The following is a 138,913-nucleotide window of genomic DNA, read 5'->3' on the forward strand; positions in this document are numbered from 1 at the left end:
CAGCTTGTCCATCTTTGTATTGATTTATTGGAGTCTTATGGAACTATATGGAACTCACTTTGGATTTAGATTTAAAAAATATTGGAAATCTGCTCATGTACACACCAAGGTAGCCCTGGTCACAAACTCTTCCCAAGATTCACTATTTATTCATTTAGCAAATGTTTTTTTCTCAAGTGAATTTAGGCAAGGCAAGGCAAGGCAATTTTAATTATATAGCACTTTTCATACACGAGGCAGAGTCAAAGTGCTTCACATAGAAACATAATCATACAATAAAATGAAATAAAATAAAATAGATAAGCAATAGAAAACAAAAGCAAAGTAAAAAGAAATTCGTTGTAGAATGTCCAATGTATTTAAGATTTAACAGAAAGCTTAAGCGAACATAAAAGTTTTCATTTAGATACATGTCATTGAGAAGCAGGTGTCACAGATTGTACAGGGAAGTGAACCCAAGTGCAGCGATCAGACTGGGGGTAGGTGCAGAAGGAACCTTTACTTTGTCAAAACACGCAGACAAAAACAAATCTGGAACCAAGAAAATGAGCAGAACCTAGGTTACTAATACATGGAACACAGGTGAACATAATTGCTAATTAACACAGGGGGCCAACATTAGACTTACAACACTAAGGAGCCGTCCGTTGATTGGTCCACAGAATCGTCACTTCCGTGGGACAGAAGAAGAAAAAAAAAAAAAAACAGCTCCCGCAAGGTATTTCTGCAAAGGCAAAAGCTTTGTTTATTGAAGAAAATGACCCCGGAAAAAAAAGGGTTTGCCGTCCTTTTTGGACGTTACCCATCGTTGCTCTTTGTTTAATGTGTTGCTCTCTTCTTTTTGATTGATTTTAGCAGGCTTCACTGTCACGCTGCTATGATGCCGCGATGGTAGCTACCGCGGCTATCGCCATCTGGCTTAAACCCCGCCCTACCATAAGTGTACTGTCAGCAGTTAAAACGCGAGGCAGATTTAGCATATCTGCTAAATCTGTGAACTATCTAGTGAACATGCACATTTGCATGTTCACTCAAAGGGGTAAGGTGTCCCAATTCTTGTTTGGATAGAGGGGTAGGACCAAGTGGTAGGCCTCAATGCCCCTCAAAAATTGGCCCACATTTGCCATCTCTACCTACTGTGACACTTATATTCAGCCTTTTCCACTGACTGAAAATGTAGGCAGGTAACTTCACACATTTGTAGCTTTGAAATCTGAGAAAACGGCGACTTCCCTTCGAATGGGCCTGCTCGTGACGGTACTCGCCCTGCTGTAGTTAAAGTCACATTTACACACCCTGCGGAAAGCGTTGCGGTAGCTGTTGTTCATCCACCCGTACAGGATCGGGTTGACACAGGTGGAGCACATGGCCACGATATGAAACACAGTGAAAAGCAGTTTGAAGTCTTTCAGATCCAGAACACTGCTGTCGATGTCAATGGCCAACTGGACTGCGTGGAATGGCAACCAAGTCACGGCGAATACCACCACCACGGTCACCAGCATCTTCGTCGTCTTCCTCCGCCGTCTGTGGCGGTCGTTGCGACCTCCTGGGCTGTTGCTGTGCTTCTTCAACATGCTCCAGATGCGCAGGTAGGCGAAGGAGTTGACCGCCAGGGGGAGCCCGTACTGAACCAGCAGCATGCAGATGCTGTACATCGTTCCGTCCATGCTGCTCCCGGGCCACTGCTCGGCGCACACCTCGATGCTCGCGCCGGGCGAGAGGTCCAGCGTGCCGTACTCCCGGAAGATGGCGAGCGGGCTGGCGAGCAGGGCACTAACGGCCCACGTGGCGACGATAACCAGGGCGCACATGTCCTTGGACATCTTGGTCTCCAGGTGGCACACGATGCTCCTGTGGCGGTCGAGGGCGATGATGTTGAAGGTGATGGTGGACACGTGCACGGCCATGCCCTGCGCGCACGGCAGCACGAAGCACAACACGCGGCCGAACTTCCACTCGCCGTAGAGGGTGTGAACGAGCGTGAATGGGAGGCACAGCGTGTTCATGAACAAGTCGGACACGGCCAGGTTGACGATGAAGAAGTTGGTGACGGTCCGTAACGTTTTGAACTTGTAGACCACGTATATCACCAGCGCGTTGCCCACCACTCCGAACAATATGATGGTGCTGTAGGCGAGGATGAGGACCACCTGCACCCCGACCAGCTGGGTGCTGTCCCCCACTCCCGCCAGGTGGCGGTCGTCCAGGGCAAGCGGAGTTCTTGCCGAAGAACATTGGTCGCAGGACTCTACGGCGTATTCAGGAGCTTCGATGTGTGTCACATTGTGTGGAGCGACAGATTCCATCGCCATCTGTAGACGTCCCGAGTCATTCATTATTAGGAAGGCGGGCCAGTTGGATGATTATAGAAGTAGGACATCGCTGGGGAAACATATGGAAATGAATATGATGTCAATCATTTCCTCTGGAAAAGCATAAGAAGACATCAATAAACCACGTAATGGACTGTAACAATAATAATAATAAACGTTAATAAACCACATGCAACTCTGGAAGTTAGCTAGGGAGAAGACGATTATGGGGATGAAAGCCACAAGGCCCTCGTGATTATGGACGATAGTGATGAGGTTAGAGCGGCAACAATTAGGCCTACATCACAATTTATGACACTGGGATAAATAAGTGGATAAAAGGTTCATGCAAAAGCCAATAGACCTAGATAGTCCTTAATTTTAGTCTTTTAAATAGTATTTTACTTTTGTTCATAGCTCAATCAAGAGAATAACGTTATTAATCATGGGTCTGATTGTTCAAAAAGGTTTTGTGGCGGTAGCGTAGCCTACTGGTTCTGGCAAAAGGATATTCTATCTATAGTAATATAGTATAATAATGGGCCAAACTGCAACTACCTGATTTACTTTAAAAAGGCACCGAATAAAGTGCCTGATACGGCTGAGAAACACAATTTGATCAAATCGAAGTAGGTCACATCAATGATGTGTAAATTAGTTAAATAGCGAGAACTCACCTTGATATGTCAAAGAAAAAAACGAAAAAAACGGAAAAGAATCACGGCTAATTATCCCCTTTTTAAAATGTTCCTTCCACTTGCATCTTCTCGCATCCGCGATTTCAAATGACGTTAACAATGAAAAGTAGATCAAGACTCGCAAAGGAAAGATAAACGAGTGGGAAAAACGCACCTCGGTGAAAGACTCCAATCAACGAGTCGGGAAATTCGGAGGGTCTGAGGCGCTCTGACTGATGGAGACGAGCGGGTGCGTCTGTGCCTGCGAGTGTAAGTGCGTGCGACCTGTCCTGTGAGTGGTGTGTGTGTGTGTGTGTGTGTGTGTGTGCACCCTTCTGTGAGTGGTAGTATGCGTGTGTGCATGTGCGTGTAAATGTCGTAGCACTTTTGTTGAGGTTATTGTTCAAATTAATTAACAAAGATTGTAGGCTACTTTAATTTACTCTGCTTGTTGTGGTAGCTTTGCTATGGGGCAAATCCGTATTCCCTGAGAGAGTAAAGTAATTACAGTCACAACGAGAGTCTATCGAACAATATAGAAGCATATCGTTGATCCATATCCAATTGTTTATCCTACTATGCCACTAATTGGTCTCATAATTAGATTGCCACCAAGGCATCACGTGTGTCTTTGGTAATCGAGTTACCCAGTCCACTGGCCTCTCTCACTCTCTCTTTTTTGTTTGTTATCTGAAGGCCCACTTTTCTTTGATGAAAGCGGGCAGATGGTAAAACAACAACCAGGGGCCCCCTGAATGAATCAACAAGATCAAATTCCCGGGTATGTTCCCCAGAGGTAATGCACTGAACAAGCGGTGGCTGCTGACCTTGAGCGGATGTTAAAGTAAATTGTGTAGTGAGAAGCTTCTTGTCACTCTAAATCTGTTCCCACCAGCACACCAGCACACTAAAGCCAAATATAGTCTGAAGAGTGGGATGTGAATATCCCCTTGCTGCTGGTGGTGGAGGGACAGCCAGTATGGCCTGTACAGCAGATGCTGGTCGCATCCCATAATAACAAACTCCTCCTCTAGCCATATGAACATTCTTTAAATTGTCCTTATAGAGTCTTTGGAAGGATGGATTTCTAGCCATACCTGTTGTTCAATACATGTGTTGTGTTGTATACATTGTGCAAACAGGATGCCCATGCATATTGGACTGATGATAGATATGGTGGTTTGGTGTGGAATTTATATTGTATGTATGATATCCTAAAATTTTTAACAGGTTTGCCATATTAAGATCAATCGGCAACACACAAATTTGAGACAATTTGATTATATTGGTTTTGTTTGGTTTTCACTCTTTGCTCTTTTCTTTGTCATCATTTTGTTGTATTGCTGTTTTCTACTGTGTCATTTACCAGTATTTCTCTGCTATTGTGTTAAAATAACTAAAAAGCATCCTGGAACCGGGCCTGAGCATCCCAATCACAATCTGAAACTCTGAAAAAACTTAGTTGACGAAACTGGATTGTGACTCCATTTTGCAACCGAATATTGGGAAAAATATTTTTTTAGCCCAGAGAATTAACAGGGTGTCATTAATTAGCCTAGTAACTAGACCACGCCCCTTTTCTAATAGCCACACCCTCATGTACTCAGGAATGAGGAAATAAAAGGGGGATCATTGGATTGATGTTGGTTTGGTAGGAAAAATCATGGTAATGATATAGAGCATGATTTTGAAGTGAATTCAGTGGAACACAAGGCAAAAGTTTCCCTCAGGTTAGTAGTGTTGCTGTTATGTTCTGCAAACCTCTATGATTGACTCATTGAATCTCTGGATAGCTGAAGGCAAAATGTATTCAGTCTTCAAGTGGATTTCAGGTATTTAGTTGTTTGGATTGCTGCTTTATGAATGTCACACTGCAGATCCGTCAACCATATTGGATATGCTCAGTTTTCTCTCTTCCTTTTTCATCCTTTTTCTGTGCTGCTATTTTCTACTGAATCATTAACCTGTATATCTCTACTATAGTGTTGCATTTATTCAATACTATTATTTTGAGCATACTATGTGATCATAATATCCTAAGCGGCTTCATCTGTACAAACCAACCGTTATAGGTTTGAAGGCACTCTCAATGTACAGCCCTAAAAAAAAAAAATACGACGATAAGAGAAATATGTGTGATAAGTTGAAAGATTAAGATACTATTAAGCGTTTTATAGCTTATCCCCAGAGTAAACACGAAACTTGGGAAAGCAGGATTTAGTTACTATGCAACAAATAGCTGGAATAAACTCTCTGAGGATTTAAGACTCGCCCCAACTCTGACCACTTTTAAACAAGACTGAAGACTTTTATGTTTGCTTTAGCTTTCTGCTAAATCTTAAATACATTGCACAAAAATAAGTCATTTTTAACTTTTATTTTCTATTTTTACCAGAGAGATACATGATCTGAGAAAGGATAAGGGTTTGAGACCCAAGTTCTGTCTGGGTTAGAGTCCTAGAATCCTGGTTGGAGTCCCAGAATCTGGGTGGGAGTCACAGAGAAAGGCCCAGAGAAAGAACCAAGTTCCTTTAGGTCGGGTTGGAAAGAATGTTGATCTGATCTTAAGCACATTGCACTTTCTAAAATACTTTTTAACTATACTATTTTTTAACTTATCTATTTTACAATTAGATAAGTTAATTGTAAAATAGATAAGATCACTCTTAGATCATGATCACTCTTAGCCAATAGGATTGGCTGAGTGATCATCTTAACAGATCATAGACCCCCGCAACAAGCCCTCCTACACAGACCCTCGCAACGTATTGAGATTTTGCTCTGCACTCAGTATTCAGAATTATCCCACAACCTAAAACGTAGGCACTGTCTTCCCTCAGAACTCTGTCTGCGTGTCTCAGTTCACAGATCGGAAGAGATGGCTCATTTTCATCACTTCGCTCACGTCAAATTCTCAAGACATTTTGTGTTGTGTCTCTGGAAAGAAAACACACACATACACACACAAAAAAACTAACAGTATGTGCATTAAAATAATGATGAAGCACTTTCCATTGTTTAATGCCTGCACTGGCTTTTCAGTAGAGGCTTGTAATCCGTTTAACTTTGTATTTCCACACACACACACACATACTTTCCCTGAGCCACTGCTAATGGCCTGGGGCGGTCTGCTACCTCCACGCCTCTACATACATCTTAATTACACCCCATGGATGCCCTGCCCTGCTCACCACCTGGCGTTGAGAAGATCTGCCAGACAGCAGCTGTCCTGTTTATTATTCTAAACTCCTCGCAGTCCAGTAGGGACATCAGCACATTGGTTGGTGATTTGGCTGTTCACTTTCTGTTCAATGGAAATATAATTGTGTGTGTGTGTGTGTGGGGGGGGGGGGGGGGGGGGGGGGGGGCTACTGTTGATGATGTTGCAACATGAAGCAGATTTGACTTGGAGGGAATATGGAGATAATCTTCCCGTCAGTCGGTTCTTGGAAGTTGGAATGTCAGAAAGTTGGAACAGCTCACGATTTCATTGTCGTTCACACAGGGATAAACAGAAGGCTAGCATGAACACAGGGAAGCCAGTCTGTGAGCCAATACACAACAGTAATACAAATGTACTTATTTCTAGAAGTATGTTGTGTTATTTCTTTCATACACCATACCTGTGTTTCTAGGTAAAATCATCAACACACATTTCCATTGGTATATCAGTAAGGGTCAGCAATGCATGGTCTTAATTTTAATCAGCCTAATGCATCAATACACTGTGTCCATCTTATAATTTGAATGTGAAGGGAAGATCAGTATCAACTCAGATTGTATTTGACACGTGCCAGTATGTATGTATGTGTGTACCACATGTGGAGATGTGTTATTGGCAATGTAATCAAGTCCCCTAAATTTAGACAACATTCAATTATTTCCTGCATCCTCACTTATCCAATAATCAGGTTTTTTAAATCCCTTGGCACTATCTCTATATCTTTATCAGAGCGAAATGTCCTCTCAGTCACAGACAGGCACCAAAATGTACTTAGAATTAGTACATTTTAGTTGAGTTACTATTTAATCAAACTCAAGAGTAAACAAAACCTGGAACAGTTTGCTTGTTTGGTCTGAATCAGCTGGGGGCGGGGGGGCGGTCATGTAATGGTGTAATGTTCCCGGTCATCTAGTGCCAAACAGTGGTTGACAACAAGCTCATAGCTACATCTGCATTGTTGAATGCTTTTCTAATTATGGTTCTGAATGGCTTCTTCCCCTAGAAAACATTTGTTAAGAGCTGTGAACACTGCTGATTTAATCATATACCCATGGTATTCAAGTGGAGACTCACAAAAATATGATAAGGTGCCCTTTGGACTTAAAGTTTTACTTAGAGGGAAGAACACCACATAATTTAGTGAGATTGTGTTTGGCTTTGTTTTGTAACAGGAAAAAGTAGCGACACAGGTAGAAAAAAAATATTTTTAATGATTAGCAATCAATATTGGTCGCTAACATCACAAACAATGGGACATATCAAAAGTCTAAGGTCAGTGCACTTTGTTCTAGACAACTTCAAAAAAATTGAATTTGTTTGAAATCTAACTAATGTGTTATCAACTGTGATTCAATGCTGAATTAACATATGAATATTGTTTTTGCATACACCATTACAATGTATGGCCCTACTTCTGTACGGAATATTTGTTTCTACAGCTCTATTGAATCATTTACTTTTAAAGTCGTAGAGTTGAATTGAGCTATTCATTTCTACACTTTTGTTTCAGCACTCAGTTTGTGATCATGTAACAGTGGGGATGAGTGGCATGTGAACATTACCATCACCAAACCAAACAGCTCCAGTCATTTGAGTTTGTGGTTAGAGCGTTCCTCTTCCAATGGTATTACCAGCTCAAACCAATGCATGTGTTTCACTAGAGCCATGACTCGGAGTTGGACAACGGTTTAGTGAAGTGAGTTTAAAGAGACCTGTGACCTCACTATCTCATTCCCGGTGCCGTTGTTGAGACTGAGATTCATGTTCATTCCCTGCAGTGGCCACTAGGAGGTCATCCAGAGGATGAAGGAAACGAGCAGGAAGGTGACGCTGGTTAGCGACGTAGCGGAGCCCAGATACAGCATGGCCCCTACACCAAAGAGAGCCGTGAGGTAGGCACTGGTCCTGCTACACACCGTCTTCCTGACCGCTGTGCAAAACTACGGGAAAGTTTCAAGGAGTTGGAGTTAGTCAAGGAAAATCGCATTGCAAAAATATGTTGGATTTAATTGCAGCTATGATATCCCCATAGTTTTGGAATAAAAATGGTGGGCCTTTATCATCCATATTTTAGGCAAACGACACTAGATGGGGCTGTTTGCCTTCATGACATTTGGCCCTTTGCCTTTACCAAAATCTTGAATATCAGAAGCTTGTTGCGGTGGATGCCTGGACTCTCCTTATGGTTAACCGACCAGCACCCAATCATCTATTTAATATGTTTTGCCTGTATGTATTTATGTATGTCAATTATGGCACCCACTGCCTTCATGACCATCCCTGGAAGGAGGGATCCCCAACTCTGTGTTCCTCCTCAAGATGTATTCCTTGCCAATGAAGGGAGTTTTTTCTTGCCCTTTTGGGAGCTTGGGTCAGGGGGGTGTCATACATATTTGGCCTGTTATGCCCTTTGAGTCTGTAATTGTTATTAAGGGCTATACAAATAAAATTGAATTGAAGCTTTATATAATATACTAGTATCATTGTTTGGGTTGATTATCAAGTAAAATGATAGTATATACATGTTTTACACAATTTTCATAGAGCAACAAAACTTTCACAAAAAGCAGAGTAAATCAGCTGTGCACTTGTGCACGTTGTTCCAGACCTTATTGGTCAACGCTAATCCTTGGAAATAGCTGAGAGCATTAGTACCACACAATGAGTTCCTGTGTGGCTGGAAGTCTTTAACCCTGACCCTACCATCCGCATTCGGACCTCCTCCAGGTCAAAGATCAGCACATACATTCAATACAAGGTTTACGAGTTTACGGGTCCAGAAGAAGCAGTTCTCTCGCCGCCAACACTCACTCTGCTAAAGGCATATAAAAGCAGTTGTTCACTGGTACCTGGTAGGTCTGGTAGCTGATAACCAGGCCGTACCGGCAGTACATGACGTAGTGCTCACAGTTGTACCACAGCAGGCTGTAGCTGATGGAGCCCAGGAGCATCTCCGCCCTGCGGGCCACCACCTCTGCCTCCAGTGCCGGATGGTTACACACGGTGTCCATGTGGTTGACCAGGACCTCTGAGCCGTAGGCGAAGTCCGCCACAGAGTCCACCCTGACGCTGGCCACCTTGGCCACGACCCCCAGGATCAGCCGTAGGTTGGTCACCATCTCGGCGATGGCCGCTTTGTTCTGGGAAAACACGGGGAGGATGTCCGGGATGAGGTGGGCAACCCGGTTGTCACCCAAGTAAATCCCAAAGTGGGTGAATAGCGTCCTGGGGACCTCCAACAGGTCCCCCCGCGTGTACAGGGACAGGTCGTCCTTGGAGACACGTTCCTGGACTGTAGAAGCGGTGAAAAAGAGGTTGAATAGCTGCAAGGGGAACATGGTGGTGCTCGTGGTGGTTCTGCTGCTGTTTGGTGACCACACCTGGACAATATATTGATGGGGTGATTGGGAGGAGCTAGTGTGATTCCAAGGATTAGATATTGGTCAACCTTTTCAGTGTGATTTTCTTTTTACAGAAATAAAGGAGCTTTCTCCAATCCTGAGGGTGTTTGTTCGATGTCAAAACTCTGAGCCCTGTGTTGCCAGTGTATTAGGGTCGCTGCATGGTTCCAGTTTAGCATTTGCAATTTCATCATATAAATCCCTTGCAAAAAGGTAATGTGGTTTTATGTAGCCTAATTGAAAAACAATAGGCGAAAAGTACAACTCAACTACTTTAATATGTTTACTTTTTTCCTTAAACATTTGTTCAAGGAGCATAGTCTAACAAATTTAAAAAGACCTACCGGATGGGCGGATTTTGACTGGCCACATATAATATAATATAAACATATCAGTATTTGATATTTATTGTATTGTTTTTTTTATGGGTAGCCTATGGAAAGAAACCTGTGGTTGAAGCGGTGTTTGACACAAAGCACACAAATAAAAATATGTGATTTATTATTAACAACTGTACAACATTGGCTTGTAGGCAAACAATGATCATTTTCTAATACCCAACAGTATGTGTTTACTATACAATCATTCATCAAGGTCCAATTTTCCCAGACTGCATCAGATAATGGTAGGCCAATATAATAACTTCAAGCATCTTAGAAAAATGGAAAAAAATTGTATGTAAAACATCCTTCAATTAAGAGTAGAATGAATTCACATTCAATGATAGTCAACTTTAATCATTAGGTGAATTTTAGCTATTTTCTAAAATGGCTGAAGGACAAGGAAATGTTATTGGACAATCAGAAAACGATACATTTCACAAGGCGTCAGGAGATGAATAGCAATTACAATTTTGTACTTTTCAATTGAATTTTCTTTGCATAATGTTCACTCTTATTATTAACTAGGATTATTTAGCTAGCCATCCATAGAGTAAAGGGGATTATAACGGTTGGTAATGTAGTTGAAGGTAACAAGCCGTAGCAGACAATGGAGGTTATTCCAATAAGAATTGCGGCGATGATGCTCCTCTGGTCTCTGATGACAGATTTTAACCACTCGCAGAACTGCAAAAAAAGAAAGGAAAAGTTTATTTATGCATCGTTACGCAGTCAAAGAACCAACAACTCATTCACAATCCCGACTCGCACTTTCCCTTGAGCGCGCGCGCACACAGACACACACGCGCGCGCACACACACAAACACACACATAAATGTTCCAATGACCCATCTAATGAGATTCACGAATATTCCACCCACGGGCAACAACAGCTTAAAGTTTAATAATAACCAATAACCATCTATATTAAATCTCAACCATGAAACTTGTGCAACACGATAATGCAAATGTTTGCAATAACCTCGTACGTCTGCACCGCTGGCATTTACAGCGATCCAGATCAGATCGACATCTTTGATTATGCGCTGAATAATTCGAATGAAAAAAGTAGCCTGCCTATTTAAAAGTCAGAAAGAATGCTAATCATTGCTATACCTTGTCTGTCTGTAGGCTTACTGCAGATCCATATCTGCAGTATGTTGCAACGTGTTCACAGTTATTCCACAGCAAACTGTATGGGATGGCACCGATGAGTTGCTCAGCCCTCTTGGCCACTTCTTCATTGAGAAGTGCTCGGGCGCTCATCCTTGAATCCATTAGGTTAACCAATATCTCAGAGCCATATGCAAAGTCCTGTAACGAGTCCACGCGTACCGTTGCGCATCTAAACATGCAACCCATAATAAGCCTCTGGTTTGTTATGACGGTGTCGATCAGCCTTGCGTCATCTGTCAGGGCGGGGAGGATGTCAGGGATGAGATGGGCGACCCTGTCGTCGCCTAAATAGATTCCAAAGTGCGTAAACAAAGTTCTGGGAACCTCGAGAAGGTCTCCTCGGTTAAAGCGCTGCGAGTGGCTTGGTTTTACGCGCCCTCGTTGCTCGATATCCGACCATTTGGATTCGAAAAAGTTCAGATTGGACAGAATGGTTAGCTTCACCACCAGAAATGTGAATAAATTAAGCATGGTGAAGGATTTGCGGAGTCGTATTCTAAATGATCTGGTTGCTAGTGTTTTTTTATCCTGCAGCAGGGCGAGGGGGAGACGTGAACATGAAGGAAACCCTAAACCACTGATAGGCCATTCCCCAAGCCGCTCCTGGGCCTTCCCTACACGTGCGCTTTTTTTTCTTCTGCACCAGGAACGTTTTCTTTCTTTAAGCTTAGCACGGAATTTTGGTATTCTAAAATGCCAATTAATCAGATTAAAACAAACAGCCGTGCAATTTGACCCACATTGAATACACGTGCCAGATAAACATCAAGTGGGATGATTTACCCATGGCAACATGAAGTTATTTTATGGTTCTGGTTGAACATTGGGGACATATAGTCTACTTTTGCTACAGGGTGCATTGAAGTGAATTTGAAGGGAAACTATTGATCCGTTTGTTCTTCTACTCATGACCATTATTCGCCACAAGGAATATGAATGAAAAAAAGGAAAAATAGCCATTGAAGGTTATGTTTTATTCATTTCAGCCCAAACCCGATGGATATGATGAAGAAGGCTGCTCTTTCAGTTTTCTTTTAAGAACAATTCATCCATTAATTAGTGATTAAATTGTGATAATTATTATATTATTATTATTGTTACAATTTATTATATCACAATAACTGGCAACGTTTAGATTAAATATCCTTGCTTATGACATTCTAGTTTAAGGCCAGATGTATTGGATAGCTTGAATATCAATAGTGGAACATGCTCTTATAAACCTTTCAATGGCCTATATCAATGTGTTTAAAGTTAAGAATCCATGTAACCACAGAGCAAAAAACCTAAATTCTAATCACTTACTGTAAATACCCATTACCTATTCAGAAATTGGTGTATTGAAAAATCAAGAAAGTTTCAGCAAAATATTTTAGATTTTTGCACGTTAGCATACAGTTTAAAGAGAAAATATGAAATAGAAAACAACACAACCAGCAGAGACCGTACACAAAAGCAGTTTGTCAAAACACACATTCGGGCCCACGCATGCAAACAGCCTTCATGTGGGTCTCATGTGTTTATGTTAGACATCAGAGTGTAGTCTGCAGAGTGAGATATGGTTCGGCAAATATTTAGGTCAGGAAAGCTAGTCATGACAGATCGGTAAGTATCCAAAGCCACATAATTCAATCCAGATATTTTATTGAACAGAATATTCATGAGGGAATTCAACCCGGTTATCCAGCACAGTTTCTAAAGCAACTTTTTCTTTCTTACTCACAAACAGTGAGTTGCTATAACAAATGCTTAAAGGACAGTATAGCTTTAATATCAACATTTTAAAAACAGGTCACTTAAAACCATTGTTCGTTAATGTTGTTGGGAAAGGGGGCGAACAATCCGCCCGTGTTCAGATGAGGAGACTTATTGCCCTGACCAAAGTTGACCAAAAACTGAACAGAAACTTTTCATGATTTGGAAAGATAAATTGTCCACCTTTATGTTCATCAATGTATTTGTAGATTTTGTTTTTTTTAAGTGGTCCTTAAAAGCCTTTAGTGAAATATTTACTTCTTGCTTGGATACAGGGAAGGTTGAGAGTTCAGGGAGGGATTTCTGGCAAGATTCCAACGTTCCTGAACCAACTCCTAACCAGATTGGTGTGTGTGTGTGTGTGTGTGCGTGTGTTTAAAGCTATTAGTGTGAATGATCATCATTGTTTCAGTGCTTGTTTTGATTATAGATGTAAGGCTCATTCCAGACAACAAAAAAGTACATACAGTACATTGAGATGAAACTACAATACTACAAGGACATGAAAAAAACGATTTTGAATGTATCTGTTAACCCGTCTGAAGTTGAGTACTTTGAAAACAATACAAGGTTTCTGTTGAAAAACACCTTTCTCCGTATAACACTCCCTATTTGTAACTGCCAAGACCTAGTCTAGGGGAGGAGTGGCTCCCTCTCTGCCTCCCTTTGGAAGAGAGAAACGGACACTTTCCATCTGGTGCTCATTCATAGAGACGTTGGTTCAAACAAAGTTCAAACCTTTTTAGGTTCAGGGGCCGACCAGTCCCTTCCTGGGTTAGCAAGAACTTTGGTCTTGTGGCTGTATCCCCTCTTTAAACTGTGTAGGCCCACAGTAGTCAATGTTAGATTTATGGTTCAATGTCGGCAGCCCAGGGGTTCAGTATTCCATCTCGTGTTTCTTCACTGTTTCATTTACATGAGTAGAACCTGTAGAACAGCATACATTCACTCACACCATATCGATTGGAGTGTCAATCCAGTGATACATTTATGTTCAATAACTGTAGGTTGGGACACAATACTGCAATTAAATTCAAATTACATTTGAATTAAAATGCTGGACTGTGATAGCCTGACATTGAGCCATAATTGCAAGATGCTTCTGAACGCAATAAGATGGACCTACAACCAATCAGATCAAAGAAAAGTGTGACACATCAGCAGCAGCAATCTCGGTTGGTTATGACAATTCTTCAACGGAACTCCCATAGGGCTTTCCTCTGTAAAGTCATCGTGTTAACCCGCCCTATATAGATAAACAGTTGTGATTGGTCCGACCAGGGCCAGGTCTTCTAGAAATCTGTCTGAACGGGAGGAGGACCAGATGCATATGCCAGAACAAATAAAACATGAGCTTGCAGATTTGTCTGGCTCCCCAGCTAGCATTGTTGGATATGAAGTTGATTACAAGTAAAAAGTAATCATCTAATTTCAAACTATTTTTAACATGTTTTATCACACACACTATTGTACCCTTCCCTCAGTTGCCAATGATATATCTGGCGAAAGATTGCATGGTACAGAATGATACATAGAAATAGTACAAATTAGTCACCTCAGTCACATTTACACAATTCACAACAACATTTGGCCTATTTTCAACACTGGATTATGGTCCTAATTAGGAAATCTGACAACAGACAGCAAGGTGAATCATCAGCATGCCAGGAAATCTGAGTCAGGTCATGTGTGGGATGTTTACCTATGAAGACCTTAGCACCCTGAGTCCCTTTCCAGATCAATATATAGCAGCAGAGTCTGTTCTGCGCTTCATTCCCCGAAAAAGGACAAGGAGACGAGGGACAAAGCAAAATGAATTTGCTAATATTCGGAGCACTGACTGTGTTTCTCCCCATCGCATCAGCAGTAAGTTTCTAAGCTTGACCAGAATTATTTTCTTTTTTTATGTCAAATACCAACATAGAGAAATTTCAACCTTATACAATGTATTCACTTTTATCTTTTGTAGCAGAGAGGGGACAGCTCCACATATCTACAATGTCAACCAGATGTAGAGTTTGTAAGTATCCTGCTGGAATTAAATCACTGAAAACATTCACCAACTCACTGCTTTAAAATTTAAAATGTTCTGTTTTTAGGGAAAGTACTGCCCGACTACCTGTGGAGTGGCGGACTACCTGTTTAGTTACACCCCTAATATATATGACAGTTTAGATGATATGCTGGCTAAACTGGAAAGCATAGGTAATCTGACACGGGGAGCCGAGGAGAAAGTTGTCATCATTAGAGGCTCTGCAACGTTGGGGCATAAGTCCTCAGAACCAGGTAAAAATGAGATGAGGTCAAAGGCCTGGTTATATCTAGGGAATGGATTCTAAAGATATTGAGACATTGGTTTTTATAAGCTTGAAATGCACATTTGTGAGAACATCCAGATTCTTCTACTGAAGGACGTTGTTCGTTTTTGTTTTATCCACAGATCTGAACTACAAAAAATCCTCCAGCATGATGGACGACATCATTCGTTTTGAGAAGACCATCATCACTCAGGAGCAGCAGATATTGTGAGCTGACAAATCAAGCTAATGAATATCCATTCAGGTCAAAAAAATCAACTATTGAAATGAAATCACAAACTATCCCATCGCTGACCTCTACTCTTTTTTCCCGTTTTGGCAGTGAACTCCAGAATTCTATTTTAGCAAATGACCGGCAAATGCAAGAACTCAAGCAGCTCACCCGTCGGCTGGAGGCCACATGCAGTGTGCCATGCAAGGACACGGTGGAGATCCAGCCAATCACTGGAACAGGTGACATAACCCGGGGCCCCCAGGTCCTTCCCACCACATCTGAAGCTGTGTCACAATCATGCTCATGTCCTCGTTGCGTTGTTTAGCTAGCACCTCATCAATATTTGGCCTCAAATACGATGAGTAAACAGTGAGATGCATTCCACTCGCCCACTACAAAACCTTGTACTTTGTTTCCATGAAATCCTGTGTATCTAAGTAACATGGCCAGCGGTTTACTCAGGGTTAAATGTCTATACTAGGAATCCCACTTAAAATTGCCTGATTGTAAGATGTTCTTGTTCAGTTGGCCTTGCAACATATATTAAGACATCAAGGAGACTCGTAGCGACGTGACTGCATGGTATGAACTCCGTTCTTTTTTATACCCCCCTGCCCTCGTTGCCTAGGTTACATGTATACAGAACGTTCCGACGTATTACCGTATTACCTCTAATACTACAGTTCTGTCGTTTAACGGATGATAATAATCAAACATGAATTTATTAACATAACAGTCATTATGGATTTGTCGTCACTCAGACTGCCAGGATGTTGCCAACAATGGAGCCAGCGTCAGTGGTCTGTACTATGTGAAGCCGGTGAAGGCCACAGATCAGTTCCTGGTCTACTGTGAGATCGACACCTTTGGTCGGGGCTTCACTGTGATTCAGAGGGTGGGTTTCATCTCCCTCTTTATTGGACAGTACCAATTGTGCATATCAAACCATGATGCGAGAGTAATGTTGATGGAACATTTGATGGAACAGAAGAGCCAACATGTTTACCTTTATGCAAGTTATTGTCAACTGCTTGAGTGTCCTGCTTAACTCTTCAGGCCATTGAAACTGGAGCACAAAGAAACCTTCATCAGCACATCAATTTTTCTTTACTCCACAAAGGAAATACTGAGCATTTTACTGAAATGATGAATAAAATGACATAGTGGATTATAATAAAGTGATGAGTAGATTACAGAAAATGTCCAACTAACACTATGCTCTAATGTTCTCAGAGAAAGAATGGACTGGTGGACTTCAACCGAAACTGGATCCCGTACAAGGAGGGCTTTGGATACTTTTCCCCAGACGACAGCACAGAGTTCTGGCTTGGCTTGGAGAAGATGCACCTTTTGACCACCAGTGTTACCATCCCATATGTCTTGAGAATAGAGATGGTTGACTGGCTGGGCAACAAAAAGTATGTCATAGTCAAAGTTACCTAAAAATCCTTCAAAGTCCATCCATGGTTATCATGGTAGCATGGCGCAGGGACTAAACTACCAGCAGCTCAACTTGAATCTTTCTCGCCAGGCATGCCGACTACGCCATGTTCCGAGTTGGTACAGAGCAGGATAAGTACCGTCTGACCTACGGCTACTACCTAGGCGGCGAGGCAGGAGACGCCTTCGATGGCTTTGACTTCGGGGATGACGCGAGTGACAAGGCCTACACCATTCACAACGGCATGCAGTTCAGCACCCCCGACAACGACAACGACAAGTACGACGGCAACTGTGCCCTCCAGGATGCTTCCGGATGGTGGATGAACAGATGCCACGCCGGCCACCTCAACGGCAAATACTATCAGGGTAAGGACATGGGAGCTACCCCTACCCTCAGCCGATTGTGAGGAACCATGACAGTTTTCCCTCCCTTCCACATGTCAATGAATCACTGTATTGGGCATTTAAGAATGAATTAATATGACGTTAGAATTCGCCACCTCATCAATTACATCAATTGCCCCCTCCCCCCCAGCTTTCAAAATGCAAACAATTGCTAATACTTCACATATTATAAGCATGCGTGTGTGTGTGTGTGTGTGTGTGTGTGTGTGTGTGTGTGTGATCGTGTGTTTCCTGTTTTTTTTTAACCCTGTTGTGTTCCTCCCCTTGATTTAGGCGGAAGGTACTCGGAGAAGGATGCCGGTGCCTTCGACAACGGCATCATCTGGGTGACGTGGCACGACCGCTGGTACTCAATGAAGGAGACAACCATGAAGATCATCCCCATCAGCAGGCTTAGTACAGACGGACAACATGGGAATGGGGTCAAGCAGTTTGGAGGGCTCTAGGATCCCCTCGTCCCCACTTTGAAAAAACGCTAATCTGGGAGGTACAATAAATGCATTCCATCTTTGGAGTTTTTCACCAGCACCTGAAAGTGAAAATTACATAATTATTGAAAAAACTGCATACTCACCACCATACCTAAACACAAATCAACACAACACAGTCTCTCAGTCCCGCCCCGTTGTTCTGTTTATTGTCATTAAACACACAAAAAAATATATAAAATGTGTTATGTCTTGTGTGCTTTACTGGGTGCCTGAAGGATGCGTTGGTGATGATAACTTTAGGCCACCAAGGGTTTCATTATGTAAATGCTTATTGGCACTTGATTATATAAATATCTTTATTGTATCGACAGCGATATATTGTTGTTTCTCTTACCTCTGACAAATTTACTCATTGTAAGTCGCTTTGAATAAAGGCGTCTGCTAAATGCCCTGAATCTAAATGTAGATATGTCTTTATTGAAAGCATTTACAATTAGTCAAAAGTGGAATCTTTAGTCCAAACTGACTTACAAGCAAGGCTGAACAAAAAAGCATTCAACTCAACATCTGGCTCAACATCGTCGGATAACAGCAGTCTGGGGTAAAGCAGTTTGGAGGGCTCTAGGATCCTCCCTACTTTGAACAACACGCCAATATGGGCACTACAATAAATGGGTTACATGTTTGGAGTTTTTCAAGTAGCCGAAAGGGAAAATGACATAATGGTTGAAAAAACTCTTCAAACTCACAACCCAATGTATTCACAAGTCACAACACCCTACCTAAACACAAATCACCACAACACAGTCTCTCTCAGTCCCGCCCCCTTGTTCTTTGTTATTTGTCATTAAACACAAAAAAATATATAATGTGTAATGTCTTGTGTGCTTGAGGATGTTTTGGTGATGATGTCTTTAGACCACCAAGGGCTTCATTATGTAGATGCTTATTGGCACTTGATTATATAAATATCTTTATTGTATCGAAAGCGATATATTGTTGTTTCTCTAACCTCTGACAAATGTACTTATTGTAAGTCGCCTTGGATAAAAGTGTCTGCTAAATGCCCTGAATCTAAATGTATCCAAAGCATTTAGTCAAAAGTGGACGCGTTTGTCCAAACTGACTTACAAGCAAGGCTGAGCAACAAAGCATACAAATTTACAGCCAATCCATTTGTATCAAAACAACCAGCTTGCAGAAGAAACGGTCAACAGACGCCGTATGTCAACATAGAAACAAATAGTGCACAGCACAATCTGATTCTGTGTGGATCATTTACACAGTATCAGCCATGCGGGGGTCCATGGGGTCTGCATTGTAGCTGCCATGCTCCAAGCGGACTGCATGAAGAAGAGATAGGGAGGTAGAGGGGAGTATCAGGGGACGTATGTTTGCTGCCTGTAGAAGGGTTGATTGGGGGCACATGAAATAATAAGTGAGCTTATTATTATAATGAGTGAGCTATTGGGCGTGGGTGGAGGGGGATCCATTGAAAGCAAGGAGAAGAACTCATGCACACTGCTACTGAGTGAGCGGAACACAATAAAAGCAGAGGTGTAACACTTGGATAGTCAAAATCCAAAGGCTTTTTTTGTGTTTATCTAAGAACAACGCACAAACACAAAGTGCACCTCAGTTGGATGAATTCTTCAAAAGTTATTTGATGAAATCTCTCTGTTAAACAAACATTGTCTTGATTTGCCTAACTCCACGTTAACAGGAACAGTCAATGTTATCCAAACATATTATTTGTTCTCTTAAGATATTTCAGACTATCGCCTTGAAAAAGGAAAATAAAGCTATTGAACTATAATGACATTGCATTACCATGCAGTCTTTCCCTCCTTAAGGGGGCGTATGTTTTCAAAGACGCTGGTGTGATCCTCATTTGACTCGGAAGCGTACCAGACACTTCATACATTGTTTACTTCCGGGACGTTTGGTGATCGTTTTTGCGCCGCCTGTGAATGAGGTTCTCTGTGGAATATTAACACTACAAAGGACTGAGATTATTCGTTAAAAAAAAAAATCCTGCCTCGTTTTAAGTGCTTATTGTACGTTTAGTGAACGCCGAAATGACCGAGGTAACACATCAGCCAACTTCTCATGACTTTTAATTTGTTCTCTTGTTGAAGCGACCGTTCCATAGCATGCTTTTTCCGAAGCAACAGTACCACCGAAGTGTTCTTCTGTGTGCTATGTTTAAGATATGTGGTAGTAAATGATGCCAACACCGTCGTCTGTGTATCTATAGGGGAATATTATTTTCTTAACGAGGTGTTTCTTTCAGGATGTGCAAAAGCACTCGGTCCACACGCTGGTCTTCAGATCCCTCAAAAGGACTCATGATATGTTTGTGTCGGATCATGCGAAACCAATCGCACTGGACGATCACAGGTAAGCCCCGCTGTTTGTAACTTACATGAGTCTAAGGATTTATCCCAGACTTTTTATTAATTTAACATAATATTGATTTCATTACATTTTGTGAATAACTTATTCGTAATGCCTGCTGCTAACATCCGTTTCTTGTTATCGCAGTCACAAGGTGAAGATGTCTTCGAAGTTAAAAGCGGATTATGGCGCAGTGTTGCACATGCCCGTACTCAAGGAAGGGAAGGACAGACCGATACACGGCGGCCTTCATGGACACCAGACAAGCACAGAGTCAGGTGTGTTGACAGGATAAATAAATCCTCTATTTCCTTCTTCAAAACCCCGTTGGATCACTCGCAATGTTATCCCTTACACTAGTGATTTGGGTTTAATTAAGTTTGTACTTTAGGAGACGACCCAGAATACCTTGTGACCGGGACACACGCCTACCCATTAGGACCTGGTAAATATTGTACACGTGCAATATTATATTTCATAGATCACATTGTTGTTTGCTTACTGTGTTTCATTGATGCGAATGGTTGTTAATAGGAGTAGCACTGACTGCTGAAACAAAGATACACAGGATGCCGAGTGAAGCAGGAGTCCATTCAATGGCCTTGACCCTGCCTCCCTCCCAGGCCAGGTACACTTTAAGGCTAGCTTACTGTTTTGAATAGTAAAACATTAAGCTATTATTTCCTCAAAATGTACCAATTTTTTTGACTGATTTATATTATTTTCCTTTAACATCTTGAGTGTGTGTGTGTGCCTTCAGACTAGATGCCGGCCGCACGGCTGCTAGTGTCGGGGACATTCACAGACATGCAGGAATAGCAGAAAGGTCCCAGCCCCCAATGTCCTCTTTGGTAATTTTCCTCAACACACCACATCACATTCATCATGACCCTCAACACCATTATGGCGAGCTAGGTGTATGGTGAAAGTGTATTGTCATATTATTGGATGTAGGTGCACATGGAAGGAGGCGGCACCAAGACCTCTGCTCTTGTAAGGAAAGCACCGACCATGCCCAAACCTGCGTGGCATCCCCCATGGAAGCTGTTCAGGGTAACGTGTTTATTTTGTACTTTGCACTTTGACACTTTTCGTTAAGTTCTTGTCACAGGCTCGTATTAAATGCCACTTGTTGGTCCTTTTTTATTTAAACTACTCTCACGAATCTCAGGTCATCAGTGGTCATCTGGGCTGGGTGAGGTCAATAGCAGTGGAACCGGGCAACCAGTGGTTTGTCACAGGCTCTGCTGACAGAACCATCAAGGTACGTAGAGACTCTCAGCACAAGGGTAAATCACACATGTTGTTTGTACTGTAGTGAAATGGAGACCTGAATTGAGAGCATTGCTAATGGTTAGATTTTCGCCTATTGCAGCAAGCACCTCTCAGTCAACAAGTTTTTAATCTCAAGAGGTCTTGAGATTATGTTTGTATTTATTAACCATTATTTAGCCTGGTTAGTCTCACTGAGATTAGCCACGTCTTTTACAAGCCAGCCTGACAATAAAACATACTCCATAAATAAATGATATATCAATAATGCTTTTTATACTACGTCTGATTTGACGTGGGAATGGACTTGATGTGTGTGTTATGGTCGGTGGCTCTTCCCAGATCTGGGACCTGGCCAGTGGGAAGCTGAAGCTGTCTCTGACGGGCCACATCAGCACGGTGCGCGGGGTGGCGGTTAGCTCCCGTAGCCCCTACCTGTTCTCCTGCGGCGAGGACAAGCAGGTCAAGTGCTGGGACCTGGAGTACAACAAGGTACAATGTCTGGCACAACCCCCTGTACTGTCGTCCAATACTACCCTCAACTACGTTGTGGACCTTTCTATTGTATTTATTTTCACTATTTGGCCAGTGGTATTTATTAAACTAAATAAAAAGGTAAACAAATCAATGATGGAAAAATAGGCCTAGTTATAAGACAAACTAACGCATGCTGTTATATTGCCCCGGTGCTTTTCCTTAACACTGTATGTAGGGCTGCTCGATTAGGGAAAAAAATCAGAATCACGATAACTTTGGTCAATATTGAAATCACAATTATTCAAATGATTTTTTTTTTGCTTGAAAACATGATTCATTTATTCAGCATTTCTCTCCAAACAGACCCTTTGTAACTGGGAACATTGAAAATTTCCCTTAAAACGTACACAAAATGTTCAAATAGAAAATCATGTACCAGTATGTATCCAGCTGTTTCAAAATAAAACTAAAATAAAATATTTTTTAACTTGATTTATATTAGTTTTGAGATCGTTTGACCCAAAAATCGAAATCACAATGAAAATTTGATTAATTGCACAGCCCTAACTGTATGTATCTGTGTGTGCATTAGGTCATCCGGCATTACCACGGACATCTGAGTGCCGTGTACGGCCTGGACCTCCACCCCACCATTGACGTGCTGGTCACGTGCAGTCGAGATGCCACAGCCAGGGTAAGCATGTGCACCTCGATCAGTCAGCCTCGACTATATGAATGTAGATGATGGGGCAGAGTCACCGTCGACCACATTAACGCTTTCAAGGTTGCCTTGTATTTTGTTTATATTTATTATGAACTCCCTGTATTATAACTTGATTTGCATACAATTTGGCATTGTGAGAAATGTGCTGGGCCTTTACATATACATTAAAGGGGACATATTATACCGCCAGGTGTGAGTGTGATTAGCCCTTACAAGCCATTTCGAAAATCCGCCTCTTCTGACATCACAAGTGGGCATGTCCACCTGGATGTGTGCTGATCACACTCACACCAGGTGGTATAATATGTGCCCTTTAATATAAACAATTTGTTTAGAAGTTGTAATTGGCAACTTTTACAACTGTATATGGGTCCCATGCTTGCAGGGGATGGATGTTTATTTTTTGATGTGTTCTGAAGATGTAGCAATGATTCCATTTCAACACATTCATGTAACTTGACATATAGCTACGCAGTTGCAGCCAATGGGTCTTAATCCATCTCTGTGCATTGGTGGTCTTCAGGTGATCAGATGTAAAATCAAATGGTTTATTTGTCTTGTGGTCCCTCCTCTGCACATGTCCTCAAGGTGTGGGACATCAGAACGAAGGCCAACGTGCACACGCTCTCCGGCCACACCAACACCGTGGCAACGGTCAAATGCCAGGCAGCCGAGCCCCAAATCATCACAGGTAGAGACCCAACGCCTCTGGGCTGTGCCTGGCTATGATTGGATTCCTAGGCCATCTGATGCAGACAAATGTTTACTCCATTTTCCCAGGGAGCCACGATTCCACCATCAGGCTGTGGGACCTGGTGGCCGGGAAGACAAGAGCCACGCTGACCAACCACAAGAAGTCTGTCAGGGCAGTGGTGCTGCATCCTCGACAGTAAGAGCACAGAGTTAGATATTTCTTTGTTGGGATTAGCTCTTGACAGAACACTCTCACTACGTACGTTTCATCTGGCGTGGTGTAAACCGAAGTAAACCCTTGTCCTAATGAAAGTAAATGGTGGTTGAAATAGATAACATGATTTCCCATTTAACTTAAGATGGGTCACAAAAATGTAGTGTGATTTTTAACTCTGATGTAAAGACATTGGTCATTTTGATAGTTTTCCTTTTTATGTTTATTTTTTAAGATAGAAGTCTGTCTTTGTCCCCGTTCCCTATAGATACACCTTTGCTTCTGGCTCTGCCGATAACATCAAACAATGGACGTTTCCGGACGGCAACTTCATCCAGAACCTGTCTGGCCATAACGCCATCATCAACACTCTGGCGGTCAACTCTGACGGTGTCCTGGTGTCTGGAGGTACAATGGTCCACCGTCTTCAATGTTTGTACTTTGGTGTGACTCCTGTTATTAATGTTGTAGAAGACAACTTGCATTTCGCAAAAAGGATCGCATTTCGACAGCCAAAGTTAGCCAACGTTCGGGCTGCACGATATAGGCGCAATATGATATCTCGATATTTTTTGGATGAATGGCGATATACGATATATATCTCGATATTTTCTATTGAGTGAGTTAGATGTTTTTTTTGTAAGTCAAAAGCCACATGTGAGATGATGCAAGCACTTTTATTAAAACACAGTTCAGTATGACTGCAACATATATCTATATCTATATCTATATCTATACCTTGGGTCCATTTTTGAAGCAACTTTTTGAATCCATCCTGGGCCACCATTGCGACCAGGACCATGTCTTTTGCGATGCGGTAAGGGCACCGCTTTAGTATATCATGCCACTTTGTGGTTTTCCTGTTATATGGCTCACCACGAGTGAAGGAGGCTTGCAAAAGACATTGTTTCGGGGCAGAAGAAGCTTTCGCGGCCAGTGATGCAGCAGCACAGCCACGGAGTTACGCATTCCTCATGCTGCATTTTGTGCCGCTGCTGTAAATGGTGGAACAGATTTGTCGTTCTTCCACTTTTATCCGCAACGGTTTTTGCTACACTCTCTACAGATGACCTGCAGCTGCTGCTCATCTGTTTTTTTTTAAACCCGAACCATTTCCATAGTATGGAGCCGTTGTTTCTCCTCTTTGAAACAATTTTGTCTCCCGCCGCCGTCTCGTTTTCTCTACCGGTATCCTCCATGCTTGTTGTGTTGTGAGGGGGCGGGAATGAGGCGTCTTTGCACAGGGCACGTTCGGAAGGACAGAGTGGGAGGGGGAGGAGTCACGGTCACAGTCTCCAAGGCAAACACAGACGCTTGAGGCGGAAACTGACCATTTTAACGCATATATCTAGATTAACGATATTGTCAAATCGTGTATGCCCTTGGAAATTATATCGATATATCTTACATAGCCGATACATCCTGTAGCCCTAGCCAACGTGGTGATGACGGTTGGTTTGGGGCCATTGCGTACAAATGGTGACCATAAAACTAAACTTTCTGTTTCAATTCCTAACCCAAACTCTTTTTTTTTTTTTCTCCTGGGCCGCAGCGGACAACGGGACCATCCACATGTGGGACTGGAGGACGGGCTACAACTTCCAGCGTATCCACGCGGCCGTGCAGCCGGGCTCTCTGGACAGCGAGTCCGGGATCTTCGCCTGCATGTTCGACCACTCGGAGAGCCGGCTCATCACCGCCGAGGCCGACAAGACCATCAAGGTGTACCGGGAGGACGACACAGCGGTAAGCTGGCCGTTCGCAGTGTTACTCGCCCTGCTTTAGCTTTTGCCTTCGATTGTACTTTTTATTATTATGTTTTTTTTTCAAATCGATTTTCTGAAATTGTTATTCATATACATATATATTTAGTCTTCATTATAATATATTTTACTGTTTTGATGCCGTACAAAATATATACATTTAAGGGTTCAGGGATACTCACTGTTATTGACACAGAATATTACCACATTTTATTTGTTTTTTTTTCACAATTTGTGTCTTTTTATTTCAACATTGCATTAATTCTGTTTTCATCATTTTCTTTCTTTCAGACGGAAGAAAGCCACCCGGTCAACTGGAAACCAGAGATCCTCAAGCGGAAAAGATTTTAATATTTGTGATCATTATTTGTTTTTTTACATCGTCGTAGAATGGTTCTGACAAAATCAGTGTCCTAGTCTGGGCTGTACAAATGCCAACAGTAAATTGATTGTGCCTAATGAGAAACTTCCCAAAAGTAAAGCTACCATGAAAAAAACATAATCCCCTCATGTTTCTCTTCATTCAAGAAACCATTTGCAGTCTTCAGTGTACGAAGTTAGTCCAACAAAGCGACCACCTTGGACCGCCAGGAATCTCCCGGTGTGTTTGTTCTTGATGATGATGGCCCTTTTGCAGCTTTGATCCATCTGGTCTGCCAGCAGAAGCCACCTCTCAGTCTCTACAGGACTGTCTGTAGTATACACCAGGTCTCCATTCTCCTCAAGGTGGGCTGTAGTGTACTCATGGTCCTCACTTTGGTGAGAACCGGTTTTAGTAAACACACATTCCTCACTCTTGGGAGAACCGGTTGTATTCAAACAGTCCTCACTAGGTTGAGAACTGGCATCGTCCTCACCATGGTGATATCCTGCAAAAGGAAACATCACCCAAATTCAATTGACGCTGCATGTATCCGTTTTTTCTTTTTTTTTCTATTATCCAAACAAATTGCCAGTTGTACATAGAGGAAACTTAATCTTCCCCTCTTCCTGGCTTGCAATCTGATGGTTTATATTGGTTCATTCATAATAAACAATGAAGTTTGGACTATGTTTCATTGTTTGGATTTGTTCATGTTGAAGAGCCACGCCTACCAAGGTATCCGCAGGTGGCGACGTTCCGGAAGTATTTACAGCCGATCCCCTTCTGCTCTTCCCAGGAGCCACGCTCTCCTGGCTCCTCATGGAGCTCCACTTTGCTCCTGAGGTCACTGTCCGGGTCCATGGTCTCCTCCCCTGTCAACGTAAACCAATCCTCATCTAACACACAATATTGGAGAATATAGCTTTTCTACCATGGGTGTGGTTTCAGTGTGAGTCGGTCAATTGATAGGAATTTGTACCAATTCCTAATGTTGATTGGATCACTGAATTGTCCTTAGCCGTCAATTCGATAATACCACTGCACAACCCTACTCTGGCGACTCACCCTCTGTCCCTCGCTATGGAAAAAATACAAAATGTCATGTAACATTCATGTTGACCTAATGAAATGGTCGAAAAAATGCAGTTCCATGATCATTTATGTGTCCTTAATCGGTTGGAACACCTTCATCCAAACAGGATTCTTCGCCGTGTTCCCACAAACTAACACACACTCAGACACACCTGACTCCCGGATGTAGAGCATAGACTGAGCGTGGAGGAAGCGCCGTCCCGGCTTCCTCTTCGGAGGATGCCTCTCTCTGGGCTCTGGTTCGTCAGTCACATCCTCAGGAACCTCAGGCACGACCAGGAGGTGGCCGGCGTTGTACATGATCTCCGCTTCCAGGGACTGCACACAGCTCTCAAAATGCTCGTCATCCGTTTCGGCATTTCTGTTGGACCGTAATGTATGAGGGGAAAATTGTGGTAGTCGCAGTTCGACCTATCGAATCTTGAACCCAGTCTCCGTAGTCTTGCCTATGGCCATCCGAGATGATTTAGGTGCTACCCGCTTATTAATTACATTTATCCGGAGTTACTAACTTTATCTATCGTCATTGCTGCCGCCAGTGAAGAAAAACAGCAAACAAATGAATAATTCTAAATATAATATTTTGGGTTGAAGCTGAATTATTATAGATTATGATCAATTCATTATAGAAGCACATTTTCTTTAATTCTGTTCTCTATACAGCTTATTGTTTCCTTATGGTGCTCTGTGATGTGTCTCTTTTCTACTATATAAATCCCTATATGCCTTTGTCTTCCATAGAATCCCGCTCCAGGATCCCTCTAGAACCCTCTCTGTTCTCCCCCAGGCCTTCCTCACCTGAAGTCCACCCAGAGCAGCCCAGCGGTGACCAGGCCCAGCCACTCGCTGGCCTCCCAGTCGTGGGCCAGCATGACGGGCACGGTGAGCACCTCCCTGGAGTCGGCGTAGCTCAGCTCCCGCTTGCAGTTGCGGGATGCCTGGTAAGCCGGGGTCATGATGGGACAGATGACCGCCGCCTCCTCCACGCCCGCAGCCATCCTGGTGGACACACACACACACACACACACACACACACACACACACATACACACACACACACACACACACACACACACACACACACACACACACACACACACAAACAAACACATAAAAAAACACAAAAACATACACACACACATATACACACACTCACACAAATACTCATAAACACACACACACAAACACACACACACATACATATATACACACACACATAAACACACAAACAAACACACATACATAGACACACACACACACACTACTGTCAATTTTAAATGCATGTAATTAAAGAGCCGGTAGGAGCCTGTAGTAAGTCTGCAGACTCACTCACTTACTCATGCACACCAACTCTCACCTTCTCTTGAGGGTATCCAGTTGCATGTTGTCTTGACAAGTAAATAAGTGGTTAGGAACCGGATAGTGTGTAGAGGGACAGTTAAGACTCGCCCTTATGTCTCCAGCATACCACCACCTCCATTGGTCTTTATTCAGTATAAGTTGCTTTGGATTGTGTGTCTCATAATTTTATATAGTGATACTTTGATAGTTACTTTTCTATCTGACACTACTATTGCACTTAGAAATATTTTGATGAAGAAAATTGCAAAAAGCTAGCATTCTGAACTTTGAACAATCAGAGAAAGGAGCAGAGGGTGCCTTTAGGCTTTTTTTTCCTTCCCATCCACTCAATGTACTGTTATGCTCACGCATCGTTGATGTTCCCGGTCACTCCTCCCTCGATGTCCATCCACACGGGCAGTCCGTGCTCTGTCAGCCGGTCGTGTATCCTCTTCACCAGCGGCTGGTCGTCCCACTGGTAGGATAGCATGATGTGAGCCGGCATCTTCTCCGTAGGATCAAGTGGTCCCCAGACGTCTCGGTCTGGGTATTTCAGATGAAGGAAGGGTTGCGTGAGATGCGTTGTTTACTCAAGTTCTTCTGTTGCAGCCGTTGCCTGGTGACGATAATGGCACCAATGGGACACACCTGCAGTCGCTGAACGAGGGAATTCAAATATGCCTTTCCCTGGATTATAGTTTGTACCCTGCATTTACAAATGAAAACCACCTTTTAAACCTTGTTTTACTGCTATGTTTCTGTGTGGAGGTGAAGTGAAATATAGCCCATTATGCATTATATGTAGTCTAATACAAATAATGTATATTGCTAGGACTTGGTTGGGGGCCCTTTTGCCTTAATGCAGCGTGGTACGGATTCGATCAGCCTGTGGCCCTACTAAGGTGTTATGGAAGACTAGGTTGATTCGATAGAGGCCTTCATCTCGACTGCATTGGTGGGTCTCATGTCTCTCATCTTCCTCTTGACATTCCCCCATCAACTTTCTAAGAGGTTCAGGTCAAGTGAGTATGTTGGCCAATCAAGCACAGTAATCCAATGGTAATCAAACCAGGTATTGGTACTTTTGGCACTGTGGACATGTGCCAAGCATCTCCATAGATCAAGCATGAAGGGCTCTAAAATGTCCTGGTAGAAGGCTGAGTTGACTTTGGACTTGATAAGCACAGTGGACCAACATCAGAAGATGACATGGCTCCCCAAATCATCACTGACTGTGGTAGCTTCACACTGGACTTCAAGAAACTTGGACTCTGTGCCTCTCCATTCATCCTCAAGACTCTAGGACCTTGAATTCCAAATGAAATGCAAAGTTAACTTTCATAGAGGACTTTGGACCACTGAGTGACGGATAGACCAGTTATTATTAACACGCTTCTAATGTTGTCTCTGACAACGTTAGAAGTGAGTGGCTTGACACGAGGACTGCAACAGTTGTAGCCCATTTCCTGGATATGTCTGTGCATGGTGACTCTTAATGCACTGACTCCTGCCTCAGTCCACTGCTTGTGAAGCTCCCACACATTTTTGAATGGCCTTTGCTTGACAATCCTCCCAATGCTGCGGTTAACCCTGTTGCTTGAGCACCTTTTCCTCCCACTTTTTTGTTCCATTCAACCTTCTATGAATATGCTTGTATAAAGCACTCTGAAGAACCAGATTCACTAGTGATGACGTTTTGAGACTTACCCTCGAAGCAGTTTGAGTCTTCCTCATGATTGTGAAGCCTACCGAGCCAGACTGAGAGACCTTTTAAAGGTTAAGGAAACTTTTTCAGGTGTTTTGAGGTAATTCGGTGATTACAGTGTGACACTTTGAGGCTACAACATTTAACTTTTTCACAATATTCAAATTTTCCGAAATACTGAATTTTAGGCCTAGGGCTTCATTAGCCGGAAGTCATAGGACTAATAATCAAAATTAAATTAAAAAAAAGGCTTGAAATATTTATAATATACGAGTTTCGCTTTTTAAATGTAATTATTGAAATTAAATAACTTTTCCACAATATTCAAATGTATTGAGATGCACCTGTATTACAACCTGACTCTCGCAAGATGAATTGCGTTCCACCTAGCTCCACTCATCCGAAATTCATCTGGCGAGAGTCAGGTTACCTGTATTATGGAAAGCTCATGTGTAATCTCTATCCAAGTCAGGAGAGGGCGTCCTCGTAACAGCAAACGAGGAGTCGACTGACTTGAACTATTTAAATTTGCACTTAAACTTGTGTAATAAAGGCATTCTGGGTCCTTCTCAGATGTATTCAAAATAATTTGTAAAAAAAAAAAAAAAAAATACAGTGATTTAACACTAATTGATTCTTGATTTGACTTCGAGCAAACATACATGAAGTTTCGAAGACATGAGAACTGGTTGATTCGGCTAATCTGATTAAGAACCTAAACCCTGTTGTCTGTCCCGGCCACAGATGGAACGCGGCTCAGCTAGCCCTGGACCATGTTGACATGAGGCGGACACGCTCGGCGGCGATCGACCAGACGAGCAGCGGATTCCCGAATAACGATTTAATTTTACCTCAATTATTATAGGGTTTCGAATACAAAGTTGCGTTGGTGATTTTATTTTTCTATGGAATCAAGTCTCCGGGTTCGAGTCCATGCAACAGTTTGTGGAAATGCTGTTTCAGTCACGGGATGATCTTTGAGCGACACAATGGACGGTGCGCTCGCGAGCTGTCGAGTTGAGCGCGGGTCCGAGACGTGAGACATCTCTGGATTAGAAGTCAGTCAGAAGAAAAATATGTAGTTTCCCTTGTCTTTGATGCCAGATTTGGCTATTTTTAAAGGAGGAATGGATCACAAAAATGCAAGTAAAGCACTCCATCTGCTGCTTGTTATGTCGCTGTTTGGTACCCGGTCACTCGCACAGGTGTCCAACCTCACGCTGTCCATTCAGGAGGGTCTGCCGGCAAGAACCATAGTTGGGGATATCTCTGCGGCGTTGAGTGCGCCAAGTTCCTCCGGATTCTTCATCTCGGAAAGTAGAGATTCCTATGTTTTGAAAGACTTGGAAATAAATGCAGACACCGGGATCATCTCTACGGCCATCGTCCTGGACCGGGAGATTCGAGATAAGTATGAATTCGTGGCCGCCACCCTAACCGGGGAGGTGATTAAGGTGAAAATCAAGGTCAATGATGTAAACGACCATTCCCCTGTTTTTCCATCGGATACGATCGATTTAGAAATATCAGAGTTAAGCCCCCCTGGATCTCGCTTTGAACTCGAAGGCGCTGAGGACCAGGATGAGGGGGAGTTTGGTACCCAGGGTTATAGGATCTCAGAAGCGGACATGCGAGGGTTGTTTCAATTGGAATATCGCAATGGCTCAGAGAACCCCTTCCACCTTGACCTCCTGCTCACCAGCAGACTGGACCGCGAAGCTTTGGACTTCTATTCCCTGACCATCGAGGCGTTCGATGGGGGCATCCCTGCCAGGACGGGGACCCTACACGTTAACATCCACGTGCTGGACGAGAACGACCACCCGCCCGTGTTCAACCAGACCGAATACCACGCCTCGGTGTCCGAGGACGCCCCGGTGAACTCCACCGTGTGCCGGGTGCACGCGACAGACCGGGACTTCGGAAACAACGGCCTTATCACCTACGAGATAAACCGGCGCCAAAGTGACTCTGGCGAGATGTTCTCCATCGATGAAAGAACGGGGGTGATCTACATCAATAAACCGCTCGATTTCGAGACGCAGTCTTTTCATGAATTAATCATTAGCGCGCGGGACCACGGCGCCCAGTCCGAGTTCAGCAGCACCTTCGTCGGGGTGAAGGTGCTGAACATCAACGACAACACGCCCACCGTCAACATCCTGTTCCTCAGCGAGTCGGGGGAGGCCGCGGTGTCTGAAGGGGCCGGCCTCGGGGAGTACGTCGCCCGGATCCTCGTGTCCGACGGTGACGCTGACCTCGGGGACAGCCAGAAGGTCAGCGTCACCCTGCAGGGCGGTGAGGGGAGGTTTACCCTGAAGCAGACGGACCACTTCCTGTTCGCCCTGTGCGTCGACGGCCCACTGGACCGGGAGGAACGAGAGCGCTTTGAGTTGACGCTGCGGGCGACAGACCGGGCTGGCCCGTCGCTGAGCACCGAGGTGACCTTTGACCTCATGGTCACCGACGTCAACGACTGCCCCCCGCTCTTCGAGAGGGACGCCTACGCGGTCCGCCTGGCGGAGGACGTCCCCCCGGGGACCTCCGTGGTGCAGGTGAAGGCCCGGGACGGGGACGAGGGCCCCAATGCCTCGGTCCGCTACTCCTTCCTGGGTCCGGGGGGGTCCGGCCCCCTGGGGGACCCCCTGCCATTCACCATCGACCCCTCCTCGGGCCTGATCGTCACGCTGCGCCGGCTGGACAGAGAGAGGGAGGCGGCGGTCCGCCTGCTGGTGGAGGCGGGGGATGGGGGCGAGCCGGCCCTGTCGTCCACGGCAACGGTCACCGTGGTGATCGAGGACGTCAACGACAACGAGCCGGTGTTCCAGCAGCAGCTGTACAACGTGTCGGTCCCGGAGCACAGCCAGCTAGGGAGCTGCTTCCTACAAGTAGGATGGGCTTTATGGTTGTGCTTCCTAGTCAATGTTTGGACATCCGTTGAGGATGGGTTATATCAGTGCATTACCACAGCAGGGGAGAAGACAACAGGGTTTTGCCAAATATATCGACCCCTACTTTGTGTCTGTGAGGCATAGTGGCTACTTGGCATCAGGCACAGATCAGTTTGCCAAAACCACCACATTGACACTTTCCCTCCGTCTCCCTCCCTCCATCGTTCACCCATGCCCCTTTCTTTTCTCCCATTCCCCATCACTCTTTCAATCTATCGCTCTCCATGTGTCTACTATCAGTCCGCCCTTCTCTCTCTTCTCCTACTCTCCCCTCTCCTGACTCACTGCCTCTCTCTGCCTCTCTCTGTCTCTGTCTGTTTGTCTCTTTCAGGCATCTCACAGTGGACAAATGTGTCCTTCATTCTCCACACAGACCACGTCATTGTTGTTGTCCTAGATGCCCTCAGCACGCTGGCTGCTTGATAGGACAGGTCTTATGGCTGGGCTACCACCTCATGGTACCAGCCTCCTTGCGAGGGACAAAAGAAGCCTTAGTCAAGCCTCACTCACTCTCTAAACACGAGCTGACATGAACTCACGGTTGTCGAGGCAGAACCTCTACAGATCAAGCTGGGGCGATCCGGGTTAGATGACGGATAGATGAGCAACGTTTGCTACAGTCCACTGGGTAGGCCGGTAGACTGATTTATCCAGCACACATCTAGGTGGACACGCCCACTTGTGATGTCAGAAGGGGCAGATTTTCAAAACGGCTTGTAACGGCTAATCACACTCACACCTGGTGGCATAATATTTCAACTTTAAGTGGTCCATTTGATGTGAACTGAATCCACAGTGGGGAAAACTAAAAACAAATATGTGCATTAGATTAGCAATACGATCTTGCCTACTGTGGATCCATTCTATCTGTTTTCTTATTAAAGAGTAATTAGGTTTAGCTTTGCTGTGATTTCAAACCAGCTATGTATTCGTTTTACACATGAACACGGCCAACTCTCATGGATGAATATATCCGTTGTGCTAAACAGATAGCACAATAGGCCTATACATAACATATGTTAGGTGAGTAACTGATGCTAGGGGTTTCCAACACACATACAGTGGATTGAATGGCACTTCGCTTACCCACCCTATGTTCCCTAGCTAACCCCTTCACTCTAGAAAACACATTGCTCATAATTCATAAAGTCCAAGAAAGCACTTTTATGACCCATCTTATCAGGATCGGTAAAAAATAATTGGTCGTAATCTAAAACTTTGTAAAGATGAAAGGCTGCGGTCCTGGATACAAGGCACACTTCGTGCTTCTATTGTGACATACACTGTCTCAGTGCTTCTATTGTGTTCATTGCCTCCTTCTGCCTTTATTATTATCATCTATTATTTCCTGAGAGTCAAAATCTCCCCCTACGATAAACTACCATTGATTTGTCAAAATTGTATAATCTGCACCAGGACTGTATATGAGTAATTTCAACGTCACTGTTAAACACAAGTATTCAACAGTTATGATTGGGCAATAACAGTCTTGCAGTCAGTATGGTTCCTCAATCAAAGTATTTGTGAATGAGTATACCTCTGAAACCTTTCGTCCGTTTCCTGTGTATCTCAGGTTGTTGCCACGGACGCGGATGGCCCTGACTTTGCCTCGCTGCAGTACTCGCTGTCGGACGGCTTTGACCGGAAGGACCTGCACCCTCTGTTCCACATTAACGCAGACACGGGGGAAGTGTGTGTGTCCCAAGATATCGACCGCGACACTGGACAGACCTCTCATGATATTCTAGTGAAGGCCGTGGATCGAGTGAGTGTGTTTTCTAGTCATTTATCCACGGCGCTTTTATCTAAAGGGATTTTCCTACAATTCAGTGACATGTCATTAAGGAGCAGGTAGGGGTGGGGCAACTTGCTCAAGGATGGTTATAATTAAGGTTGTTGATATTGGGGATCAAACCCGGTGCCTTGTGATGGTGAGTGGAACCCTTGCCCAAACACGATCCTTCCCTGATCCCTATCCACATCTACCAGTCCCATCAATGTCCCAGGGAACTCATGTTGGCTAGAAATCCTAGCAGTGTGTTTGTATATAGACGGTCTTGAGAGGAACTATCAAACCTTTCAAATATATATTTTTAGGAATAAATTGAACATAAAATCTTCATAGGTTATAACTCAGCAATCAGACCCCGTATGACCCCATGAGCGGCCCCCGGCCCGGAGATTGGGAGACACACTAACAGTCGAGGCGTTGACAGCTACTCATCGCCCTCTGCCCTGTCCCCGCCTCCGTCTCCCCAGGGAGGGCTGAGCGCTCAGACCTACGTGCACATCGAGGTGGAGGACCTGAATGACAACGCTCCGGTGTTCAACCCTGAGCAGTACGCCACCAGCATCAGCAGCCACTCCCCGCCGGACACGGAGATCCTCACCGCCATCGCCACCGACCCGGACTCCGGGAGCTACGGCCGAGTCACCTACGAGCTGCTGCCCAGCGACCTGTCCGGGCTGTTCACCCTGGATGGGGACACAGGTAGGGGGAGGCCACCAGGAGAGGATCAAAGCTAGGGTGGGGGAGGAGAGGTCATGGTAAACGCTGAATTGTGTCAAGAAGCATTCTTTATTTTTCTTTATTTTGCAGTAGTAAAACATCTGGGGGTCGGAGCAGAATCTAGAGTTGTTGAGTTTGTTGGATGGAATAGCATGAAACCAACTGATCTTAGGGTACAAATTAATTCAGCAGTACAATGTTTCTCAATGTGGCAAAAGTAGGTTTTCATACTTTATTACATTCAAAACATGTAATAAAGGACAAGTGTGCAATCTTTATTAATTAGTTATTTGCATAACATTATTCTATATATTGTAGTAATAGTAATTGGGATAACCGTATCACAATGTGAGCCGTATTAATGGTTTAATTGCTCACACAACATTGCCTGAAACAACTGTGTACATTGCTCCACTGTCTTATCTAACGTGGACGTGCTGAGCTGGGCCCTCCTGCTGGGGTAAACCACCACTTACTGACTGCTTAATCCCTCCTGGCCAGACAGGTTCCACTGCCACCACACAGCAGGGGTTGGGCAGTCAACCTGCTTAGTGTCACCACTGAAACACACATTAAACACACACACTTTGCAGCACCCACAATGTGTTCAATCCTAATTATCGAGTTAACCATACACATTGTCCCGTGGCACACAAAATACTTTTTGTTTTTTCCAATATTTGAAGAGTGAATTAGCTTGAGCACGTTGTGTTAATAGTGATTCACTTTGAAATGGATGGGCCCACTACCTCAAAGCAAGAGACCCCCTTTCCAGTGGAAGGGCCCTAACACCTCCTGGGTTGTCAAGTAAATTTAGGGTGACAGGGTTTATGGCTAGCCCATCTGTCGCTGACATATGGGGGTGAAGGCTTTATCAGAGGAAAGTATAGGAACCATAGTATAACGTAGCATATGATTTAGCATATAATGTAGCATATACAGGCAATACTTAAAACCTCAACTCTCGTATCCATTGCTTTATGTGTACTGTTTTTATTCGTATTGTCTTATGGACTGTCCTATATCTCTTATCTAATCTTCATTCCAGGCCCTGTATGTGTTTTATGTGTTGGGTCTTGCTCATACGGTGTGTGTGTTTGACCAGGGACTCTGTACCTGCGCTCCACCGTGGCCCACCTGGGCACGGCCAGCATGACGCTCTCCCTGAGCGCCCGTGACGGCGGGGGGCGGACCTCGGCCACGCCCGCCAGGCTGACCGTCGACGTGGTGGGCAGCGCCCAGGCGCCCGCCGTCTTCCACCGGTCCCGCTACTCCTTCAGCGTGGCCGAGGACGCGCCCCCGGGGACGTCCGTCGGCACGGTGACCGCTGTCTGTCCAGGAAGTGAGTATGACCGTATATGGAGACCGATGTGGCTGGGCTGCCCTTTGTGGATGTCAAGGGAGTATCCGCAAGAAACCTGCCGGTGCGAAATCTCTTTTTCGTGTGTCAAAATGCTTTGTGTCCAAAACACTGTCCATCAATACTCATACATTCAGTTCCTTCATGCCACTTTAGCAACTGTCTGCAGTTAGTACTTTAAAAACACTCTATTTTGAAGTGGTTCCCCTAAGCACTAAACAACAATATCATCACCTTTTTATAAATTCGTCCTCTTGGAAGATCTTCTTAGAAAATATCTGTTTTTGTTGAAAGGGAACTCCATTATAGAGTCTATGGGTCTATGGGTCGAGACATGGGTTCAGACTGGTTGTTAGTAGATGCGTATGAAGGAAAGAGAAGTCGCCTGATGAATATCCTAAGAAGTAGCTTTTTAAGAGTAAAGTCTCTAGTTTAATCTACCCTCCCTGGCTCAACCGATTACAGGCCAAACAACAGATTAATAATACATTTCCCATTCCGTGAACAGTACCGCTAAGTGAAGTAACCACACAAGCCAGCTGTGTGCATGTATATGTGACATTCACATTTACACATTCAAATTAGTGCATGTAGCAGATGCTTTTATCCGAAGCTCCCTAAAATACAATACGAAACAACAAAATATCGCTGTCGGTACAGTAAAGATGTTCATTGTAACAGTTGCCAAGCACTTACAATTGCTGGGCTTTTTTGTATACGACTTTCCCTGTATACAACAAAGAAAAAACCTTTCAAAATGCGTACAGTGGTATGTTTACTCTACTGTAAGTATTTTGTACTGCAGAGATTATGGCTTCTTGAAGAGTTGTCACATATGCCACGAATCTGTTCTCAATAGCAGAAAGATAGCCTAGAAGTAGTTCAAGGTTCTCTAATCAATTACCAGATTAGCTCTTCAACTTAAACATCAACACTGTGTTTACAGAAGAGGACAAGGAGGCGGGGTAGGGAACGTTTGAATCCACTACAGCTTAACTCCTTCCTATCTTTACTTAGTAGTTACAACAAAGGGATTTGGACCGGTAATTACTTATAGTGCCGACTGAATGTGTTTGTGTGTGTGTTAGTGTTTTCACAAGCATCACGTTATTATCAAAATCAAATACCCTAATAATCATTCCTATTAACATCTCCATATTGTATGTATACGCATGGGAATGAATATTTACTATTTAGTAAATGCTTTTATCCAAAGCGATTTTCGGAGATAGCATGTAATTATTGATGATCCTACTCTGCCTACCTGGGGATAGTAAGGCAAAGTTTCAAACCCAGAGCCTTTGTTGGTTGGGAGTCCAGTGCCTTAACCACGAGACCTTCCTACCCCCATGGCTTGAGGCGCAATGTTGGTGTCTGTGATATGAACCCTGTACCACCCTGGGTCCTCTGTGTCTCCCCAGGTTCCCCCGAGCCTGTCACCTACCGCATCTCCTCTGGAGACCCCCAGGGCTGGTTCTCGGTGCACCTGGAGACGGGCCTCATCAGCACCCGCCGGGCCCTGGACCACGAGGCCCAGCGCTACGCCCTGCTGGTGCTGCAGTCCTCCAGCGGCCTCCTCTTCAGCAGCACCCAGGTCAACGTCAGCGTTGCCGACGTCAACGACCACGCCCCCGCCTTCCCCGCCGCGCGGGAAGCGCTCACCCTGTCCCGCAACACGCCCCCGGGGGCCGTGCTCTTCATCGCCCACGCGCGCGACGCCGACAGCGGCGCCAACGGACGCGTGAGCTACCACCTCACCGACCCCGGGAACGACGCCGGCGAGAAGACGCCCTTCGCCGTGGACCCGGTCCTGGGAACGCTGACGTTGGCCGGGAGTTTGCGGGCGAGCGCCCGGCGGACGTACGCTCTGGAGGTCATGGCGAGGGACCAGGGCCGGCCGCCGCTCACCGCCCGGCTGACCCTGGAGGTCACCGTGGACCCGGCGGGCCCGGAGGACCACGCCCTGGCCTTCGAGTCGCTGGTGTACCAGGTGGAGATCGGCGAGGGCTACCGCAAGGACGCCCGGGTCATCCAGGTGAAGGCGCACCCGGGGGGGCCCCAGGGGGCCCACGCGTCCGGCAGCCCCGGGACCACCGGGATCACGTACTCCCTGGAGCCGGAGCCGGGGTTCCCCGCTCCCCCGTTCCGCGTCCACGCCCGGAGCGGCTGGCTGTACCTCTACCAGAGCCTGGACTACGAGACGGAGCCCGGGTACGGGTTCAGGGTGGTGGCCGCCGCCGGAGAGAACGCCGCCAGGAGCAGCGCCACGGCCAGCGTGAGGGTCCAGGTCCTCGACGCCAACGATAACGCGCCGCTTTTTGGGAGGGAGGTGTACTACTTCACGGCGTCGGAGGGCAGCGCGCCGCAGGGCCTGGTGGGGACCGTCCAGGCCACCGACCGGGACGCCCAGAAGAACGCCGAGCTGTCCTACATGCTGCTCTCGGATGGGAAGTACTTCCGTATTAACACCAAAACAGGTAAGGAAATGTTAAATATAGTGAAAATATAGCGGTTGATGTTAGTGAGGTGTGCAGGTTCAGGTAAGATGCTGAATTGGTGGGTAATGTGTGAAAAAGTCATATGCAGCGTAATAACACAGAGACAAAAGAAAGGGGGATGTGTTGGCCACAAGAGGGCGCTAGAGAACCGCAGTACATGTTGATTAGCGATTCGTCTCGGATCCAGCAGTCCTGCTCTGTTAAAGCGGAACTTCTGAGGGGAGACAGCATAGAGCCTGGGCTGAAAGCCGGATATTATGGATCCATAGGACATTTCTATTGTTTTTCTCAACAATGTCTCAAAACCTCAAAATACAAAAAACAAAATTATAATGGTTAACTAAAAAGGCCAAACACACAAACTCCTCGAGAAACCCCCTGAATATCCTAACAATCAATCATCATGTTTGCCACTGACTAAGTCCCAGCCGATGATAGCAAATAGATAGAGCTTGGCCTCTTGACCGTAAACCACAACCTGATCCCTGCAGGGGAGATCATGAACTGGGTCGCGCTGGACCGGGAGCAGCACAGCCAGCACAGCCTGAAGGTGATGGTGAGCGACCACGGCCGGCCCCGGCTCAACGCCACCGCCACCGTACACGTCTCCGTCACCGACGTCAACGACAACCCGCCGCGCTTCACCCACCTGCCCTCCACCAACGAGCTCAACGTTCAGGTAGGCCATGCCCACGCCTGATTGGCTGCTCAACAGGCAAACCCTGAGGTACTTTCAGGAGGTCAAAGTGTAATCGTGAATGCCAAATGAATACGTAGCTCTGTAAGGTTGGATTGAAGATAGAGGCTGTTTAGTTTTAATCTGACTCAACTGTTTAATCTGACTCAAAATGATTTGTTAATCACCCTGGGGTCCCTGGCTTTATCTGAAGGATGTACAATTAGATTAGTTGAATCTAATCTAATCTAATCTGAAGGATGTATAACCAAGGAAATTATTATTTTTATTATTATTTATTAAATTATTATTTTTTTATTATATGCTTGAATATTTTAGTATTATTATCATATATTTTATGTACTGTATTTGTTTTCCAGTATGCACATGTTAAATAATACAATAGCTACATAGCCACTCCTACCAGTACATAGGCTTTAACTGGTGATGTCGTTTTGACACCTGCAGATGTGGGCGGGCCTTCCCCCGGGGTCTCTGGTGACCACCATGTTCGCCAAAGACCCCGATGCCGGAGAGAACGGCACGGTTACCTTCTCTTTAAGGACAGGTGAGAGGATCGCCCAGGATCAATTATTCAATGATATATCGATTTATTTTCCAATACATTGCCTTGCATATTGTTTGCCACTGCCTACTGAATTGTGTGTGTGTGTGTGTGTGTGTGTGTGTGTGTGTGTGTGTGTGTGTGTATGTGTGTGTGTGGGGGGGGGGGTTGATCTAGAAGCAGATGGGCTGGGAGTGTTTGAGATTAACCCTCAGAGTGGTGACATCACACTGAAGGCGGCATCTCTCCAGCCAATCGTGACGCACTATACCCTGGAGGTCATCGCTAAAGATGGAGGACTCAACTCTCTGGAGGAAGTCGCCATCGTTCATGTGCAGGTACTGGTCACTTGCATGTGTGTGAGTGTTTGTGTGTGTTTGTGTGGATGTGTGGATGTTTGGGTGCGTGTGTAGGTATGTGTGTGTTTTTCTCTGGGTGTATGTGTGTGTGTGCGTATGTGTGTAGGAGTGTGTGTAGTCTACTGGGATACCTTGTAAGAAGTGAATGAAGAAGATATTTTTTTGCCTAATATTAAAGATTAATTTTCAGATACAGTCTCAATTTATTATACTATTATTTTTAAGTAATTCAATTTATTAAACATATTTTAATCATTTTATTTAATTGTATTATTTATTTGTATTCAATCATTAATTGATGTATATTAATGAATAGATTTTTGCTAATTTGTATCTACTTTTATATAAATTACTTCAATTAAATGTTATATACATTTCTATGTATTTGTGTTTAATTATTATTTTGTATTTAGTAGAAAAATGGTTTTGTACTGTATTTATATCATTTATTTTCTGTAGGTAATGGTATTTATTCATTTGCATTAATTTCCTGTCCAGGTCCACGATGGAGCGTCTGTGTTCGACGGCTCCCAGCACCAGATCGCCCGCCGCCTCAGCGTGCGTGAGGACGCCAAGCCCGCCGCCGCTGTCGGCTCGGCCGCCATCATCGCGGACGGCGCCAGGTTCCGATACTCCATCGCCGAGGGCGACGGCAGCATCCACTTCGGCGTGGACCCCTCCTCCGGCGACATCTACGTCAACCAACCGCTGGACTACGAGTCCGCCGCGCAGTACTTCCTGGTGGTGCTCGCCCTAGAGGCGGACCCCCGCCAGCCCCCCGGCCTCAACGTGTCCGTGTTGGTCAGTGTTTCCCTGGAGGACGTCAACGACCACACGCCCTGGTTCCCCGACGACCTGGTCACACTCGGCCTGAGGGAGGACGTCGCCGTGGGGACATTGGTGTTTGCGTTCCACGCTAAGGACGCAGACGGTAGCCTGGGCAACAGCGACCTGCGCTACTCCCTGAGCCACGACCGGGGCTCCCACTCTGATTCGCCCGGCGGGCCGCCGCCGCCCTTTCCCTTCGCCGTCGACCCCCGCACGGGGAGGCTGACTGTGGTGGCGCCCTTGGATCGCGAGACCACACCCAGCCTGGCCTTCACCGTCACCGCCTTCGACCGGGAGGAGGAGGGGGAGGGGGCGGGGCCGGGGGGAGTGCGGAGGCAGGCGTCTGTCGCGGCGCAGGTCTCCCTGCTGGACGTCAACGACAACCGGCCGGTGCTGGTGTCTGCGGACGCCGTGCTGGTGGCGGAGGACGCGGAGGTGGGCGGCCTGCTCCATCATGTGGTGGCGCTGGACAGAGACCTGGGGGAGAACGGACGCGTCTCCTACAGCATCGTGGACGGGGACAGCCAGGGGGTCTTCAGGCTGGAGGAGAACACCGGTATGAAATATTGTTGTGCTATATGCGTTCATGCATCCACCCATGGTGATGCAGTTGGAGGACCCTTGTCTGAGATAAAACCTTGGATCTAGAGCACGGCACTATTTTAGACGGAACAGGCTGTTCACGGGCACTGTGTGGCCCAGAGGGAAGCAGGTCCTCAGACTCGGGTGATGTTGAAGTTACTTGAAGAAGAAAAGAAAAGAGATGGAAAACTGTATTTACTATCGCTTACCATCTTTTCTTTGCAGTTATAGCAGTTTACCGAAAATTCAAATAACTTTTCTGGAAAGTTACTCAAACTTTGATGATATGTTGTGAATTCTCCTCAGACTCAACTTGTAAGTCTGACAAATGACTTCATGTTAATCAGCAGGAATGGACTCCCTTCCGACGGTTATTAATGCATTGACGTCCTCCCAGGGTTCCTGTATCTGTCCTCTCCCCTGGACCACGAGGTCAGCGCCTCCCACCGGCTCATCGTCTGGGCGGGGGATGGGGGCATGCCCCGCCTCTCCTGCACCCAGACGCTCACGGTGCTGGTGGAGGACGTCAACGACCTGCCGCCCGTGTTCCAGCGGGAGGTGTACGCGGCCAGCGTGGCCGAGAACAGAAACCCCGGGGAGCCGGTGGTCAGGCTGACAGCCACCGACGGAGACTCAGGTAGGAGCAAGAGGAGGAGGAGGAGGAGGAGGAGAGGAGAGGGGATGATGTTGATGATGCTGATGATTATGATTGAGGAGATGAGAGGAGAAGAGGAGGAGAGTTGGTGGAGGAGGAGGAGAGGAGAGGGCAGGGGATGATGATGATGATGATGATGAGTCAGGGGATGAGAGGAGTAGGTGGAGTTGCTTTTGTGTTGCTTTTTTTATGAGAAAGATGGGGAGGAGAGAAGTTGCGTGTTGAGAGAGAGCAAGAGAGGGAGAGAGAGAGGGAGAGAGACAGGGAGAAAGAGAGACAGAGAGAGGGAGAGAGACAGGGAGAAAGAGAGACAGAGAGAGAGAGAGAGAGAAGAGAGAGCAAGAGGGGAAAGTTTGGAAGTGCATGGGACCATAACATTTTCTATTCTACAATGTAGTGATATGGCTTAATATAATAATTATAAATTACATATTCTGTCAATAATGATGCAGTATGATACATTACTATGTTTTGAGAGCATATATTGAAGGGAAAGTGGGAATTGGATAAACTCGAGTCCTCCAGAAACCCCTAGATGGCAGCACCTAAATATTGTATTTAACGATTGCTCTTGGCAATTGGCTATTCTTATTTTCATCCCAATGCCAAGGTAATTAGAAACAGGCCATCATCTATTGGGTTACAGTTCTGTTCCCCCTACCATGGATGGTAGGATATGATTGTTTGAAAGTAAGAAAAAAATAGATGCTATAAACTGCATCGTTGAACAAATCATAATGGATTATAGAACCTATAAAGCGAGGCATGTATAGCGGTGAGGCAAAAAATTCACGACATGGATAACATGGCGACTATACTGTCACCGACAAGAGCAACAGTGCATCACAATGGGAATTCATCCTATATTTCTAGAGGCTTGCTGCACCTTCATAACCAGGAAACCCAAAACGCAGATTTCCCCTCTCCTAAATCGTTATGTCCGTGTGCTGGCGGAGCTGTACATCACACCTCCAAAGCCTGATCCTATTGGCTAAGACACCTGCTGCTCTTGTTTATTTTAACACATCGTCCACCTCCTCCAAATCCCAAATCCCATGTCCTCTCCACCCGTTGACAGTCTGAGTCCTGTCGGCACCTGGGGGTGTCGGTGTTGATGGTGTTGTTGGTGCCGGGGGTGTAAGGTAAAGGGGCTCCTGATGTCCGTACATCAGGAGTTTATTCTTGGGAGTTAGAATTGTCCAAAAACAGCAAAGTACACCACTCTGGTGGGAGATTTGAAAGGACCTTTTTCGTGTGTGTGTGTGTGTGTGTGTGTGTGTGTGTGTGTGTGTGTGTGTGTGTCTGTGTGTGTGAGATGATTTCCATAATACAAACCATCTGTGGTAATAGGCCTGTGTTTTCATCTGTCCATTCAAATCGCCCTGTCTGGAACGTGTGGCAGCACCCCACCCCCTCCTCCGTCCTACTCCATTATCATCCCTGTTTATTAGTTTTTGTTTTATTGACCGGAGACCTCAGAAGACGTTGAGGTTCTGGCCTTGGTCTATTCAGAGCAGTCTGGGTCAATCTGAGGTAGTCAGCCTTGATGTGTGACTCCAGTGTCTCTGACAGCCTGGACCGTGTTGCTCACATCCAACAGTGGTAAGCAGTTGTTAATACATCTAAATTTTCCGTCACTGATCACCTTCGGTTTATTTGCGATAAGACAATAAGAAAGAAAGGTTGTCAAAACATTTGTGTTCTGTAGAATATTAAATGACTTTGATGTAAATCCACATGATGTGTATATAGTGGTATACTTACACATGTACGTTTGATGGGCTTTTGTGCCTTTCTTTTTGTCAAGTCGACCGATGGTTGTGTTTATCCGACGTGATTGTATGTTGTAGGTTCAAATGAAGTCATTGCAGAAGAAAAGAAAAGTGGTGAATGTTTTCTGTGATGAAACCATGTTTCCTGCTAGCTTTGCATGTCAAGCTAACTGTAACCAAAACATGCCGATTTTTGGATTCATGTTCCTTGTTTTTTTCCCACAAAATTACCTACATCAAATTCCTAAAATGTACCCTTCACACCGTTATATCTCCTCTTCCGAACGTTTTTTTAACACTAAAATGCATTTCACACCATTGTTCCAGAGAACAGCGGAGACCTGTTCAGTGTCTACAGTAGTAGACCACCTCTCCTAGCTACTATACCCGCCCCAGAAGGACAGACGGGGGTGTAGCAGCTACGCTATAGCTACTACACCCCCAGGGATCGGGTTGGTTGGGGGTTGGATATTTTACCAAACATTTGTGTGGAGGTCCTGTGAAAGTGGGCTGATCTAAACCACATGTATGGTTCACTGACAGCTGCTGGTTAATGGTTCACCTCACCGCCGTAGCGCCGCAACGTGCGCTGCCCCTGTGCCTGTTCGTCTGAGTGTGCGTGTGCATCTGAGCGTGTGCGTGCGTGCGTGTGTGTGTGTGTGTGTGCGCGCGCGTGTGTGTGTGTGCGTGCTCACGTAAACTTGCTCTACCTACCTCCCATGGGTAAATATACACACATTTCAAGACGCAAGGTTGGCTTGTTTTGAACCCCGACCACTGGATGGGTGGGTGGGTGGGTCGGCTGGGGCCAGGGCCGGGGGCCGGGGGGATCATATGGAAGCTCGGAGTCCTACGGTCACAGAAAAGGAGCAGTGCGTTTTCTGAGTGAGGTGCATACAAAGTGGGGGTCAACCCGGGGGTAATGCTGTGAAAACAGGGACCAGATTGAGCTACAGGAGGGCTTATAAACTGGCCTTCAGCCCTACAGCACAGGCCTCGGATAAATTACAGCCTTTTCTTTCACCCTGACACGAGGTGAGAGATTATATCTGGATGATTTATTCTCCCGGTTCTGGTTTTAATCGGGCAATCAGATAAGGACTTTGTAAGATTGACGAGGCCGTCAACATTGACTGACCTAATGAGGTGCAAAATGGCGACCCCGGAGTTTGGGTTTTTATTAATGCATGTTAAAGCTAACATTAAACGCAGTAAACGTCAGGGGAATTTAGCGTCGCTGACAGGATTGAGAAGGCCCGGAGTGGGCGTCATGGAAACGCCTTGCCTTACTGTTGTAGAACGGGTGTAGACGTGACTGCTGCTAATCGCTTGGCCATTTGGTGGGGGACACTTTGAACCAAAGCGTCTTAGACTACCACCAAGTGCATTCTTTCAGGGCCCGGTCTGCCCCCAGTGGGAATGGAACCCCCAACCCCTGGAAGGGTTGATGTTATGCTCGATCAAACGTACAACTTAATAGTTTGTTTTACACACTCGCTGAGGAGAAACAAATACACAAATATCGAATTATGGGATAAAGTTGAATTGTTTGTATGTTTGTCTTTGTGTTGCATTGTGCTTTTTTAAATGTGTATCTGTGTTTGACCCCATTTGACAGCAAGGTCTCAACAGGTCACTCCTTCAGCAAGTGTCAGTTTATTGATCAGCTCTGTACAAACCACCCTCCTGCAGGAAAGAACGCAGAGGTGCAGTACAGTCTCCTCCCCGGTCCCGGCTACGACCTCTTCAGCATCCACCCCCAGACGGGTCAGGTGACCACCACCACCCAGCTCGACAGAGAGCAGCAACGGACGTTCACCCTCAGAGGTAACCGCCACCTTCTGACTCCTCCCCCTGTCTCCCATGCTTCATGAGCCAGAGTTAGCAGTAACACGCTACTTAAATAATGTAGCCTAACTTTTTGCTTTTTTTCTGTGTAACAGCACTACTTTCTAAATGAATGAACAATATCGTGGCTATTTATGTAAGATATAGCTGTTACTAGTGTTACAAAAGAAACATCCGAGTGACGTACAGTGAAGTGTAATGCATGCAATAACGGCGCAGGCTTTGGATCTCGCTGAAGGATGCAAACACGTACGTCAGGCTGTGGACATGGTGCTGATTAAACCCAGTGCAATTTTAGCTCTCTAGCCACTAGAATATCTTACCGCTTACACCGTACAAACATTGTTGGACAAACTCAAAGACCGTAGCCGAATGTTAAATACGGTCCACCGCATCTTTCGACCGTTTCTGTCTTTCATTACATATTTCCATGTCGGAATGTTCTACAAAAGACCCAAAAGGGGGGAAAGAAAGTGATCCTGCTTCTTCTGTCCTTGGTTTTCCCCCCCCCCCCCCCCCCACCCCCACCAATCCCGCCCCTAGTCTCCCTCCCTCTCGCTTACTCCTTCCGCAAGTTTTTCCTCTCGTGAACATCAGTGAAATGTGTTCCTAAAAAGTTAGTTCCCCCCTCTTGCTCTCCCTTTCTCCCAGCTGGAGTCATAAAGTATTCAGGGCCCAACCTCTGTGCAAATGTAACACTGTTGACCAGATTGATTTATGTGGAGGAAACGCTACAGACGTTTTTAGGGGGAGGGCATAGCTATACGTCTAAACCTTCTGCAGTTCACCGGGCTATCTGCCCCCCCCTTTGCTTTTTCCACAGTTTGTTTTCCCTCTCTGGGGCACGCCATTACAGTGAGAGTGTCTAGCAATATATTTCTAGAGATGAATTATTCTCAGATGTTTTGTCTAATGATGCTTACGGAGGTCGGTGTTGCGCAATGATCAGCAGTAATTTGTACGCATGAATGTTTATAGGGGGCACATCAGCCGAGAGAGAGAGAGAGAGAGAGAGAGAGAGAGAGAGAGAGAGAGAGAGAGAGAGAGAGAGAGAGAGAGAGAGAGAGAGAGAGAGAGAGAGAGAGAGAGAGAGAGAGACAGAGAGAGAGAGAGAGAGAGAGAGAGAGAGAGAGAGAGAGTATCAAAGTAACTGCTCTTAAGTCCACTGTGTTGATTTCCATTTGGTTGAGCATCAAATTTATCGCTGTTGCTTTTACTTTATTATTATTACATGCTTAACGTGTATGTGTTTCACGGAATAGTTGCTGAGCGCATAAAACATCACTTCACCTTGAGCCTTGAGTTCTGCTTTCCATGAGCCTATAAAATGGAGCACTTTGCCTGCTGTTGTTAATGCAGCATTTATTAGTCTTCCAAACACGGCACGACACACTTAGTTTTTCTTCCAAATAAAAACCTCCTCACTGAAATTCTAATTCAGAATGTAAATCATCTTGTAATGTGGTGGCGTGCTGCTTCATGTTTAATTCTTGTGTGTCTTAGCCTCTGCTGTTGTACTGTCTAATAATATTGTTCTCATATCTACAACCCCCACAACTTCTACACCTGGGACTCATGTATCAACTTGTTCCAATCAGTGGCTCTACTCACAAATCTTTAAATCATTTGTTATCATTAATGTTAGGTATCACAATGTATTATCATACAACGAATTGGAAGACCTTGCAAAATACAACTAGTTGGAAATGCAGATGAAGTGTTTTTTTATGACTCTCTCACAACCTTCATCTCATTCGCTGTGCTTCCTTCTCCTCTTCTCTCCTCTCTCCTCCTCCTACTCCTCCTCCTCCTTCATCTATCTCCTCCTCCTCCTTCATCTATCTCCTCATCATCTCCTCTTCTCCTCCTCCTCCTCTCTTCTCCTCCTCCTTCTTCTCCTCTCTCCTCCTCCTCATCCTCCTCCTACTCCTCTCTTCTCCACCTCATCCTTCTCCTCTCTCCTCATTACCCTCTCTCCTCATCATCATCTTTCTTCCTCCTCTCTCCTCCTTCCCCTTCTCTCTCCTCTCTCGTCATTATCCTCTCTCCCCCTTCCCCTCCTCCTCCTCCTCCTCTCTCCTCCTTCCCCTCCTCTCTCCTCCTCCTCTCTCCTCTCTCGTCATTATCCTCTCTCCTCCTCCTTCTCTCTCCTCTCTCCCCCTTCCCCTCCTCTCTCCTCCTTCCCCTCCTCTCTCCTCTCCTCCAACTCTCTCCTCCTCCACCTCCTCCTCCTCTCTCCTCCTCCTCTCTCCTCCTCCTCCTCCTTCTCTCTCCTCCTCCTCCTCCTCCCCTCTCCTCTCTCCTCCTCCTCCTCCTCTCTCCTCTCTCCTCCTCCTCCTCCTTCTCTCTCCTCCTCCTCCCCACTCCTCTCTCCTCCTCCTCTCTCTTCCTCCTCCTCTCTGCTCTCTCCTCCTCCTCCTCTCTCCTCCTCCTCTCTCCTCCTCCTCCTCCTCTCTCCTCTCCTCCCTCCATAGTCCTGGCCCGTGACGGTGGCTCTCCGGGCCTCTCCGGCACCACCACGGTGGAGTGCTCAGTGCTGGACGAGAACGACAACCCTCCCCGCTTCGTGCAGTCCTCCTTCCAAGTCAGCCTGCCCGAGAACCAGCCCCCTGGGGTGATGCACATCGGCCAGGCCTCGGACCCCGACCTGGGGGAGAACAGCACCATCCACTACTCCATAGACGGTAAGCAACCCCCTCCCCAACCTTCACAGACCGACATACCTACCGGTGGGGTCGGTGGGGAGGATTCCACTCCCTTCACAGATCCCTGGCAAGCGTCATCGTCGATCGCATATTTATATATGTTTAAACCTTTTTTTAAATATATTTTCATGCCAATCTGAAAATGCTTTAGTGTTTAATAAGGGGAACACAACATGTCATGAACAAGAAATACAATTCATTTGAAATAATAATGAGTCTCAATGAAAATTAACGGATTCTTACAAAAATCAATAACACATTTAATACGTAAAAATGGAACCATTCCATTTTTAAAACGAGTGCCAGATAGTGCCATCAGTGTCCACATCTCCTGTGTCCTCATCTCCTGTGTCCTCATGTCCTGTGTCCTCAGGTCCTGTGTCCTCATCTCCTGTGTCCTCAGGTCCTGTGTCCTCATCTCCTGTGTCCTCATGTCCTGTGTCCTCATCTCCTGTGTCCTCATGTCCTGTGTCCTCCGGTTTTGTGTCCTCATGTCCTGTGTCCTCATGTCCTGTGTCCTCAGCAGGTGAAGGGTCCCGCGGCGGCCGCTTCACCGTGGACGCCCTCACCGGCGCGGTGAGCTCCACGGAGGTCCTGGACCGCGAGGAGCAGGGCTCCTACACCCTGACCCTCCGGGCCACCGACGGCGGGCCGCAGCCCCTCAGCTCCACCGCCCAGCTCCACCTGCGCCTGCTGGACCAGAACGACAACGGCCCCTCCTTCTCCAGGGACCACTACCACGCGGCCGTGGCCGAGGGTCTCCCCATCGGCACGGCCGTCCTGGAGCTCAGGGCCACGGACCCGGACCAGGGCCCCAACGGGGAGGTGAGCTACAGCCTGGAGGAGGACGGCGGCAGCCAGGGGGCCTTCGCCGTGGACGGGGCCACGGGGCTGATCCGCACCACCCGGCCCCTGGACCGCGAGAGCCGGGCCCAGTACACCCTCCGGGCCCTGGCCACCGACGGGTGCGCGGTGGGGCCCCAGAGCGCGGAGGTGACGGTGACCGTGGAGGTGGAGGACGTCAACGACAACGCGCCGGCGTGCCCCCGGGACCCCGTCAGCGCCTGGGTCGCCGCCACCAGGACCTGGCGCCCCGACCAGGTCCTGGCCACGGTGAGGGCCACGGATCTGGACCAGGGGGAGAACGGGACGGTGCGGTACGCCTGGTCGGAGGGGGACGGGCTGTTCGCGCTGAACGAGGCGACGGGGGAGATCCGGCTGAGGCGGCCCCTGAGGGCCGGGTTCCCCGGGAGGAGGATGCACGTGCTGGCGGCGGACCGGGGAGAGCCGGAGCTCACCTCCACCTGCCTGGTGTTCGTCCATCTGAAGGGGGGCCTGGATGGACCGCTGTTTACCAAGAAGGTCTACAACGCCACCGTCATCGAGAACAGCAGAGCTGGTAGGATTGTTTATTTCTCGCATGTTTTAGTCACCTTCAGTGATTGTTCTTTGGGGGTTGATTGATCGGATGTTTCAATGAATGTTTCCCTCTCTTTAAAGGAACTTTTGTTGCTAAAATCGAGGCTGTTGACCAGGCGAACAGTGGGCTCAGGATTGGATACAGCATTTTCAGTGGCAATGAGCGTGAAGTCTTCGCCATAAATGGAAACACAGGTAACATATTTTAATCCCTACATTGTTATGCTCTCTTAACAAGTTAAAATGAGTGTGCTAAAATAACACTTAAATGATTCCAAGGTTAGTGCTAGCTAGGCAGTGTTAGCATGTCAGATGAACTAGTAGAAAGTCAAGGCTTTGTTGTGTTTACTTTCTTGTTTGAATTGGTTGGAGTACTGAACATGCCTCTTTTACTTTCCTCTTTTACTTTCTTTATATCCAGCTAGAAAAACACAGGCATCCATGCAATCTCTTTTGAACTTTTGCATCTCTTTGTTTATCAAACAATTGAGCTCTATAAATCTACATCTCTGTTGTTTCTCCGTTGTCTGTATTTTGACTGGAATTGGATCAAAACAGTTGATTCTCGCCCGCCCAGATTGTCAAAGCCTGGTTTTGTTTGTTCTTCAGTTCTCCGTTTTGTTTTTGCTACATTTTATCTGTAGCATAACCCCCCAAATCTCCCATAGATCAAGCACACACTGCGACGATGGATTGTTAAGGGTATCGCTAAATAGTTGTGGTCGTGAAAATGTGGTTGACAGCCAGTCTTGGAACCTTTTTCCTCCACCAGGTGAGATCACAGTGAAGAAGCCCCAAGGTCTGGACTTCGAGGAGGGCCGCCTAACCCAGCTTGTGGTGCTGGCGGACAGCGGGATGGAGACGGCCCACAGCCGGGTGGCCATCACCCTCAAGGACGTCAACGACAACGCCCCGTTGTTTGACTACGCCTACTACCGGACCGCCGTGTGGGAGGGGCAGGTGCACAACACTTACATCATGCAGGTACTAGCATCAAGAGGCAAAGGTGTTGGTCGGCTTAGCTCAGGAGCGGGCTGAATTGTAACCGGAAGGTTGCCAGTTCGATCCCCTGTTTGTCTAGGTGTCCCTGAGCGAGACACCTAACCCTCACTGCTCCTGATGAGCTGGCTGTCGCCTTGCATTGTTGGCTCCGCCGTCGGTGTGTGAATTTATGTATGAACTGTTGTAATGCGCTTTGGATAAAATTGTTTGCTAAATGCCCTAAAACGTAAATACGTAAGATACCGCAGGGAATGCTCTGTTTACCCTCATAACTCAAGTGCCTCCCAGGCCCATAATCTTGAGTTATAGCCAAATGGAATGGCAGTTTATTGTTAGTTCAAGGCCATGGGCTACATTGGCTAAATGCTTTTTAACCAATTTGGCCATGCGTCCACACTAACCAAGATTTTTCCAACAACATAGACGAATCTGAAAATGCGTTGTGATGTGATCCAGACGCTGGTAACCGGCCAGAGACGTCTGGGCATGCACATGAGAGAAGGCAGAAATGCTGGTTTAGTGGATAAAGAGTGATGACAGTGGAAACTGCTATTAAGCGGTCGTAGTGTGAACACGTCCTGAAACGATCTCTCTTGGTTTGCTCCTTTGTTCTCCCGCAGGTGTTTGCGTCGGATGCTGACAGCGGTATGAACGGTCTGATCGAGTACTCAATCGTGTCTGGGAACCAGAACAATGCGTTCGTATTGGACCCTGCGCGTGGCATTCTGGCTACGAACGTCTTACTGGACCGGGAGATAACACCTTTGTACAGGTAAGGTTCAATCCGTATCTAATGCAAGCAGGGGCAGGATAGCGTAGTGGCTAGGGTGATGACTCCCAGACGAAAAGTCCTGGGTTCAATTCCCCATGGTCCGCAGCCTAACCGAGCCTGTCCCTGCTCCATATGAACTTGTATCTGAATTCACTGTAGCTTCACCTTTGGATTAAACTACCCTGAATTAAAAAAATAGCCAAAACATTTGAATACACTATTCGTATTTTGCCACATCTTGAGTCATGATGATCTTTGTGTCTCCTGGCCTTATGAATGAACTCAACAAACTTCTCCCTGCTGCAGGCTGGTGGTTCAGGCAACAGACAGGGGGAGCCCTGCCCTCAGTGGCACCACCATCATCAGGGTCCAGGTGGTGGATGTCAACGACAACAGCCCCGCCATCCCGCCCATGACGCCGGTCGTTGTTGCCGAGAGTAAGACCATAAGTCATAATTCATATCACTACCGCCATGAAGTAAACAATCAGACAAGGAGGAAACCCTACTGGCCTTGTGTTTTGATTAGTTTAGCTGCTTCACTCTGTGTTATTTATAGATACTTTTTTTTGTTGTTTTCTTTCATGTGTCTTTTTTGTGGTTGCTTGTGGTTGCTGTAAGTCGCTTTGGACAAAAGCACCTGCTTAATCACTAACCCAAAATGTGTCCAGTTTGCTCATTGCCCATAAAACACATTTCTCATATTCAAACGGACATTCTCAATTATTATCGAACACCAATCCAACTCACGTGTCACGATCTCATAGCGAATGATATCCAACACGGATCTAAACCACATCGTGACCCTATGGTGTCTGCTCCAGATCTGCCCGTGGGCTACGTGGTTACCCAGGTGACGGCCAACGACGTGGACCTGGGCTCCACCATCAGCTACAGCTTCCTGGACCCCGGCGCCTCCGACTCCGCCTCCGGCTGCTTCGCCATCGACCGCTACAGCGGCGTGATCACGCTTGCCCGGGCCCTGGACTACGAGGAGCGCACGGAGCACGTCCTGGGGGTCCAGGCCTCAGACACCGTGCACCAGACCACGGGGGAGGTGGTGGTCACGGTGCTGGACGCCAACGACAACGCTCCCGTCTTCCAGCGGGCGTCCTATCAGGTAGGGTTGCGGTCGGACGACACTGAACCCCCCCCGCGTGAGTTGTGTGAGTGTTACATGATCAAATACAAAACATTGCGTTAACATGTTGGCTCCGATATGTTTATGGGTCGCTCAGTGCCTTGGTATGAGCACTTTGGTCTCGCCGTCCGAAGGTTGTGGGTTTGAGTCCAGTTTTGGGTTGGCTTTCCACCATGTGATCGCCATGGTGGGCTGCTGAAACAGTTGATCATGAAATGCTACGAGATGCTTGATGTTTGATATCTCAACCAGGTGGAGGCGTCGGAAGAAGCGCCGGCCAACTCCCTCATCGCAACACTTTTAGCCATCGACTTGGACTCAGGGGCCAACGGGAAGGTCTCCTACAGGTTGCTGAACTCACCTCCACTGAGTTTCAACATCCATCCAGACAACGGTAAGATCACTGCACTCCCAGTCCAGCCGGTTCCCCCAGCAGTCTGACGGACTCCTAAGTGCTCCATTCTTCCTGGTATCCGTCACGCAGGGCCTGAAGAGAGTTTGTGGCCTCTCTCGCGCTTTCAACAAATGCGCTGACAGCCCCCAATGTGTTTGTTTTAAAAAACAGCCAAAAGAAACACAATGGTACATTTACATAAAACAAAGCACGCTTCATTGGTCTGCATCGTCCTGGTGCACGTTACAAAATGTCTCATAACTGGATTACTTTAGCCTGGTATTGAGTGCCTGTCTGGTAGGTTTCTTCTTATATTCCTCTTATATGCTCCTCCAATTAAATCCATTTCCTTGGCACAGCTGACACCGGCTTGTGCCACGGAAAGGGTGCTTGCCAGTAGAGAGGTTTCTTTCTTGTTTGAGAGGCTCTGCACACAATTTGTATGGACAAGCAGGGTGTAATTTTGCCAATTGCACAATTTCTACATTGTTCGTATCTTAACAGACCCAGGGAGCGGAATAATGCTATAATTAGAGAGGTATGAAGATCTTTATTGAAGCAAACAAACAAAAACACAACAATGTCTGTCCCCAGTTATAGGAATTTCTCTCGCTTGAACCCTTTGAAAAAATAGGCAACAATATAGGGTTAGTAATATATTTTATAACTACGGGAAAATGTGTACTCTTATGAGATGTTTTACAAAATGTTTTTTTTAATTACCATCTGCTTTCAACTTTGTTCAAGCATATTTTGCATCAGGCAATTATTTTCAGAATGAATGCATTTAAATATCTGTGTGATAAAAATGAACCGTCTTTTCCAGGCTCTGTGTTCACCACCCAAAGCCTGAGGGACATCCCCCACAGCATCCCGATCCAGCTCCTGGTGGAGGCACGTGACGGAGGCGACCCTGCACGCTCCACCATCACGGCTGTAGACGTGGTGGTGCTGGATGCCAACGACCACGCACCGGCCTTCCATCAGGACACCTACACCGTCAGCGTACCCGAGGACACCGCTCCGGGCACCACCCTACTCACCCTGTCCGCAGAGGACGCAGACTGGGCGCCGGACAACACCCGCTTGGATTTTGCCATCGTCAAGGGCAACGAGGAGAGGAGGTTCTTCCTGGAGGTCAAGGCGCTTCTGTCGGGGGTCCGGCCAGGTGCCGTCGGGAGACTCGTTTTGTGCGGCCCTTTGGATCGCGAGACCCAGGGGAGCTACACACTGACGATCAGGGCTACCGACCGCGGCGCGCCGCCGCTCCACGGCTCCACCGTCGTCATGGTAACGGTGACGGATGTCAACGACAACGCCCCCATGTTCGTGAACACCGAGTACCATTCCCAAGTCAGTGAGGACAGCTTGGCAGGTACCAGTCTGGTACAGATCAGCGCCCACGACCCTGACATGGGCGTCAATGGACTGGTGCACTATGAGATCATCGCAGGGAACGGCAAGGGTCACCTCGGGCTGGATCCTAACTCTGGCGTGATATCGGTCAACGGCTCCCTCGATTACGAGGAAGAGAGTAAATATACACTGACTGTCCGGGCGTCCGATGGGGGCATATCTGAAGACCGCAAAGTGGCGTTTGCGGTGGTTTTGGTCACCGTGTTGGACGAGAACGACAACACCCCCTACTTCATGTTCCCCACGGTTAACTGCTCCGTGTCTGAGAACCTTCCGGCCTTCAGCCCCGTCTGCTCCGTACTCGCCATCGACCACGACTCGGGAGCCTATGGCCGGCTCACCTACTCCGTCCTGTCCGCCTGCTTCACCGACTACGGCAGCGGCAGCCCCGAGAGGAAGGAGGCCTTCGCTGTCGACTCGCTCACGGGGGACATCAGCACCCGCCAGACGTTTGACTACGAGCTGGAGAGGGAGTTCTGCCTGGTGGTGGAGGCCAGGGACAAAGGGGGTAAGGCGGCCACGCTCAGGGTCGTGGTGGCCGTCCAGGGGGTGGACGAGTTCAGCCCCGTCTTCACCCAGCGCCAGTACAACTTCCGGCTCCCGGAGGACGCCAAGCCCGGGCAGACGGTGGGCCAGGTGAGGGCCATGGACAGCGACGGCGGGGTGGACGGCACGGTAGAGTACTCCTTCGCTGACCCGTTGGCGTTCTTCTCCGTCGACAGAACGCTCGGTAGCGTCTTTGTATCGGGCCCCGTCTATCGCCAGAGGGCCGGTCTGTCCGTTGAAGACACGGTGCAGGTGATCGTCACGGCAAGGAGCCCCAGGCAGGACTCCAGGAGCGCCACGTGTCTGGTGTCCATCAACATCTCCAACTCGGCCGTGGCTCTGGTCGGCGTGCCTTTCGACGTCCGCACGGCCGGCCTGACCGTCTCGCTCCTCGCCCTCCTGCTGTTTCTCTTCATTGTCGTGGGCTTGTTGCTTAGGTACAAGATGCGACAAGCCGTGGTGAAAAAGGCTGCTGCCGTCGCGGCCGACCTCCACAACGACACCGATTCATTCGATCAACCGAGTGATAGTCCACAGAACGCTGTTAGTTTGCAGGAGTTATTAAGGGCCGACTGCGCATCGCGGGAAATCGATATTTCCAACCCGTGCAGACATTCAGACTCCAGCGGCCGCGGTTCAGCCGAAGGAGAGACGGCAGAAGACCAGGAGATTCAGTGGATCAACACGTTCTATTGTCGCAAAAGTCCCTTATCCCTACACAGCAAAGGGGATTTGCACAACCCTGATGATGATACCATCGAGGATTGCATCTCCTGCTATTCGATTGAGGCAGGTCCGGAGCATTTAGCCTGCGCTAGCGCGGGTCCGTCTATGGCGCTGGCCAGCGCAGAGAGCCTCCACCACTTTAAGGAGGAGGGAGGGGGCGAGGGGCTGCTCCGGACTGCTAGCAGGGTCAGGGATCTGGACCAAAGCATGAGGGTCAGAGGTCACATTGCTCTGCCCGAGCCCCGCGCTCCCCCCGGCTCACTGTCGTCTCTAGTGTGTCCAGAGGACCAGCAGCACAGCAGCTACGACTGGGACTACCTCATCGACTGGGAGCCCCGCTTCCAGACCCTGGCCTCCGTCTTCACCGATATCGCCCTGCTGCGTGACGAGGACCTCCAGGGCGGCGTGGAGGGCACGGCGGTGACGGACGTGGGCTGCCTCATGTACCCGCCACCGCTGATCACAGGCGTGGCTCAGCCCGGGATCAGGAACGTACCCCCGCGGATGCCAGGGCGCGTCCCGTCCCTGAACCGGAGGCCCTCCTGCCCTAAGTACGCGTACGCGCCCCTGGCGAGGAACACGGGACTCACGCCATGCGCCATGATCCCCAGCTTCTCTCCGTCGCTGTCCCTGCTCATGGTGAGGACTCCCAACGCTTCCCCGGTGGTCTCGGAGACCATGGTGGGGGGCATCAGGGTGCACTCTGGGCCCCACACCGCCAGCCTACTGGAGTCAGAAATACAGGTGTGATGAACTGGTGTATGTTGCTGAACTGATTTTCTATTTTCAACGTTTTTAGATAATTAGCCTGGGAGTCGTTAATTATTTAACATTTTTATTACAGTCCTAACGTTTGATCCCTGTGATCACCTCAGTGCTTTATCGTGTTAAACAGCCAGACCTGTTGTTTTGCTTTTGTTTATAGCCCCATACCATAGCCACTCGAGTTCACCTCCAGAGTGTCAAAGATTCAAAGTGGTTACTGTTCCGGTTGTTGGGACAAATATGAGTTGTTTGATCACTTAAATAGAGGCGATTTACCGCAAACACAACTTGCTTTGATAATAAAACTAATTTGGGGGAAAAACCTGCATGCTATCATGTATTAGTATCCTATTATGTAAAAGCCCTAACCAGGAACAGATGTTTGAATACGCAATTAAATATGAACGTTATGTTGTAAACATGCTGGTATCTGCAGAAAATGAAACACTTCTTTATGCTTTTCAAAAGGAGAAATGTTCCCGAGTCGGTTTGAGTCTTAATAGGGACAGAAAAGCAGTTTGAGTGAGTGGCAAATCCTGCTTTAGAAAACTGCCTGCAGTATGGATTAAGACCTTATTACCTTCGGCTCCCTCCCATAGTTTGTTACGAGTTACTATCACAAGCACGGTGCATCAGACAACTACTTCATCACTCACTTTCAACACATATGTTTAGGTTGCAATGTTGTGAGGACGAGCATCCAGCCTGCAGCTAGACAGGCGAGTCATTATGTCCTTGACCCCGTTCTATCAAGACCGATTAGTGAAATCAGTGACAATTTCCAGGGACATTTAAAGGGAGACGGCCATGTTTTTTGGTTTATACATAAGTGCCACAATTTCCGTTTGCAGAGAGTCTGGGTTTTGTACCCTAACAAAGTTTCTGATGAGCGTTGTGATTTTCTGGTGTGGGGATTTTGGAACAGTTCCTTCTAATGAAAACAGACTGATCTTGACCATTGGGACTTTTAAAAAAGGTTATCTTGTTATATAATGCATATGCACTGATTGATCTGGTCTGAAAGAAAGGTTTTCTAGGGAATTGTAAATCTCAGGTTCGGTATTAAAATGTGTTCATAAATTAGTTCAACATGTATTGTAGATGTGTGAGTATTTGTGAAATACATTTTTTCACAGATTAAATTTTTGTTGTAAACTAAAATGTAAATCTTGGAATAAAGGATCTTGGCTTTTAGTATTTTTGGTAGTGGCTCAAACATCCAAAATTGGATATGGGGAAAAGGGGCCAGGCGTTCTTAATTCAATTGATTTCCACTTGATAGATGCTTTATTAGGACATTACCAATGTGCTTCCAATTGAATTCCACGGTTGTTAAGAAACTAAAAGTTCCACCCTTTAACAATCTTGATAAGAGGGATTCTTTGTTCCATCGTGCATTCTTTCCCAAACCCATAATCCCACATGCCCACACTGTTTCCTAAAACACAGAGTTCAAGCCTGCGCTCACCCAACGGTTTGAATCGATGTATAATACGTTCCATATAAAGATCGCTGTAATCTTCATCAGCCCAATAGCACTCAATAAAATGGAAAACTAAAAAAGCTTTAACTAACTGGACGCCTTTTAAATGGATCTTAAAACCATTTTCTTTAAATCTAGATTAAAGGTACATTCAACTCAATCACACTCAATAACCGTTTTTTTCTCGTTTTTCTTTAACGGGGGTCTTTCTTAAAGTTTTATTAGTGGGTTGCTCGGGGTGGTGTGGACGAAGGCATGGCGTAGGCCTTCTATTGAAGTTGAATGTTAACTGCCTGCTCTGAAGCAAGAGGCGTTCTGGTTGGGTAATGGCTGGGCTCTGTCTGACATCGGAGCGTACGGGCAGTGATTGATGGGCCATTTGAACTGAGAGCAACAGCTTCTCATCTGAAGACCCTACTTCATCTATCACACAGCACACGGCTGTCTTTGGCCGGCCAGTAGTAGGCCCCCGTATGCTCATGTTACTCCATATTCAAATGGTTACATGAGTCAAACCAGATTTGAGATCACAGGCAGTACCGTGAGGGCTGTTTTTTTAATAATCCAAACCCAAGCCTGTAAACGAAGTTAGTCGGTCAGTTGGTCATTCAGTCAGATAGACGGTTAGCTCATCTGTTGGATGGATGGTTGAGTAGTTTTGTAGAGCAACCGACTCCTCAGTCCATCTGTCTTGGTAAGTGAGTTAATTAGTAATGGTGATTCGTCATGGCAACCACCTGGACGCGTGCTTGTTCAGAGAGTGATGTCTCCTGGGAGCCCACTGCTATTAAGAGTCATAGGGCCGTCGTACAGCTGAGTCTCTTAACAGATGTACGAGAGATGATCGACAGCCTCAGCTCAGAGCTGCAGCCCACGGCCTGCACATGAACCGCACGCTGTCACACGGAGATGCATTTATGTATTGACCAGGTCCCCGAGATCTAACGGAGCTGCATCCATCTGGTGAACTGCAAAGCCACGGTGACAGGGCGGACATCTTGCTAACAGCGGCGAGTGATGATGCGGTGGAACCCGTGTCTTAAAACGTATAGCTCCCGACTTCACAGTGGGTAGAACTGTGGCTGGGTACGAACAGCAAATAACCAATTGATTTATTTTCTCAGGTTCAATTCTATGGAATTGTAAAAAAAAAAAAAAAAGTTTTCACTATTTATATGACTGTTGACAGAACTTCATATAAAAACGTCCCTGCTGCAGATGCAAGTTTAGATAAGGAATGCTATTGGAATGAGAGGGGAAATCATGGGCACGGCCAAAGCAAAGCAATGAAACACTGATTAACATGCGTGCTGCCGTCTCTTACTGGAATCATGAATACTAATCTTTCTGAGACCGCAACCTGTCAGTGTTACTCAAGGATGAGATAAAAATAAACAATGTCTTCCAAATGTATGGTTGCTTGGAAGCTCAGAGAAGCCCTGGTCCCTGACTGTGCACCAGGGCTTGTGTAGTTCTCCTCATAGTTATTTCGACAGGACGGCCTGAAAACTCTAAATTCAACCCAGATGCACTATCATCTTGGCCCCCATTTCATACCCATCTTTTGGGGGGCTTTTCTTGGCCCCAGAAGGAGTTCTTCATTGTGGTTAAAGGGCCCGTGGTTGTGAAGGCCTAGGGAGAGGAGACCTGCATGTGAGTTGGGATTTGTCTGGGAGCGGAGAGCTACGGTCTTTAAAAACGACCTTGTTGGTATCCAAGTATCATTCTTTACCTAAATATAATGTTTTACAAGTGGATTCTATACGTATACCCAACAATTATATATTTAAGTTGATATATTTAATTTAGCAATCTAGTCATGTGAGATACATTAGGAAATGCTTAACCAAAAACTTTAAAAGCAAGCAGATGGCTTTCAAGAGTTTTCTATGCATTTTCCAGTTGGACCAAATCCAAGTGGCAAATGTTTTTTTAAAAAAAGGAAGTATTAAGACGACATCCAGATATTTTTGAATGTTCTCATGGTTTTCTGTTAGTTACATAACATTGTCCCTTAAATGCACATTTTATTTTCAGTATATAGATGTCACTTTAAGCATTGTGGAATGTTTAAACAAATGCAATGTAATTGCATTAGCCAGCCTGGGGTTTATTATGGTGTCAGCAGTATACAACAGTGGATTGTTAAACGTTCTGTGATTGACCCTCCATATGTTATAAAGTGTTTGGAGCTCTAACACTCATGTCAGGAATCCCACTTGCCCCATACAAAAAATACAGACATTGCTGATTGGTTGGCGCTGTTAAACCTAAAAAAAACGGTCTCAAGTTAATAATCTATGATATGTGTCTCTCTCGCCTCTGACAGAGCATGGACCTGCTCATGTTACCAAACTAAACTAAATAGCTTTGGGTGTTGAAATAATAACTTACATTAGGCTACATTAATCACCTTACACTGTTTGATAAATGACACCCTATATGGTGTCATATTTATATGGGCATATAAAGCTTCGGTACTTCACAAAACTCATTCAGAGTGTTAAATAGCAAAGGAGAGCATACCGATTCTGTTTAGCGTCTATCAACGTATTTGACTTTTGAGAAATGGACGTCTGTGCTGCCATAAATCACCACATGACGATTTATTTCGCCCCTGACAGCCAGTAAACATTCAACTCTTTTTTTCCACTGAAAAGTGTTGCCAAAACACTGTTGCACTAATGGCATGACACTTTTCTGGATTTATTAAGTGAAACCAATCTGAAGAATGTTTGTCTTCTCTACTTTTCACTTAATTCACTTTAGTTGTTGTTTTTTTAAAAGGCTGTGCAGCAGAAATTGAGCTGTGTTAAACGAAGAAATGAAGTGACGGAAAGTCTCAAATGGATGCATTTGAATCTCAAATGTATGCAGTTGAGCACAATGCTGTTTAGTTTAAACAGTCTTGAAGAATGATATACATTTGAAATATATTTCACATTGAACTACTTTCATCATGTTCTCTTTCTTTTCAATCACTTTCATATTATCGTTCCCGAATTTAGAGGAAAAAAAACGAAACCCACATAATTTGATCAACGTTTGAAAAGAAGAAAAAAACAAGCGTTATGTCTGCGCTTATCAAAACCATGTGGAACATCTTTTTTATTCATTTCAGATGTTTGATAAATGGGTTGGACAACGTATGCCAGAGAGCACAGCAGGGCCTGTTTCTGATGGCTATCAGCGCATGGGTTTAAAGAAGCAGCAGCCATGGTAGCATTTAGCATGAAAGAGGGCTATTTTGTGGTTTATTATTTCCATTTCCTAAAGAGAGGGAGGGAGTTATTGAAGAATGATAGTGTTTTTTTCAGCACAGTATGTTTATATATTCGGAGGAAAATAATAGTTTGGTTTGAGAAACATAGCTGCCGTGCGTGTTTGTTGTTGTTGCTTACATTGTCAACAGCAGAGTTGTGCTTACTTAAGTTAGTTGAAATTAGGCAAAACCTTTTCGCATTTTTTACTCTCGCCAAGCTAAAGAGAGGCATAACATGGTTTATACAGTGTACACTTTGTTTCGGCATGTATTTCTATACATTTCTTGTATAAAGAACTATACTGGTTCTTGTTGTATACATTGGTTCTTCCTGTATATAATTGTTCTCGTTGTACGGTATATTCTGATTCTTGCTGTATAGGTGTTCAGTGGTTCTGGTTACACTGTTTTCCTTCTGTAAATACAGCAGAGTTCTGCTATGTATATACTGGTTATGTATATATACACACAGGTTGTTTCAATAGGAAGATAAGGTCCAGACCCTAGCCTACATCCAGGCTGTCAGTGGGGCGGAGGGGGATGTTTTGTTGGGAAGAGGGCAGGCGAGGGAGGGTCAAACGGGGCTTTGGCAGTATGACGGGGCCCCAAGCATCACATTTGGGTCCAATCAGCCTGGTGATGTTTTTGGCCATAATATACAAAACAGATGGACCAGTGATTGGCTGGCTACATCTCCAGAAAAACTTGTTGTGCAGTATAGCCAAACCAAAGAAATGCACAAAACACTTTGTTTTTATTCATTTGAAATATGAATTTGCTGCTGCCTTTGTAGTTGTACTGAATTGTTTGCCTGTTCTGGGATAGTGTGTACTTGAAACACAGGGCAAATACGCATAAACAATGACGGAAGTTTTATACTTTTATATAATACGTAATAAGATGAAACAATTTCTGCCTTATTATTATACAGCGTTCAGTTTCCGTCAAAGTGAGGTGCGTGACTCTGAAAGTGTAGCTTTGACATTATCCCGCTCTGCATCTCAGCGCTGGTATAACGAGCCTTGTTTACTGTCTGACTGCAGCATGTGTGGGCTGGCGTCGAAGCTAACACCACTAGCCACTCGCTAGTGTGTGTGTGTCTGACCCCCCTCCCCCTGACCCCCTCTTCACTGACCTGTTGACCTCTGTCGTAAGACTAGAGGGGGTACGGGGCTGAGCTGTGGAGGTGGTGGAGGTGGGGGTGGGGGCTAGCCAAAACCACAAGGTGAGATCACCAGGGCAGGTGATACCCCCCCCCCCCCCCCCTGCTGAGGATGATTGATGGGTCTGGCTGGGACGCCTAGGTAACCCCCTGTGGGGGTTTGGTCTACTCAGCAGGGGGGACATGGGAGCCGGGGGTGGGGGGGGGGTGGACACAGAGTCAAGACCTTGTCCCAGGTGATGGGGATTTATGCATCATCCCCCAAAGTTCAAATGGCGGCCTACTCAACGTACACTGCATCCATCCACAACGTGACAGTGACTCACAGAAACATACACACACAAACACACACACACACGCACATACGCAAACACTCCGGGAAACAAATATGCACAGACGTAGACAAAGGCACACATATTGATGCAATTATAATGATAAACACAGACACTGAGACACAAACACACAAAATCAATTACATTTTTCCAATTTCTCGCTCTTTCTTTCTCTCTCCTCAGCCTCATCTCATGCTATTTCAATCCTTTGTTTGGTTTCTATTTGTGTTGTGTTGAGCTTTACATTACATTTAATTTCAGTAATTTAGCAAATGCTTTCATCCAGAGCCACTGTTCTCCGTTAGACTGAGGGCAATCAATGCATACAACCAATATTGGAGCGAGTACGAGTACAACTTATGCATGGCCAGGTTTCTAAAAACAACAAGATTCAAACAATCACTGTAGGAATCAGAAGCAATGGCTAATATTTGTTTTTGTAATTTCTCAATTGCTCATGGGTCATTGCTACTTAAAAATGTCCACAAAAAATAATGTATTCAAGCACTACAACACTACTACAACAAATAGACAAGCGGTGGATCAGCGATGTTAGCTGTAGCACGGTGTGACACGCTGTGGTTGGTTGAACACCAGATCTTGCAGCTGCTGCCTTCTGAACTCTGAGCAGAGATTCTGCTCAGCGATGCGATGAACGATGCATACGATTGTTGCGACATGGTCAGCGAAAGTGATCCTAATGATGGCAAAACTGGAAGGGAGCAATGGATTAAAGGTTTGACTTTTAGAAGATTTGTCCTCGACAGTTCAGTGGAAACAGGTGATAGAGTTGAGCACATGCACCTCAAGGAAATCCCAATGCGGAGAGGTACAGTGAAATGCCAAGAACTGACCCCTGTGGCATACCGGTTTTCACCTGACTTGGACACCTCCACGGCCTCCAGTAGGATCCACCAGAGAGATGGGACTCCAACCACCTGTGATTACAGGACTGGCGATGCCGGGACAAGTGGATGTGATGGTTTACGGTGCTGAAGGCCACTGACAAATTGAACAGGTTATGAACTGGACCACCATTGACGCCTGACTGGTTGGGATCCAGCAGGTTATTTTGAAAGAGGACAGGATTCCGTTGTTGAGACAAACCACATTCACAAGTGTTCCGGAAAGAAAAAAAGAGAAAGAAGAAATATAATGGTCAGTAATTATATTCTTTTTTTAAGAGACAGTATTGTATAAAAAAAAACTGACGGCAATACAACCAACCCTCAAAATCCAACCACACAGACCAAGGCATTATCTGCTTGTTATCCACTGAATCCTGAGGATCCTCTTGGAACCACGAATTAAGTTCCCCAACCACAACCTTCTGACTGTCACATACTCTGAGCAAGTCGAGATATTAAAGAGCAAAGGTTCATCCACTGACCAATGAAATGTCTTTGGCCGAACTTGTGGTAATGGCATCATAGAGTCTGTGTTGGAAATGAAATGAAATGAGCAGCTGTAGCTGATTAGCAGATTAGCAGATCAAGTTCCTCTTCTTTCTTTTATGTATCTACCCTAACATTTTCTTAATAATATTGATTTTCCACTACCTTTAATAATAAACTTTCTATTTTATTTCTATATTTGGAATTATTTGGAAAGATTATCCCATATTGTAAGTTTAATGTCCCTAATTAAACTTGTTAATGTTTTCTTCAAGGCAAGTAGATAATCATGTAAATAGTGATAAATCATGTCTTCGCAGCTTTTCCTTTTGGCCGGATTCTTTGTTTGGTTTGAAAGACGAGATTTATGTCTTGAAATAAACAACTAAAATCTCACCAAGTTTACATTTAGCTAAATTGTCACTTATTGTTTAGCACTGCAGTCAATACACAAGCCATGCAACTCTTGTATCAAGCATGGAATAAAGTGGGATACTTGTATACTTCAATACATGTATAAAATGGATTCCTCATTTAAGGTGCATTTTAAAGGTTTTGTAGCACAGCACTGATCCAACACGGTATATTGTTAAAAACAGTGCAATTGCTATTATTATTAAGGGCTTCATAATACGGTCAGTGGCGAAAACGACTTCTGACTGAACTGATGCCAAAAATCTTTGTTTGAAATTAAGTATGATGATGAATTTTCATAACAAAACATACAGGGTTCCTCAATATATGTGAGGCCTTCGTGTGCATGTGTTTCACTTTGTGTGTGTGTGTGTGTGTGTGTGTGTGTGTGTGTGTGTGTGTGGTCGCCTGTGTGTGTGTGTGTGTGTGGCCGCCTGTGTGTGTGTGTGTGTGTGTGTGGCCGCCTGTGTGTGTGTGTGTGTGCGTGTGTGTGGCCGCCTGTGTGTGTGGGTGTGTGTGTGTGTGTGTGTGTAGTGAGGGGTCTCCTAATTGAGTGCAGGATAAAGAAGTATGTGGAGACCTCTCAGCAGGACCCAACAGGTTTATTGTTCTCTGCCCTGGGCTTGTTCCATCCACCAGCACACATACGTGTACACATGAGACTGTGTGTGTGTGTGTGTGTGTTTGTGCGTGTGCGTGAGTTTTTGTGAGTGTGTGTGCGTGTGTGTGTGTGCGGGAGTGTTCCTGTATGTACATACGTGTGCATATATGTCTGTTGGGGGTGGGGCTATAGTTTCGAGATGGGGGTTACCTCATGACTTTACTGTAAGGTATTTCCCCAATCTCCAAAAAAAAATCCCATGCATGTGCTGTTATCTGCTGGACCGAGGGGAAATTGAGTTGATGAGTGTCCGGTGATAATGTAGATAGTGTAAATGGGGCCCGACGTAGGTGTCAGGATTGGCGGGGATGGTGGTGTCTGTGTGTGTCTGTGTGTGTGTGTGTGTGTGTGTGTGTGTGTGTGTGTGTGTGTGTGTGTGTGTGTGTGTGTGTGTGCGCGTATGTATGCGCACTTGCGTGTGTTTGTGTGTGCGCATGTACTTGTGTGTTTGTGTGTGAGAAAGGGGGCATGGGATAATCAACAGGTCTGTGATTATCACATTATCAGGGGAACTTCTTTGGAGAAATTCATCATTCATCAAACTTGTCAGGGATATCAATATTTTTTAACATTCATTTTGTTCAGTATGTAAAATAATACTGTAAGTAAAGTGAAGGCCTTTTAAACATCAATAAGGTTCAGGGTACAGAGAGGTGAAAGCAATAATAGTGTGTAGCATTCCTTCTTCAGGACAACTGTCCCTCTAAAACAATCCCTGAGAACAACCTCTTATTGCGGGGTCCCGACTGTGAATGAATGCCAAATCTTTATTTAAACTTCGCCGTTGTCTGGTATTCTAGAGGTCACTGGGGGTCATTCTCCGGCCCACAGCCGCCATGGCTATAATTAAGAGGGCTGTTTTATCTTTTTCTAAATTCCCCTCATGAAGGTCTGAGAGTATTTTGAGAACACAAAATATCAAAAGGCAAATGATCCATGTCTTTGAACAAAGTAGCAATTATGTCATGTCACGAAGACTTTAAATGAACCCCAAAAAATACCCCAAATGTTTAAGTCCAGGAATTGCCATTTTAGTACATTGCTGTTTCCGATTCAAAGAATATTGCTGGAGTTGTTTGCTATTGTTTGTTTTTAGCGTCTTTAGGCTTTCAAGAAAGAAAAGTAGATTTGTACAAACACAAACAGAAGAAGTACAAACAGAGAAACATATTTATATACGTACTATTCAAGACACAAAAACATACAGGAAAGAAATGTCTCACTACATTTAATAAAAGACAGCTTAGCCTTAACATCCTCAAACAATACCATGATGGGTGCAACCTCAGTTCCCAAACCAGTCTCATAAAGGCCAGCCTAGAATGAAATATGAACATCAGTTGGAGATCCACTATGTCGATCAGTAGAAAGACAATTTAGCATTTCACATGAACAACACATGACAACAAGTTAATTACCAGGATCATTGGTTCATTGGTAATACCAGCTAGTTTGACGCTACATTAGTTGGGGCTCCTTCACATTGCGTCAAAGCTTAGCAGCAAGTCCGTCCTACACGTGGAATGTGGACAACACATGCTGGGCTCCTGGCTGCTCTGGTCCATAGGGTGGGGGGGGGTCTAGGTCAGTGGACAGACACCCCACTCATGGTAAGGAGACCTGCTCTTTGGTCTGAAACCGTAAAAAACAAGACAACAAAAGTACCTCTCTCACAGTGTGAGTTTTCCAGCAGCTCTAGTATCAGTCAAAGGTCAAAGTGCAAAGGGGGCATTTGTAGGCACCCCATTGGTTGGCTGTTTGGTCAATGGCTTCCTGCTAGTGTAAACCTTGGCCCCGTTGTTTCTGGAGGATGTCAGTGGGACTCGTCTTCCTCTGCGGTCGTCTCTGTGGTGATGGAGCTTTTATCAAGTGTGCGAGTGCCAAAATGGGTTTTTAGACACATAATCCTAAACAGAAAAAGGCAAACAGTTGCCACTCAGAGCCACATAGCGTGGATTCAATGCTTCTATTCAATTTATTAATTATAACTGGAAAAGTATAGGTCTGCTCTCAAGCCAATGTTAACAAAAACTTTTGTCCAACTCTAATGGGGTTGGCACTGGCACATCTGTCATGCACACTAGAACTCAACTGTCCCACTATTCTTTCAAGGGCCTTGCAATCTCTGGCGTAAACAGGATATGGAGACCTTCGTGTGTTCCCTTTTACACTCAAGTTATTCTTCGTGGTCCTTTTACTATTGGTTCTATTTATGCAGCTCGGATTTCTCTGAAGTCTAAGCTGGTCAAAGCCCCCATACTGGGTCAATTAGAGCCTGACGATTGGAACATTTCATAAATTATATCAAGCAAGGATAATCTATATGACTCTAATGAGAATAATTCCCCTCAAGATGGGATGAATGACTTCTTTCCCAACATAATTGAGGATAACAAGCTCGTTAGCAAATGCGCGCCCATGTGAAGGCGTGCCTTAGTGTTCTATGGTGGATTCTCTGTCGGAGGTCTCTGGGTACTGCAGGACAAATGGGGCCTTGACTGATCTTTACTCTCTTTTCCCAGATCCTCTCTTATGAATCTTTTCCAAAAGGTTTGTCTAAACTGGCTTTTTCTATGTCTTTTTTTGTTCTTTTCTATTAAAAACATTGAATCCCCTTTCATTATCTAAACTAAAACCATTCTGTGATTATGTCAACATGCCCAAGTGGGAGTGTATAACTTCCCAGACAATAGGAAGATGTTTGGTGCCTCGTCTGCGGGATAAGGTGCTAATCTAATCAGGACTAAAAGATCACATCACCTCTAATGATTTCCCCAGCAATCAATATCATTGTATATGCCATCTATATTGATGTAAGAATGCATATCCTAACATTTTAGTGGGATGACCTAAAAGGCTTAACAGGAAACGGGCAAAAATACATTAACTTTGATGGAAACCATTTGAAAATATTCTCACATCCAGAGATTTTTTTTTATAAAGGAAAACATGTATAACAAGTGATCAAAAACATATTGTGGCTAAACAAAGTCATGAGGGCTAACAGATTTGGGGAATGAAACGGCTAAAACGGGAGCTTGAAGTCACAATGTGTAACATTTCAACTGGCTCGTAGTTTAAAATACCCTGGAAATATCTGTAGTCAATGTTGATCGATTGTGACTTAAATAATAATAATAATAAATTCATATTTTTAATTCAAGATATTGTAAAGCCCCTACAGATAATCATGTGTTGGTCACTGAAAATGTGATATACACAACAGAACAAAACCTTAACTTGAAGTAAAAAATATAAGCAGCTATACTTTAAGCAGCCTAACCTTAAGATGCTTAAATTACAAAAACGCTTGACTTTTGATCAACTGAAATGTAAGATGAAGAAACATAAGCTGCTGGAATCTAAGATGTCTTTTTCCTTTTTTTTGAGCAGCTCATTTTAAGATGCCTCTTTTAAGCATCTAAATTTAAGTTTTTGATCCCCATTTTGGCCTCACTTGGCTTTGTATTCCATTCCATACTTAAAAAAAATACCATATTATAATTAAGTCCAAAATTTCAATGTTCCCTGCATTACCAAGTATAGAAAAAAAGAAAATTAACATTTTTATGATTCATTACTGTAATAGAACCGATCACGGCAATGGAGTTTTTCCATCCATAGGGATCCACTACTTCTCCTCACATCACAGAACGATCTCCATTCTTATTATATCGACAATTCCTCTCTCATTTGGTGATCAGGTTCTTCTGAACTTGAGTGAACACTAAGTAATTGGTTTTCACAGCAGCACTACCCCTCCGTCCTCGACAGAGAAGGGAAAAGGAGAAATGGTTGAAGGGGAATAAAGGAGGAAGGGATGAAAGGGAAGGGGGTTAGTGGGCTACAGATGGGCGGGTATAGGACCGAACCAAGGCTGAGGCCCATTTTCACACAGGGTTCTAATGAGAACCTGCTGGGGGTTCCTTTAGGTGCAGCAGGCCTTGGATCGGTTTACCTTTCTTCCCCCTCCCAACCAGACCCCCTTCACTCCACTGTCTGTGCAGTAGCATTGTAAACAGGCCTCAGGGTATAGGTCGAGGTTTGGGTATCCATGATGTAAGACCACTGATGTCTAGAAACTTTAGTTCTGCCTGAGTAGAATCTATATGATCACCAAGGGCAATTTGTTTTGCAACATGTGATAGTAAAAAATCAATAACAACACCAATGATGGCCACATAAGCAACAATGAATTGGATACATTGGGCAGCAGTAAGACATTAAAACATTTACAAAAAACACATCTGTGGATAGGCAGATGCAACTGTCCCCACTATTGCACTTGAACCATTTTTTATAATATTGCAAACTTTATTTTTTGTTAGCCTTTGATTGGAATACTTTGAAACAAGGCCAGCTACTTCACCGGAGTGCAGCTTCCACTGGGATGGCATTGTGGTTAAAGCTGTGCTATCACCATTAAGGGGTTCCCTGCTGTCCATAACAAAGCTAGCAAAAGTGCATGTAATCTGTTTTACCGCCTTATCATATACAGGTTGCCCAAAGAAAGTCTATTCTTTATGATAATGATTTGTCACCTGAAGGTTTCGACAGGGTTTAACATTTATGTAATGTATCTCTGCTTCTTTACTGTTATTATTCTGGTGTTGTATTCCATGTTAAGCAGCTTTGTAACGCCATTTTGCACGAAAAGTGACCTGTAGCTAAAGCTTGATTCAATTTAAGTTCATGCACGCCTAAGTGTTTTATTCACAGTGCTGTATAGTATGAGACATGCAAGTAAAGCTAGGCCAGTGAAGCTGCTGCTCCTCTTGTAGACTTACTAAACCCTCAAACTGGTTAATAGGGTGCTCAAACTCTCCAACAGTGTTGTGGGGAGATCTGAAGAATGGCTTTATCACTCCGGACATGAATGCCACTGATAGTGACCATGGAATACGACCATGGAATTATGTTGTCCTCCATAAAAATTCTATTCTCCCTCTTATTCTCTTATTTCTATATGCTATTTTTTCTAAAAATAAATGTATCATTTTTTTAATCAAAGGATATAATTTAAAATGTAATCCAAAAAAGTGTTCCAAAAAGGTATTCCTACAAAAGTTTCCCAAAAAAGTTCTGGGGTCCTAAAAAGGTTATCCCAAAACATTATTAAAAAAGTAATCAAAATAAAGTAATAAATAAAAATAAGTTATCTGTACCTTTCGAAATGAAAATCTCTTTCACAAGGGATTGGTTTTAAAAGCTACTTTTGATTCAGTTCAGTTCAGTTAATGTCTTTAATTCTACCAAAATTTATATACATTTCTGCATTTACTAATTGGGAAGAATGTAACCACAGCCACTTGCTATCAAACTGCTCGTGTAATGCAATAGCTGTAAACTTAAATGTTTGTCATCTATCGGTGATACACAGCATACAATGTTCATAATAAGGACAACATGACATTTTGATCAGCAGCTTAGGTGGAACAACTTTGACGATTGGTTAAAAATGATTAAAGGGTCAAGGTTTTGGTGAGATGATTGCAGTACAGAAGCAGGCTGTAGTTTTTGAAAACTGTTTTTTTAAGCAATAAAGTGGACTAATACTTAAAAATGGAAACAGTTTAGAGCGAAAATTGTCTTATGAGATGGTGACTTTTTTCCACACAAATGGATATACATCACGTCGTTCTGCAGACGTAGTATCCACCTTCTAATTACCATAAAGCATTCATATTTCCATAGAGTTGTGTATTTAAAGTATAAGTAAGTGTAAATACGTTTTTAATGTAAAGAGCGGGGAGGGGGGTGGAATCGGGCAATGTCAAAAGTGAGAAACACCATTCTATACCGCCGATGAAGCAGACCAACTCGAGGGACATTAAATGGGAATATGAACGACTGTATTGCACAAGTGAGGCTCGTTTTCACCCCTGGGTATAGTGAATGGAAGTCTGCTTCTAACACCAGGGAAACAGCGTTTCTGCAGGGTCTAGACCGAGCGAGGGACACGGAGGATCTCACCCTTGCTAATGATGATGAATGAGTGCGTGACGGACATGAGTGAGGGCCTCTTTGGAGAGCGTGAAAAAATGAATTCGCACCGCTTTTTGTCTGAAAGTAAAGTCAATTCATGGTTTTGTTCTTGGATAGGTTTCCGTCGCTTTGGGAATTGTCAGTCCAACGATATGGGGTAACAGGCCCCTGGAGATCTGAAGACCTAAGTCTACATTATATTGCATGACAATATGCCCAATTTGAGCGATGGAACAGTCTAAAAATATAGAAAATTGCAAGTGGTAAGCCCATCCAAATGTTGACATGTATACTTAATCCACATTTTACTCGGTTTCACCTGATAGGAAGAATCCTGGGGTCTGAAGGGGGGCTATAATGGAGACTCCTCCCAAATGTCAAGAGAAGAAAACCTGAAGATACAGCAGCACCGGTCCCAGACAAGTCTCTCCCCCCTTCTCTTTCTGCGCTGGTGGACGCTTAAGCCCATACGTTTAGTTTACATCGACATCATGAGGCGCTTCATTCTCACACTGCTATGGGTGGTGTCGTTACCTTCGTGCATGGAGGCTATCCACGGATTATACAATTTTGGCCAACCTGAATTCTTTCATCAAAAGAAGAACAACTGCAAACCCATACCAGAGAATCTGCATCTGTGCCACGATATTGAATACACGGAGATGCGCCTGCCCAACCTCCTGGGCCACGAGACCATGAACGAGGTCCTGCAGCAGGCGTCCTCCTGGACCCCGCTGGTGCAGAAGCAGTGCCACCCCGACACCAGAAAGTTCCTCTGCTCCCTTTTCGCCCCCGTTTGTCTCGATGACCTGGACGAACCGATCCAGCCGTGCAGGTCGCTCTGTGAGAGCGTTAAGAACGGCTGCGCGCCGGTGATGAACGCCTTCGGGTTCCCATGGCCCGATATGCTGGACTGCACTCGGTTCCCCGCCGACAACGACCTGTGCATCCCCCCTGCGGGCATGGACAACTTCGTCCCGGTTACTAAAGAAGGTAGGCTAAGTTCCGTCGGACGTTGATGTAATTGATTAATTGAACTTTGATTGAACTTTTTCAAACCCAGATCAGATTAACCTTTTAAAATATGCATTTTACATTCGACAATAGGCTATACATTTTATTTTTTCCAAATATCCTGTTTTTTTTTGGGCTACACTGAATAGTTAATGTTAATAATTAGCCATGGTATATGTGCTTATAAATGCCTTTTACCGTTTCGGCCGCAGAGAAGAACTCCGGAATCCGCCGAGCGACAAATAGCACCTTTTCAAATGTGTGCAACATAACCCTTGACATCACCTGTTGCACTGGCATGTTGTTGTTGTTGTTGTTCCAGTGCCCAGAGTGTGTGAGGCCTGCAAAGAAAGAGAGGAGAATGACAATGAAATCGTCGACAACTTATGCAAGAATGATTTTGGTAATACCCATAATAAATAAATTGATCAATTTATAAAATGTTATATTGTTTACTTATTCAAATGATGCATACAACAAAACATAAAATGAATAGGTTATAGCAATAACACGTGGGTCTATCCATCTTCTCCTCCCGCGCGACGCCGCAGCTCTGAAGATCAAGGTGAAGGAGATCTCGTACATCAACGGCGACACAAAGATAGTGCCGGAGACAAAGAGCAAGACAATCTACAAGCTGAACGGCGTGACGGACCGGGACCTGCGGAAAACCGTGCTGTGGCTCAAGGACGGGCTGCAGTGCGTATGCGAGGAGATGAACGACATCAACGCCGCGTACCTGGTTATGGGCCAGAAGCTGGACGGACACCTGGTCATCACCTCCCTGAAGCGCTGGCAGAGGGGCCAGCGGGAGTTCAAACGGATCTCCCGCAGCATCCGCAAGCTGCAGTGTTAAAAGTGTTCACGTGTTAAAACAGACTAAGAAAAAGGGCCCCTTTTGTCCGTTTAAACGTGATGTGTTCATTAATTTAATGCTGCACATCAGCAGCAGGTGTCTGGAATAATGACTCTTTGGTGGGATGGGGTTGAACAGGCCTAGGCCTGTACAATGAGTTGATGCAGTGTTGGGTAGGCTTATAATAAAAGCAGGCCTAGGTGCTGAATAGGTATAGCTTATAAATTGAATTGGGTGATTCTGATTGGTGGGACATATAGGTCTACAAATTAAGGATGTTTTGTCATTTTGTACCTATCCATTTCTCAAGCAAAATGAGAGATAGCGGGCTATATTCTCTGCGTGTTTGTAGGCCTATGCTTTTCGATGAAAATGTGATTGAATGGGTTATTTTTCTACTTACTTTTTGCTCTTGATTTTGCGGTTTGTCTTCATGTTTCGTTATTAAAAACATTTCAACTCCACGTATTCATTCAAAGGTAGGTTTGATATTCGTGGTTCAGTTAAGATTAAGTAAATTGCAATTATACTTGAGCGCATAGCAACCATATTCTACCTTTATGTTTACTGTTTTTGTTAAAGTAGCCTATTAGGCATAGGTACTCTGTAAATAGCAAATACTGTTCAACTGGTGCAAAATAAAGATGAAAATTTCTACAAAATTCAATTTAATTCGTTTGCTTAAACATGAAGGCATGCAGCGTTGAAAATAAAACCTACCCTGCTCTGCAAAGGAGAAAATAGTAATTGAGTCAACAGCGCCATCTGGTGGAGATAAACGAATAAGCTATTATGAGATACAGCTGTGGTTGTTTTCCTCCTTGGTTCTTCTTTTTAAACACAGTCCTTGTGATGTGTTCCAATGAACGATTAAAAAGGTAATGGGGTATAGGCCTAAATACTTCACCGCGGTTAGAATAGATTGGGCTCATGTTAGAGGCTCGGTTACAGTGGTGGAATGCTAAGAAACAACATTGAGCTGTAAAGAAATGGAGGCATATCTTCAGAAACCAGACTAGTTTTTGGCCTAGGCATACTAATCCTCTCTCCGTGGAACCCTGTCATTGTTTCACGTGTGATTGACATATCATCAGAATCAGTACGGATTTAATCTTCTCTTAAACTCTAGCAAAAAATGTGACAATATTCATTCCAAAACATTGTTGTGTACGTGATTCTACCCAACCCTTCTGCCTTGTACCAGGGCCGCGGTTTTCTGATGAGGGGCGTGGGGCGTGGCTTCTACAATGGGCGTGGTATTCAGTTCAGTGCGCAGTTTTCAGTCTGCCTTTGAGGAAGCAGTGACTCTCTGTGTCTCACCACAACCAGGGAAAGTTAGCCACTATAGGCGATATGAACTTAAATTTGGTGACTGTCCCAACTCAAATAAGCACACAATGAAAAACCAACAATTCAGTTGAATTTGTTCGGCCCCGAATAACCTTGTTCAGCCATGAATTGGCCTTGGGGCGTGTGGGCTAAACCTCCCCAAAAGTCCTTAAGTTTCGTTTACTGTCCCGGACCATTCAAAATAAAATAATTTTAACGAATTTAATTACAAATTTGCGGTGGGGATAGTTTTGTTCGCATGTACGATCAACGACTATCGTACGATTTGCTAAATTGTAGGCAATCGCAAAACTCGGGTTTACGACGTTTCAAAAATCCCGTTACAGGGAAGTCCCCCCGCGAGGAAATCCCCGTACGCTGACGGAATATTATCGCCACATCTCTCACACAATTTCGCCGTTGTTCTCTTTGAGCGCAGATCTCTTCAGCAACAAGCACATGTTTGAATATCGAGGGCTGCATACGAAGAAGAAGTAGGCAACATCTCGGTTTGCGATGGAAAACGCCAGTGTTGATATGGTCAGTGAGGTGAAGATACGGAGTTATAACGCTTTAAATACGCTTTATCACGAAACGCAACAAGATATCGTGAATTTAAACACGCAGCTGTGCATACGGGACAATGTCATTGGCGAATTAAAAGCGAAGCTGGGGAAATACGAACGGATCTCTATTCATGTTGATGAAAATGAACCTGTCCTCGTTGGACCTTCCAAATCATTGATCGAAAGCTTGTGCCAGGAAATCTGCAAATTGAAAAAAAGAAAAAATGAGTTGGAGGTAAAAGCTGACAGACAGGCAGACGCATCGCAACAAGTGAGTTGTAGTACTTTCTGCTCATTTGCAATGCATGTGGCCTTATGCTGGGGACTGGTATGTCATTGCCTCTGAAGAGGCAACATATTGGACCTTCAGTCAAGTTTTGTTTTGGGGAAACTGCTCTTTTGAACAGCTGAACTATCAACAAACCAAACAGTGGTATTGCACTAGCTAGCCTGCTCGTCTAAATGTCTGACCCAATGTCTGAAGTGTTTCCCATCCAACAGGTTGAATCTGTATGTTTCAACCTGATGTCTGTATTTGTGTGTTTTGTTGAGCATGGTTTATGTAATATTATGCTAAATATTTATATGGATTTAATTTAAAACACACAGAGAGACACACACACAAAAACACACACGTAGGATATTAACAGAACACTCCCTTGTCCTATATATATATATATATATATATATATATATATATATATATAAATATACGTTTTTACATTCAACATCATCCCTCTGTTCTTCCAGGAGATCCAGGGTCTACGGGGCCGTCTGGTGGAGAGCGAGCGGGAGCTGGAGCGTCTCCGGGCCCAGCCCGAGCACCGCAAGGACCAGGAGATCCACCGGCTGCGGGCCCGCCTGGTGGAGCAGGAGCGGGACGGGGCCACGCGGGCCGTGCTGTGCAGCTCGCTGGCGGAGGAGGCTGAGCAGCTCCAGCTCCAGCTGGGCCTCACTATCCGGACCTGCCAGGAGCTGATGGCCCGGCTGGAGGGGGGGAAGGCCGGAGGGGGAAGAGCAGAGGAGACCCCCTCCCAGCAGAAACCAGAAGAGGTGGGGTTTCTGTTTGTGGCGCTGTAATTATTGGACCTGAATTATTGGTGTTGGAGTTCAACCTTTGGACGTTCAACCTTTCATTTCTCCGTTGGGCTCAATGCAAGTCATTTCAAGTACTTAGGTGTCATCTTTCTCTCTCTGTTTCTGTTTCTGTTTCTCTCCAAGACGACGGAGGCCTCCAGCTTGATGAGTGATATCGCTGTGGTATGTCAACTTAAGGAGGATAATAGACTGCTTAAACAGCGAGTGGCACATGTAAGAAAAAATACTGTTTACGAGCGATTCTTTTAAGTCGTTTTGGCCACTGGTTCATTGTAAATATTCGTAACCGGGGCTGAAACTGTGGGGGTTTAGCGATGCTTGTAGACCCTGAGAACCACAAGGTCCCAGTAAGCAGCCAGGGGGTACGCCCCCGGCACCTGTCACAAAGATCAAACTCTTTATCGGAAATTAAGTCCTCCTTATGCTAATAACGGGCTGGCGTGTAAACCCCCACCATGCTGCTAAATAACACTGTAGCTTGTTATCAAATGTTTTTTTCGAATACCTCGTACATGCACAACGAAAAACGCGCCACGTGTCTGAAAACGCCATCAAATGTAACGGACGCCATTTATTTTTCAGGTGGAGAATCTGAACGCCAAATGGCAGAGGTACGACACGAGCAGGGAGGAGTACGTCAGAGTGTTGTGTCACAGGCTGAGAGACTGCAGCGCCCAGGTCTCTGCCACCACCACCAGCACCAGCACCAGCAGCAACACCACCAGCACCAGCACCAGCAAGAGCAGCAACCCCACCGGCAGCAACAACAGCAACCCCACCGGCAGAGCCGCAGGCGCCGGCCTAGTGCTGCTCCAGCAGGAGGTCACCAGACTCAACGGCCTACTGGCAGACAAGATGGACAACATTGACAGGCTGGGCCGGGAGATAGAGGAGACCAGGAGACGGAACAAGGAGCGGATACAGACCCTGGAGCAGCAGGTCAGGGCTCCATCTCTTGTGTTTGAATCTGATCCGTATGGCTGTATGTCGGTACGGCATCCACCTCCGCCTCAACCTAGTATAGCTTTGAATCAGGCCTTTCATGCAGGATGTATGGCCGCCTGGGGTATACGATACGTAATGAAAAGCCATTTAAAGTCCATGAATGGCATGTTGACGTGGGAGACACCCCCCCTCGTCCTCAGGTGCTGATCTACACGGAGGACTTCAGGTGGGAACGGGCCGACCGGGAGAGAGCTCAGGAGAGGATCCAGAGCCTGCAGGACCAGCTCGCCCGCCTGCAGCAAGAGCTCCACATACAGGTAAACCCGCGTGAAAGCCAATCACATAGATCTCCAGTCAGACGCCCACAGAATACACACCCACACACCCACATAAATAAACACCATTGTGTGGACTCACACCATTATTTCTCTTCAGGAGCCAGAGGATGAGAGCCTTGAAGTGGCACCCTTGCGCCGCATGGTGCACACCGAGCAACGAATCTCCCTGAGGCGTCACGGGCAACAGTTGGTACGGTCCGCCGCTGAACCGTCACAACAGCAGCAGCAGCAGCTGCAGCTGCAGCAACCACCTGCAGTCGCCATGGCAATGCCCAGCATGGTGTGGGGGGGGCATAGCCAGGGCCAAGGAGAACTTTTGTGCCCGCGCTGTCAGAGCAGGTACAGCGACGCGGACGCCGTGGAGTATCTGAACCACTGCCAGGAGTGTGCCAACCTATGACCATATATGGCCACGCCACACTGGCACTGAAAACCACTGAACACTACATACCGGAGAAATTTCGTATTTATTTTTGTTCATGATACATGTGGGGGAGCTTCAAACGTTTCTACTACAGCTCCATTGTCCTTGGACGGGGTTCATATGAAGTTATCATAAGGCCTGTTTAAGACCCTTTTTGTGTGTGTATATAAATGTGTATATGTATATATTTATATATGTGTGTATATATATGCATGTATGTGTATATATATTTTATTTGTATTTATTTATATACTGTATATCAAACTATATCAAACGTGAGATAAACAGATGTTAACGCAATGCGATATACCTCAAATTTGTAATTGAAAACATTTTTGCACTTTTCTGACTTATCTTAAAATCATTTAAAGGATTACCATATAGGAACATGTAATGTATAAGCTGTTGAGATGGTTATTGATACCATGGTGCTATTTTTATTATGTAATATTTAGCTTGAGTTTTTTCTGACAGAATATTATTAGTTTTATATACTAAATTATGTAATATTTGTATCTGGAAAATATTCGTAATATATTCTTCAGCTATAGTTATATATTATTTTTAAACAAATAAAACAGTCTCTCGTGTATTTTGCATCACGTTCATTTGTGTTCGGTGAGGGGCTTTAATTTGGAGATTTTGTCTAAGGATCTTTTAACAACACACAACAATAGCTCACCACACAATATCGTTGTGCAAGACGCTGTGTGCGTGTGTGTAGTTCCCCGCCTGCGCGGAAACCCCCCATCACATCATACGGCCCGCCTGGCCCTGAACAGACAAGCTGTGTAGCAGCAGGAGCAGGACACAGATTCCCAGCTGTTGTGTGGATATAGTGAATCGCAGAGGGAGTAAACTGCATGCATACACACACACACACACGCACACACGCACACACACACACACACACACACACCGACAGAGAAAAATAAATAATAGATCAGGTTACGTTCAAAGTTGAACAAATACACATGGATTAGTCGGTGGTGAATAGGTTAGGTTCGTTTGGCGTGTACACAGGAAACACGGACATCCCCTAAAGAAAAAAAAAGGAAGTAGCTACTAAGAGTGCACTTAAAACTTTCTTAAAGACAAACCACCCCTTTTATTCTTTCTTTGTATGTTGATATAACACAACGGCCGGTTATTATTTACTGCAGCCAGTAGCAAATCAGAACTGTCGCGGTAGCATGTTGAGCTCAGCCCTCCCACGAAATGACAAATGGCAACTCGAGCAAACGCACTCATCAGTATCTCCGAGGAAGAGTCAACTGATTTTATTATATGCATCATGACCCTTGCTTTCGCATTGCTGGATGAACCCCTATCCCAACATTGAGCACCGTACTATGCATGCTTACCACACAATTTACCCCACACAACTGACTTTAATTAATACCCAAAAGATTAACATATCACGAGGCTGCCCGGGATTCTCCCCCCGCCCCCCACAAGCAGACACACACACACAAAAGCCCACCCACCGGGACTCATTCACTCACCTTCCCCAACAGCCATGGAAATAAAGTGGGTCACACATTTCCACTCTGGTGCTGTGGGACCTTTCTGAAAGTTATAAATATAAGTCAGATGACTGGTGGTAAAATCAGTTCCTGTAGCTGACTGTAGACTTACAAGCACCACAAAAGGGGACTGTTGTGCTTCAACATTGTAATCACCAGGGAATTCCCTAAAGCAGCCGTCCAACTTCAATGGCTGACGCTGGTTGTAAACTGATGTAGTCTATGGATGTAGACTTTGGTTGTATACATTCTTGGCAAATACCAGGAAGGACAGTAAGGGGGGAGGGGTTCCACGATGGTTGGACATATGATCCTGAAATGCTTCAGGGTACCGACAATCAAAAAGTTCCCATTGCTAATTACAAGCTTGCGACAGCCATGGGAAGTCCAAAAGTACTTATATGGTAGAACCCTTCAATTGAATAGCTCAGATACAAAACCCCCCTCCAAATTGTTCTATAAAACTAGAGGACATTGTACCCTGTACAATCATGCCGTATCATTCCCTGTAACATTGACAGTCTGCCAAGACTGAAAATGATGTTGGTCTATTGCGCCATAATGTGTTTTTCTACCAAAACAGATGTCAAAATTTCGAAATAACACAGCAAAATGATACATGATGTAATTTATAAGATATAAATAAATCTTGAAGGATAATTTCTATGATTTATATAAATCATAGCCGTTCAAAACGATCTGACCTCGTGACCCGCTTATCAACCCGAGCTCTAAAAATGAATTTGGCAGCACCATTGTAAAACGTGTGACCCAAGTGAATGATTGTCACACACCTGATCTTAACCATGACTCACACTGTGTGTTCTTACAAGACCAAAACCTTTTGTTCCGAGAGCATTGTGTGTTCCACCATTTCCTCTAATTAATTAAGTCTGGTAGTTTCTTGGTGAAATTCCCTTCTTAAAGGGCTGCTGGAAACAAAAGGGAAAAACTTTAAAACACCTGAGTCACTCCTAGAGAAGGATGCTGTGTCATTGTAACGTTATCGTTTCAACAAATCAGGTTACCAATAAGAAATTGTACTGTAATTGAATGCGTTACTAATCCCAAAAAATTAAAACTTGACATATGAGGATCATATGTTTTATACATGTGGGTAAGGGTGGCATCTACAGTATATACTACTTTAATATATCATAGGAGCCACCGGTACACACATATACATGACCAAATGAGGTGTGAGCAGTGCTGCGGTCGGACAACAAATGTGTGCTTTACTAACATCGAACTTTAAAGCCCGATTCCCTCATCAACAGCAATGAACCCGAGAAAAGGAGCTAAAGTGAAGTGGGCCCTGTGTGCAGTATCAACAGCTCGTCACCGTCTCAATATGAGCGCTCTTTAAGGTGCACATGCCTTTTATTGTCAACGTGTGCTGGAAATAAGGTTTGACACAAGACACGTATCCTGCTATACTACTTGTATTCCATCTTTCAAAAAAGAAAGACAAGATTTAATATTACTTAACAATATGTTAAAAGGTAGCCAGTCTGGCCTCAGTGTTAATACAATATACACTCTATAACAGATTGATAGCGTGAATTCCATTCTGAAAGTATTCTGATACAAGCTGGCTATAATAATAATAATAATAATAATAATAATAATAATCCAAAAACAAATAAAACAAAACAAATAAAAATTTAAATCATTTTTGTAACTGGTACATTAACTGAACAGTTTGTCAAGTGAACCAAGAAAAAAAAAAAAACAGTCAAGTATTGAGTCTTCCGCCTCTCTCTTAAGTTAAGCTGGCTGGGAGGCAGGTAGAGGGGACCAGCGAACCAGCCCATTCCCTTGTCAAAGGAGATGCCATGCTAGAAACATTTGGAAACAATAGGGTAGTGAGCCACAACAAATCAAGTATCATTTTTATATATATATATATATATAAATATATATATATATATATATATATATACATATACATATATATATATATATATATATATACACATACACATATATATATATATATACACATATATATATATATATATATATATATACACATATATATATATATACACAAATATATATATATATACACATATATTCATATTTTTAATTATTACAACAATTTGTCTGTGTCTCTTTTATTTTGGAAGGATTCCATCCAAACATAGTTAGCACTTTTGACTACAGATCAGCCAATGTCAGAAACGATAACTTTCAGAACATGGCTTTTCGGTCAAGAGAGAGAGAGAGATAGAGAGATAGAGAGCAAGAGAGAGATACACCGCCCCCCTATTTGGACTGAAAAGCACACAAGCACGCAAGGAAAATTCATCAGAAGGTAGCAGATTTTTCATGTTTTTTTTTTGTGTGTCGATAATAATCGTTTTCTTATCGCATAATTTTTGTGTATTTTTTTTTCTTTTCAAGATCAATCCGATGGAGGTTGTGGCTGGCCCACGAAGCAGCGACGGGAACAAAGCAAGGCAGCGTGTGTGTGTGTGTGATCTGGGCACAGCAGAAGGGAAGGTCAGGGCACGACAGGTGGGCCAGAATGGTGTGGGGTGTGGTGTCTGGGGGTACAAGAGGTGGGGTTGGGGTTGCGAGCCCGGCCATGGGGTGGGGGGGGGCGCTGATAACGTCACTCAGCCATAAGTCACTCACAGACGTCCTCAGTGTGCGGCGAACGTTGCTTTCTTTAGGCTAAAGTTGGACCAGTTGATTGAAAGCCGTTGGCGGGTCTGACGGGCAGAGTCCAAGCAGAACCTGATGGGGGAGACAGAGAGGTCAGAACCGCCGCATACACAGGCAGGAGGGATAGGAATGGGATGTCGAAGCATTCCTCTTCTTCTTAGGCACTTGCGCCCTCATCATGATGGACGTCTTAGCTTCTATTTTTCCAACGTTATACCAGCTATGACGGTATATGAACCAGACTCCTCATAAGTTTCCAAATCTCACTCTTATTTTATCTATTAGATCATTCTCCCTCAAATACTTGACTGTCCGCTGTTCCACATAACTAACATCATGTACTTTCATTTCCTTGCATTGTTTTTTAGCTTAGCCTTTAGTTTTGGTCAATCTTCCGCATACTCTTTCGGTTGAAATAAAACATTATGAACTCTCCTGGCAGTGATCACATTTCTCTGTCTGCGGTTAACTCTGGCGACTTTCAGATCACCATTACGTTTCGAATGACGAGGAAGCATTTTGCCAAACATACCTTTTGAAATACTCAACCTCTCTCTCAGTCTCATCCATTTCAGTGCTATCCAGATCGATGTCTTTTGGCAGGAATACGTCGTCTGGAACGAGATAATGTGCCACACAATGAGATACAAACAGACTAATTGAACTGCCAAACTTCACATTGCTAGGATAACTGTACTGTACGAGTATAAGGAGCTAGCCCAGTAAACAGAAAAAAAGCTACCAGGAAAGGATCTAAACCCACTGTCTCAATGGATTAACAATAAATTGGTAAAAATAAATAATATCCTCAAATCATTAAATTCCTTCATTATTTAAAATGTCTGAACAGCTGATTACTGTTAATCACGACAACAAAACAATCAAAACGGATAAATGGATTAGCCTTGAGGTCTTAATTTGTGATTCCCGGCTATGGTGTAACTGGAATAAAGTTTAAAAGGGGAGAGTCTAACTTCTTGAACTTTATCTCTGATCTTACGATCAATGACATATTCAAGCAAAAAAAGAGACTTAGACCGACCGACCCAAAGTACTACAAAACAAGCAAGCAAGACCCTATACCGCCTGTCTGAAGTAATACAAAACAAGCAAGCAAGACCCTATACCGCCTGTCTGAAGTAATACAAAACAAGCAAGCAAGACCCTATACCGCCTGTCTGAAGTAATACAAAACAAGCAAGCAAGACCCTATACCGCCTGTCTGAAGTAATACAAAACAAGCAAGCAAGACCCTATACCGCCTGTCTGAAGTAATACAAAAAACAGGCAGGGAACCCAAACCAGGCAGTGAGTACACCCACCAATGGAGCTGTTCATCTTGTCCCCCTTCTTCTTCTTGTTCTTCTTGGCCTTGCCCTTGGGCTGGGGCGACTCCGCCTTGGGGGGCTTGCCGTTCTGCTGGGGCTGCTCCGATTGGCCGGCCGGCGGCGGTGGCGGCGGCAGCGGGGGTGACGAAGAGGAGGATGATGAGTGGTGGTGGTGGTGGTTCAACACAGGTGGGCTCCTTCTCTCCTCCCTCCCCTGGGGGTAATGGGGCTGATGAGGAGGAGGAGGAGGAGGAGGAGGAGGAGGAGGCGCAGGGGAGGCGTGGCTCTGGTGCTGCCTCTTCCCGCTGCCGACCCGGTGGTGGTGGAGGAGGTGGTGGTGTTGGTGGTGGAGTTGCTGCGGGTCCTCTCTTCCGGGCTGGGCCGCGGTTGGGAGGGGGGTCAGGGCCTCCGCGGCAGCCCTGGGTTGCGTTGCTTTGGTGTGGGGCGCGGCGGCGGAGGCGGGCGCCGTGCCGTTGGTCAGCGGCCCGGCCGCGTCACAGCCCCGGGGCTTCTCCGGCGTCTTCCTGACCGCCGCCTCGCAGCACGCTGTCCGGGAGGCCGAGCGGACCTGAGCCTTGCCGTGGAGCTCCGGGTGCGGCGCCGGGGAGGTGCCGTTGAGGAGCGGGGAGGAGGGCAGGGAGCCTGGGGCGAGGGAGGCTTGGGCCGGAGGCGTGGCCTTCTCCCGGTGGCTCTTTGGGATGTGCTGCTTGTGGAGCTGCGGCGGCGGCGGCGGCGGCGGCGGCGGCGTGGGCGTGGCCTCGAAGCGGGGCTCCTTGTGGCCGGGCAGGCGGATGAGGCCGTGGAGGAGCTGCGACTTGCCGTTGTGGAGGTTCTCCAGGACGTTCTGCGCCGTCTGCTTCAGGGGCTGCGGGCTGTTCTGCGGCGGCGCCGTGTTCTCCTTGGCGCGCTCCCGCCGCTTCTTCTTGGCGGCGCGCAGGTGCTGCAGCTCCTGCAGCCGGAGGAGCTCCCGCTGGAGCGCCGCCTCCTCCTCCTCCTGCTGCTGCCGCCGCCGCCGCTCCTCCTCCAGGAGCTGCTGCTCGCGCTCGCGGGCCTCCACCTCCTGCCGGGCCTTCTCCTCCAGCTGGCACGCAACGGGTCACAGAGGGCAAGAACCGTTAGGAGGTGCTTTTGACAGAGCTACTTTGTAAGCCCATTTTGTGGGTCCTTTACAAAACGCAAAAAGCTCAATTAAGGACAAATGCGGAAATGAATACAAATGTGCAAAATAAGAAAGTAAACATAGGAATCTAGTCAGCGGTGATGAACAGTAAACAAGTAAACAGTAAACACGTAGCAAACGGTAGAGGCAGCGTTTAAAAACAAATGCGCGACGCGCGAGAGGTCGATCGGGCAAACGGTTAAAAACAAAAACCACCACCCCCACCTTCTTCTGTTTGTGCCGGGCCCTCTTGGCCGCCTTGGAGCTGGAGGTGGGCTTGCTGTCGGCGCTGTTGATGAACTGCAGCAGGTCCTCCACCCGCCGGTGGTCCTCCACGCCCCCGTCCCGCTCCACCACCGGCTGCTGCTCCTCCCGCTTGGGCTGCTCCTCCTTCCGCTTGGTGAGGCGCAGGCGCAGCTTCTCCCGCATCTCGGCGTAGTTACGGCTGGTGGGCGCCGCCGGGGGCTAGGCACAGGTCAGAGGTCAGCCAGGGAGCGGTAAATGACCCGTCGGCAGTGTAGATCATTTCCCTCGGTTTCCGCGTGTTACTATTGACCGTTATTTATATTTATGAAACAAAAAATGTACACAAATAGGCGGTTATTTAATTATTAAACGTTGTTGATCTCGCGTATGGATTGATAAGAATCATACGGGAAAAAGAAAAGCAAAACACTAATATTGATATGCAATACTACCACTATTTAAAATAAACCGGAGATGTTTGATTGGCTGACACAAACTCTCCTGAGGTCACATAAAAAGGAGCTGGCGTTCTTACCCCTCCGTGACCAAAGAACTCGCAGTAGCAGCAGTCACAGTACTTCCCCTCCTTCTGATTGGTGGAGGTGGAGGTGGAGGAGCTGTGCTCGGAGCAGCTGTCCTCGTCCTGGCTCTCCTCCCCGTCGTAGGGCTGGTGCTCGTAGGCCCCGTTGCCCTCGCACCGATGGCCCTCGCAGTCCGGATCACTGGGGGGGGGGGGGCAAGCAGATCTCTGGCTAAGCAGTGTAATCTTAAGTTTCATTTTCTTTGTCTTATTGCTTCTAGATTGCTGTGGTGTGTAGTTAATTACCCAGCCCTGTTATTAACCGTGGATTGCTTTCCTTTACTGACTGAAACATAGCAGGGAAGCACTGTATAATAAATACTGACTGAAACATAGGAGGGCAGCAGTGTATAATAAATACTGACTGAATCATAGCAGGGCAGAACTGTATAATAAATACAGACTGAACATAGCAGGGAAGCAGCGTATAATAAATACAGACTGAAACATAGGAGGGCAGCAGTGTATAATAAATACAGTCTGAAACATAGGAGGGCAGAACTGTATAATAATACAGACTGAAACATAGGAGGGCAGAACTGTATAATAAATACAGACTGAACATAGCAGGGAAGCAGCGTATAATAAATACAGACTGAAACATAGGAGGGCAGCAGTGTATAATAAATACAGTCTGAAACATAGGAGGGCAGAACTGTATAATAAATACAGACTGAAACATAGGAGGGCAGCAGCGTATAATAAATACAGTCTGAAACATAGCAGGGAAGCAGTGTATAATAAATACAGACTGAAACATAGGAGGGCAGCAGTGTATAATAAATACAGACTAAAACATAGGCGGGCAGCAGCGTATAATAAATACAGACTTGATCATAGGCGGGCAGCAGACTGACCTGCATACGCTGGGCGGCGCGCTGACGGGACCGTCGATGGACGGGGCGGGGGGCTCGGCGGGCGAGAGGCACAGGCCCTGGTGGTGGGCCTCCAGGAACCCGGGGGCGGGGGTGGGCATCCTCGGGAAGGGCTGTGAGCCCATGGTGGGCAGGTGGGTGGTGGGCGCCGTGGGCAGGCTGGGACCTGAGAGCAGGGGGAGGGAGGCCAGGCCCGTGGGGCTGTTCCTGGGGGCTGCCGGGCTGGGTAGCCGGTGGTCCTCTTTGCCTAGACTGTGGAACACGTCGTCTGGGGGGGGGGATGGATGGACAGACGGAGACCCAGGGTCATGATCGCAGTGTCAGGGCAATAGGAAGGCGGTGGACGGTGGTGGTGTTAGGAGATGATGAAAAGCGTTAACTATAGTTAACAGCTAGACGACCATGTGGTTAATGTCACAGTGGATGAAACCAAATGGGCCGTGTACTTAAAACAAGATAAACATGAACACACCAAGAAACGCAATCTGATTAATAACGGGAGGTACAAAATAAGCAAAACAGACCTTTGAAATATGCAAGCAAACAAAAGCTAAAATAAACATCGGAATCTCCCTGAGACTGTGACTGCGGGTACCAAGGGAAAAAAATCTCAACCAAAACCAAAGAGCAGCCCTTCAAAGCCTTATAAGCTTGAGGTAACCAACCTACAGTAGCCCCTGCCCTGACCGCGCCCCTGTGTTACCTAAAGAGTTGGGTCTTTTGGATGAGAGGTGGAGGGTGGGGTTATTACTTGACTGCACAGTGGTGGCGGTGCAGGACACGGAGGCCGTGGAGCCCGAGGTGGCCATGGCCACGCGGTGCGACTCCAGGAAGGCGTCCTGGAAGTTGTACAGACACTTCTTCTTGGCGCCGCTCTTCTTCTGCTCCTTTGCCTCCATCATGGAGGAGGTGGAGCAGGAGGAGGACGAGGAGGAGGACGAGCACGAGGGAGGAGGTAGAGGAGCGGCCAGCGAGAGGCCGTCCCGGTGGGCGCCGATGTAGGTGGGCTGGGGGAGGGGTACGTCGGGGAGGGGGGGCCTGAGCATGTCACCTGTGTAGGGGGGGGGGGAGAACAGGCAGGGTTCATGGGTCACATGGAGGTCAGAGAGACGTCAGGCAGAGCGTTCATTTAACGGGTTTAGTCTCAGCCAAGAGGGGTTTAGCTTTCTGAGGTGGCTTTTGAATACACGTGCCAGGTCTAGACCAGCATTTGAGACGCAAGCACGAGATGCATTATTTTCCCCCCAACTTCTAACATCCATCGGATTTAGCCCGATCAACGTCGGCAGGTAATATCAAAGTCCCAGTGAATGAATGTGGCTCTTGACACGCTATTTTAAACAAGGCAATGCATTGGTAGGCAGAATTAGGCACTTTGTAGATTCATATTTGAATCTAATTAATCCAAAAACGTGGTGACTGGGGCCCCCTGGTGGTGCACCGCTGCGCCGGACTCACCGGGAAGGGACTCTGGCAGCAGCATGGAGGTGTTGAGGCTTTTCATCACTGCGGCGTCCCACAGGTTCTCGAACTTGAGCGAGAGGCACTGCAGCGAGCTGTTCCAGTCCCCGGTGCCGCCCCCCGCCGCACCGAAGCAGTTCTGGTACACGTGGTCCGGGAGGGAGGGGCTGAAGGCCGGCTGCTTGGCCGCAGAGTGGTTCGATGAGGGGGCCGGAGGGAGGGGCTGGAAGGAAGGTGTGGGGTTCAGGGGTCAGTGGATGGCTTAAGGGTGGGCTCCTTTCATCAGGTGAAGACAATACTGGTCTGATGATAACAAACGAGTCCATTTTAGGCCGAGGGTGACCCCTTGTGGCGGAAAGAAGGATCGACACAGGGAAGAGCAGTACAAATGCACAGATGTAAAAATGGAAATAGTTTGAAGAGGAAGATCAAACCAGATTGGGAGAAAACCTAAGACACGACTGATAAGAGAATATAACGTTTTTCGAATTGAAATGTTCCCTTGAAAAAATTACCAAAAAGGTACATCACACACACACACACACACACACACACTGACCTTGTTGTGTGTGAGGGGCGAGCTGGGGGGGTAGAGGGTGGGGTGGAGCAGCGGCCGGGGCAGGTGGGACAGGTTGTGCAGGGGCAGGTGGCCGTGGATGTGCGGGTAGAGGTGGAGGGCGGGGTGGGCGGAGGGGGCCTTGGTGTCCGCGAAGAACTGCTGTCCAAACGCGGGCGGGGGGGCGGGGGTCTGGAGGCGGCTGGAGGGCAGGGAGGAGGAGGAGGAGGAGACGGTGGAGGAGGAGGTGGAGCCGGGCTCCTGGCTGCAGACGTGGCACTGGCAGGCGTGCTGGGCCTGCTCTACCTGCGGCCGCAAACACAGACCACAGCGGGCTCACTGATTGGCCCGAAGACACACAGCAACGGTGTGCGTCCCACTGGGCAGGTTTGAATGCGTTGAGCGATGGAGTAACGTAATGGGAGGGCGTGGCTACCGGCGGTGCTGTCCGGAGTGTACACACACACACACACACACACATACAAATGAACAGAGAGACAGGGGGAGGAGCTTCGCTCGTGACAAAACGTAATAAAATGAAACGGGAACCGTTAATGATATTAAAACATAATGTGCAATGTGAGTGGAGGCAGGATGAGACATTGAACATTCTAAACAACGCCTGCTTATTTTTCTTCCCAGCTCTCACAAAGCAAGAAAGGCATCCCGGGTCTAAGGTGATGCGGTGCGATGCGATCGGCCGTACCAGCTGGTGGTTGTAGGAGGGAGGGGGGCTGTTGCCCGTCCCAGAGGGGTGGTCCATTGGACGCCCGGGGGGCTCGCCGGCGCCCCCTCCGTCAGCCTCCTCCTCTTCCTCCTCCTCGCCCTCCGAGGAGCTGCTGCTGCTGCTCAGACCCTGAGGAAGAGGACGAAGAGGACGGTTTATTCAGAGGAGTGGTTTTCGTATTTAATTGACTTGCTATAATCAGCTTCTTACAGTCCTATCATTTTCTTACTTTTCCCCCTTAGTATCTTCATTATCATCATCCAACCTAATTTTTAAACCAGGTTTGCTGTTCCAAAAGCATGTTTCTCTGTTTAACGTGTTCCCTGCATGGTGCTGTCCCGGCAGCATGAAATAGGTTGTGAACACAGAGTGTGAACCTTCACCGCCCTCACCTTCAGCTCTGCGCTCTCTCCTCCCCCGTTCAGGTCGGCGTGCAGGCCGTTCACGGCGCCCGTGGCGACGCTGTGGTCCTCGTAGGCACTCATGGCGTACACGTCCCCGAACTTGGCAGACATCGGCGGGCCTTCGTCGTCGTCGCTGATGCTGTCGGCACAAACCAGGAAATAAAAACATGAGAGTTGTGGGTTGTGGGCGGGGAAGGTGGGTGGATGGGGGGGATTATGGGTCTCTGAGCACGATAATTGTTGGAGGATTAACTTTGTAAACCCTCCTCAAAGAAAAAATAAATAAAAACGTGATGACCAAATAAAAGAAGGACAGCCATGTATTTAATAAGGTGTCACTGTGTAAATAATGAACAACTGATCAACTAGTTCACGCTTTAGATGTGACAATAACACCTAAATAACTTAACATTTCAGGTACAAGGCGTGTGAAAATGACACACTGAACCATGATGCAACAATAAGAAAAACTAAAACGTCTGCTAAACAGTTTTTGGAATCCTTGCAGTACTGCGCACTGTGCAGCCCACTGCAGCACGCTCCCCTCACAATGCAACTGGGCTCACGCGGCTCACGGTGCAATCCGACCCATCTGCACCAAATCCTGGGGTAACTTGAAAGGCGCCTCTAAATTAAATGTATTATTATTATTATTCTTAGCATCCCTGTTCGACGACGCGGCCTGGAGGGTAGTGGGGCGGGGCCAGAGGGACTCACAAGCTGTGCGTGTCTCCCTGGGGCAGCATGAGGCGGGGGTGCTGCTGGATGGTGACCGGGGAGCTGGAGTTGGAGCCCGAGGCCGAACTACCGGAGGACAGGCTGGGGGGGTGCACCTCGGCCAGGTAGCCCCGGGGCGGCTCCCCGTGCATGGGCAGCTTGATGTGGAGGTCCTCGGCCATCGGGGAGTCCATGATGCCGCAGGTGAGGATGTGGGAGAGGCTACAGTCGTCACATGTGCACCTGGGCGGAGGGGGCAGTGTTAGTTGCGCACGGTGGGGGCTGTAAGGAAGGCTGGTTAGGATGAATATCAGCAGAACGTGTACCGCAGGTGGGAAGATGGAAACGTATCCAATCTGTAAAACAGGTACTACACTGAAATCGGACATGTCCGCTCTGCTATTGCTTATGTTCAAACATGTCAATACACCAAATAACCTGAATGGGCTATCAAGGATTTTGATTACATTATTGATTTTGAAATGGCAGTGGTTCCTAAGTACTAACCTTCTTCGGTAATTGCAGTTTGGACAATCTGGGATGCTGAGCCGAGAGGAGAGCATTCTCATTGTGTCTTCGAAGTTATCCCCCGGAGTAGACTTTTTACTGTTCGTTAACTAAAGAAAGGAACACAAAGCAGGAACTATGAGCCGTGCACGTTCACTATGGGATGTTTCCTATGATTTTGTCACACCAGCTTCCTAATATTATGTTTGCATATTATACCTGCTCTTCTATGAATCTTCTTTGTTTAAAAAACTCCCAATCTTCTTTAAGCATCTGCTGTTTTGTTTTCAGTGTCTGGAAATCCAAAAGAATTATAAGGAGGACATTATTTTTCTTGTTTGTGGCGTTGTTGTGCGTTGTGTTGAAGAAGAAGCAGAAGTGAAGTGTGTTATCTTAAACGTCTATTACATGCAACGTTTCATATTACTTAAGCCATAAAGCTAAACATATAGCATTGCTGGTGAGGTCAAAATCATATGGAAAGAAACATTGGAAGCAAATCAACAACTACCTCACACTCTTGACTACAGGAGCTACCATTTCAATCTAGGGTACAACAATAAAACATGGAAAGGTTATAATCTTACGTTTTTACTAATCAAAGACTTGTGTGGCTCTGTTCGTTGATTGGTTAGATTCTGACCCTCCACCTTAAAAAGCAGCTGCAAGACATCTCACATGTTGACATCCTGAACTAACACCTCAATCACCTCCACAACAAATATCACAATGACACTAATTAGATTATCACAAGCGGATTTACTCAGTGCACCAATGTCAGCAAAAAATACGGGTTGATATGTTTTTGTTTCCGTCGCCACAGGAAGAAATTGGTCATCACAAGAAGTGAGGGGTATAGAGAGGCGCCTACCTGCTCGTCCACATAGTCATCGATCCTCCTCTCGCACTCCTGCCACTTGGCTGCCACCGCGGCCATGTCCTGCTGCAGCTGCTGGTAGCTCTCCAGCAGGGCGCCGTACATGTCCTCACTGTATGAGTCATGTGAGGACGAGCCCTGTCTGGAAGCAGAGACGGGGCTGAGACACGGGGCACAATCAGGAAGCTGGTGTGTACACAGGCTTTGGGTCTGGGACACAGAGTCAGCAGCGGTTTGATGAGGTCACATCTTCACTAGACTCAAAATGGCGTTGAAATGAGAGACGTTTGGATTGTTTATTTTTTGCTTCCTATATATAACGTTTCACAAGTATCACAGGTTAAAAAAAGGAATAATACAAGATACTACAAATCTTTGTCGACGTGCAGTTCACACTAGTGTCTATTTTACAAAATGTTCTATTTTTGCTTGAAATGTGTCACTTGATATCCTTGGGATCTGCTCCATGCGTGTCATCTTCGTACATTCCCGAGAATTACCTAATTAAACCGATCACTTTCACCAAAAAGAGATGAGCCTCGCTTTTCTACTTTAAAGCTAGGGTAGGAAATATATTTTAGAAGCGTATTTTGTTGAAATTACCTTCACATTGAGATGGAACTCAATAAATCAAATGCTCTTGACATAAAAAACGAAATCTTCTACCTGTGCACTCATTGCCCACCAGATTCATCCACCGAGCAAGGCAGAGCAATTGCTAAAGCTAGCGAGCTAGTCCTGTGTTCTGCAGGAGTGGTTTTAGGGAGGCCTGAAGGGAGGTGTGGGATTTTTCAGTTGGATCATTTTAAAATGTTGCTTACTCTTGCTGGTTTCTCAAAATTGCCTACACTAGCTCAAAAGGAATATATGAAAAGTTAATTTTTGGAGATTATAGAACCAAACCCTTGATGAAACTTGATAATTAATCATTTAAATGGGTTGACGCTATAGCAAGTTAAAGATTTACTCTCATAACATCAGTGAGCCGTATCATTTGGGCCTGGTTGCTTTATACAGTTGATCCCTTTTACCGCTGTCCGAAGCAGAATTTGGCAAGTGATGCAACTCTTAAATACATCTCTAGGCCAAAAAGAGAAAACAAATCTCGACACCGCAACGTTCCTCTTGGGAACTGAACACCTTAGAGGACGTGAGCCATAGTTAAACAATGACTTACTTCAGCTGTGCAACCAGTGCAGGTAAACTGCTGTGCAAGATTGGCTCAGAGAACACCAGGTTCTCAAAAAGGTGCTTGTTGTGCAGCTCCCATGTCACCTGGAACTTCTGGAGGTGTTCATTCTCCTGAAACAAAATAAGACATTGGAATGAAGGCCCAGATAAGGCATCTACAAAAGTCGCTCTAAGAAGAGCTGGTTAAAGAGACTGAGGCAGACATTTAACTAGTTTCCGGGGATTGGGGAATACCTGCCTCGAGAAGGGGAGGAACAATGACATTTGATGGGAAACCGTGGAACTTAGTTTAGAAAAGCGTACTGCGAGTGATATCGCATTGCACCGTCTACTGATTACCTTTCCATTTTGTTGAGCTTTTACGAGACCTTAAACCGAGTTGGGAGCCAAATTCTGGCATGGTGAGATTACTACAAACATGCCAAGGTGAGTTATGGGGGACTATGGGCCGATGAAAGTGGCACAACAAATAATAAAAAAAACACTTTCAATTAACTTCAGACATCAAACACATTCCCTTTGTGTACACATATTTAAAAGCCTCACTGGCATGGGAATAATATCCAACTGACCAGGGTGAGCAGGAAGCTGCTGATGCTGCGTGCGGCCTGGCAGAGAGCATTGTACTCGTCCAGGAGCAGGGAGACGAACTGGTGGGCCTGGGGGGCGCCCTGGGCTGCTGCTGTACCCCCGGACCCCGCCACCGCACCCCCGGCCTTGGAGCCAGCAGACAGGTGCTTCAGCAGCCGCACCTTCATCTCCAGGACGTACTCCCGCGCCTGCTGCTCCAGCCGCTGGTAGAGCTGGTAGGGGTCCTTCTCACACAGCCTGAGAGAACAATAGTTGACGTTCAGACTAGAACACATTGAGGTCCATCCACGGCCACACAGAATACAATCCTCCTCAGTCTGTTTGAAACACGCCATCCAGTTCAAAAGGATCCGTCGGCTGAACGCTGATCTCAGGTAAAATTGTCTTGATTCAAATATTGCCCCGTTTGTGATCAGACATTTGGCGTGTGTCCAAAATTATCTCTTATCAATCAATCAATACGCAATACTGATTGCAAACAAACAACATGACACAACATATGTTGCAATATTTGTTGTGCTCCGCAGAACTTCCACTACAACCGGCATGCTCAAAATTGTCCTTTTCTGACTAATGTTGCAGCAATGGACGATTCTGAACTTTCTCCCTCCAGGAATTACGTGTTCAGTGTCTCCTCATTGCCCTGTTCCTAACTCTATTTATAGTAATACACACGGCTAGTCGTTTATAAACATGTTTTCTATTCTGTTCAAGTGAATCTGCAAGTAGCTGTAGCTTATTTAAATTAATTGTAGATGATGACCTCATATTATAACTTTATGTTTTGTTCTGCCCATGACACTGACTAACCCCAGTGATAACAAAAAAACAACTGGAAGTTAGTCTCATCAATCATCAGAGAGGTGAACAAAAATGATAGTTTACAATGACTAAGACATCCTTAAGCAGAGTTTGGTTAACTAGTTTGTTTATAGTGTATACGTTCCTTCTTATTGCTTAGCCTTACTTTAATGACCTGGCCCCATATACAACATACTACATTGGGATATGGCCTACCCATTGATGGATATAAAACAAACAGCCCTGCTGTGACAGTGTATCCTCTCCCCTGGTGAGAGGGGACTTTGGGCTTGCCTGGGAGCCCTAACAGAAGGCTGGGCTGGCATAGGGTGACTAATCAACAAGGTTATCAACTCTTTAAATCCAGAACATACTAACTGATAACAAGTTCTCTTCCATACATCAGCCCTTTCCTAGCCATATACAAGCCTGGCAGTGAGTAAGTAGGTTGCGGTTAGTAGAAGAGTATGACAGAATTGTGACGGAGACATGCATACATAGCAGTCCTTCCTCTACATTTTTGTTGCACTTGAAGATGGAGTAGGCTCGCTGCCTCGTGCATCAGACTGGAGTCCCAGTCATGCTTACTGATCTGTTGTTTGTATATATATTCTCTGTATACAGCGAGGCCCCAGATGCCCAGCATTCAAGTGGGCCGTTAACGTTTCGGGGCTGTCGGGCTGATTACTGCGTGATAACAATATTGCGTTTATAAAAGTTGCAGCGCCGTCCGGCAGCCTGAGCTGTGCGCCCGCAACCTCTCACTCACTCAACAGACGCAACACTCACAAACTGTCAACGTTGCAACCAAGTCGATTTTGTCTAGAGGGGAGTAACTGAGCGGCCCCTCCCGAAGTGGTACAGCCCAGGTGGGCCTTGAACTGCGATTGGTCAGAAAGACGTAACAGCTAATGACAACATTGAACTCTCGTGCAGGCTCGAACAGAGTGACACACAAACACACACACACTTTTAAGAAGTTTTTCATCCGCTCCGTATCCTTGCTTGCCCCAACAAGTTTGTGCGGCGTGCTTGTTGTTTTGTTTCCGGTGTAGCTAGATCCGGTGTGGTGTTGTAGTTTATCTAACGTGACTAGTTGTTGCTAGACAGCAGGTGAAAACACGACAACGTTTGCCAAGCCAAAAGAGCGTTAATCGCGCGTTAAAAAAATAAACGCTGTTAAATGTGGTTTGCGTTAACGCCGTTAATAACGCGTTAAACTGACAGAACTAATTTCTATATAAAAAATATTTTAAAATGCTTTTAATAATAAAAATCATTGTGACTTACTTATCGCCTGACAGGAGAGTTGCTGAAATTAGTCTGCGCAAGAATCCTAAAATATTTTTGGTAAATTTTTCGTCTAGGTTTCTACTCAGCATGTTTCAATCTGGCCCCATTTTGACAAGTCAAGCTGGCATTCAGTGAACTACACCCAACACATCCAGGTCACTGTGTCACTGTGTTTGGAGTCCCCAAATGAGCTGACCAAGCAATATGCCAAACTGACCACTTCCTATCTCACCAAACTAGTGCAAAGTGCAGTTTAAAAAAATAAAATAATAACATGTGGCTCCAATTTGATTATTCAGTCAAAAATATTGCTCAGTTGAAAAACTTTTGGAAAACCATAAAGACCATCCCTTATAAACAAATGTAAAAATCATCCATGCAACAGCCGGAATCACTTTCTTGTTCAATGGTGGCCATTACACCCATGGCAACTAAAGTTAGTCTGAGACAACATTACATTTATGCAGTACTATCACATATTCTCTCCTTGTGGCCTTGTTGTGTTCATAGGCTTTCAGAGGACGGACGTTTCGGGGAAGGGTTAGGATGATGGGGGGCTGTGTCCTACCTATCCACAAGCTCCTTCATGCCCTCCTTGTCTCTGTCCAGCGGCTGGTCGTGGTCCTCTCCCAGAGGGGTTCCCGTCTGCCGGTAGATGCAGCGCACCAGGTACCTCACCTCCGACCAGTGGTTCTGCAGCTGCTGGGACTCCCTCTCCGACTCGGCCGAGATCTCCCTGCAAAGGGCCGAAGCAGAGGGGGTTTGATTCGGCTGTTTCCAAAATGGATTAATAAAGGCAGATAGGAGACTTGGGTGGTTTCATCTCAACCCGAATGCCCGGGGTTCGCAGTCGACCTGTACGCAGCCCTGTGCGAGATTCTAACAAGCTTAACCCTCACCTGCTCCTGACTGACATGTGTCTAAGGATTAACTTCAAGTTTTATTGGATTCCAATAAAATGCTAACCAAGGAATATCTAAAACACTAAGATTTATAAGTCATGGTCTGATAAAAAAAAACATAAGGTTAATTAAAGGGGAGACGGGGAATGGCTTGAAACGGACCGTCTTTCGTTGCAGGCTTCACAGCTGCACACAGTGTCTGCAGTCATTGGCGTGGTGAGGTCGGGGGCCGGGAGCATGGGTAGGGTGGGCACTGCAGTGGTCAGTCTGTCCGCTGGGGCGGGCTCCTGCACCAGGCCTCCATTGCCCACAGGCATGTGTAAAAGGAAGTCCTGACTCTGAGCAAGGGGGAAATATGAGAAGAGGTGAGGTTTATTTATCTTGTGTATGTTCGAGAAGACCCTTTTTATGTTGAAGGAGTTGTAGGGTTTGAACCCATTTTTGGTAGGCAATATAAAATATATGTATGTGTTAGAGCTGGCATGTACCTGTGGTGGTTATTAAGACTTTGAAAACAAGTGCTCAAGTGTAAGAAAGGCTCTGACATGCCAGTTAAGAAATAGGAAATGCAGCCCATATGAGACCGAACACTGTAATATACAACATTACAGGGACACAGTGATCCTATGAAAAACTGGGAGGTAAAATGCAAACTTTATGTTTGACCTTTTAACTTCCAGGTTTGAAAGTCTTTGAAGATAAGCAAGCATGTCCATATCTAAGCTGGTATGTTCTGTGACCCAGTAACATAGTACATGAATATGATAATTATATAATGAATGTGAGTTGGGTCTCATATTGGTGTAGGGAAATGCCTGTATCTATACAAATATTTTTTATTGCACAAACATGTTAAGACATTTATAATAATTATCAACCCTTTCATTACATCTTTGTTTATTTTAAATCTGCAACAAGACAAACTGCCATGTCCTACAATTATGATTTTTACAGCACAGCTTATTAGAAAAACACAGTGGTATGATTAGGGATGTAACGGTATGAAAAATTTACCTCACGGTTATTGTGACCAAAATTATCCCGGTTTTCGGTATTATTGCGGGTTTTTTAAGTGTGTTCAATATGTTCAGAAAGCACTGATAGGCCTACGCAAACTGAAATAGTTTAAAAAAGTGTAACAGTGTTTATTATATTTATTTATATATTATATTATCAAAGGTGCAACTTTTAACATAAAAGGAACAAGGGTTAACTTCTGGTGGTGAATAATGTTTTGATAATTCACCGTTGCTAAGCATATAATGACCACTGTCAAGGAAAGGGGATTTCTTTTTTGAAACCCCAGCATCCTCGGTTGCTAAGCGACGTCAACGTCTTTGGCAGACTATTTCTCTGCTGATCAACACTACCAATGCTGGTTACAAATAAATTGTAAAAAGACACACCGTGTGAAGTTTTTTTTTGGCCATAGTTTCCATATGCTTTAGACGTGTCTAGTTCACCGTCATGCAGGCTGTCTTCAGTAAAATAAATAGCGATCTGTTTCCGGCGCATGTAGGCCTATCTGCCTAAGCCCACGTTGAAATAATTTTGATGTTGAATGTTGATGGCGCAGTTGTTGAAATAAACGGATTGATTTCATACAAATCATAAAAGCCTCTCCCTGTGTCATTGTGTGTGCGTGTATACGAGTTGCGTGCGCCGTGGGGGGTTCTTGATTGACCGATTTTCGAATATTATTCAAATACTTCTCAGCGAATATTGAATAGTATTTTTGCCAGAAATGCACATCCCTATTAGAAGGCTGATGGATGTCTTGAGCGCTGTCGTCTCCTCCTTCCGCCATGATTACATCTTCAAGAAACTTAAAAACATTATGTTGTAGGCTACACAGTACGCCTGCGCGGCGGCAACTTCTGGAGACTCGGATGTAGCGCTGGGAAGGAGTTAAGCGCACAGTTTCCACATCGCGGGCGCGGTTATCCACGAGATAATAGTTTTATTTGAAATGAAAACGGTAATTGTTATTGACAACATTTTTATCGGGGTTTAATGTTACACCGTTAACCGTTACATCCCTAGGTATGATAAATGGTGATATGATAACTTTCACATTCACACACATGAAACAAAAAGATGAAGTTCGACACTTCTGGACACATTAAAGCACAAAGAACCCACAAAAACAACAATTGAACTCAAGACATAGCTAAACATAGCTAACCTTCAAACAGAGTAGCATTTCATATCTAAATCAAACTACATTCAGGATGAAGAGGCAAAGAGGAGCAAAGAAAAGCAACCACTCTATATCAGACTTATAAGGAGTCGCGACTCACCCCAAGCGATTGCTCCAGAGCGGTTTGTCGGTCCTCCTTCTCCACCGTGCGCCTGCAGTCAGGGCAGACCCACAGGGGCAGCTGTAGGGCACTGGGGTTCTTTGTGGGCTGGTCACTACCATTCTGGCCGCAGCCCTCCGTCTCAGACTGTAAGACACTTTCTTTGCGTTCACAGCGGCACAAGAGGCATCGGTCACCGGACGTGTAGGGTGCCCGCTGGTTCAGACCGAAGGTGAACGGGGTCTGTTATGGGTCGGGGAGGGGAGGGTTGATGAAATGATGGTAGAAACAATACACAACCATCTTAGCTTTAACTTCAGGTAGTCACTGTTTAAATGAAAGCGTAACTCTGTCTGTAACGCAAACTTGTAACAGAATCAACATGTACAGTCTGGAATCATGTCTACATACGGGCCAGCTTATTATACAACCTTAAAACCAAGCACATCTTAGGGTCAAACAGTAAAGAAAAAATATTTATTTTAATTATAAATAATCTTGGCTATTTACTGAAGTTTGAAATCTGATAACTATATCCTGGCAGACGTCTTCCATGTTTTCAAAACCACACACACTAAAAATCTGTGGGGTTCAAAGCAGAGTAAACAGCCATCTTATCGTGGACGTTTTTTGTTGAATTTTCTCATCAAGTAATTTACCTGAAGGACTCCTGAGAAGTCAGCATTGACTGGCCCCTCTGTGAACTGTGGTGTGAGACTATTGTTCATTGGAACCTAGGGGAAAACAAATACCCCAACATGAACACTCAATTGCACCTTATGAACTGTATTATAACACATCTGCCAGCTGTCAGTCTTTGGCATCAACATACACATATTGGAAAAAGGATCACAATGCTTGGTAGATATCAACATTTGTTTACACATCAAATCAACTCTTGACATGAGAGTGTGGGGGCACATAGGTAAATCTTAAACTGATTGAGGAAGACTAAGGAGAATACATTGAGAAAGTCATTAAATACAAAATAACAGCATAGCCTAATGGTACCGATATTGTTTGGGGAAATCATGGCAATAACATGTCTCCCAGCAATGTAGGCGAACTGTGGCTCCATTTAACGTGCGTCTATTTACAAGTACACCTATTCCATTTCCTTTTAACTATGAAAGTATTTATTCCAACCACCGTATGTCTATTATGTACTTATCTTCGTGTGAAACGAAAGAAGGTTCTGCTGGGCGTGTGTCAGACAGAAACTTTGACAACATCGTCACAGGTTGGGATGTGTATGTACACATGTACAACAGCTAAGGAGCATGGAACATGCTAACCTAGTGTTATATCTAGCTATATCCAAACAACGCAACGTCATAGATTTCCAAACAATCTGCAATAAATGTTCTTATCCACCAAATGTGCAATCATATGCTTAATATTAGACGCAAAAAGATGTTCGTCTAGTCCATAAAAAAATACCCAAGTTCAAACAAGGCCCAGTAGGACTTAACTTCACGTTAGCAACTCCTATGTGCCAATGTTTGTGTAAATAGCAATGCACATCGCCCACACTGAACGACAAGTCACTATTCAATAGGTTCAGTAGATGTCACAGGCGTGGAACAACTAAACATACGTTTTAATATACCTAAATAGCGCTCACTTAGTGTCCATGTTATGGTTGTTTAAGGCTAGCCCCAGCTAATGAAATAAGACAACACTGGGCCACCTTCTTACACCAGAATAACAAAACGAGGTCAGTACCACATCGTGCATATCGTTAACTATGTATGTACCATATGAACGCAACGTACATAAACCTTATTATGTGTACTAAGCCAATTTGAATACTGTCTAGCTGCCAAGAGGTTCATTAGCTTCCTTCCTCGCCTGCCATGTCAGGCCCAAATTCAGATGTGTCGCTGATATGTGGACAGCGACCCTGGCTTTGCCACAAACTGGATATCGTGACACACTCACCTCTCCATTCAGACCAGCCATTGACGCTATATTCCCATTTCCACTGCAATCGGATGTCAAAAAACTTACTGCAGGGACAGGTGTTGTCGTTCCTTGAGAACATAGGGCCGAGACAACCCCGGCCTTGCCACTGCTGCTGTTGCAGACAGTACTGCAGCTACTGCCACCGCCCCGCTTGTTCTTCCTACGTTTAGCTCCTCGTTTAGCATCGGTTGGACTCATTCTTTCCACAACAACACGGAGACAACGTGCCTTTCAGAACTGGCAGGCTCTTGAGGGGAATGTCGTGTAAGAATACTCCGATATAAGTTTGGAAGATGAATTTTTAGAGACTACCAGAACGGCAGACACTCAGTGCCATCCAAGTGTAAGCCGACTAGATTCCAATATGGCCTCTGGTTGGCCTCGTCGGGCTGGAGTTTGCGTTCCTACGTACGAAACGTGCCGCTGGTACTTCTGGGAAATTGTGTTTTATTACGATCACTGGCAGAATTATAGACACCGATGATAAGAGACAGTATAAACGCTTGAAAATAGAAATAAAGTCAACGCCGATGGTCAAATGTACCTTACTCTCCCGGTTGATATTTGTGATAAATACGTGACCATAAACTGTCACCCACGTCTGCTGACGTGACAGCACAGCGGAGACCAACAGCAGGGGGGGGTCGCATGCAGCAAAGTTTTTGCGGATGATGGCAGTAGATGAACCATTCGATTTGGTTTTCCGGGATCCCAACTGCAGATATAGCCGCAGCCTGAAGCACAGATCATTAAATAGATACGGTGGATTTCTGCACTTTTCGTGATTGGGAGTAGTTGTTGCGTCGTTAGAAACGCCACCAAACGTTTGTTAAGCGATAGCTAACTAACAGTTAGCCACGGTCGCAGACAGGTAAGATAAAGTTTTTCTCCATTACAAAACCCCTCGCTTGATAATCTTCAATCTTGTTTATTACCTTAATATATCTACTAATTTACAGACATTTAACCACAATGCGGGTATTTAGACCGCCTTGTTGGGCTGCCCAAACTATATTGTTACTATGCAGATTAACTTGCGACGAGTGAACTGTCTGTTTAGTGTGTGTTGCTAACGTTGACAGTAGCTTCCAGCGCCATAGATCTACTAGTATGGGGACGCTTGTCGACTAGTAACTTAGAACTAAAGGGTTTTGTTTTTTGACCGTGGTTTTTGAAGGAAAAGGTCCTCGCAGAACATATGCGGTCCACTGACAGTAATCGTGAGCTAGCCATGTTGTATGGTGTGCAACAGTGCCTCGCCTAACTAGCCATTGCTGGCCTAAGCATCTTCGTGTCAGAGATATAAGCCTCAATGAACTTTTTACTATGTCTGTGTGGATATGACTTTGTAATATCGACCGCAGTGTCTTTTAAATTGGGTTCATGCCAATTCAAAACTGTGATACTGCAAAGGTCAGCAAAAGAAAACATTACAGGAAGTTGTAGTCCCTAGCTACTAACTGTTACATTGTTAAATAAACAATCTAGTGTTAGGTCATTGTGTTGGTTACAAATTGACATTTGTTGAAGATCATCAAGTTTAGAGGGCTGAATATACTGTACTTTGACACCCTTAATTCCCATCTGGGTTTAATAAACTACGTATATCTAAAATAGCCAAGCTAATGATCAAGAATGTTGCTCCTTACCTATTCCCCAAATGGCAAATGGCTAGTAATGAATAAAACAGCATACACTTATTTGCCGTATTTACCAATAGGCTACTCCGTTCACATATTTGCAGAGGGTGGACGCTAAGAATAATCTGCTGTCTCAAATGTACTTGGTCTATCCATATCTTTTTTCAGGTATGTCTGAAGTTAGTCTTGAAGCTGAATCGGAGACCATAACCACGGACCTGCAAGTGGATTATAAGGAGGATCTTAAAACAGAGCATTCTTTGCGAAATGATGAGAATGACGACAATTATGAAAGTGTAGACCTTGACAAAGACCATTCCCCCACTGATGCCCATCATGTGGAAAGCGGGTTTCAGGAGGTGAACCCACAGTTAGATACAGATGTTCAGAGTGTCTGTAAGGGTTCATGCAGTGACACAGATGTTGAGAACAGCGGAGATGCTGTAATCACGAAGGGCAGTGCAGATGATGAGGAGCAGCACGTAACAAATCACCACACTAACACTTCAGAAACACCAGAAGCAAATGGAGAAACTTGCCCTCAAACTCAGGTGATATCCGCCTTTTCCAATCGCCTCTTTTCAGTCATGAACTCGTCCTTGGCTTGCATATTTGTTTGGCCTTTTGGCTCACATGCTTGTTGCGCCTGTGTCTCACATGCTTTTGGTGGCTGGGGCTCTCATTGTTTCTTTGGTTCTCTGTTGGGCGTTTTCAGTGGTACATTAATCAGGACAGTATATGAGGCTGCAAACTGGTTTCTTGAAGTTGCTGAACATGTTGTGATTGGGTGTTGGGGCACTTCCCTGTGCTACATAGGTATCTTGCTCATAATATACTGTATACAATTGATCTTCTGTGTTTCCCTATCATTAAAACATTGCACATTAGTTTGTGATAATGACTTGGAACCTAAATTGCAGAACAAGGAAATTGCAAAACACATAAAAGCTAGTGTTTTGTGCTGGCCGCCATAATCCCTGGCAGATGGATTAATCTGAGTACTATTGTCACCTCTGCAGCTTGTTCATTGTTGGCTCTGTGTTTTCAAATGTTGAGAGAGTACATGTGATTAATCCCTGGAATTACATTAATTTCACAGTGCTATTTATCAATGAATACAGGATATGTGTTCTGTTTCACATTCTTAAGCAACTGCATTTGAGTATTCAAATATGGCACCAAAGAAAGTACTGACATTGAGCTGTCCAACCCAGTGCATATTTACTCACACAGAAAATACACGTGCTAACGCAAATAGGATCGACCTTAAAAAAAGAATACATCAATATCAAATTCCTGAACAAAGTGAATTATCTAGTATGTAACATGAAATCTTGTTAATGACCCATCATAAACTAATTTATTGGACAGCGTTGGCCAAAGCCCTGTGAGATATTTGATCCTTTTGTTTGACATGCCCCAAAACACTGACATGGCTAGTGTAACCCATAATGTGGTATTCCTGTGGGAAAGCTCCTGACCACTGGATTGAATTTGTCCAGCTTTTCTTCAGGGAGAGCGACATGTCGTTATCTAAGCCGTTAGACGGGAAAACTTCCACGTGCTATGTGTCTGTTGTCTGCTTGGACATGGGTGTCATATGGCCTTTAAGCATTTATGCTGTGTTACATGACCCCAATGGAACAGACTACAGTCTACAGAAATCTGTTTACAGCACTTGTCTTGGGTTGGGTCATGATATAAAAGGATATAGGCCTATGTCTCAACTTGTAAAATAATTGCTTCCTCTTGATACATTTGGATGATATTATGGAAAATGTAATTACATAATCAATATAAATCATATTATTATTTTGAACTTGATGGCTAGCTTGTGGCAATGTTTTTTGTCCATCTTGACTTGTAAAAACCATATGCAACACGGCTGAATGATAATCAAAATGATTTTTGAAATTTCTTTAAACAGATTGTGTTGTCCACTTATTCGTTGGCGCATCTCAACACTTTAAATTATCAAAGGGCTTGCTAGTGTAATGTAACTTTGAGGGCACATGCTTTAACAATGTGCATACAATTATTTTATATTTTCTCTGCATTCCATATCTGAGTTTATTCTTTTTGTAACTAGTTACAATATGAACTGGTTTCGTTCAGTCTTGATATGAAGAGAAGCCTCTTATTTGAAAGATGAGATTGGAATTTTGTTGAGATGGTCTTCTTCAACGGCACTACACTATGCCAAGTGTTGTCCCTACCACAGTCAAATTGAATTTACGGTGGCATTGTAAAACTGCTATCAGTGCTAGATTTTCTCTCCCAGTGGGACATCCCTGTTCTCTTAATACTAGGCCTTCAACAAAAGGCCAGAGTACATTCATCTCAATGGCAAGATCAATAAATGTGTAACTGCTTCACTTTCAACCAAAGTCCACCTTAGTTTTACTGACTTGCCACGTCTTTAGGACTTGCTAGAAGTCGTACTATTTGCAGTATGCTGATGTGTTGCATATTATAAAAATCTCTTATGGAGTCCTCCAAGACATGGTGGAATAGTGTATAATAAGAGGATTGTATGAGGCTTATCATAGTAACACCACTCTTACTTTGTTATTTTGCAAAGGAGGATTTGGAGGTAGAAGATAGGCCTATGTAAAATGCTTACTGTTCTACTGTGAGCAGTTTGCTTTGTCAACAAGTTGTGATAAGTGAGAGCATAAAAAAAAATATAGGCATAAGAAAGGTCAGTTTAAAAAGACTTAAATAGTTTGAACACTGTTATAAGTAAATCAAGAGGAAAAAACTGAAATGAAGAATAATGTTGCTGCTAATGGTTGGGTAGCAGTAACATGGGAAGTAGGGTTGTGATTACAATGGTGTGTCTTGTATTTTTCCAAATGTGTTGATGCATGCAGAATGCTGTTGTTAAGGCTACCCCATAGGCTAGGCTGGTGAAGGGCTACAATATCTATGGACTAATATCTATCAGTCTTTTATATGAACTGGTTTTAATGACAGGAAACCCCGATGGCTGAGGATTCCCATAGAAGTTCCGCTGCAGAGATCCCCATCACCAGCAACGGCGAGATGGACCCGAGCTCCGAAAAGGTACCAAGTAGGGTCAAGCTTTTGTGTTAGAAAGTCACAGAAGTACAGAAACTGTACTGTACTCCATCTCCAAAGCTCTGGTTGTTTAGTTGCAAATTTAAATACTTATTTGGTATCCACAGTTGAAACTATAGATCTACATCTTTATCACGATTTCAAACTTTAGTGAACCCATTTAACCAAAGTGTATTTTTTTTCCTATATTTTACACAAGTAAAAGTATATCAATATTAACTTGCGTAAAGTTGTCCAAGAATAATTCCACACACCCAAAACAATGTGATGTGTATGTTTGTGTTTTCACATAAAGGAATACATGACTAGAGGGATATTAATTGATTTGATACGGGAGGATGTCTAAACTGAATTGCGTTGCCGTACAAAAGAGGTCCCATGGGAACACATGCTGTGTGCATTTGCATTCAAACCTGTTTGAAAGTATAATCTTTTTATTCAAGCACAATGGTCTCCTCCTCCAGGACTCTTCTTCTCCCAGTCCTCCCAGTGGACTACACCTCTCAGAGGCCCATGTACACTCCAGTAACTACTCTTCAACAACAGAGGGCATCATTGAATCAGGGCCATACAGAGGTACAAACCAGTTTGCATTATATTTGAATCTGTGTCGTTAGATTTTTAATGTTTATTTATTTTCTCCATTTTCTTAATATACAATATTTGTTCTTTCTTATTATTCAATCTTAAATTTGAAGTGAACCATTTTTATATACCGCTTACTGCTATGACTGCACACACTGTTACATGATAATTCTCTGTGTGCTTACAGATATGGCAGCAATCTTTGATAAATAGGTCAGGCTAAAATTTGAATTTGTATAGCTGACAGTCTAAGTGTGATTTAATGAGTTGCTTCTGACCTCCATTTTGTTCCCTGATTTCCTCTTTATTATTGTGCCTTCACAAATTCAAATGCATATATGCTTCCCTATGAGACTCTGGCTCGCTTTACCACTTTTATCATTCAATAAGACTACACGTCTGCTACCCTATTTTTAGATTTCTAAAGGCAGAGTTTAATGTTTAGGTTAATTGGCCAAACCAGACCATGGAATGAATGAATGAACTCCAGATTGAAGATCTTTTATGGAAAGTGTGATGAGTCACTTCTACCCTGTGATGTATGTCATCACTCGATATTCAATAGCCTCTCGCTTCACACTGGAAACAGACCTACTTCTAATGAATCGCCACTGTGAATATCTCCCAGGGTCAGCCAGCCTGCCCACGTCCCCAGCAACACCAGTAGCTCCCAGTATGGCAGTGGGCGGCCGTCTGGCCCGCTCTGCCAGTGCTAGTCAGCCTGAGACAGGTAAAGCACAGGCACGGCTTGAGGCTCAGGGATTATGCGCCAGCAAATCTATCTCCGCATGTGCATCAATCTGTCCTTCCTGAGCTTGTTTCGTCCCTCCTCTCTTTGTCCTTAAGGGTCGTTTCCCATTCAAAGTGAAACCCTCACTTCTTTTCCCTCTCCTGTGCTTTTTTTTTTTTAACCCAAGTGATCTGTCACTTGTGGAGGTAGTTCCCTGCTTTGACAATCAAAACTCGTCCAAATTCCTGACTTCACCTAAACCGCTTGAGGTGATAACGGATGGGTACATTTTCTCTGGAAGAAAGCTGCTTTGCTAGAAAATCCTGTCTTCGAGTATTTCTGCTTGCTTCCTGTGATCTTTGAGAAGACATCCCCTAGAACCTCTTTCTGCACTTGCTATTTTCCTCTATCAATGTCTTTCCTCTATAATAATTCAAATGTGCCGTTTGACGTCCTCTCGAGCAGCCTGTTGCACCAGCTATATGTACTATATTGACTACTCTGGCGTTAAGTCCACACTAACTGAAACATTGTGGCAGAACATTACGTTTTCACCTCCTGTGCTTAAACTGCGAAAATAACTATTGTAGTGCTTATCAGTGGTTGCCTCTTAATAAGTCTTTGAACATTCTCAGCAACAGCGAAGAGGCTATGGGCTAATTTCCAGAGGGTTTAATCTGTCACGGTGCATTTAGCCGACACCAAGCAGTCGGTTTAATTCTCTTCTCCTCATCCTCCCAAATTATCCCACCTCCGCCAAACGATGCACCATGATGAACCGCCATTTTACAAAGGACTTTAAACGTACTAGGGGCTAGGTGTAAGTTGTAACTTATGCCTACGTCAGAACTCATTTCCCTGGTGCCACCCTTAAAAGTTAGTAGCGCGTAAACTCCGACCTTCGTTACAACCCAGTGCAGAAAAAGCTCAGTCTACGGCTCTAAAGTACGTTCCTTTACCCAGGCCAGCAGACGAGCGGGGCCGTGGTTCTCGCGGATGACTTGAAGAACCCCGCCATGGAGAAACTGGACCTAGTACGAAAGTGGAGCATCAATACGTACAAAGTAATCTTTTTATTGGTTTGACCCATTTTGTTTTTTGATGTTCTTTTTTGGCTGATGAAATTAAATTACAACCTCTTTGTACTCTAAAGCTCCCTTAGTAGCTCCTTTCTTCAATTAAAGTGAGGGAACATTCTCTGAACTCATTTCTACTGTAGAGAACATTGTTCTAATCCTAGATGGCATATCTGTCCCACATCTCTCTGCATCTCTCTTTTAACCATTACCTTTATATGACAAAACCCCTCACTATAAACACAGGCTCTTGTGGAGCTCCTCCCTCTTCCTACCAGACCCTGGTTATGGTTCAAGTTCTGACCCCCCCCCCCCCCCACACAGTGCACCCGGCAGATCCTGTCTGAGAAGATGGGCCGGGGATCCAAGACGGTGGACCTGGAGCTGGAGAGCCAGATCGAGGTGCTCCGCGACAACAAGCGGCGCTACGAGCAGGTGGTCAAGCTGGCCCAGACCCTCTCCACCCAGCTGGCCCAGATGATGCTCACCCAGAAGGCACTGGGGGACGCCTTCGCCGACCTTAGCCTCAAGTCCCCAGAGCTCCATGTCAGTTCAGCACTCATTCACACATTCCAACCATTTTTATTTTCTTCCCCCAAAAGCACACAGCTGTGTTGGGACGGACCCAAACTAACTTTTAAGAATAGTTGAATCCCAAATAGGCTTGAGTCTTATTCGAACCGATTGTGTAAACTACAGCCCCGCTACATTCGCTCTCCGTTAAAACAATACAAAGCTATTTTCTATTTTTGGTGGCGCTTCAAATGTTAACCAAAAATCTGTGCTTCATGGGCTTTGGATTGAACACTTATATGTGGTGTGTTCCACTGACTCACCCTAGCTTGCTACATAGCCGCAATCCCTGTTTAATTAATGTCTCGTTAATGTTTAAGACCTTCCATCTCTTAAGGTGCTGGCAGTGACATCCTGCTGACATGCCTGAAACACTGCTCAGATCCTTACCTTTTTACTTTCACAGTAATCTCTAAACTACACCGACTTTACCAGGTCTAATCTAATGCCTGATTTTTATGTAATGCCTAACCATCTCTAACCCCAGCTAAGCGTAACAATTAAAAATGAACATGTCTATCTATGTTAAATGTAATCCTTGCATACAGAAAAAGCTCTCCCAAGTTGAACGTAACGATTGGAGAGGTGTACTGGCTTGAAGTTCTGATATGAGGAATGCAACATAGTGTTGTTTTTTTTCAAAATGCTTCATCCTAATGAATCTAATGAATGATGCTGATGTTTCAGAGTGAATTGTCTCAGCTATTTATGTATTCAAACCATATGCCATTGTTGTCTGGATCAAAACGTTCCCTGAAATTGGATCCATTGTTTGGATTCACTGATGTGAAGGAATATACTTCCTCTTTGCCACCTGTAGGAGGAGTTTGGCTACAACGCTGAAACCCAAAGGCTTTTATCCAAAAACGCAGAGACACTTCTGAGTGCCATCAACTTCTTCATCGCCAGTGTCAACACGCTTGTAGATAAAACCATCGAGGACACCCTGATCAACATCAAGCAATATGAAGCCGCAAGGTACCGTGTTCACTCTATGGTTGTGACAGGCTCTATTCCCACTCCTCAGGGGCTGCATTGTTTAAGTGTCTACTGACTAGGGTGTACGACTCCAAACAGAAAGTCTGCCATCTCCCTGAGCAAGATGCCTAACCACCCCCCCCCCCCCGAATGACATGCATCTAAAAACTAAATAAATCACTAAATGGTAAATGAATTCAGGTCGTAAAATACTATGCATTTGTAATTGTTAGGGACACATGCATATTTTTGGGTCTCTATCCTTTGACTGAACTGGTTCCCCGCTCCTAGGATCGAGTACGACGCCTACCGCACCGACCTGGAGGAGCTGAACCTGGGCCCTCGCGACGCCTCCACCATGCCCAAGATAGAGCTCTCCCAGCAGCACTTTCAGGCCCACCGCGAGAAGTACGAGAGAATGCGCAACGACGTCTCCATCAAGCTTAGGTTTCTGGAGGAGAACAAGGTAAAGGCTTTGGGCCAATGCTACACTCGTGTCCCTTTACTGGATGTCTGGGGGATTAGGTTTCAGGTGATTCTTTTTTTGTTTTTTTTGTTGGGCATGTTCTCTGATCATTGTTTTTTTTTCCTCAACAGGTGAAGGTATTGCACAACCAGCTCATGCTGTTCCACAACGCCATCGCTGCATACTACGCGGGGAACCAGCAGCAGCTGGAACAGACACTCAAGCAGTTCCACATTAAGCTGAAACTGCCAGGTGGCGACACTCCATCTTGGCTCGAAGGGAACTAGTCACTCCGACGTGGCGGCCATTACGACTCAAATCGTAGTTCTTTGACGGGGAATGGACGGTTCCCCCAAATCTCCACAAAACAGGGACACCTCCTAGTTTTTGCTTTTGTTTATCACTCCCTGTTTATTTTTCTGTCTATCTAGGCTGTAAACCCTTCTAGAGGGCAACAAAAATGTAAATGCTTAAGGTTGTTGGACTGCTTATATTATTCTGAATACTTTTGCTTCACTTGTCAGTTCTGCAATTCTTTCAAATCATGGGAAATGCACTTTTGTATGGGGAGGGCGATGCCTAGGGAAGCCTATAGTTTCTAGATGTGCCTCTAAGTGGTAGCCAGACCAGGTTTATTTCAATATATATATGCTTCATTCATTTCATGCGGTTCAACTGTTATCTTATTGTCCTGGCATCATTATATTCATTTTTCAACTTCATTATCTTGGTTATAGTCAATAGAATTTGGCAGAGGAAAAACATGAATCCTGATTTGACTGTACAGAATTCACAATCACATGCTCTCACGGTTTTCCGATTTTCTATAACATTTATATGAAGAGATTTGACTGGATTATATATATAAATTATTTAACACTTTTGAAGGACCAGCCTCATGATTAGTTCCACTGTGCCTTGATTGGTGTATATTGTTAATACTCCCCTGTTCTGGGACTCCAAACCCAAGCACTGCCTCTGTTCCTGCCTTTTACAATCTCACTGTTAAACAGAGGAAATGGACCAAAATTGTGCACAAACGCACACATACATGCACAAAGTACAACTACAGCAAGGTGGACTACTGCACAAGAAATTGGTGTACCCCCAGATACCTAAATGCCTTTTAAAATAATTAATGTTTAATACGTCATACATACTGGGCATTTATGCATTCGGGACCAATCATGAGAACCTTTTTGATTTGTACGATGTGTACAAGATGAAAAACCAAATGAATGTCTATTGGGACAAAAGACCATCCTGAACCTTTTCCTCCTCAGCTGCTAACTCTTCAACGATGATTAAATGAAACAGAAGTAAATATTTTGTGAAAGTAGTTTCTGAAAGAGGTATGTCATCTTAACTCTGTTTTGTACCAGTTGTATGACTTTTGGTGGAAAGCAGATGAGGACTTTGTTGTGAATCAAACAGGTGTTCTCTTTAAAGCATTTTCCAGAAGAATATATATTTGTAGTTTCCTCTATTGCATCTTTTGCTCAATAAAATTAATGCTGACATTTCTCCTGTTATTTTTTTGTGAAAACTTCCAAACACCAGCACCAGTATAAACTAATATTTGCATTTTGTTCACATAGAAACAAACTACAAATGTTACATTTGAAAGAGGCTGGATGATTAAACGTTTTTTTTTCCATGGATATATTTAAAAACGATGTAGGAAAACAAATGATTTCATGACTAGATGGCATTTAAGCAATCTTTATTTACACAACACTACAGAATGATGGAAAGGGCTTGCTAAATAAGTTCTTAAAATACACCTTCCACCTTATGTTTAAAATTAAAGAATCAATGTGTCATACCTAAAATATATATAGGCTATATTTATTTATTTATATTTATAAAAATATGCCATTGTGTAATCTTTTTCTGAATAAGGTTATGCTGCTCCGTAAAACCACTGTTTTCCCGTTGTTCACTTTAATCAAACATGACAAGAGATCACCGCCCAATTAGGGCCTCCGTGAATGCTTTTGTGTTTATTTTGTTTAATGGCTTGGCATCTATAGCAACACGATTGTCTGAGTTAAGGCCCATTTAACAAAGAGAAATGATAGCCTACACACCACACCAACTTTAAAAATGCCCTCAGAAAGGAGACACAACGTCCTTACGTTACCTCATTGGAACTTCTCCAAACTCTACATCGTAGCTAGGCAAAGCTCTATTAGACCGATATTTATAAGAGCCTCGCCTCCTCATCTACCTCTGGTGATCTACATATCTAGACTGGACCTTTTGGCCTACCTCCTGATGACTTGCTTATAGGGCATTGACTATTATTGTCATCGAGCGACAAAAACGAAATTGACTGAAGAATGTCATTCCCCATAGAGGTAAGGTAACAAGAGGGTGCATCTATTTATTTCCCTCTCAAATTCTTCTGCTCTGGCAGCAGGAGGCATTGCACCTGCGGTCATCGCCGGCCACTGTAAAGGGTGCGTGCGGGGAAGGGGTGGGCCGGGCCTGTCTGCTCCACCTGGCCCAATCACGTACGAGCGAGTGCAGAAGCCAGCCTGCTTGGCTGTTGCTGCTGCTGCTGTCTTCCCTGGCCGCCCTTCAGTGTTCAACGCGGGGTCGAAGGACGGGATCGCATCGACTCCTAACGGCTCTCTAACCATCTAACGTCTTGACAACAGCAGGTGTTTTCGCCTCTGACTCTTTTTTTTTAATTGCTAGTTTAAAACCCTTAACCCAATGCTGGATTAGCATACGTTCCATGAAAACTCCTCTTCATCCTCTGGTAAGTCATGCAGGGATTTTTTTCATCAAATGTACAGACGTGGTTTATGCGATTGCGATTGCACGGTGACCAACGACTATGCTGTAAAGTTATCAGAATGCAAGTTTGGGGATGGGGTTGATCTTCATTTGCATCGTTTGTTATCTGGTACAATGTCACCGTGTATCTGTTTTTTTGTGTCCGGCAATAGCCTGCAATGCAGTAATAGTGCAACATTGCATAAATATGATAAATTGTTTATTTATATATATATATATATATATAACGATAAACTTAAGACATTTTGGTCAATGCACTGTTGACAATTTGATGAGCAGGCTTTAAGAGTCTAGTCGTATTCCACTGACACTGAAAGACAATAGCATAGTATTTGTTTCAGGTAGTATTATTGTGGCAGCAGACAAGTCATGTAAGGTTACTGTACTAAAACTATTTTACTCACTTACTTTATTACCCTTATTAATATTAATAGTATCACTATTATAGACATCACCATCATCACTAGTGATGATAGAAGTACAATAATATTGATATACATTTTTGTGTCCACTACAACTTTGGTTTCAGCATGACACCAAAGTGTTGGTAGTGGTCCAGTCCGGAGACCCCCGCCAGCCCCCTGGTTTTACACGTATGGCTTTGTAACAGTGTCTAGGTAGTTAGTTTTGTTCTAAAGCCAAACCCTGGCTCTCTGGGCCTTTGTGAGCCATTCCACATGCTGGGATGAATTAGAGGGAGACCCATTCAAGTGTGGTGGGAACAATACCCCAAGGGCTAGAAAAAAGTATCTCCAAGGGTCAGGTCAGGGGGGGAGGGATGCTTCCAGCCCCCTGGTTGCTGTGGTGGCCGAGACCAACATGGAAAACTCACTGCTCTGACGTCAGCACCGGCAGGAGCACAGTTGGGACACTTGATTTATTGGTGTGGGAGCAAGGAGGGACACTGTGTCGTATAGTTGTCAACTCGGTCTGTGACAGTCTCAGTTTTGTTTACTACTACTACTACTATTATTACTACTACTACTGCTACTAGGACTCAGTAACAGAATCACCTTCTTTGGTTTCTTATCCTATGAATCGTTTTTTAGTGGAAGCTGTCTATTAGGATCTATAGTCTTTGGATGAGAGACCTGGGCATTGGAAAACTGTATGCGATGTCTGAAGCTGCGAAGATCGGTGGTTCATAGGTAACAACTGCTATACTTTCACTGCTTTTTGTATTTGTCTATGCCCCTGGGCCTAGTCGTCCCCTCCCCACTGCCATGAAAACATGTTTGTATTCACTCTTTGTCTCCCACCTGTTGTCTCATAGCAACCCCTAACACCTGCCTCAATCTGTGTTTGATTCTGTTGCACATACTGCACCGCTGTTCGCCATTTGGCGTACATGTTCTATAATCTGTAAGCTTTCATATGTACTAAATTATTTAATGACCAAACTTGAAAAAGTAGCAATGTATAAGCCTACTTCAAAATGTAAAACCAAGTTCCCTAAAAAATAGAAGATGCTTTCGGCAGCTTTATGGATCGAATTGCCTCAAACCAAAACCCATGGTTGGGTTCCTTTGCCAGATGTTTAATAGAACCCATTTTCTGCTGCAGGCTAGACACGGAGAACGCCTGAACAATAGAACAAACAGGAAAGTATTCTAGGCTTTGTTGGGCTGTGTGGCTGACTCCCCCCTTACACCCTCTCTCTCAGGCTCCCATCTCTGCAAGACCAGCTGATGCTTGTTTGATTTCAGGGGCTTCATGACACTATAAATTGAACTGTCTGACACATTTCAACGTAGATTTAGTATCTAAAATAATGAGTCTTTCCCTATTTGTTGCTTTTTGACTCCTAAATCCTTACTTTCTGTAGGAGATTTATAGGAAAACAAGTTAGCGTTTATTCATGAGGAAGGTATATATAATTTGAATGTGTATAAAATAAATAGAGTTAGGAGGATGGATGCATAGTTTTGTTGATTGATTAAATTAGATCTATTTAATTTGCATTCATGTCATTGCGTCTATCTGTATGGCTGAGGTGTCTTGTTGATGTAGTCTATTGATCCGCTCAACTCAACTCTTGGCTGAGCCGACAAGTGAGAATGAATTAACTCTTTTGTCAATCTCTTGGTTAAAAGCATTAGAAAGACAACCAGTTCACAGGGCATGGATCATTTAAAACTATGTGGAGAAGCAGACTACTGAAAACGCACACACTGCTGCAATATATGCGGCTGCCCATTCATTATAGTAGCTATTAAAGTCATTCTTAATTTCTTCTGTACCACTGTATTTCTGAAATAGAAAAAAACTACGAAAGATCTAAGCTTCCACTGCTCAAAACTGGGATTTATCTTCCCTTCTCTTGTTTATTATATTCTCAAGTGTTTCATGAAATAATTGCACCCCAAAGGAAGCCACAGCAGCATAACACTCAATTGTATGCTGCTGTGTGAGGCACATACATCTTTCCTTCAATATATATATGTACATATATATATATATACATCTTTCCTTCAATATATATATAATAATAATAATAATATATATTTCACAAAGTTAGAGGTCCTGGTCCTGGTGATCTATGAGGGCCTACAACCTGGCTATGAGACATGATGAGTCATCGCTGTGACTTCTAGCCAGTGTCCTTAGAAGGGTTACCAGTGACCCACAAAGGGATGTTATTTGGTCTAATCAATTACTACAATCAATCATAGAGACAAAATCAAAGGGAGTTATTGCCCACTTTCTCCTCTTGATTAGTATTTTGATCAAACACGACACCGTAGATCTTATAATCATAATGTTGTACTGCAGATCCTAGCCTTATGCCTGGCATTCGTGATATCCAGAGATAATTATATGTATGTTGTGCCTCTTGCAAATCCAATGTTGTCTAAACCAAATGTTTGGTATATGATTACAACTATGCACCGCTAAACGCTTCAGTAAACAGAGATACATACGTGGTCATTAGGAGACAACCAGAGATTGAAAAGATCCAATCCAGTCTAAACTGAGGGGTTAGGCTCTTTATTGTGCAGTGCATTGTAACGTCCCAATGCTCATTCTTCTTCTCTGAAGCAAAACCACACTGTATTCATGTGTTGAAAGCAGATTTGCAGAATTGTGAAACCGTTGAGTTATTTTGCTGATGTTAATCCTTCATACAGGCTCATTCATCCAAATCATGGAATAGTTTGTGAGGTCTTGGCTTGCTGGTACTGGTGATTGGTACTTAGTTTAATTTTTCTTATAAAACTTTCTTATAAAGGGAGCTGGAAAAGTGCCACCTCCATATTTTTAACAGACTAAAGTTCAGTTTTTGTTTTGGACAAATTGCAGATTCTTGGTTATAAAACAAATCTGTGATTCATTCAACAAAACAGAGTTATAACCGTGCTAACAGTGCAGTTGTCAAAGTCAATATCCTCTGTTTGTTAAATGGTTGAATGTAGAATGGTTGCCAGTTCTCTTTTACTTTTACAAAATAACTAGCTGTAGCTGTATCCTTCAAACGGTTGAAGGTTTACAGCTTCCCTTGTTGGCTTAGGTAAAGTTATACAGGCTATGGATGGGCTCACCTCAACAAAGATTTCTGTGTGTAGCAAGCTTGATTGTCTATAGAAACCTATAGGTGATCGGAGGATCTGACTCATTGAGGAGCCTTATTATATACTTATAGTTGTAGTGATGGTTTTATGCCACAGCATATTAAAGTATAGTCAATTATGTAACACATTTCTTCAGGTATTTGGCAAGAAATAATCCATCATCACTGATGACAGCAGCTGATTGCCACTGTGGCCCTACCGTAGTGCTATTTAACAACTTTAGCCCTCGCTAACAAGGGTTTCCGTGGAAATGAGGGTTGATGAGGAATGGCTAAATCCCTTGTGAACACAGGTTCTTTGCCCTAGCAGCGTGAGTGAAAGACCTGCGCTCTATGGGGGTTAACCAGCGCTCAGGAAATTGAACTGGAAGTTAGTGACAGGGGATTATAGCCCAACCTGGAAGAGACATAAGCATGTTAGATGTGGGTAAATGTGTTATGTAATTTGTTTGGTATTTTTTTTGGCATCTGTTGCTAGCCATCATTTATAAAACAAATATACAAATATATAAAAATAAATGTATCTTAAGTGTTTAAGAGTCAAAACGAGCAACATTCAATCTTCAGTTTCGGTCAAAGGCCACAAAGCCATTTCCCCAACATGGCAACCCTTATCCTTTTCAATACATGGCACTCTGACACTTACTGGGCATGATCCTTTTGGGTGTGGCAGTCCTTGTCACAAAGGAGGACTGATGAGCGAAGGTTAATGCCTCGGGGTCGGAAGCAGGTGGTCTATTGGAGTGAGACCCCCTGATAATCTATCTGTGTCCGTTCACGGTTGACAGGTGGACAACCCGGGACATTGGGTTGAATTGGTTTCCCTGTTGGCCGGCCCTCTCTCTCCCCTCGGGCGCTTCCTCATAGAGTTACACTGTGCTCCGGGTTGTTCTCTCCTCCACTCTTCTCCCCGCCTGTATCACTTATGCCACAGCTAATAGTTGTAGTGTGGTCCCAGCATTTTGATTTGAAACACCATTACAAAACAAAGTATATCGATAGGTTTTTGCAAACTAGTAAATGAGTTAGTTGGTTGTTAGTTGTTTGGTTGGTAAATCAGTGAGTGATTCAGTATGATGAGAAAATCCTATATCTTATAAAACACAGATAAAAATCACCTTTCAAATAACAGACGACCACACACACAGGCAGCGGTAACGATAATTACCAAAGTAACGGACCACACACCTTCTGCTCCCCCCCCCAACAGACAAACAACCCCCCCACACACACACAACAGCAAACAGTACTATTTTTCCTTTTGCCTATAGTGCTCTTCATTCGTGGCGTCACAGCTCTGTCGGCCGGTGCCCGGTGGAGGTGAGTCAGAGTGGTCAGTCCCACCCCACATGTCCATATGAATTAGACATGAGAGATGATGCAGTGCGCTGCTGGGGACGGGACAAGATGAGTGTGTTTTTGGCCATGGCGGCAACATGAAGCTGGCCCTGACGTCTGCAATATTAATTAGTAAAGCAGCCCCATGGGTATCGGGTAGACTAAAGTTCCAGCTAATGTCCTCCACTAAGACCCAAGCTAAGTTGTAGGGCTAAGCCGTAAGCTCACGTAACCATTTTTTTTTTGAATAGCCTAGATTTGGGTCTTGAAAAATCTTCATTTCAACCCACGCTTTCAACTTTTGTGGCTTTTAGGGAAGTAGTCGTTCATGGATCGCCTTTATGCAAAGAGGCAGATTCCTACTGAATGATTTTTGTTGTTCTAGTTACCTTGGTGTGTAGTTTGAAAAAAACGTAGCAAATAGGAAATAGCAAAACATCCATTGGCTCTTCCATTGTAAGGCCAGGCCAGCTATTAATATGTAAATTGGTGTTTTTTCATCCAGTAAGAATTCAATTTGCTTACATTTTAAAGGATTGCGGCCTCAATACATCATGGACACCGATGACAACGACACCGAACTGTTTTAAAACCAATTCTCTTCATCGGACCTGTGTAGCAGTGGCATTATTAAGTGTCACTGACCATTTTATACCCCAGAGCGTGACTTCAAAGACACTGAAAACAAACAATAGGATTTTCTCATTTCCCCCTTAACGTCAACCCGCCTTTGAACGGGGGGGCCTCCTTTTTCATCTACTGCTCGCCTTAATGTCCCCTAATTTCAGATTGCGCAGCGCGACATGCTTGACTACCTCCGTGTAATCCGGACCTGTGTTGCTCTGTGTGTTCTCTCCCACAGCTCCATGGCCATTACCGCTGCGCTTCCCCCCTCTGCCTCCCCCCTTCCCCAGGAGGGCTCCTTCAAAAGGGACGGCGCCGCAGCGCCATGGATGACCAGCTCAGTGATAGAGATGGACACCATCAAAGGCGATGCTCGACTCGCTGTAAACTAGATGAAGGGGCACCTGCCGTCTTCTAACAAGGGAGGAGAAGGGGGGGAGGGGTGGGGTTGGGCAGGAGTGGGGGGAGGAGGGGAGGGGGGTGGCGTTGACCCCTACCGTCGCAACATCTCTTTGGTGTTATAATGACACTTCTGTCTGGACGTGTTTCGCAGAACAACGGGATGAAGAGATAAATGAAGAGAGAGCTGATTCGTTGAGGTTTTTGGAACGAGACAGCGTCACCGCACGGCCTTGAGTTTCCGCAGGCCTCCTGCGGCGGCCGGTTCCGTCTCGGATCGCTCGCCGCCCTCCAGGCGGAGCTGTGATGCGTGCCATGAGTCTCCCTTCCGCGACCGACGACGCAGAGGGCGGAGTCGTCGGCGGCGGCGGCGGTAGCAGCAGCGAGAGCATCAGCTGCACCGCCGACGACGCCTCCACCTCCAGCTCCTCCGGCCTGGCCTCCCTGTCCTCCGTCTCCTCCTTGGCCCAGACCCAGCCCCAGTCCCCCTCGCCTCGCGACCAATCCCAAGAGCCCCTACCGACCCCACCCCTGGGAGCGCCCCCTCCTCCTCCACCACCACCTCCACCCCCACTACCTCCACCTCCGCCCGACACCGGCGGCCACGGCGGGGTGCGGAAGAAGCGTCGCGTGCGGAGCTTCTTCTGGAAGACTATCCCGGAGGAGAAGGTGCGCGGGAAGCCCAACATATGGACCATGGCCGTGCGCCAGCAGCAGTACCAGATCGACGTGCGCTCCGTGGAGGAGCTGTTCGGACAGCGCGAAGAGGGCGGCGGCGGGGGCGGCGTGGCCCACCGGCGGGACAAGACGCCGGCCTCGGAACAGCAGGCGGGGGTCGGACGGACTCGCTCCTTCAAGGAGAGCAGCAAGGATGAGGTGAGGGGGTTCAGCTGCAGGCTGAGGCTGGTGGTGTCCATAAGATGGCTAGGAGGATGATAAGGGTGAGGATAAGGATGGTGGGCATCTTTTGTTGTCTTCCTGCAGAGCCCTATGAGAGTCGATACAATAGGGCGCAGTGGTTGGCTGTTGTGTTGTCCATGGAGAGCCATTATATTCACCGCAAAGCTCAGGGCTACACAACAAACTTCTACACTCTAAAATCGACACTCAATAGATTCAAGGAATGTTATAAAGGGTTCCAAAATCGAAAATGTTTTACGTGGTATTTAGAGAACTTCGGGTTTTGAATACAGTGGGTCTTTAGGATTTAAATGGATCAATATAATTAGTTTAGCTGGTTCTTAATGTTTTCCACAACCAAGCCATCCCTGAAACGGGACCCATACAAGACCATTGTTTAGTAGGAGGAAAATATAGTTCTTGAAGCAGAATTTAAACTTCATTTAAACTACGACAATCCCAGAGTGTTAGAGAGTAATGTGAGGATATAATGAAAGAATACAAGATGACATCGTTCATACTTGCACCTGAACATTTTGAGGAGCTTTTTGTTTTTCCCTCCTGCTGGGGCATACCAGGTAAAAAATATAAGGTGCTGAATGACCCGTTTCCTTTATCGCATTGAAAATGTCTGCATACACAATAAACACAAAAGCTTGCTTGCAGCAACCTGCATGAAGTGTAAGGCAATACCCACAAGAGAGAGAGAAGAGGGATTTAAATCAGGTTCAGACTAACCTCAACCTTCGTGAGTCAGGTTTATAGATCGTCAAACGCTTAACAAGCCTTTAGGGAATATTCAGTGGTTACAAAAGCTACGCTATGAGGGTGTCAAATGCAAGCACAGACACAGACAGACACAGACAGACACACACACACACACACACACACACACGTTCGGCTGCTATAGTCATGAAATGAATATCATTTCGTTTCATCGTTTCATTTATTACAAGTCAAAGTTATCAAGTTTCATTGAGAGCCATGTTAGAAGTGGTTCATATTCCTAGTGCAGAATAATTGCAAGTCATTTACTGCTAACCACATGACATATAAGGCTAACAATATATCAGATTTGCCATCACTTCTTTTATCGCCTCACACACCATGCGCTCATGCACATCCACACTCAACACATCCACACTTAAAACACAGACACACAAACACAAACACACACACACACACACTCACACACACACACACACACACACACACATACACCATCACGCACTGAAGTTTCAGTCAGCTGTGTTTAAATGCTATAATTAATCTGCCAGGAATCCTGTTGGGGAACTTAATGTCCCCTCACCATTAATAGGAAGACAACGCAAGCCAACAATTGCCATTGTTTGAATGGATGCTATAGCCTAGGTGAAAGCCCAGGTAGAGTTTCATTTTCTGTTGGGGGGGTGACCCTTTCAGATTAAAGGTTACGTCAATTGAGTTTTGGTTTTTAAATGTACATCGTTACACACAAAAGGCTGGTAGGCAAAACATTTAACCAAGGTTTATGCATGAAGTTGACGTTTTCAGGTATTTTACTTAAGATCTAGTACTTTTTCAGCTGGGAGCCGACCACATTACCCCCAAAACGATCCTGTGTTACTGCTTAGAATAATATAACGTTGATAGAAATTCTAAATCTTTTTTTTATTTTTACAGATCAGCATCCTGGACTCCAAAAGAGGAATGAATGTGGGAATTTTCCTGAAGCAGTTTAAGAAGTAAGTGCTCTGTACGTGACTGGCTTACACAAAGCCAGTGGAGTGCGAGTCTGTTCCATTGATCAATGTGGGGAAATAGTGAACTGCCCCGTGTGACACCTAATGCGCTTGTATAACTGGATTAGGTTTTAAGAAGAGGGGCCCAAAGTTCAGAACAACCAAAACTTTGAGGCCTAAATAATTAGGTCTGCAGTTTTGACCATAGTAATAATAATAATAATTCGGATTTGATCAATCCTAGCTAAGAAGGTTACACCTCACACTCCCTCCTTGTATTCAGTACATGGCCAAGCAGATGTGCCCTAGTGAGCGGGTTGATTGAGAACAGCATTCAGTACAGTAGTTATAGTTACAGACAGAATCTGACTTATGGGGCAAAGTCTGAGAGACGGAGGCAAAAACTTATTTATGCATTGGGTTGAAACACAGATTCAACACCCACTGAATGTTACATTTGACCACAACAAACTGTCTAACATTTAGAAAAAAAAAAGGTATGTTGACTGGCCAGTTTCTTTGATGTCCCTTTTTAACTAGGAAATAGTGTTGTCTGTGTGGTTCCTTAAAAATAATCAAACTATTTGGGGATTGGGGTCACAGTTTTTGAGACTTGTTTCCGAATAGGCTTGATAGAGCTCATTAATCTCAAAGGACTGGCCAGGGAAACAGTCTACATACTTAGCAGACAAAAAAAGTCTTACTCTGTGTTGCAGAACCAAGCTCTCCGTTGTGTTCCATGCGTAGCACAGAGTGGCTAGCTCGATGTGATATATTTCTCACTGCAGCACAATCAAGCATTTATTTGCATGGCTGCTTATTTTGCATTGCTCTGTGCAACATTTCCATGCCATTTGACTCCTTCGCCAATGTATGAGAGGACTGTCAGTATACTAGTCATCGCCTCTGCTCTCATTCAGTTCAAAGTGTTTACCTTAGAACTAAACCTTTATTATTTTGTACTTGGGGTGTGTGTAAAGTAGTTTGAGTGTTACTAAACTGTGTTGCTAGCTAATTGATTAATAAAGGGCTTGTGATCATCTCGACTTCAAATCGCAATGACAGCCTCCATCGTGGAAGCATAGGAGAGTCAGAGTGTTAGTTATTATGTTGTCAATATTTTGGTAATTGTTTAGTAATAAATTGTTCGATTATTTGTCATTATGGACAAGCATTGTGATTGAAACTGCAAAATTGTTGCTCATTGTGCTTGAAACTGCCACATAACTTCATTGCGAGATTTGGCAAAAAACATTTTAAAAATCCCAGGTTGCGGTATATTTACGTTCATTTTGGATATTATAGAACTACAACTCTTTTAAATCCTCTGAATATGGCGGAGTATCCCGAACACAAAATCACATGATGATTCTGATGTGCAAGCCCTATAGACCTAAAGTATATAGTGTTGTCTTTCTCATCACCCTGGGGTTCTAATGTGACTCAGGGTTTAATGAGACCTACATATATTGACCCTGAACTAAACTGTACCTAAATGTGTTTCGATGATAACAGCAATCAAGCGCAGAGCTGATAGCGCAGAGCTACATTATAGCTAAATGTGTTTAGGAACTAAACTTTACCTCCACTATGTTCTCTAGGTCCAACCATTCCATCGTGGAAGACATACGACAGGGAGAAGGCCAGATCTATGGAGCAGAGCTACTAAAAGACCTTCTCAAGCTGCTGCCTGATGCAGAGGAGGTGTGTGCACGAGTGTGTGCCTGTGCCTATGTAATACGTATGTGTGTATGTATACATACTTAGCAATAATTGTACACATTTGTCTACAGCCTCTGATCTCTTTTGTGTTTCCTTCCATAGATCAAGAAGCTCCAGTCCTTTAAGGGGGACCCAAGCAAGCTGACACTTGTTGATTCCTTTATGTTCCTGTTGATCCAAGTACCACGGTAAGGATGTCCCCCATGGCCTTAGGTGTACTATAGTATACCCCTATAGTACAGTACTGTAGAATACGCAAACAGGGATAGCACAAGCAATATTTAATATTCTTAAGGGTCAAGGGATAAGACTGTCCGTCTTGACTCATGACCACATCTCCTGGAAACGCCATCCGCGTTAATGTTGTCTTTATTAATTGAAATCTATTCAGTGATGGGTTTTCCCAGAACATGCAAACGAGCCATATAAAAAAAAATAAACCACAGTAATGCAGTTCAGAACATTTAGTGCATTCATGTTTCCTGCTCTCACAAAGGACGGCTTTATAGTGGTACTACTCTTTCACTACCTATCCTCCCCTCCCTTCTGACCTAATCTGTTTCCTCTGCACCACCTGGCAGAGAGGACATGATGATGTCATGGCTCTCGTCTCCCTTTTCAGATAGAATTTCAAAAAGCATTTCAGACCAGATTGTTTTTCACAGATTGTGCATCAATGTCTAAAATCATCACAGAGAGATTTCAGCGGTGTGTCGATCTGCACGATTCAAACACTGTTATCATATATTACTGCTTTCCTTCTGAAAGGTTCGAGGTTCGGATCGAGGCGATGGTGCTCTGTGCAGAGTTCTCTGCTTCCTGTGCTGTGATGAGCCGTGAGATCGATGTCATTCGTGTGGCCACTAAAGGTAATGGCAAGCTTCTGCTGGACGCACATGCACAAGCACGTGCACACAAACTGGCACACACACACGGACACACACACACACGCAGGCCTGACCTAGATATATGAGCCATCATCAGTGGAAAACCATCGCTACAACTTACCTGAGGTGAGACAGCAAAATACTCTGCAGAGGGGTCAAGAATGCATAAAAGATACATCTGTTCGGTTTAACAGCATGATGTTTTGCATGTGCCTAAAATAAAGGTGGTTTTGATCATATAAATTGTGAACAACCAATACGTGGTGAAAAGGTTCACTTACCAGTTGTATGTAGCCCCCTTCAGAAAATTATAGGTATTGAAAGACTTAGAGATTTTTTAATCCTCACTACGAAATCGGTCCAGTGATATGAAGCTGTGTTGGGGTTTTGAACATTGTTCTTTAATTAGCTGATGTTGGTTAAATAAATATAAAAGGCTGATGATGGCTCAGAGCATGATGATAGAATGATACGTAGAACAGTGAATCTATTCTCTAGTGATAGTGGATTTGATAGTGGATTTTTGCATACATTCATATTGTTGTGTTAATCTTTGTTAGTAACTTCCTTTTTCCTGATTCTTGACATGACTTTAAAAAACGACTGATTTGCTTTGTGAAAGTCATGGTAGTAAGATAGATAGCTGACAGCAAATGGTTGTTAAACAGTGTGTTACTGTGTGGTGTCTGTTTGTATTGATCCTGTGCTGTAGAGCTAATGAACTGCGAAGAGCTCCATGCAATCCTGCACTTAGTGCTCCAGGCTGGGAACATCATGAACGCTGTAAGTCTTAGATGCCGTGACTGTAATGTTAACACATCACCATACATTCTCCCTTCCTTTCTATTAGTCTAACCTTCAGTGCACTTTTTCCCCCTGCTATTTTTCAACATACGTACTCATGCCAACTGTTTTCTGAGCTGTGTTGCTCACGTTCTCCTCCCTGTGGTCTCCAGGGTGGATACGCCGGAAACGCTGTGGGATTCAAGCTCTCGTCTCTCCTCTCATTGGCTGACACTAAGGCCAACAAGCCCGGGATGAACCTGCTGCACTTTGTTGCTCTGGTAACCATTGTTTTCCACTACAGTTCGAGATGTTGATATTTATGTATATGCATATATGCATAGATAGCATATGTGTAAGAGTCATACACACTTCTCACATAAAGTCACTCAATTTTTATTTATTTTCACAATGAGGTTTGTCTCGATATATACTGATGTACTGATACCAAAACTATTTTCAAAACAACCTGCAAGAAGTGCATTTGTGAATCGTCGTCTACTTGCCTCTCTGTATATCTGTCTGTATGCCTGCATTTCTATATACCTGTTTTTATATCTGTCTGCCTATCCATCTGTGTGTATTGAAAATGTACACTCTGCCTATTCAGGAGGCAAAGAAGAAAGATGAGATGCTGCTCAAGTTTCCAGAAAAACTTCAAGATGTCCAAAGTGCTGCAAGGTATTTCATCACTTAGATCCTTGACTTGCATTGTGTGTCATTGCATTTCTTTCGAATTATAGTATTTTTCCAAAATTCGTATCTAGTTTTTACGGGTCCACCATTTTGTTTTTGGTACCGTATCTTTCACACACAGTAAAATCCCCATACAGTAAGAAAAAAGGCGGCAATGTCGTATTGTTCCACGATGCCATAACTTGCGATTCTCTCATAAGAAAGTGTTCAAGGATGCTCTGCCTATGTATGCCGTGGGCCTCCAGCTTTTGTGTCGGCATAGCATAATACATCTCCTGAACAAGAGCCTAGATTAGTTTTTATCCCTGGGGATAACACGCCGCCGCCCTCCTCTCTCTCATGTATTCTGGTGCAGCAGTACAGTATGTCACCTCAGTAGCCTGTTGTTGTCTCGGAACCTGCACATCGGTTCACTGCACCGGCCGCAGGGCAACACAACATACGACCAACACACGAGAATAACAAACACCAGGCACAGTTCACTTTCACAACACAATGCCTGCTGAATGTTGACGTTGAGGTTGTTGTGGATGTTTGACTGTGGCAGAATCTCAGTGGAGAGCATTGAGTCGGAGTTCACCTCCCTGTACGTCCGGACCAAGACCCTGGAGGAGAAGGTGCAGGAGGACCAGGAGCTCCATCTGCAGCTGGAGCCTTTCCTCCAGGTGAGGCAGCGATGAATGTACATCTACGTTCAACCATTTTCTGCACACATTATGCTGTTCTTAATACGATAAGGAGGACTTATGTGTCAATGAGCTGTAGCAACGTTAGCTAACCAAAATATTCCTGGGGTTTCAGAGTTCGGGACAGACCCTTCAGGACCTGAAAAGACGCCGGCTAGATCTGCGCAAGGAAGGGAACGCCTTGATCGACTTCTTCTGCGAGGACAAGGAAACCTTTAAGCTGGATGAAGGCTTCCGCATCTTTCAAGATTTCTGTATTAAGTTCAAGAAAGCCGTCAAGGTAAGTTTTCAACAGAGTACGTTTCAGAAGATCAAGCTTTAAACCAAATTCTTAGCTTCTTCTCCAAATTTAGCTGGAGTCATTTATATCACTTGTTTCCTCTATATTCCTTTTGTTTTCTATCTCCTCTCCCTTCCCTTCCCTCTCAGGACAACCAGGACCGGGAACTGAAGGAGGAGGCCAGACATCGGCGGCTGAGGGAGCTGGAGGAGAAGCGCTACGCCTGGACGGGCGCTGACCAGAGCACTGGGGGCTTCGGTCGGAGCTCCAGCGAGAATGACGTGGAGATGCTCACCAAGGAAGGCCTGCTGGGCTTCTTCCAGCAGCGATCCCAGAGTCCGGGCAGCCCCATGTCGCGCTCGGCCAGCGCCCGTCGCCACCGCCACACCGTCAACTCCGCAGCCGACCGCGAGCTCCATGGGTACCTGAGCCCCGAGCCCGGGGCTCCCACCGACTTCTCCAGGTTCAACAGCCTACCTCGGGCGGGCCGCACCCATCATCGGAGGACCACTCCCTGGATCCTGTCCGACCTGGACAGCAGCCCCGAGCTGGGGCGGGACAGACAGCCCACGGCGCTGTCTCCGAGTCCAGAAACAGAGCCCATTAGTCCCCTGGCCAGGTTCTCTTCCCCAGGGTTTAATGCTAATGAGGACCCCTATTGCAACAACAATAATTACCGCTCTGTGTCCGAGGGCAGTGCTCTGCCCAGCTCCTGTTACATCTTCCGAAGCCCAGCGCAACTCCCCAAACCAACAATTACAAGGCATATGAACATAAGTGTTGAGAAACACACACTAGTCCAAGGACCTCAAACCTTTGACTTAGCTAGCCCGAACAATAACAGCAATCACACACACTTTGTCCAACAGGGGGATTTTGGGACATACGAGGAGGGACAGAGAGAGGCCTCTCCGATAAACCTTGTTTTGGACATCACTCCGCTTAGTAACATTTTAGAAAGCGACACAGATCCCAAGGATTTGGGTAAAGCGGGGATAACTCAGTCTGGAGATTGGCTTCACAAAGACATAGAAGAAGAGGACAACAGCAGCCTTTCATCAACCACCTGCGATACGCCCCTCCCACTAGACTCCTCAGTGTCCAATAAGAAGCCAATGTTTAACATTCTGGACTGCACCGAAGCCGACTGCTCTGTTGCGTTGGATTATTCCGAGATAGACAGCTTGCCGATATTGAGGGAAGGGTTGGACCTAAAAACTCTGAACAGGAAAAACGGCCAGGAGATCAAGCAAAACACAATCTCTCCCAATGAGAAGTCGGCCTCCACCTCAACCAACGAGCTCTCGGCACGAAAATCCACCGACGCGTCCTCCATCACGCCATCAGCAACCACAGAAGACTGGGACACAGACAGCTGTGACACGGCAGAGGGGAAAAAAACGGGGAAGGTATCATCTGTAACCAGCACCACAAAACTACCGCAGGCAAAGAGCAAGGTTACCAAAGCAGTCAAGGGCCTCGGATGTCTCGGTGTTAGGACACTGACCAACAGTGAGAACCAGGGCATGCGTAAAGTGGTTCCCCTAACCAGGCACACCAGGTCGGTGAGCAACAAGCGAGCAGAGAGGCCGTCGGTCCAGGACAGCAGTGAGCCCCGGCGTCCGCTCCGTGACCAGAGCACCCCGGCCAGAGGGAGGAGTGACAAGACCACCCGGACCCCGCGACACTCTAGCATGCCCCCCGACGAGGCCAAGGCCCAGAGGGGAACCAGCTTGGCCAGCACCCTGTCCAGATGGGCCCGGGATAACACCCCGAAGAAGTCCTCTTTCCACAAGCCCAGCCCCAAACCCCTGAGGAACATCCCCAAGGCTCCGCCAGAGGAGAAGATGTGTCGCTCCACCATGAGGGCCCTTGCCCAGGCCCAGGCCGCGGCCGAAGCCCTGGCTCAAGCCCAGGTCGGGGCCTCGTCCGAGGCCAGCAGCTCACAGGCCCTCGGGCCCAAAACCGCCTCGGGGGTTCCTCGCTTTGCTCGCAATACCGTAGCTTCCACATCCAGAAAGATTAAGGAGCTAGTACCCACATCCGTTCCGTCCACCCCATCGCGGAGCCCATCACTCCTGGGTCGAACGGCCTCGGCAATACCGACCAGGATGCCCTCTCCTGTGCAGAACGCTGCCGTCAGCAGGCAGGCTGCTTCCCCAGGGGAGGAGCCAACCCAGGGGGCCACTGTGCGGAGAGTGCAGAGTGTGAGGGCCACCAGTCGAAGCGCATATCGAAGCGGTACGCCTCCGCCACCTACACTCCGGGAAGAGGTCCGCAAGGCCAACAGCTTTTCTGACAAGAGCATCCAATCCAGAGAAGTGGTAGCGACCACCAGAGGGTCGAAGCCAACCTGGAAGTGAAGCTATGGTCTATTGAAATGTAACTGGAGAAACAGAAAGACAAAGAGCCCCCATTTTTCCTGAGATGCAAACTCAATTTGGGTCTGGTTCACCAATGGCGCTGTAGACTTCCTATATATAATTAAAGACGCCTGGAATCTGGTTAAAAATATCCATACCTCATCGACGTAAGTTCCATCGGCCATCTTTGTATTAACTTGATGAATGAGGTTGAGTGAAGAGCAAGATGCAAAGTACTGTTACAAGAGACATTTATTCATAGAGAGGATTTATTTTTTCATTGTATTTCTTGTTATATTTTCAAATTATATATTGCGAAAGAAACTTAACTGACAAATGGCAAAATTCCACTTTTGCAAAAGAGCCTTTGTTGCCTGCTTAGCAGTCTCCTACTCCGGATGCTATACTACTGTTCATAATGACGGTTGATGTATATGTAGGTACAGCCTAACACTGTAATGCTGCTAATAAGCTTCGACAATATATGAGTTTCAGTGTCTCTAATTGAAGGTTTTAAGCCTTGTGATAACCTTGCCTTGCTGCTGTCCTTTTCTCTTTTCTCGTGGACGTTTTAACGTTTTGTTAGTTAATTATCGCTTGATACCTCAGAAAAATAGGCCTGGAATGAAAGAAACATGATTATCTGGTTTTATCCGCACTGTTATCAAACCACGGCCTTGGCATACAACCCTGAGCTCCTCCAATCAGATTAGTTCAGCAGAGGCCTTTTATACTGTACTTGTATTTGTTTTCTGTTCTAGACCCCTCCATACTGTCATGGAGTAGAAATGCACATAAGAAACATTTTCTTTTCTCAATAGTTTAGCTAAACACAGATGCTATTAAAGAGAAGAGCATTTGCAATGCCTCATGTTTGAACGAATACACTGAAACCACGTTACCAAGATCATCGTATTTATATTGACTTCGATTTGCTAGGATTGTTCAATGGTGAATGTCACTTAGTCATGCTCAGTGTAGCTGTATGCCTTAGCGTAACTTTTTTAAATAGAGACGATCGTTGCACCTATAGTCTCAAAGGTGACACGCACACGCACACACACAGATAAACACACACACACACACACACACACACACACACACACACACACACACACACACACACACACACACACACACACACACACACACACACACACACAACATTGCCTTAAGCTAGATGTAGCCCTTTCATCACTAGCAGAAATGGAAGGTGATTGTAGTTAGGATTAAGAGGGTCATCTTCCACACTTTTCACCATATATATATATATAATTAAAAGACACCAATAGATATTTTTGTAAATAATGCAAAGATTAAATATGTTTTTGGATTATGGTTGCATACACGGCATACAATGTATACAACAATGTATAAAGTGAGCACTAAAAAAGAGAAGGATTTCCCCGTACATGTTCCATCTCTGGGTTAGTCTGAAATAAGGTACACAATAAAGAGCACGCCTAATCACCATGTATTTTGCATAGCACACAAGAAACGGTTTGTCATACACATGAACACACAGGAATAAGCTTTACAGATGGAGAAGGAGCAGCTAGAGGGAAGCAAATCATCCATGTTGATCAATTAGTTAGTTGATGCACTAGTGTCTATGTTCATAGTTACCATTAAAAGCAACTTTACAATCTCTAATTCACCATGTTCCTTGAGTTTTGTTGTTCTACTGTCTGAATTGAGTCACATAATTTGCTTACATGCATCGCATTTTCCAATTTGTTTAAATTAAAATAAAATGATGTTGAAATATAGGCAGCATTACAGAATGTCTACCTTATTTTAAATTGATTTTAAGAAAAACATTATTATTAGGCCTATCTATAGGCCTACATGCCCTCTCAGAAGTGTTTCACACTCATCCTTACGTTTTCAGGGATTTGGACTGGAATTGTCTTCTAGAAAAACAAAAAGGCATACACCTGACTGTAGACTGAAACAATATGCTATTTCTCCTTCAGCAATTTAGTCTGTACCTTTAAACCATATCAGTTTACCAAATTGTTCATGCCTTGTCGTGGCTCATGCTGTTAACTTGGTGGTGGCTCATGCTGTTAACTTCGTGGTGGCCCAGTACAATGGGCTTTACATTGCATCTGACGGCCGGCAAGTGGTCAAACTGAATGCCTACTCACCCTTATGCTGCTGCCTTGTTACACGCAGGTTACCATAGCGACTTGGATGAAGGGGAGGCGGTTGGATCACTAAAGGCCTCAGAGAGGTTGCATGGAAACACAATATCACGTCGACTAAAACGGCAGACGAGCGGCCCTCTCAAACTAGAGTCAATACAAGCCCTGGCCTTAACCACAAGACAATAGTCAGGGTTGTATGTCACTGAATTGTAGTCGTTATAGATGCTACCATTACAACCGAAGGTGTCATCCGTCACTTAAGTTGTTTTCAATTGTAAACCCTTGACTATTTGCAGCATAATCTAAACTTTGTCAGGTGGACATTATTGTATTAACCCAGTTCTGCACTGGTAAGGTGAAACATGATGGTGGACATGATCTTGCATGATCACTATTCACCAAGGAGCTGCATAATTTACTGTAACTGTCTATCACAGTTTATATTTATGATAATCAAAGGAATCAACAATAAAAATCGATATTGCTGTGTAAAGCTCATGTCCTATATTCTTTCCCATGTGTCTCGATCTTCCTGCACTCACTCTTGGTCCAAGCCCGCCTACAATGATAACACGTGGCCCACATTATCCAATACTCTACCGCCTCCTGGTGGCTCCCTCCAGCTAACCGGTCAGCTTCTGCTTTTATCCTGTCAATCTGACATGTATAATTATAGCATAGAAAGCTAGTAATTATGTTCCCCTATTAGAACATTTGTGTAAACTATACTTTATAATTAAAAGCGTTTGTCGGGGTAGGCCTATATGTAGAACAGGAAACGTTAGTTGTGGTATTCATAGTAGTAGTGTTTAATTAAATAATCGACCACTAGAAGGCAGTGAAGGTTTACATACCCAAATATCTGCATATTGTGAAACGGATTTTACTGTCTGCCAGTAATACCCCATTAAACAACCTGAACACATCTACGATTGGTTTACTATGCAACATGCATAAATTAGTAGTAAAGTAAATAACACAAAACATATTATGCTATGGTGGACGAATATTCATACAATTCTAGAGATACACTATATATATATATATATATATGTTTTGGGGGATTAATAGACCTGCCATAATGACAGATCCAATGTGCAATGTCCAATGGGGTTTGTGTGTGTGTGTGTGTGTGTGTGTGTGTGTGTAGGTGTGTGTGTGTGTGTGTGTGTGTGTGTGTGTGTGTGTGTGTGTGTGTGTGTGTGTGTGTGTGTGTGTGTGTGTCTTTGACCCTGTCCTATTAAGGGTGTCTGGGCCTACGCTGCTGAGCTAATGCGATGTAATGCTATTTTAAAGGTGAAGCTGCAGTCACTACATGTGGAAGCAAACTCTATCGCGTGCAGTGTCAGCACTAGTGATGGCACGTTTCGCACGGCATTAAAGTCGACGCATGAGCCCATCATGTGCTGGGATTAGGAGCTTCACAATCCCTCCTTATCCACCAGCTCAGGAGGACACCTGGTCACAACAGTCCTCACTTTCCCTCCTCTGACACTCTGTCTTTCACTCAGCAGTGACTCCTCACCAGGAACTACTACCAATGAAAAACATCAGCCAATGGAATATAACAAATGAAAAGAAACCTAGGACGGTGGCTCTTGTCTTTGTTTGAGCGTTGACCAGGTCCTTGAAGATGGATGTATGTCTATAAGTTGAGTCTCACAAGAACCACAGGACAGTAGGAGGAGAGGGGTCTCCCAGACAACCGTATGGGGCAAAGTAAGTCGGATCATGGGCCATCTCATGGCACATCAGGAACTCTTGGACTGATTATTGAACAGAGAATGAATGATATATAGCAACACTACATATTTATAAGGTCATATAAGCACACTTATACAACATTGTACAGTCTGTACATTTTCACGTCATTTTGCAACATTCTGTTCTTCTATAGTCTGTACACGTGTGTGTTGTGTGTGTGTGTGTGTGTGTGCGTGTGTGTGTGTGTGTGTGTGTGCGTGTGTGTGTGTGTGTGTTTGCGTTTGTGTGTGTGTGTGTGTGTGTGTGCGTGGGGGCGTGGCATGTGTGTGTGGGCATGTGTGTCTATGTGTATGTGTGTGTGTGCGTGTGTGTGTGTATGTGTGTGTGCGTGTGTGTATGTGTGTGTGTGTGTGTGTGTGTTTGCATGTGTATGTTTGTGTGTGCTTAATCAGTGTGTTAAAAAGCAATGTTATAAATGATCATCACCTGACCATTATATATTTGGACCATAAATGTTGCCACTCTGATTCCTAAATGTTTGCTTTTACTCTTAGTGAAGTGAATGTTTACATATTTTCCCGCAGGTCATAAGAGTCCAGTGCCCAAGACAACAGTATAAACAGAACATAGCAAACACTGAGATAATAGCGAGGGAAAAAACAGCAGCAATCATGAGGTGAGTATGTGGATATATCATTTCTTTGCATGTTTTTTAATTTTGTTATAAATGTTTGTCAAATGATAACCATAAACACCTTAATTAGATGCAATTTGTTATTTCGCTACTGTTCCATTATGTGTTTCTACTCTTACAATAAGTATAGCATAAACAATGATACTGTAAAATCCTCCCCAACCAAAATGGCTGAATTATGAGTAAATGTTGAGCTGACCTCTAGCGAAAACAGTGTGTCCGTCAGTCCGCTGGTCTATATTTTCAAAGATAATACAGCTCTACTTTCCTAAAGCACTTGATCCATCAATAGCACTACATAATCATCGTTTCAATCTACATGGTGTATTTGAACAAAAGTTGAAACTGATACTTACTGACAAACTTGAAAAAATAAACAGTTTTATGAAATTGCCTGGCCAGTTCCTAACCATATGTTGAGCCAATATAAAGATACGGGCCAGGCAACACGATATGAACCACCAGTGAGTAATCCAGCCATGCTCAGTCTACTGCACTAATAGCAGAGGCAGGTGCAGACAGCAGTGTAGGAGGGGGCCTGCTGTATGTGGGGAGCTAGAACACTGCTCCCCCTCACAGAGCAGTCTCTCCACTTGGCTCTCATTGTATAAGGTAAGAATGTTTACAAATGAGTGCCATGTTGTTTTAATATTATCTCTTTTAAGTGTACAATATACACAGTATACCTACATCAGGTAACACATTATTATGATATGTTGTGTCCTAAATATAAGAAGACACCAAGGTTGGGTAACGCTTGATGCTAGTTTCAAGTTGAGTGTTTTGATGTGATTCAACATTATATCAACATCAGGTTGGTCTTTATGATATAAGGGAAATTGAGGTTGTGTTGAAGAGGATTTCGAAGAATTTCTCATTTGAGAGCGCATGCATTTATGTACCCGAGTACGCTGAATGTGGATAGCATACAAAGTATTTTCTGTAAGAGAAAAACTATAAAACACACAATTTCTTATGTAGGCCTAGTAATGAGTCTTCAAGATGTAAGAAGAAGAAAAGGTGCGAACCCACCCCATTGACACGCTGGACAATTCACTTCACACACTCTTCTTTTTGTATCCAGCAGTGTAGAAATCAGTAATGGAATCCGAATGCAAATATCTTGTTTTTTTCTTTTCTTTTTCTTAAATTTGAAAAGGGTCTTTCATGGCCTTCTGCATAATGCAGAGTGTTGTCATGACGACAGCCTCCCTGAGTAAAAAAATGGCATGGTGGGGATAAGGATATGTAAAGTTTTGTGAAGGTTGTGTGGGAGAGTCTCCAAAATATCCAATGTATTGCATGATATTAAATCTGATAAAAGAAAATATGATAAAAAAATACTCAATCTATTGATAAACTTACAAAAATATGTACCTCAATGCAAGGTAACATATAAGGAAATCCTACTTTGATCGCTTTCTTTTTATAAATGAATGCATTGGTATTGCAAAAAAAATACACTTTTACCAATTTGGTACAAAGTATATTTTTTGCAAATTAATGCATTACTAATGGCCATTGCATTTTGAAAGAGATTTGAATGCATCCGCCCAGAATTGCCTTTCCCTCTTATCATTGGGTCTACCCCATAATCCCTCCAACTAGTGATGTAGACGCTGCTGCAAACTCTTCTCCGTTCGCTGGACCTGTATGCAATTTAGTTTCTAATCCCGGACAAGTCAACTCAACCCAGTGCAGCCAGCTAGTCAGAAACTGTAACAAAAAAGTGAGTATGCTTTGGAAAATCATGTTCATTACAGCCCTTGTAATGCAATATTGTAATGACTCGTCTGCAACATCTCATATCATGTGTTTACTCGGAACAGTTTGCATTGACACATCGTGTTTTGCGCCAGCGTTTACACTTCCGCAGCATATTACACGGATATTAGATGTTTCTACTTTTTGGAGAAAAATAAGGGAATTGGAAAATGAGTGAGTTATTGCGAACCTGCTGTGTCATCGCGATAGGCTTCTGCCTTAATTAACATTTCGGCCGAAAAATTATAGCTATTTATCAGGCTAACAATGCTTTGTTAACAATGCTTTGGAAGAGCCTTATAGTTGGGGTGTGTATTACAGTTTTGCATGATGAGATATGAGTGAACGAATGACTGCATTCAATGTTTGATATTAAGGGTGTCATAAATGTTTGATATTCATTCAAAAAATATTCTAGATTATTTTTGTATTCACTTCACCGAAAAAGCATCACGTAATAAACCCTCCACCGAAAGACTGAACACTAAGATAATTATAGGCTCGTCCTACTGTCTTTTGGTTTTGCTGGTTTATAGATCTGTTAACTGTCAGTAAACAGATTTGACAGTCTTGAATATAAAGAGTAGTAATAGTAATCAACATTTGCTTTAAGTCCAACATCACATTTTAATTATAATTCACCATTTTTAATTATTTTAACACAAACTATTATAATGACACTGCTGGAATACAGCCACTTATTTTACAGTAGGCTATATACTGTACAACTCAACGAGACAAACTTTTTTAAACAAGTCATCATGTTTTCCTATTCCCTTCTTGTTTTATTTCCCCTGGCCTGGAGCCTTTTCTCTGGTGAAATCAGTGCAGCAAAGCTCCGAGCAGCAGCATTGCAGTGTTGCGCCTGTAGCATGCCCACCACTGCAGTATAGTTCTGCAGTCCAGCTTTAATCTGCCTGTAACAATCACAAAAAATGTTACAGAAGATGCAAGCATAGGCTATTATAGTAGGCCTGTAGAACACATTACATTATAATACGTTTATATTTTGTTAAGAACAGTCACCGTTTAGTTTTAGATGGAATGTTGAAGGTTTGATTTCCCTTGGCATTCCATTATTTTGCTAATCTGATCGATAGATCAAATTATTGTCGTGCCATGTATCTTTTATAATCTGCCATTTTTACATTGGATATATTTGATCAAATCCACTTAATATATTCATAAATTCCGCCCCAGCAAAGTTTGATTGATTTTGACCCAAGAACGTAGAACCTAATAGCAGAGGTATTGTTTCCCTCCACTTTAATCAATATACTTTGGCTCTGTGATGATGTGGGGCCTCAGACTCAGTGGACTCTGTTGAGGTTGTTCTTGTTGTTGTCGTTGTTGTTGTTGTTGTTGTTGTTGTTGTTGTTGTTGTTGTGAGGGGGGTTATAGCATTCCAAAATGAAACTTGGTTTTGAAGCTTGACATAAAAGTGTGTTTTATGCGTTGGCCACCAGGGGGGATCAGTAACTGAAAAGTACTGTAAGGACTGAAAGAAATGCTAAACAGTACTAATATTGTTGTCAAACAACTGAATTATAATATTCGTTTTGTGACATGAGGCAAAACGGTTTGGCTCACTGATGTTTTGTAATATGCGCATATAAATGTCTATGTATATTCTTCAGGATATCAATTCTTCAGGATATATTCTTCAGGATATCAAGTAAGAAACAACAGTTTGTGACTGTTGTCAATACATAGTAATTGCCCTTATTCATATTATTGATCATTAATCGATCAAGTTATTACAATGATCATTGCTCAGCTAATTCTGAAACCAAAAGGATGGTCCCATGATCAACATCAAGCTATTTATGTCACTCTCAGGCTGGCCTTCCAACTGCCAACCATGTCCAGCCATTAACGTTCCCATGACAACCATCATGATTGGTGCATTTCAGTAATATTATCACATCAAGTACCAAGCATTGAAATGGCTATGTGAAATGTTTGCAAGTGTCAGTATGTGACTGAAACACGGCTCTGCTTGCTCTCCATTTTCTTCTGTGTTGTCTCTTTACATCTCACCCAGGGAGTCATGTCCCTCCATCTTTAAGGTACCCAGAATGCCAATATGCTAAATGTATCCAAACGTCATAATCCAAGCCAAAGTTCCCTTATCCTAACTAGATAAATTAATAGGAATTTCAACTATGCTATAGACTGGAATGGTCACCTTTGATCCCTTCCAGCGCTGTGGGGTTAGCGATGGGAAGCTAGAGTCTTTCTGAGTATGTTGTAATCTGGTTAAAGGGGCGAGGCCTGATTGGGCAGAATACATACAGATGTATTTGGGCTGGTCGATACAAAAAAACGATTTGGGGACTAGCAATATGATTAAAACTTGGGGGGTGGTGGTGGTTGGTGGGGGGGAGGAATCCAAATAAACTGGACAGACTAGGACAAATAACATGGATTTTGTTTGGACACACACACATACACACACATACAAACACACTCACACACACACACACACACACACACACAAACACCTGTACATGGGCAAATACATATACCCTGAGTATAGAAAGATACACATTGTACAGACACAGCTTGCAGCCCCAGGGCATGCTGCCTCACTCTCATGCTGTTTGTGTTAGAATGAGGGATGGTGGAAGATGGGGTTAGGTTTCCATTACCCTGGAGGCTATGGATTCGTGGGGGCGTGGCCAGTCCCGGAGGGGTCCTTCCTCCCCTGTGTCTCTCCCCCACCTTCTCCCTTTCTGTCTGGGGAGGTCTGTCCTCAGCTCTCGTTGGCTCACCATCTCACGATGCTTCTAGGTGCCAAAGTGCAACAGGCAAGTTCGACAGAGATAAGCTGGAATCTGTAAAATTTGACCTTCTAGCTGCGATATAGATTAGTCTACTCTTTGTACAGGGAGAGTGCTGGTTTGGTTTCCCATCTGGGAATAGTGTAAGATGGTTTTGTTTCCTATCATGGAGATTGTTGTTAAAATGGACAAATGTTCGTTCACTTTCACAAAAGTGAACGAGTCAGAGGCGGTGTTGGTTTAAAAATCGGATCCTTGTGCAGATGAACATCTTATGAGAAACAGATTTCTGGCTCTGAAGTCATTTCCCCCAACAGTGACATCATTTATTTTGAATCAATGTGCCACTTACAGCGGTTTGGACGGACAGTTGGCAATCTGTAATTATCTTTGAATGGGTAATCATGGACATGTTTTGTGCATTTGATTCATAAGGGTTTCCATTTTACTGTCAGCCTGCCACAGTTGGCAATCTACCATCCTCTTCAAATGGGCAATTATCATTATTTCAAAAGAACACAAGCTTTGCGCGTTTAATGCATATTTTCCATTGAACAGACGCCTGAAAAGCGTCAAGATGCGGCAGCACACACTCTGAAGTGACACTGAAGTAAGCCCCAGGGCACTGCTGGTATTTCCCCTGTCTTTACCCCCCTCCCTCTTGTAATATCTCTCTTCCTCAGCTCCTCTTATCTCTATCTGCTCGTCCA

General features: G+C 44.8%; 11 protein-coding genes across 21 annotated transcripts; 7 read left to right on the forward strand and 4 right to left on the reverse strand.

The window, feature by feature from the left end:
• Nucleotides 1-1,190: 1,190 nt before the first annotated feature.
• Nucleotides 1,191-2,339, reverse strand: npy2r (neuropeptide Y receptor Y2; the record flags this gene model as incomplete). Its single annotated transcript, XM_079758956.1, has 1 exon — nt 1,191-2,339. The coding sequence occupies one exon, from the start codon at nt 2,337-2,339 to the stop codon at nt 1,191-1,193; it is 1,149 nt and encodes a 382-aa protein (XP_079615082.1).
• Nucleotides 2,340-7,999: 5,660 nt separating this feature from the next.
• Nucleotides 8,000-9,553, reverse strand: LOC307091981 (lecithin retinol acyltransferase; the record flags this gene model as incomplete). Its single annotated transcript, XM_079758835.1, has 2 exons — nt 8,000-8,155; nt 9,065-9,553. The coding sequence occupies 2 exons, from the start codon at nt 9,551-9,553 to the stop codon at nt 8,000-8,002; spliced, it is 645 nt and encodes a 214-aa protein (XP_079614961.1).
• A 977-nt stretch (nt 9,554-10,530) lies between these two features.
• Nucleotides 10,531-11,643, reverse strand: lrata (lecithin retinol acyltransferase a; the record flags this gene model as incomplete). Its single annotated transcript, XM_079758994.1, has 2 exons — nt 10,531-10,683; nt 11,113-11,643. The coding sequence occupies 2 exons, from the start codon at nt 11,641-11,643 to the stop codon at nt 10,531-10,533; spliced, it is 684 nt and encodes a 227-aa protein (XP_079615120.1).
• Nucleotides 11,644-14,739: 3,096 nt separating this feature from the next.
• fgg (fibrinogen gamma chain) lies at nt 14,740-17,753 on the forward strand (the record flags this gene model as incomplete). Its single annotated transcript, XM_079730628.1, has 9 exons — nt 14,740-14,793; nt 14,897-14,947; nt 15,027-15,213; nt 15,368-15,452; nt 15,568-15,698; nt 16,221-16,354; nt 16,693-16,877; nt 16,991-17,268; nt 17,581-17,753. The coding sequence occupies 9 exons, from the start codon at nt 14,740-14,742 to the stop codon at nt 17,751-17,753; spliced, it is 1,278 nt and encodes a 425-aa protein (XP_079586754.1).
• A 1,933-nt stretch (nt 17,754-19,686) lies between these two features.
• Nucleotides 19,687-26,331, forward strand: plrg1 (pleiotropic regulator 1). Its single transcript, XM_079758789.1, has 15 exons — nt 19,687-19,825; nt 20,032-20,138; nt 20,283-20,413; nt 20,527-20,580; nt 20,670-20,763; nt 20,896-20,986; nt 21,090-21,188; nt 21,307-21,399; nt 21,750-21,899; nt 22,477-22,578; nt 23,197-23,299; nt 23,389-23,497; nt 23,784-23,923; nt 25,068-25,261; nt 25,570-26,331. Exons 1-15 carry the CDS (start codon nt 19,817-19,819, stop codon nt 25,627-25,629), a joined length of 1,536 nt encoding a protein of 511 aa, XP_079614915.1. The 5' UTR covers nt 19,687-19,816; the 3' UTR covers nt 25,630-26,331.
• Nucleotides 26,332-30,952: 4,621 nt separating this feature from the next.
• On the forward strand, nt 30,953-57,253 carry dchs2 (dachsous cadherin-related 2; the record flags this gene model as incomplete). Its single annotated transcript, XM_079730345.1, has 20 exons — nt 30,953-32,668; nt 34,305-34,496; nt 34,991-35,222; nt 36,346-36,582; nt 38,022-39,077; nt 39,590-39,777; nt 40,243-40,342; nt 40,517-40,677; nt 41,197-42,082; nt 42,506-42,745; nt 46,228-46,362; nt 48,858-49,067; nt 49,462-49,521; nt 49,615-50,487; nt 51,280-51,491; nt 52,130-52,281; nt 52,588-52,718; nt 53,105-53,400; nt 53,674-53,815; nt 54,642-57,253. The coding sequence occupies 20 exons, from the start codon at nt 30,953-30,955 to the stop codon at nt 57,251-57,253; spliced, it is 9,831 nt and encodes a 3,276-aa protein (XP_079586471.1).
• A 15,137-nt stretch (nt 57,254-72,390) lies between these two features.
• sfrp2 (secreted frizzled-related protein 2) lies at nt 72,391-74,487 on the forward strand. The gene is made up of 3 exons (XM_079758722.1): nt 72,391-72,954; nt 73,298-73,378; nt 73,527-74,487. The coding sequence occupies exons 1-3, from the start codon at nt 72,453-72,455 to the stop codon at nt 73,829-73,831; spliced, it is 888 nt and encodes a 295-aa protein (XP_079614848.1). The 5' UTR covers nt 72,391-72,452; the 3' UTR covers nt 73,832-74,487.
• A 1,117-nt stretch (nt 74,488-75,604) lies between these two features.
• tnip2 (TNFAIP3 interacting protein 2) lies at nt 75,605-79,080 on the forward strand. 2 transcript variants are annotated; one of them, XM_079731011.1, is made up of 6 exons: nt 75,605-75,997; nt 76,477-76,779; nt 76,948-76,986; nt 77,407-77,763; nt 77,970-78,086; nt 78,205-79,080. In XM_079731011.1, exons 1-6 carry the CDS (start codon nt 75,677-75,679, stop codon nt 78,505-78,507), a joined length of 1,440 nt encoding a protein of 479 aa, XP_079587137.1. In that variant the 5' UTR covers nt 75,605-75,676; the 3' UTR covers nt 78,508-79,080. The 2 variants fall into 2 exon arrangements, with proteins under 2 accessions (XP_079587137.1, XP_079587136.1); XM_079731010.1 differs by having other exon boundaries at nt 76,948-77,037; nt 78,205-79,078.
• Nucleotides 79,081-81,502: 2,422 nt separating this feature from the next.
• Nucleotides 81,503-101,552, reverse strand: fam193a (family with sequence similarity 193 member A). 8 transcript variants are annotated; one of them, XM_079758565.1, is made up of 24 exons: nt 101,184-101,552; nt 99,902-99,976; nt 99,243-99,485; nt 97,105-97,280; nt 96,609-96,776; nt 93,928-94,183; nt 93,342-93,466; nt 92,159-92,324; nt 91,875-91,949; nt 91,507-91,581; nt 91,288-91,397; nt 90,781-91,023; nt 90,052-90,202; nt 89,639-89,788; nt 88,936-89,238; nt 88,374-88,599; nt 87,619-87,966; nt 86,898-87,183; nt 85,996-86,182; nt 85,440-85,679; nt 84,050-85,136; nt 83,260-83,341; nt 82,698-82,799; nt 81,503-81,895 (listed from the first exon to the last, which is right to left on the reverse strand). In XM_079758565.1, the coding sequence occupies exons 1-23, from the start codon at nt 101,403-101,405 to the stop codon at nt 82,706-82,708; spliced, it is 5,088 nt and encodes a 1,695-aa protein (XP_079614691.1). In that variant the 5' UTR covers nt 101,406-101,552; the 3' UTR covers nt 81,503-81,895; nt 82,698-82,705. The 8 variants fall into 8 exon arrangements, with proteins under 8 accessions (XP_079614691.1, XP_079614694.1, XP_079614697.1 ...); XM_079758568.1 differs by lacking the exon at nt 81,503-81,895 and having other exon boundaries at nt 82,134-82,799; nt 101,253-101,552; XM_079758571.1 differs by lacking the exon at nt 81,503-81,895 and having other exon boundaries at nt 82,134-82,799; nt 87,667-87,966; nt 92,159-92,306.
• Nucleotides 101,553-101,819: 267 nt separating this feature from the next.
• arfip1 (ADP-ribosylation factor interacting protein 1 (arfaptin 1)) lies at nt 101,820-111,849 on the forward strand. 3 transcript variants are annotated; one of them, XM_079729700.1, is made up of 10 exons: nt 101,820-102,078; nt 103,016-103,398; nt 105,824-105,913; nt 106,393-106,504; nt 107,142-107,243; nt 108,207-108,307; nt 108,644-108,865; nt 109,713-109,870; nt 110,162-110,336; nt 110,468-111,849. In XM_079729700.1, exons 2-10 carry the CDS (start codon nt 103,018-103,020, stop codon nt 110,621-110,623), a joined length of 1,497 nt encoding a protein of 498 aa, XP_079585826.1. In that variant the 5' UTR covers nt 101,820-102,078; nt 103,016-103,017; the 3' UTR covers nt 110,624-111,849. The 3 variants fall into 3 exon arrangements, with proteins under 3 accessions (XP_079585826.1, XP_079585827.1, XP_079585828.1); XM_079729701.1 differs by lacking the exon at nt 107,142-107,243; XM_079729702.1 differs by lacking the exon at nt 103,016-103,398 and having other exon boundaries at nt 101,822-102,078.
• A 7,357-nt stretch (nt 111,850-119,206) lies between these two features.
• On the forward strand, nt 119,207-130,263 carry fhdc1 (FH2 domain containing 1). The gene is made up of 11 exons (XM_079758572.1): nt 119,207-119,946; nt 121,633-121,694; nt 123,293-123,395; nt 123,516-123,601; nt 124,182-124,282; nt 125,013-125,083; nt 125,257-125,364; nt 125,694-125,764; nt 126,327-126,444; nt 126,581-126,745; nt 126,895-130,263. The coding sequence occupies exons 1-11, from the start codon at nt 119,377-119,379 to the stop codon at nt 129,106-129,108; spliced, it is 3,669 nt and encodes a 1,222-aa protein (XP_079614698.1). The 5' UTR covers nt 119,207-119,376; the 3' UTR covers nt 129,109-130,263.
• The last annotated feature ends 8,650 nt before the right edge of the window (nt 130,264-138,913 follow it).

This window comes from Pollachius pollachius (assembly GCF_949987615.1).
Source record: "Pollachius pollachius genome assembly, chromosome: 2".
NCBI lineage: Eukaryota > Metazoa > Chordata > Actinopteri > Gadiformes > Gadidae > Pollachius > Pollachius pollachius.

What these genes read in the sequence shown, in the direction of transcription:
- arfip1 (XM_079729700.1), top strand. Translation starts at nt 103,018, where the DNA reads ATGTCTGAAGTTAGTCTTGAAGCTGAATCGGAGACCATAACCACGGAC. An exon ending in TGGACCCGAGCTCCGAAAAG is followed by an intron (nt 105,914 to 106,392) that starts GTACCAAGTAGG and finishes CTCCTCCTCCAG; the next exon opens with GACTCTTCTTCTCCCAGTCC. An exon ending in AAGCAATATGAAGCCGCAAG is followed by an intron (nt 109,871 to 110,161) that starts GTACCGTGTTCA and finishes CCCCGCTCCTAG; the next exon opens with GATCGAGTACGACGCCTACC.
- sfrp2 (XM_079758722.1), top strand. Translation starts at nt 72,453, where the DNA reads ATGAGGCGCTTCATTCTCACACTGCTATGGGTGGTGTCGTTACCTTCG. An exon ending in CGTCCCGGTTACTAAAGAAG is followed by an intron (nt 72,955 to 73,297) that starts GTAGGCTAAGTT and finishes TTGTTGTTCCAG; the next exon opens with TGCCCAGAGTGTGTGAGGCC. An exon ending in CTTATGCAAGAATGATTTTG is followed by an intron (nt 73,379 to 73,526) that starts GTAATACCCATA and finishes GCGACGCCGCAG; the next exon opens with CTCTGAAGATCAAGGTGAAG.
- tnip2 (XM_079731010.1), top strand. Translation starts at nt 75,677, where the DNA reads ATGGAAAACGCCAGTGTTGATATGGTCAGTGAGGTGAAGATACGGAGT. An exon ending in AGGCAGACGCATCGCAACAA is followed by an intron (nt 75,998 to 76,476) that starts GTGAGTTGTAGT and finishes CTGTTCTTCCAG; the next exon opens with GAGATCCAGGGTCTACGGGG. An exon ending in TTAAACAGCGAGTGGCACAT is followed by an intron (nt 77,038 to 77,406) that starts GTAAGAAAAAAT and finishes TTTATTTTTCAG; the next exon opens with GTGGAGAATCTGAACGCCAA.
- plrg1 (XM_079758789.1), top strand. An exon ending in CTGCCTCCCTCCCAGGCCAG is followed by an intron (nt 20,764 to 20,895) that starts GTACACTTTAAG and finishes GTGTGCCTTCAG; the next exon opens with ACTAGATGCCGGCCGCACGG. An exon ending in CGGTGTCCTGGTGTCTGGAG is followed by an intron (nt 23,924 to 25,067) that starts GTACAATGGTCC and finishes CCTGGGCCGCAG; the next exon opens with CGGACAACGGGACCATCCAC.
- fam193a (XM_079758565.1), bottom strand. Translation starts at nt 101,405, where the DNA reads ATGAGTCCAACCGATGCTAAACGAGGAGCTAAACGTAGGAAGAACAAG. An exon ending in GAAGCCTGCAACGAAAGACG is followed by an intron (nt 96,777 to 97,104) that starts GTCCGTTTCAAG and finishes GGCCCTTTGCAG; the next exon opens with GGAGATCTCGGCCGAGTCGG. An exon ending in CGCCCCTCACACACAACAAG is followed by an intron (nt 88,600 to 88,935) that starts GTCAGTGTGTGT and finishes CCTTCCTTCCAG; the next exon opens with CCCCTCCCTCCGGCCCCCTC.
- fhdc1 (XM_079758572.1), top strand. Translation starts at nt 119,377, where the DNA reads ATGCGTGCCATGAGTCTCCCTTCCGCGACCGACGACGCAGAGGGCGGA. An exon ending in CTGGGAACATCATGAACGCT is followed by an intron (nt 125,084 to 125,256) that starts GTAAGTCTTAGA and finishes TGTGGTCTCCAG; the next exon opens with GGTGGATACGCCGGAAACGC. An exon ending in AGTTCAAGAAAGCCGTCAAG is followed by an intron (nt 126,746 to 126,894) that starts GTAAGTTTTCAA and finishes CTTCCCTCTCAG; the next exon opens with GACAACCAGGACCGGGAACT.